The sequence below is a fragment of the Arvicanthis niloticus genome, chromosome 9, assembly GCF_011762505.2.
Source record: "Arvicanthis niloticus isolate mArvNil1 chromosome 9, mArvNil1.pat.X, whole genome shotgun sequence".
NCBI lineage: Eukaryota > Metazoa > Chordata > Mammalia > Rodentia > Muridae > Arvicanthis > Arvicanthis niloticus.
This window is the reverse complement of record NC_047666.1, coordinates 50771687-50893582: the sequence shown is the minus strand read 5'-3', so window position 1 is coordinate 50893582 and position 121896 is coordinate 50771687. Positions and strand designations below refer to the sequence as shown.

General features: G+C 40.8%; 1 protein-coding gene across 9 annotated transcripts; it reads left to right on the top strand.

The window, feature by feature from the left end:
• The first annotated feature begins 1071 nt into the window (after positions 1 to 1071).
• Rad18 (RAD18 E3 ubiquitin protein ligase) lies at positions 1072 to 77790 on the top strand. 9 transcript variants are annotated; one of them, XM_076940215.1, is made up of 15 exons: positions 1072 to 1229; positions 5418 to 5499; positions 10968 to 11029; positions 12139 to 12209; positions 17794 to 18131; positions 19712 to 19811; positions 23561 to 23745; positions 27251 to 27327; positions 29917 to 29977; positions 31439 to 31483; positions 37716 to 37850; positions 44167 to 44326; positions 65537 to 65599; positions 70706 to 70769; positions 76878 to 77790. In XM_076940215.1, the coding sequence occupies exons 1-15, from the start codon at positions 1179 to 1181 to the stop codon at positions 76881 to 76883; spliced, it is 1500 nt and encodes a 499-aa protein (XP_076796330.1). In that variant the 5' UTR covers positions 1072 to 1178; the 3' UTR covers positions 76884 to 77790. The 9 variants fall into 9 exon arrangements, 8 of the variants coding, with proteins under 8 accessions (XP_076796330.1, XP_076796328.1, XP_076796333.1 ...); XM_076940214.1 differs by lacking the exon at positions 70706 to 70769 and adding an exon at positions 3275 to 3387 and having other exon boundaries at positions 1106 to 1229; XR_013112559.1 differs by lacking the exon at positions 44167 to 44326 and having other exon boundaries at positions 76878 to 76951.
• Positions 77791 to 121896: the final 44106 nt, after the last annotated feature.

The following is a 121896-nucleotide window of genomic DNA, read 5'->3' as shown; positions in this document are numbered from 1 at the left end:
TGTTGCACAGTTCATATATGGGTGTGGGCTAGGAAAAATTAATCGGCTCAGATTACAGAGATCATTTTATGATAAAAAACTAAACAGAATGAAGCCCTAACCTGTTGGATCTCAGACTTCTCGTCTGTAAAGTGTCTGTAACAACCACATCTTTCTCCTTCTTTCCCAGGACAGCTCATATGCCTGGTCCATTGTAAGTCTTCAATACACGCCTGCTGAATCAGTGAATGTGCAGGCTCCCTGGGTATCGGTGATAAGGCAAGCTGCAGGGTTCTGTCTTGGGTGGCATCTGGATGAACTTGTGGCCCCTGAGACATGGTGCAGTTGAGGCCCACAGAAGGCAGAGGATGAATGCTGAACCGAGTAGCCAGGCTGGCTGTGTGTTGGTCAGCATTTCACATCTAGATAATGGGGTTCTGCTTAAATCAGTCTAAAAGGAACCTTGCCAGAGATAGGTCAGGGTGATAAGACATCCTGATCCTGGGAGATAGAAGAGGAGGAAGAACCTATCAAGTAATGGGAGTAATTTGATTAAAAAAAAAAAAAAGAATGTGGGTTCCTGTTAAACTGACTCATTAATGCTCTTTGCTAGCACTGGTCCTTATCCATGGGGAATATCTGAGAACTAAATGCCAATAATAACCGAGCTTATTTCTGAAGAACAGAGGCTCTATGTGGCTCTGGTAGATGCGTACAGAAAGAGAAATTGAGGAAGAAGTGTAACTTTAGATATTTGCAAGGAGTAGGACAGATCTCTACAGCAACCAGAGAATATGACCTGGAAGGAGAAGACGTGAGCCTAAGACCTTGAACTCTCTAATCAAGGCATAGAGTTCATCTGATTTCTGTCTTTTTCCTAATATTAAATCACTTTTGGGAATCTGTTGTTTACTCATTTTACAAGACAGATTAAAGCTGCCCTTAATCTTTCAATTATCTTCTTGTCTCCTGGGATCCAAGGGGTCCAAGGCCTGCATCACTCCAGGCTATGCCCTGGAATGTTCCCCCTCAGGCTTCCGAAGCCGCCGACGCCCAACGTACGAGAACTACAGCTCCCAGCATGCTGTGCGCTCGCCGCGAGCCCGCCGCACGTAGCTGACGTACGCTGTAGCGCGGGGAATTTCGAGTAGAGGACCTGCGTGGCAGGCCGGTAGCTGGCGGTCTCATCTGGTGCGACCATGGAGGTCCTGCCCGAGCCGCGGTGGCCTCCGGGGTTGGCGGTGATGAAGGTGAGTGCTCCGGGAACGCCGGGGCGCGGACATCGTCGGTGCGAGCGGGGCATCCCCGTCCTCGCGCCCCCGCCTCGGCCCTATCCTGGTTGGCCTCGCGACGCCGGGCCTCAGTTTCCAACCCCCCGAGACGGTCCGGGAACGCGCTGCGGTCCTGCGCAGTGAGCCCAAGGTGGCCGCCCTAACGAACCGGATGTTTTGGGTTTCTGTCACAATCACCGCGTCGCCGGGATAAAGTCACTGTAACGCAGTGTCAGCGATGGTGATAGCTCACCCGACGAGAACTCCTGTGTTAACAGTGACACCACTCGTGATTTGGGTGGACGTTGCATCGGATGACATAATCAAGTAGCATAACAGAGTGTCTGCTTACCATGGTCGCCCATTTCTGGCTAAGGTCCAGAAGTGCTCCTCGTTCGTAACACACTGCGACCGGTTTCCTTCCCTAATGTGCCCTGCATGACTCAATAATGACGCATCTCTCTTTATTTAACTTTTATTTATTAATTTAGGAGACAAGGCCTTACCTTGTAGCCCTTGGCTGGCCTGGAGTTCGGTATGTAGACCAGGCTGGCCTCAAGAGCCACCTTCTCCAGCAACCTGAGTGCTCAACCCTGGCTCCAAGTCTTTTTAAAATAGAGGCCAGAACCTAGACCCAGCGCTTAGCCTTTCATTTTAAGGAATTATTGCATACTGAATTATCTCACTTAAGTAACATTTAATGGAGTGGGTTTTTTGTTTTTCTTTTTTAAATATATATTTTTTATTTGTTTATATGAGTATATTGGTGCTGTCTTCTGACACACCAGAAAAGGGCATCAGATGGTTGTGAGCCACCATGTGGTTGCTGGGAATTGAACTCGGGACCTCTGGAAGAGCAGCCTTTACCGGTGAGCCATCTCTCCAGCCCTTTGTTTTTCTTTTGAGATGAGGTTTGTGTCTCCTTGCTCTGTAGACCAGGCTGGCCTTGAACTCACTGAGATCTGCTTGCCTGTCTCTGTCTCCTGAGTGCTGGGATTAAAGATGTGTGTCACCTCTGCTTATCTGGTGGATGTTTTTTGTTTTTGTTTGTTTGTTTGTTTTTTTTCTACCAAGAATCATCGGGTAGCCCTCCTGCCTGTGTCCCCTGCGGCTTTACCCTTACTTTCTTCTACATGTAATAGACACATTGTATCTATTACAACATAAACATTTCTTTACTACAGTTGGTTATTCTTTGCTTTTGTTATTGTTGTTTTTTGAGACAGGATTTCTTTGGATAGCCTTGGCTATCCTGGAACTAGCTCTGTCTTCTGAGTGCAGGCTTTTTCCGTACTTTTCTTAAAAACAATGCATCTTGGGGTTGGGGGAGGGGAGCGGTGGACCCATAGCTCCAGCTGGATAGGTAGCAGAGGGAGTGGGTAGGTGGGTGGGGAAGTATCCTCATTGAGGCAGTAGGGAGGGGAGGGTTTGTGGAGGGGAAACTGGGAAGGGGGATAACATTTGAAATGTAAATAAATAAAATAACCAATAAAAAAAGTTTAAAAAAATGCATCTATTACAACCTGAACATTTGCCTTCCACAATTGATTATTATGTGTTTATTTGTTTGCTTTTGTGTATGTGTGTTGTTTTTTGAGACTGGGTTTCTTTGTTGTAGCCCTGTCTATCCCAGAACTAGCTCTGTAGATCAGGCTGGCCTGGAACTCACAGAACTCACTGCCTCTGTCTACCAAGTGCAGGGATTAAAGGTATGTGCCACCACTGCCCAGCACAAGGAGGCTTTTATAGCTATGTCATATTTCATGTGGATTGTTAATGACAACTTTTTTGTTTGTGTTTGGTTTATGACAGTCTCCATACATAGTACAGGTCAAACATAGTACAGGTAGTCTTGGAGCTTGCTTGCTACCTAGCCCAAGCTGGCTTCTGACTTTGCGTTCTCCTGCTCCTGCCTCTGAAGTGCTAAGATTAAAAATATGTACTCCCATAGTTGTATTTACATTAATTATTCTAAAAAATTATTTATTTTGTACATTGAGTGCTTTATCTACTTGTATGTTTAGGCACTACATTACATGCCTGATGCCCATGGAGGTCAGAGGAGAGCATTATCTCCCCTGGAACTGGAGTCATGGATGATTGTGGGCCATGTATGAGCGCTGGGAATCCAATACAGGTCCTCTTAACTGCTGAACCATCTCTTCAGCCTCTACAATTTTTAAGTAATAGATTCATATGGTTCAAGACATACGTAAAATGGAAAAGATCTCCTTTCTGCCATGTCCCTCATTGCCCAGTTCCCACATCTTAGTCACCATGATTGATCACTTTTTTGTATCCTTTCAAAAGTTTCTTTATATATGGAATATATTCTACTTTGTTGTTGTGATTGTTGTTGGTGGTGATGGTCTTTTGTTTTGCTTTTTGAGCAGAGTCTCACTTTGTAGTTCTGGCTGCCTTCAAACTATGTAGACCAGGTTGGTCTTGAACTCACTCTTGCCTCTGCCTCTCCCTCAAGTGCTAGGAAGCCTTTGTCACTATCTTTGGCCATAGTCTACATTTCTCTTTCTCTCCCTCTCCCTCTCCCTCTCCCTCTCCCTCTCCCTCTCCCTCTCCCTCTCCCTCTCCCTCTCCCTCTCCCTCTCCCTCTCCCTCTCCCTCTCCCTCTCCCTCTCCCTCTCCCTCTCCCTCTCCCTCTCCCTCTCCCTCTCCCTCTCCCTCTCCCTCTCCCTCTCCCTCTCTCTCTCTCCCTCCCTCCCTCTCCCTTTCTCTCTCTCTGTGTCTGTCTACCTCCTTAGCTTCCCACACTTCCATTTCTTGAGAATAAAACAACTCACTATAATTACAATCAGTACTTTTCTTAAATGAATTAATTTTTTTTTTTTTTTTTTTTTTTTTTTTCCCGAGACAGGGTTTCTCTGTGTAGCTTTGGCTGTCCTGGAACTCACTCAGTAGACCAGGCTGGCCTTGAACTCAGAAATCCGCCTGTCTCTGCCTCCCAAGTGCTGGGATTAAAGGCATGCACCACCACTGCCCAGCGAATTGAAAGATTTTTAAGTTGCAAGAATAAATCTGGTTCTGTTTAGCTTGTTGTTCAAGTTGACACTGGCTTTAGCTAGCTGTTTTGAAGGCTTTCTCATTTGGCTGCACTGTGGTGTATCATGTAGAAAGTACCGGACTACCATGAGGAAGATGGGTATTTCAGTTTTACCTTGCCTTAAGCCCAGTATTGTGTGGATGTTAGTTTCGTCACTGTGAAATAAGATTTTTTTTTTTTAATTGTGTAGTTTGGTATTTATCTATTTTTATTTATTTTTGTTTGGGATAAGGGATATAGTCACATCTTAATTTGCACTCAATCCTACCTCAGCCTCTGAAGAGCTGGTATTACATACAGGTGTATTGACCATACTCTTCTAGAGACTCTTTAAATCTTTGGCTTTATTACTCTTTTGTAATGGCTGGTTTTGTGTCTACTTTACACAGGCTAGAGTCATCAGAGAGAAAGGAGTCTCAGTTGAGGAAGTGCCTCCGTGAAATCCAGCTGTAGGGCATTTTCTCAGTGCAGGATGGTCCAGCCCATTGTGGGTGGTACCAGTCCTGGGATCCATAAGAAAGCAGGCTGAGCAAGTCAGGGAAGCAGACCAGTAAGTAGGGTAGCACCTCTCTGTGAGCTCTGCTCCAGGTTCCAGCCCTGCTTGAGTTCCTGTCCTGATTTCCATCAGTAATGGACTATGATCTGGAAGTATAAGCCCACTAAACCCTTTCCTCCCCAACTTGCTTTTCAGTCATGGTGTTTTTGTCTCAGCAATAGAAACCCTAACTGAGACAGTCTTCAACTTGGTTCTTAAGCGGAGTGTTGACCGGTTGCTGATATCTTCCACCAAGTGGTGACTGTATACTGGAGGATGGGTCTGAAGAGCTAGAAACACAGGAGAAGAGTAGGGATGCAGGAGCCTTTTGTGAAGGGCTAACAGTGTGACTCCGGAACCAGCAGCTCCAACTGTCCACAAAGCAAGTGGGATAACCTGAAACTTGAATATTTGTGTCGTGATCCTTTGTTGTTTATCTAGTTAGATTTCGAATATGTGTCACTCACAAATGAGTGTTAAGTGATTAATTTTAGGGACTAGAGGGAAAGTTGCATGCTAGGCATTGATTGTGCTGTTGATGTCCTGCTGATACACATGTGCTTTTGCATTGCAGACAATAGATGACTTGCTGCGCTGTGGGATTTGCTTTGAGTATTTCAACATTGCAGTGATAATCCCCCAGTGCTCTCACAACTGTAAGTACCCTTTGTTCTGTCTTAGTAAAAGCACAAGGTCGTTTTCCTTAATGCTGCAGGAACTAGTGTTCACTACTCATTTTCCATCTTTCATTCTTTGCCTTGCACATTCAAGGTCTATGCCATCACCTTTTCTTGAATATGGTAATTTTGTTTTTTACAAGGTTCTTATATTTTTTACACCCCCTTTCCCCTTTGGATATTTTTACATGCATTTTGTAGAATTTGTGGTAGTAAAGATTTTGGTAACAGTATATATGCTTATTTGCTGAGTGCTTTAATATGTTAAACTTCAGGATATCTTTTAGCAAGATGACAGATAAGTGGTTCAGCCGCTTAGTGTGGAATTGTAAATTTTAAACTTCAAAATAATAAGAATGCAGATGCTTTTTAACATGGGATTATATCTCAGTAAACCTATCAGCAGTTGAAACTATTATTAAGGTAAACATTTGTTAATGCACTTAACCTGCTTCCTGCTGTAGCACAGTACCGGCAGAGCACGCTCACCCTCTGACCAGCTTCCTTTTGAGGAGCTGTACTTACTGCCTCTACCCAGCATTCAAAAGTACCATACCACTTATTGCCGGTGGAAGGTTGTGGTGGGGAGCAGGACAGGGAAAATCAAAATGTAAACTATAGTTTCTATTTAGTGAATACCATTTTTTCATTCTGGTATAGCTGGAAAATTGTCAGTCAGGCCATCGTAACTCAAGGACCATCTGGATTCCCTCAGAATTCTCTTATAGAAGACTACAGATCATTTTATCACTTAGCAGTAATGTGCTACTGACAACAATTGAGCAGTAGAATTGCTTATCTTCTTTATGAGAAATATTTTTTCAATGCTTATTGAATAAGCTTATTAATCTGTTTACTTATTTGTTGGGGGATAAGACTTAGCCACACCCTCATACAGTCTTAAGCAAGTGCTCTGCCACTCTCCTGAGTATTTGAAAGCTTATGGCTGTGGAGGTTACTCAGCCAGCCATTTAGGCCATCCAGTGTATTGACTAGAGTTTCGATATTTTTTTGTCCTTTGTTTTCAAGTTGATTTGTCTTAGAAAGTTAAAAATCAATTCAGTTTGGCTTAAAGTTGGTTTTATTGGAAAACAGCGCCGACAGTTCTGTGAAGTCATAATAAGATGATGGCAAATGTCGGCTTTGCAGATACACCTACGCTTAGCTCTTGAGAGCCACTTACCAAGTGGATGAGTTTGTAATTATTGCCCAGAATTTCTCTAAATGTAAGTCTGTTGAGTAGTTTTTACTTGAGAAGATAGTTCTGAGAATTAATATGCAGAACTTGGCAAGGCTATGGAAGATGTTTTAGTGAAGTGAGGATGTGAGCTGTGATCCCTACTACCCACTTAAAAGCCAAGGGTGATGCTAGACATCTATTACTTTAGAACTTACAGACAAGACAGATGGATCCTGGGGCCTCCCTCTACTCAGCCTATCTGGAAAAACAATAACAACAGTGAATTTCAGGACCTTGTCTCAAAAAAATAAGACAGTGGGTGATTGAGGAAGACACACAGCATTGGCTCCATGTGTACATACCCAGGCAGGTGCTTGTAGGTATAACACACATACCAAAACCAAACAAACCCTTCACTGGCCCATTATGAGCAGATTGTTACTTTTCTTTTGTTGTGATAAAACACCATGACCAAGGCAACTTATGGAAGGAAGGGTTTATTTGAGGTTTAACAGGGCTGAGAGATAAGAGTCCACCACTATCACAGTGGCAAAGTATGCCTGCAGACAAGAATAGCAGATGAGGGTTACAGAGGTATGCAGAGCTGCAGAGCTGCAGAGCTGCAGTCCTGGATGTTGTGGGGTGCAAGCCCTTAGTTGGATGGATGGTGCTTGTTAACAGCTAAAACTAATTACTGAATTTTTATTGAATCATTATGATTTAAAGTGATGCAGTTTTTAAAATGACCCAGTCCACTGAATTAATATAAGTGAGAGTAGGGTCTGGGAACTAAATTAAAAACAATAGCTATAACCCTGTAGGTGCCTGAGCTAGCTCAGAAGGTATACTTAGCAATTTGTGACTTAAAATATTGCTTGGGAGACTTCTCTTACTATGTGCCTTAGTTATTTTTCTCTTGCTGTGATAAGACACCATGGCCATAGCAACTCATAGAAGAAAGAGTTTATTTGTGGGTTACAGTTTCAGGGGGTTAGAGTCCATGAGAATCATGGTGGGAAACATGGCAACAGGCAGGAAGGCATGGTGCTGGAGCAGTACCTGAGATGTCACATCTAGAGATGCAACTATGAGGCAGAGAGAGCTAACTGGGAATGGCATGTGATATACCTCCTCCAACAATTGATATTTACTAATCATATTTATATTAATTAAATATTAACTATATTATAATTATATTAATCCGTACCTTCTAATCCTTCCCAAATAGTTCCACCAAGTGGAGACCAAGTATTCAAATATATGAACCTATGGGGCCATTTTTATTCAGATCACCATATTCCACTCTCTGGTCCCCAAAGGTTTGTGGCTATATTATAATACAAAATGCATTTGGTCTAGCTTCAAAAGTCCCTGTAGTTTTTCACAATCTCAGAATAGTTTAAAAGTTCAAAGTCTCTTTTGAAACTCAAGGCAATATTTTAATTGTAAACATCTGTAAACTCAAAATCAAAAAGCGAATTACACCGGGTAGTGGTGGCGCACGCCTTTAATCCCTGCACTTGGGAGGCAGAGGCAGGCAGATTTCTGAGTTCCAGGCCAGCCTGGTCTACAGAGTGAGTTCCAGGACAGCCAGGGCTACACAGAGAAACCCTTTCTCATAAAACCAAAACAAACAAACAAACAAAAAAATAGACCTTATTCCAAGATGGAGGAAAAAGCTTATAGTGGGGAAATACTGGACTAATATAAGACTGAAAGTCAGCAAGACAAACTCCAGATTCTGTAGCTCCATGTCTGATGTCAGAGGATTTAGATGCTTCTTCTCTTCCAGCTTTGCTGACTGCAACACTATTTGCCCTTGGGCTAGTTCCACTCCCTGTATACAGCTAGCTCAACTTGGCAAACATCCTATGGCTCTGGGACCTCCAACATCTTGGGATCTCCAACAGACAGGGTCTAGGCTTCATTTTCACAGCTTTATGAGTAGCCTTTCAGAGACTTCATGCTGCGACTCCCCTGCCACATATCTGGGCTCTGTAACCATGGGCATTTCCACTTTGCATCTTTGTTCCCTGAAGTAATGATTCTGAGAGTTCTTATATATGAATAAATGCCTAAGCCAATAGCTTTTTTTTTTTTTTTTTTTTTGTTCCCAACTAGCTCATAACTGAATTACCCATTCATTCTGCTCTAAGTCCCACCACATGGTTGGTCGGTTATCTCTCCTCAGTTTCATGTAATCATCACCTTCAGTGTTGGCTGCATGACTATTTCCCAGAATTTCATCTTTCTCTGTAGGATCACCTTCTAATCCTGCTAATCCTGCCTCCTTAGTCATAGGCTTTTTATTGATAGGTAATGCTCCTGCACAGTATGTAAAGATTCTGTACAGCCTTCTGTGGCTGTCTTTAGTCCTAGAGGAAGATTCTACAACCACTTTGCTTGTGTATCCTTATGACTTGAAAGCAAGAATCACATGGACAACTCTGCCAAGTTTTATTGTTCACTCAGGATAGTGCCTGGCCCCCTCCTTGAATTACGTTTATAGAGGCTTTCCTTTGTTTTTAGCAGCAGAAAATTCCTCAGGTGTTTCCTTTTTCCAAGATGGAAGCTTAGCTAGATGGGGTCTTGCTCTGGTGCACCCCTTCCATTATTCCATTGTATAACAGGTCTTTCTTTAATCTTCTTATCTCTTCAGCATAGGCCTTGGCTTTGACATTAAATTTTCTCCTTTTCAAACTACATTTTGTATTTTTGCTCTTTTTCATTGTAGACCCAAGAGTGATTTCTAAGAACTAGTTACAGAATCAGTGTTTTAAAATCTTCCTTACCAAGGAAATTAATCCATTATTTTCAACGTTGCCTCAGGCAAAATTTTAAGACAGGTGTGGAAAGTAGTTCCATTCTTTGCCAAAATATCACAAGAATGTTGCAACTATTTCTTTCTGAAATCTTTTGAGCTGGGCCTCCATAGTCCACATTGCTTTCAGTACTACTATCTTGTAAGCTTTTACTAGGATGGCCCATTAGACCCTACGTCAACTGCTTTCCTAGTCCAGAGGCTCAAAGCCTTCTCTATTTCTCCAAAACCCAACATGGTCAGGCCTGTAAGAGCAATATGCCAATCCTGACACCAGCATTCCAATCTGTCCAGCAGCTGTCAGTCACACTTCACATGTTCTCTTTGGTGGCAGCTTCAGTACAGGCTGCTTTTCTGGCTCCTGAGGTGCTTTCTGCTTGTGGTCTCTTCTCCCTGAGGTGTTGCCTGTCTAGGTTTTCTGGGGAGGGGTAGCAGTTTAGCCTACGACCTTGTTTGTTCATGGATCTTGGGAGAATTGTTGGTGTTTCAGGTTGCTCAGCAACTGAATGGCCACTTCCAGCTGAATGGCAACTTCCAGCTTCTTAGCAATGCCCAGAAGAGCTAAACCTGTGTTCTGTCTTGTTCTTGGCCATAATATATCCCTTTACCCTTGGTGTACTGTTGTTAGAGCTGGCAATACTTCTTTATGAATACTTGCACCATCAAAATCATACTGTTTTTGCTTCCTCATCTAAATGGATTTGTTTTTTTAACAAGGCCCCTTAATTCAGCTTTGTGTAAAGGAGCAAAGTGTCAGTCTATTACACCCGAGACTTTTCATGTTATGCTGCCTCAGGTGTGAAAAATTTAGTAGATACTTATTTCCTGCTTAACTCTGTAATGTAGCTAAACCTGTACTTTGTTGGCTATTTGAGATTAAAACAAAACAAAACAACAACAAAAAAGCAAACCCTTAGCTCTGTGTATTGTTTGGCACCTGCCGCCCAAATGCTTGTGAAGTCTGAGGTTGTGGCCTTACAGTTTGAGGGTGTAGAACTCTTCACTTAACAACCTGGATATGTGTTGTGTCTGTATATCCCATGGATATGTGTCGTGTCTGTATATCCCATGGATATGTGTTGTGTGTGTGTATCCCATTTACCAGCTTTCTGTTTTCCAGAGGGAAATACTAGGCATCCGGCATGTGAATAAAACAAGCCCATGGTTTCAGTGTGTCCTTGAGGTTCACTGTGGGGGCAGAGAGGGAGTGGGGACACTTACAGAGGAGTTGTGAGAGCTTAGAGAGTCACTGTACTAGGGCGCTTTCCTTAGCAGTGCTTCTTAAATACACATGTAAATACTCATGGAGCAAGAAGACACTAGACACTTGGAATGAAGTAATGATGGACATACTCTAGTCGTAAGCCAACATTGTGTTAAAAGTCAGATTCATGCATTTTACTGATTAGGGTAACTTCCTATGTTACATTTTGTGTCTTTTTGCAGATTGTTCACTCTGTATAAGAAAATTTTTATCCTATAAAACTCAGTGCCCAACTTGTTGCGTGGTAAGTTTTTATTTTTATTTTTTTTAAATTTTGTTGATTAGGTCAGATTTTTTGCTTTAGGTGTTCATGAGATGATAACTGAATTAAATCATTAAGTATACATAAGAGACGTGGATTTTATTCTACTTCTCATCTGGATTTTTGATACCCTAATGTAATTTAGGAAGTAAAAAACTCTAATACTGTTTGATTCCTACAATTTGTGTTTTTGTGGTTCCTAACTTTTTATAATTTCTCACTTTGTCTGCAAACAAATGCTGGGATTCTTCATGTGTGAAGGATTGGTGTATATATTTGTAGGAGGCAAGAGATTCACGGCAGCTGGGCTCACGCAAGCCTCCCTAGTCTCTTGCCGCCCTCCCAGAACAGCCCTTCAGAACAAATAGCAGCAAGTTTGTTAAGACTTTTTCTTGAGGTGAGAACAGATAGAGAGGGAAATAAAATGGGAAATTAAACTCATATCTGGGGAAAGACACAGGTCTCTTGAAAAGGATGCTGTGAGGAGATGGAGGTGTGACCACTCTGGCCAGCAGGTGCATCTTGTCAGGATGTCACTGAATTTGTCTACACTGTTTTCCTGGGTCAGAAACAGAGCAGTTGAAGTCTTTGTCACTGCCTGTTGCCTTTGTTAAGGTGGACTTAGCACCAAGGCACCCCAGATAACATCAGTGCTTCAGTAGTGGATGTTTCTCTTGTATTCTCGAGTTTCTTAGTTTTAACCCTCTTTGAGCACTAATGCTTCTCTCTTAGAGTTATTACTTAGAAGAGCTTCTCTGTTCTGTTTCTAAGTAATTAGGGAAAGCTAGAGTTTTGGCATTTTAAAGAAAAAAATCCTTGTTTACATTGGGTTTTGTCTTAGTTGGTCAGAGTAAGTAGCAGATAGTTTTCACATGCTTTTAAGAGTTGTTACAAGGTTTCCGGTTAGCAGGTCCAGATTCACTGCTGAAGTTCTGTGTTAGTATGAGATGAAGTCACTTTATTTTCAAGTTTTCCTGGAAGACTAGTGGGACAGAGAGCCCCAGGAGGACAGGTCAGACATTTTCAAAACAAGCTTGTGACAAGTTAATTACTGCTTTTGACCTTTTCCATCTGTTGTTTTTCTTTTCTAGGCAGTAACAGAGCCAGACCTGAGAAATAATCGCCTCTTAGACGAACTGGTAAAAAGCATGAATTTTGCACGGTATGATTCAGTTTGGTGACTAACCTCTAACTGCCTTTCCTCTTTATGTGTACCTCCTCCCCATGCCCTTTCTGTTAGGGAGTGTAGGGTTACATACTGGAGCCAAAGAAGGAAAGCAGTGACAGCCACTGCACATGGGAGGAAGTTCTAATAAGATTTTCTCTACCGGAAACTTTCCTATTTTGAAGAACTAAGAGTTAAAGTATAGATTTATTGACACTTTTTTTTATAGTTGGTGTTGTGTTGCTTCTGGGATGCTAGTCTCTAAGACTTTTTAGTGGACAGCGCTAGAGAATAAGTGTTTCTATGCAGGTGTGTATATTAACCCTTTGTGCACATATTTGTAATTGGTTCTGTTATATTTTAACCTATTAATTCTTACTCAGCATGTGTAATATGGTATATTGTGTGAGACATGCAACTGCTTCTTCTCTGTAAAGCTCTCATACATAGCTGTGCTCTTTAACTGTCAAGTGCATGAATGTATAATAAATATGAGTTTGGTCACATAAAGGGATATAAAAAGGCATGTTCTACCAAACATATATTTGTTTTAATCATGTCGTTAGTTCACATGTCCATGTATAAGACTTCTTCACTTGTTGGAACATTCTTGGAGATACCTTACCTTGCCTCTAAAAATGTCTTCATACTTCTAGTAGAATTGCACATTTTTTTAATAGCTTTATATCATAAAAATGATTACATTCGGTACTCTGAATTCTAATATGCCATTGCAGCAACTGGCTGGTGAGCTATTTTCTTTGTGAGGCCACGTAATAGTGCACTTTTCTAGAATAAGAAACTGGGTGTTTCTCTGACTCTTCTATTGAAGTCATTGCTTTCTGTCTTGCATACTGTAAAGACATGTCTATTAGGTTTTTTCCCCTAGGTGTGTATAAATGTGATATGTGTACTTGTTAATGTGGATATATATGAACATGTGTGTAGGCACATGCATGTGTGTGTGAGGGTGTCGAAGCCAGAGGTCAGTATGGGATCTCTTCCTGTGATCATTCCTTGAATTTTGGGGGAGTGTTTCTCACTAACTTGAAGTTCACATAAACTCGCACATAAACTCGAAGTGTGTAGGCTGACTAGCTAATAAGCCTTCAGGGTCTGCCTGTCTCTGCCTGGCCAGTGCTGAGGCTGGAGAAGTACACTGCCAGCCCCAGCTTTTTACGGGTGTTCTGGGTCTTGAACTTAAGTTTTTTTATTTCCACCAAAGTCACTTAATGACAGCTGTCTTCTGGACTTTTTTGTTTTGTTTGATTTGTTTCACTTTTTGAGATATATCTTATGTGTCTGTGTATTTGAAGGTCTCCAATGGAATTTGTCATCCTCCTTGGGCTTACCTTCTTGGCATTACCATTCTTAGCATCATCCTTGAGGTTCACGTTTCTTAGATGTTCATCACGTATAGTGCTGTGGTATGCCATCTGCACAATTAGTAGGCATGAAACAGAAGGTAATCGATATCATTACCTGTTTGAACTCTGGTCTGAGATTGATGAGGGAAGAAGAATAATCTTATGACTAAAATATAAGATATTTATATTGCTTGTTGATTTTATTTCTTACCGTTCTCACTTGCCCTTACCATTTTATATGCCATTTGGATTTTTAAAAATTTAATATTCTAAATTGAATAATAAGGTATAGGAAATAATTTAAGAGGTTTCAGATACAAGGATGACATTCTTTTACATTTTCTTTTGACCTTTGGTGTTCATTTTCAAAGAACATACTTTTTCTTGGCTTGTTTTAAAGTAATGTTCTTAGCCAGATGTAGTGACTCACCTTCATCCTGGCATTCGGGAAGTGCTGCTGCTAAGAGGCACAGCAACTGTGAGAGCAGGTATGGACAGAGAAGAGCACCAGCAGTCTCCTTTGTACATGTTAAGCGTTAAATTGCTCTTCAGAGGCTCAAGGATAAATGCTGGCAGGAATCTGAAGTCTGGGAGAGAGGCCTATGTGAAGATTGGCAAAAGCACGAAGACAGACGACATCTAAAACCAAGAGATATTTTGCAATTTGTATGCCCTAGAATAAATTAGACAGAAGTGCTAATTTCCAAACTGATATTTACATTTAAATGGCACTGGTCATTTTTCCTTAGTTTTCATCACCCTTATGAATTCTTATCGAAGTGATCTGGCACCGAAGAACCAAATAGCACTCATCCCAGGCACTCCAATATCTCATAGACAGATGCGGACTTAGAGCTGGAAGACAAGGAATTCCTCAGAGAGGAATCAACATCTTATTGTACAGATGGGTAAATAAAGTCTTAGGAAGTTTTACTGGCCTGCTTCAAGTCATCTAGTTTAGAAAGGCATACTAATTAGGTCTCAGACAGCTGAGAGAGCCCCAAAACTGTTGACCACATGGCTTCTTGCTCAGAATAAACAACTATGACTCAGCATATTAAGTTAACTTATTAAGTTCCAGGTCTTCTTGTTTCTCTGCCATGTTGATTGCATCTGACTCCAGACTTTATGCTTGCTGTTCTTTGTAGGTGAACCAGTGCCTTCCCAGGTGGCCCCCTGGTTTAGACTTACTTTCTCCCAACTCTGTTCCCATAAGTTACCTTCTCAGTGAGGCTTTATGACCAGCTGTAAAGAATGCTTAACCTCATCTTCTCATGCTCGGCTGCATTTTATTTTTATCTTATTTTATTTTACATACTTTTTTTCCTAGTGTGGGGCTGGCACTCTTACCCTACCACATGCTAGGGAATCTCACTGCTGGTTTCTTAGCCCTAGGCGCCATTGTATTAGCACGCTTCACATAAATTGTATAAACATGTTCATTTCTTTCCTTATTGTATAACTTTTATGAGTATAGGCTTTATTTTCTATTGTGCTTCTCTGGCAAGAGTAAATGGTACAGGAATAAGATAATTGATTTTAATTTTAGCCCTGAGAATAGTTTATTGTGATCTTGCTGCTACTGTCTGTCATGGTCTTTATTGGTATGCCTTGAAATAAGAAAGCCAAAATTCACCTGAATTGTGGAATACAGGCAAAAAAATTGATCACTAGCACGCTGCAAAGATCTGTGGCATCTCAGCTGTGCTTGAACACTGTCTCCTCTCCTTTGTTACTGTGACAGGAAAGCTTTTCTCAGAACCTTCTTTGTACTAAATCCAGAGGCTGGAAGGAAAAGAGACTACTGAACCCAGTGGGGTGTGTTTGTGTGTGTGTGTCTCCTTCCTTCCTTCCCTCCCTCCTTTCCTCTCTATCTTCTTGCCTAATGTCCCTCCCTCTTTTCCCTACCTCCTTTTCTTGATTGTGTTAGACATAGCATCATTATATAACTGAAATTACACTTGAATTAGAGTCTTCTGCTTCATCCTGCTGAATGCTGAGGTTACAGGCATGTGCTGCCATCCTTAGTTCAGTTTCCCTTTATTTTTTATCTTTTTCTTTTTTTTTTTTTAGTAGTAGAAGAATTTAAATATACATGAAAGTAGGGAAGGTAATATAATGAGCCAACCCTTTTATTTACCTTGTACCTAAATTTTCCTATGAAACTGAATTTTTTTTTTCTCTTTTTGTAATCTTTGTATTCTTTATTCCTGGCTCTTGTTTTTGGTCTTACAGGACACTGTCTGCAGTTTAGGAGAGATGGTGGTGGTGGTAGGTGTTAGTATTCTGTCTAAACTCCACCTCCACAGTTACCTGGCAACCGCCAGATAGGCCTGGTCCACCATAAAAGGGGCCCCTTGCCCCCTTCTCTCTCTCTCAATCTCTTACTCTTTTACTCTTAATCTCTTACCCTCTTGCCTCTCTGTCGTCCCCCCCCCCCCCGCCTCTACTCCTCTGCTTCTCTCTCTCTCTCTCTCTCTCTCTCTCTCTCTCTCTCTCTGTGTCTCTGTGTCTCTCTGCCTCTCTGCCTCTACTACCCTCTTAATTCCCCTCCCCATGCCCTGAATAAACTCTATTCTATACTATACCTGTGAGGAGCCGCATTTGCCATTAAAAGATGGCGCAGGCTTCTGCTTCCTGGTTCTTCACGGAAGCTTTACTTGAGAATGCGCCTGCGCATGGTGCGAAAACCGAGTATGACAATTGGATGAAAGATTTTTGAGCCAATGAGGGATCTGCATGTCTCCCAAAGCTCTATTTAAGCAGCGGGCTTTCTGAGCTTGGCGTCCTTCCCCTTTTCTCCATCTTGAAGAGCTGTTCAATAAATGCTGTCAGAAGAATCCTGAGTGTGGCGTTCTCCTTATCGGCGAGGCTGTGCGCTACAATACCATCGTGTGGCTGGTCCCTCATGGGGAAGGAATGCCTCAGCATGGGCCCGCTGAGATATCCCCTTCCCCATACCTCTCCACACACCCACAGAACATACTCTCCTTATCTCTTTATCTCTTTATCTTTTTATAAACACTTCAGTAGGTATCTGTGTTTTGTTCAGTCTTGGTAGAGATACCTCATTTTTTTATCACTTGTTATCACTGATGATTGATACTAGTTGTTGAGTTTTTTTATTGTTTTGTTTTTAAGTAGCATTTAATCAGATTGGTGAGTTCTAGGCCTGCCAGGGCTTTATAGTGAGACCTTGTACAGAAAAAAAAAAAAAAAAAAGAAAAGAAAAGAAAGAAAGGAAAGGGGCAGCACATTGATAAACCCAGACCAACAGGAAAGAAAAACTATGCTTTTTGAAAGTTAGTGCATTTTGTTCTGACAAGCAATTAAATTACCAGCTCTTTGCTTTTGTTCTGTTAAGGGTTGGTGCAGTGTATTGTTAGAGTCTATTTTAGTTTTATACACATATATAACATGCATACACATGAGTTTTATGCATACAGGTGTAAACACATATGTATACATGCACATTTGTGTGAACACACTCTCCATGCATAGAGTGGTCCCTTTTCCTAAGGTGAGGCCTGTGTGACATGTCCTCACCTCAGTCTACATGGTCTCCGTGAGGGTCTCCCATTTGGCTGGCCTAAGCTGAGCATCTTTCTAGAACTGCCTCTGGCATCAGTTTACCAGTGTCTGTTTCCTGCCAGGCCTCTGGGGCTTGTCCTTGCACACCCTGGAGACGATTGCAGATGGGTGAGGGGCTCCTTCTCGTGGCTAACTCCCACACGCCTAGCACACTGTTCCTCTAGTTCTCATCATCTTTGCCCAGAATTGTGCTTTCTTCTCCCTGGTTAGGGAGGTAGCACAGGGAGCTTAGATGTCAGTTCAACATACAAATCCGAGAAAGTGCTCCAGGTGAAGGTCTCGGGTCATTGTTGATCACTTCATCGCAGGGATCACTCTTTGGGTTGCTTGTGTTGTAGTGCTATCTGTGGCTGCATGTCTTTCTCTAGATTTTACTGAGCCATTGTAGAGTAAGTCTCATATCAACAATTAGAACCCAGTATACTCTTAAGTCCTAGTAACTGCCTTTTAATTCTGATTTATTGTCTTATTTCTCATTTAAAAGAAACTTTTTAGTTTGGTTGTGATTTTGACAGAAGTTCTGTATTTCAGAGGAACCAATTAAGTATTAATTAGGAAGACTCACTGTATTCTGTATAAGTTGGCATCGTATTCACTTGTTTGTTTGTTTTGTGTGTTTCAAGGACTCGCCTGTTGCAGTTTGCTTTAGAGTCACCACCCATATCTCCTGTGTCTTCCACCTCAAAGAAGGTTGTTGTTAAAGTACATAACTCTGAAGCCACCCAACACCCTGTCAAACAGGGGAGCAGCTTAATGGATAAGTTCCTGATTAGAGAGACTGGTAATTGTGTATCCGAATTGTTGGGAAAAGAAAATGAGAGGAAATTCAGCCCTCAAAAAGAGATAAGCACCTCTGCTGAGATTAAAGAGACAAGTCTCCTGGGAAAGACGGTACTTGGTCTCTCGGATGCTAATGGTCCTGTGACGCCCTCTACATCCACTATGAAACAGGATACTAAAGGTAGGAAGTCATCTTTATATACGCCCTTTTTTACTTAAGGAAGTCTCACTCATGTGGAATGAGATTGATAGGCAGCACTTTTGAGGGGGTGTTCGGTTAAGACAGACTAGACTGGGTTTCACCTCACCGTGTGTCAGGCATTGATGCATTCCATGTTAGGGACTTATGTATTGTCTTTCATAGATTAGCAATCAGGATGATTCTTGGAGAATAGTTGTAGAGTAAGTCTCAGATCAGCAGCTACAACCCAATTCACTCTTAAGCCCTAGTAACTGCCGAGTACTTAATAATTAATGCTTCTTAGGGTAGCTTTCTGAGTTTTTTAGCTTGGAACCCTGTCACCTCATCCAGTTCCAGTTAACTCTTAAAGAGGCCTTCATTTTATACCATTGGTTGCACATGTCCTTGCTGTTCTGCTTGTAGCTTAATGCCCTTTGGCATATGACAGTACCAGTGAACCTGCCTTTCCTGGCTTTCCCAGAATTGTCTCTGTAGCCAGTTTGTTGTGTCACTCTTGCTACAGTATACTCAGGCTGACAGAATAACTGAAAACTGACAGAATGTGCTACCTGTTCAGTACATACCGACTTCCTGGAACATGCACTCTTCCTTTGTTTATATACTAAGTCTGGTGTTTGCATGCTGCAGTGGTGCAGAGTGGCCTAATAGTGACAGAGCCGGGATTGTGGTGTGAAGGGTCATCTAGAAAACCCACAGCCAGTCTCTAGGACCTTTTTTTTTTTTTTTTTTTAACTAAGAATGTGTGAGTTTAGCAAACCCATACAACCCCCACTTGAAGGCCAGTAGTGTTTACTAGAAAATTGGAATTGGCTTATTAGTACTTATATTTTTAAGGTTTTTTTTTTTTTAATTTTTTGATTATGTGTATCAACATCTCAGCCTGGAGATCACTCTGACTGTGGTTTTTGTTGTTGTGTTTTTATTTCATAGGGACATGTTTTTCAACTCTTGTAGAATTTTTTTCTTTTTTATCCAACTGAAATCTTAGAATGGACCATAACATGTAAGATAGAATTCTCTGTTCTATTACAAGTAGGAGTAGGGAGTCTGGAGACTCTGGTGCCACAAGCTTTCTGTCATTGGCTACTGCATTTTAACCCATAGTGGATACCTCTACATTCACTGTGACTCCACAAAGCTGCAGCTTTAATAAGGTGGACTTGGCCCAGGATCAGGGAGGGTCAGTAGTTCAGCCAGATTGTAACGGCCAGCAAAGCCTTGGTTCTACTCATAGGTGGAACTTGATTCCAGAGTTGTTGAGATTGCTTCTGTCCTGTGTAAGATGGGCCTGGGGCCTGGGGAAACTCAGCATTGTGGTTTCTTAGTACCTTGTTTCCAGATAGCTAACTCCCAAACTTAATTGCAGCCTCTAGGCCCAGGATTCTGATCATGTGACTTCCCAAAGTTGTTAGTTACGAGTAACCAGTTTGCCTGTTCTCCTTGCTCTTTTTAAAAGTGTGTATTAGCTGGGATTCTCCTTTAATTACTGAAAGATGCCAGTTTGTTAATTTTTGCCCATTCTATGACTAATAAAGTTTTCCCCTCTCTTTTAAATGTAGTGTCTTGTCCTGTTTGTGGGGTCAGCATTCCAGAACATCACATCAATAAGCATTTAGACAGTTGTTTATCACGTGAAGAGAAGAAGGAGAGTCTTAGAAGGTAAGCATAGCCTCTGACCTGCCTTCGCATGATGCTTCTGTGCTTGATAGATGTGGATCAAAACCAGGACTCCTTTTGTCCTGCTGACTAGTACTCCTTAGTTCCTTTCCCACTTGATTTTTCCTTTAATGATGGCTACCTCTCCATCCCCTCGGTTTCCTTCTTCAGCTCACACTCTGCCATGTTTCAGTAGCAGAGTAGCGCTTGCTTGCTGCTACATTATGACTTAGAGAGGCTAGTGACTTAGAATTCACTTATCTTTTACACTTACTGTCTTTTTGAATTCTCAAATGATCATGCAGAGGCTTTGCCCAAAGAGAGCAAGGACAGCTTGAATTTGAAGAATGTAAAATCTTTCATTAGTTCTTAGGATGTTTAATATTTTAAATAAATCTTTAAACAATTAAAAAATGTAATATTTTAAGTATTTAAATCAAACTTACTGTATATTTGTCTGTATTTATATGGTGCTGAAAATTGAATCCTAGTGAGCTTTTTCAAAAATATTTTTTTGAATAGGCTGTTCAATAGCATAATGATCCCCTGTAAAAATGATGCTGAAGAATATTTTTAGCTGAGTATAGTGATATGTGCCTGCAATCTTAGCATTCAGGAGGCTGAGACAGGAGACTCAAGGAGACTCATAGACTACTGAAAAGTAGTTCAGCCTAGGCTGTCATTCTTGCCCTATGCTTCTGATTTCCCCCTCCCTTGCCAGAGAGTATGTATGGGATGTAATGACCTTTTCTCCAAAACACCCAGAGATGACATTGCCAATAATGTGAGGTTGAGATCTGTACCTAAACTACTGTGCTGCATTGTGTCCTTTGTGTACCACTGTCACCAAATCTGAAACTAGTCCACTTGTGTGTTCAGGGAGTGATGTTTTAGTTGAAGTTAAATCGCAGGGCTTTGGGAATCAGTGGCTGGTGGAGACAATAAAGAAACGGAGGGCTGTGTTTGAGTCTGGCGATGGTAGATGTAGTTGGAGGAAGCCTGGGCAGCGAGGTCAAGGGAAGATTTTATTTTTAAAGACAGGGTATAGGTCTTAATCTTCCTGCATTGTCAGATGGTAAACAGGACAGTGGTGAGCACAGGGAATGAAATGGGGTGAAGTTTGAGACAGTCAGTGAGAATCCAGAGAGCTGTGGGAAAGAGAAAGGGGCCGAAGACTTCAGTGATCTGGAAAGCGGGGTGAAGAGAGTGATTGGCGCTTATGTCTATCCTTTTTGAGGAATATTCTCCCAAAAGCTTTCTCTCAGAAGACAGGACCATATTACTGTTTTAATTATTAAAACTAAAAAGGTGCCACTCAGTTTTTCTGAGTCAGTTTGGAGTGAATGCAGGTTCCAGGGGCAGGCTGTACTGCAGTAACTTACAGAGGCTGAAGGGTGGCTGTGCATCGTGTGTAACTCACAGCAAACGCTGTCCTCGACTACAAGCCTGCACAGCACTGTGCTCACAAGTGCCGACTCCTCTTCCTTGTTTAAAAAAAAAAATATTTATTTATTTAATTTTATGTGTATGAGTACACTGTAGCTAGTTGTCTTCAGACTCGTCAGAAGAGGGCATCGCATCCCATAACAGATGGTTGTGAGCCACCATGTGGTTGCTGGGAATTGAACTCAGGACCTCTGGAAGAAAATTAGTGCTCTTAACCGCTGAGCCATCTCTCCAGCCCTAAGGACTGCCTTTTTGTACCCACAGTTTGTTGATGGGAATTGGATTTAGATGGTTACGTTGCTTAGTTAGGAGGAATTTGTGATAATACAAGGAGATATCCCAGGATGACTTCTGAGCTGTCGGTATCTCATGACCAGCTTTTTTCCCTTGTGTGTCACCCTAGAAAATGAGTTGGAAGAAGAAAAACTGAGTATTTTCTCCCTGAAGAGTAAGAACTTTGCTCTTATGATCTTGTTTGGATTGTTCTTTTTCTAGAAGGTTCTGTTGTATTCTAACGCTTCTAGCTCTGTCTGGTGGTGCTCCAAATGTGTCTGCACAGAGAGCCTTGCCGGTTGGTCCCCAGTGCAACTTAGAATTGGCCAGTATTGTGTCATTCACTCAGTAGACTGCTGAGAGAGCCTACACTTGAGACAGCTGCTGGTGTTGGATTTGTTTCACAATTCTTAAATTGGCTTTAATCCAAGTTTTTCTGTTTCTTTTTTGTCCTCAGAAGTATTTCTTACAAAATTGTTCAGACATACTTAGGGAAACATGGATCTGAATCTGTTTAGTTATATCCTGGCCTGGGGTTTGGGCACATAAGGGTCTCTGCTTTACAGTCTCTCCTTTAAAACACTAAAGGTCACTGCTGAGTGTGGCTGCTAACCCTGACCCCATTCTGTGTGGAGCTGTCACTTGGTTCAGAGCAGAGCTGTTTCCTACTGATGTCTGGTTCTGAGACCCCTGACTGGTGATACTGAGCTTCACTCAGTCAGCATAGAAAAGAGCAGTGTCGTGTCATGCTTGGGGACATGTGTCTCTGGCTTCAGAGTCTTACATTCTTGATAGAGGTGGTTGATGTCTGGTGTGCTTTCACTGTGAATGCCAGTAAACACTACAGATGTTTATTAGAATTTCATAGTTGTAAATGTAATAGTTTGTCCTTGTTAAAATAAATGTTTTAGAGATTTAATGAATCACTCCTTCCTTTGTGTTTGTCATAAACACTGTAAAGTGATTCAGTTGTTGCTACCTACTGTGATTTTATTTTACCATAATTTCATCAATCTTGTGGAGACCAGTTGGATCTTGTTATAAGAACAATTTTGGAAAAAATATACTCTTTTGAAGTCACAGGTCTTTTTACAATTAAGTAGTTATTTCTGGCTTTCAGACTTTACTGATAGAGCATAAATGAAATAATTTAGTCAGGAAATGATCCTCATGTAGTAGAACTGTTGTATCTGTACTTGACTGTAATAGTGCTCTCAGTATGACCTTTGGACCACTGCATCAGATTGATCTTGGGAAACTGGAAAGTAAAGACTTTCAGTTCTACCTTCAGGCCTGCACCATGGAGATGGATGCTGTGGGGAAAGTGACTGAGCATCTTCTTTTGAAAGAAGCTCTCCTGGTAGTTCTGAGGTCCCCTGAAATTTGAGAAGCACAGCCTTTTGTGAACTCTCTTCATTTATTTTTAAAAGATCTTTTTTATTTTAAACCCTGTTAGTCTTAAGATCTTACTAATTTGCTGTTGTAATTTTGAAATGATTGCAGTTCTGAAGACCACTTTGAAAACTGCTTCTTAAGCATCTAATTGCCCTCAGAGCTGAACCTCCATTTGGAATGCGGATGCTGACACCCTACCCATCTATCTACTTTTGTGTGGGTGTGGTTATGCATGCTCACGTGTAGGGGCTGCATGTGTATGTTACATGTGTGTGAAAGCCACAGGTCAGCCCTGGGTATCATAATCAGGAGTCTGTTCTACCTTGTTCTTTTGAGACAGTCTCTTACTGGGGCCTGCCTAGCCTTGGTCATTAGGTGGGCAAGCTAGCTAGCAAGCTCTAAGGATGCCTGTTTCTACCTCCCCAACTTTTTATATGGATGCTAAGTCCAAACTCATGCTTATGAAGCCAAGTACTCCATTGACTAAATTATCTTCTCTTCCTCTTCTTTTTTTTTAATCTTACTGGCTCAACTATTTTTCTAGTCATTCAGGTGTTGGGAAGGTAAAATACTGTTTTATCTGAGAATATTTGATAATTCACAGTAATCCTAAGATCTTTCTTGTTTGTTTGTCTTAGTTCTGCTCACAAAAGGAAGCCGTTGCCCAAAACTGTTTATAACTTGCTCTCTGATCGAGATTTAAAGAAAAAGCTGAAACAGCATGGTTTATCTATTCAAGGAAACAAACAGCAGCTTATTAAAAGGCATCAGGAATTTGTGCACATGTATAATGCCCAGTGCGATGCTTTGCATCCTAAATCAGGTAAAGCAATACACCTGTGCTCACATCTGGATAAAGTAAGTATGTAGCTCAGAGATTATAAATCACAGAAAGAACTTTAATAAGTACCTTTTTGGTAGTAGATAAGATATGCAAGTGAATTTTCAGGAGCTACCCATGCTACACTGCTAAGGCGGTCTTCCTCTCAGTCTTCCTCTCAGGCTGTCTCAGAGCCCCAGGTTCCTTCTCAGAGGAATCATTGTTGGCAGTCTTTCCAGAGACTACAAAGGGATAGTGATCTAGAGTCCTACAATACTCCTACTTTATCTGAGAGACTGTGAGCAAGTCATATCCCTGTACTTCAGTTTTGTCATCTGTAAAATGAGGATTATAATCCTACACACTGTATGTTTTCAAGGTGATGGAATGCATCTAGTACAGTACCTCAGCAAGTAGTTAGAACTCAGTGGATGTTTCCATTGTGATTACTATACATAACAGGCATCCTTAGTTGATACTGATTCATAAAAATGTCAGTATTTTCCATATAGTCTTCACTCACCCACGCATACATTTTGGAGTTCCTTATAGGTAAGACTATTTAGAATTGCTTTATGTTTAAAAGCAAGAAGAATGATATAAAAACAGAAAAGTACATGGTGTGGTAAATTTTCATAAAGTGAAAATACCTCCCAAGATTATTGTGAATATCCCCAATCCCTCTCCTCTCAGGCCACTGGATGTCCTGGACTTTGTAGACCAGGCTGGCCTCAAACTTACAGACATCCACCTGCCTCTGGCTTCCCATTGCTGGGACTAAAGGATTGGGTCACCACAGCCAACTGTCCACTATTTTACCCATGCTAGAGCTCCTTTTCTTTTTAAATTGCACATTTTTTATGTTTTTCTATTCTGTTTTCTATGAATTAGGATAAATGCATTGAGCAGTAGCCATTCCATAGCCTGAATGTTATATCATTGTAAGATTTCCTCCACTGAACAAAGCCTATTATTTTTTAATTCAACCTCACTGAAATAGTCAAGATTTCAAAACGCAGTCAGATTCTTTGCTAGAGCATGACACAAATGGCCTCTAGTCTAGTTCTAGTCCTTAGAGAGCTCTGGTGCCCTCTGAAGCCTCTTGTCCACATTTCAGCACTCAGGTGTTCTCTTTCCAACCTCAATGGCCTACCAAGCTGTCCTAAGAGTATTCTAGGACTCTAGCCTGCAGCCGTTCACTTGTCTACAGTTCTTCTGCATGCTACTTTCAAAGGCCTATGAACAACATGGCTGGCTTTTTCACAGTGACTTCATTGTTATGTTCTACTTTTGGTTTTTGTTTTTTGGTTTTTGTTTCTTGTTTCTTGAGACAGGGTTTCTCTCTGTAACCCTGGATGGACTCAGTCTGTAGACCAGACTTGTCATGAATTCAAGAGATTCACCTACCTTTGCCTCTCACAAGCTGGGGTTAAAGGCATGTACTGCCAGACCCATCTTGTTCTTTTACTAACTTTTTTGTATCAGTTACTTTTTTCATTGGTATGATCAGATAGCTAAGAAGCAATTTAAAGAAGAGAAGATTTATTTCAACTCATTCATTGAGCTGACACACTCGGAAGGCAGGACAAAGACTATGCTGCTGAGTGTGTAGTTGGGACTCCTACCATCTCAGTGTACCAGGAAGGAGAAAAACGCGAGTGCTGCCATTCTGTAGAAACAACCTGCAATTGATGCCCCTGTGTCTGAGCCTCTCTGTGTTTTTATACTTTCTTAGAAGCCACCCTTGGCCTTTTGCCATCAAAAAGTTTAGCTAGGATCTTACTCAGTTGTAGGGTCATTGCAGTCTATCTCCTGGGAATTGATTTTTGTCACCTGGTACTCATGGTCCATCCCAGTCTTGCCACCTGTTTTGGGATTTTAGGGCATGTACTTGCTGTTTAACTCTGATTAATTCAAGCAAAATTATAGTTGGATAGATTGTCTAGCTTTTCCTTGTCATTATAGTGAGTGTGATGCTGTTGTTAGCTCTTTACAACCTAAACAGAATTAGAAGTGTTTCTGAAGATAGTTTAAGCCCTTAACTTGTACCCAGCCTTAATATATAATATAATATAATATAATATAATATAATATAATATAATTTCTTACTATTGTAGAGTGTACCAAAATGGTACTTGTGTTAATGCATTGGATAGAATGTAAATACTTTTGCTTTTGTATTATGCCATGACTCAGAAGGCTCACAAGGAGATGAATATTTCTTGTTCACAGAAGATACTGTCCACATTGTTTCTCCCAGTTTTTCAATATTAAGGAGGCAGATATAGCTCAGTGCTTGGAGAAGAAAATCTTTTAAGTGAAGCAGTTGCTTGAAGTTTGAAATAGGCTTAAGTAGGATTATTTGAAGTGGGTATAGAGGAGATTGAAGTGGATGTAGAGGAGAAATACTCATATCTCCTCCATGTGTCTGTCCTCCAATATAAACAATTATCAAGCAATCCTAGTTTTACTGTGTACCTTTTAAAACCTCTCTATAGAATATATTGAAGTAAATGCCAGACTTAATATCTTTTATATATAACTGTGTATAGATTAATGTTAGTTCTTATTCTCTACCTCATGTACTTTAATAGACTGACTTTTGATACAGAAAGTCAGCATTTGCAAAATCTGCACTGTTTGTGTTTAAAGAAAGGCATTTAATGTGTGACAGGACATTTTGTTGATCTTCCTGCTATGAGTGGTTGGAAACTGGCTTCAGATACTGGTTTTGGAGGCAAGGGCATGTCCCTTGTTATTTGCAAAACTTTTTCTCTCCTTGCCAAGTTTCACTACATTTAATATATTGAAGTTAGAGTAGATATCCTCTAAAAATTTAACTCATAGTAGTAAATTAATTCTCATATTTTATTAAAATTACAGTTTATAAAGGAGAGAAGGTGAAAATTATATGGTATACAGTTTTATTTGGATACATAGAAGAGTTACATGTTAAAACTCCATACTCTGTATTTAATGTACTGCTTTGAAATATTGTTAAACTTACTGTTTTAATTACTGTTCTATTGTAATAAAACACCAAGACCTAGGCACTTATAAAAGGAAGCACTTACTAGAAGGTTTGCTTACAGTTTCAGAGATTAAGTTCATGTCCATCATGGCAGGAGGCATGGTGGCTGCCAGCAGACATAACACTGGAGCAGTAGCTGAGAGCTCACACTGATATGCAATTTTTAGACAAAGAGAGTGAGTGGTACAGGGCCTAAGTAGGCTTTTGAAACATCAAAGCCCAGCCCCTTCTCCAACAAGGCTACACCTCCAATCCTTCTGAAACATTTCTACTAACTGGAGACCTAGCATTCAAATTTATGAGCCTATGGAGGCCAGTCTCTTCCAAACAGCTACACTTTTGAAAATTTGCAAAAATGAAGACAGGAATCTGCATGTATCTACCACCTGTCTTTCTGTACTGTTAAAAACCTCACATAGGCATAGAATGATGAGCAGACAGTGTGATTGTTTTTTTTCTTCCTTTTTATTTTGATAGCTGCTGAAATTGTCCAAGAAATTGAAAACATGGAGAAAACAAGGAAGCACCTTGAAGCAAGTAAACTCAATGAAAATGTACGTTGAGTCTCTTTCTGTATTTCTGTAGGAGTGCAGAAGGAAAAGTTAAATTGAACTTTTAAAATTAAGAGCCAGCCTTTGTAAATTTTTCTTGGTAGAAAATGTACTGGAACACATTGCTTTTAGAGTATTAAGATTTCCTTACAGCTCATGTTTTTGGACAGTGTTTGTGTTTACTAGACTTACAGTAAAAGGTATAACCCCAAGTAGAGTTTTGCTTATAAGCTAGAGTCATGTAGAAAAAGCCCATGTTGTTCTGCTTCCTGTTCTGCTGTGAGGTAAAGACGCACCACCTCCATTTACTCTGCCACCGTGGTGCTCTGCCCTGTGCCTGGGGCAAGCAGCCACGGTCTGAACACTGAAACCAGCCTGTGAACCATTAGCTAGGTAAGTGGGCATGTCACTAGGACACATTGAAGGAAAAGAAAAAATAAAAATATTCTGAGTTTTGGAATCTTTATAAATGTCTTGTACAAGCATAAGCATTAAGAGCGAGTTCTTGGTTTACTCTGTTATTCTTAATGACTTTTGTAGCTCTTAGGAGAGACCATAGGACCAGGGTTCACATTAACCGGCAGCACAGCTTTCTGTAAAAATGGGGTAATTCTGTACCCCATTTTAAAATTGTGGGTTTTTTTTTTTTTTTATGTTCAGCTTTTTTTTAGTTTTTTATATATTTTTAGATACTAATTCTCTATCAGATTTTGTATTTTGTAGGTGGCCACTTTGCTTGAATGATGGTGTCTTGTACAGAAGCTTTTACCTTCATAACAAATGGAGTCCCATTTGTTAATTGTTGGTCTTAGTGCCTATGTTGTTGATGTCCTGATCAGAAATTGCTTTCCTGTGCCTATGAATTCAAGCCTATTCCTTCCTTTCTCTTTTGTAAGATCCCTATGTGTAGTCTTACATTGAGCTTCTTGATCTGTTTGGAGTTGAGTTTTGTGCAGGATGATGGATATGGATCTATTTTTATTCTACATGCAGCTATCCTGTTTGAGCAGCATTATTTGTTGGAGATGCTCTCTTTTATACAGTGTGCAGTTTTAGTTTCTTTGTCAAAAATTAGGTGTCTGTAGGTATGTGGAATTATACCTAGGTCTTCAGTTCTGTTCTGTTGATCAGCATGTCTTTTTATGTCAGTGCCATGTGTTTTAAACTACTGATGCTCTGTAATACAGTTTGACATCTGGGCTGGGTAACGCCTCCCGCAGTTCTTTATTGCTCAGGAGTGTTTTGGCTATCCTAGATTTTGTGTTTCCAATGTAATATTCTTAATACAGAAACACATTTTAACTGATAAAATGGACTTCAAGAATTAGGAAAGAGATTTATGTGAGTTTCAAAGCAGAAAGAGGAAATGACATGTACAACTGAAAATCAGACTGCCTAAGAAATTTGTCTTTTGTTTTCTTAATTGCATCTTTTGTTTTTAGGAACCGTATCAACAATGGGTTTCTTTGTGACATTTTCATACATTCACATCATTGTACTTTGCATATGTTCACTCCATCACCCCATCCTTTGTAGTTTGCTTTCCTCTACCAAATATTTCCCATTAGTATTTTATTTGAAAAGCCTTGCATGTACAGAAAGGTAGAAAAAAAATGATACTACCAGTTACTATCAAAGATTTATTACCTGATGCAATCCCCTCCCCCCTTTTTTTGTGTCTCCTAGATACAGATATTTATATGTGTTTTGATTTTTGGTATTTTCATTTTTATTTTTTCTCAACTATTTGGAGTTGGATACAGATGCTTTACAAATTTTATTGGGATGTTTTTATTTGTGGGAAGAAACAAAACTTTAAATCTCTTCACAAATGAGTCTCACCTTGGCTTAAAATTCGTAACTATTGCCAAGCTACTTATTATAACATGAACATTTGTTAAATTATATAAACAACTAGAGCTGTGTAGATGGTTCAGCAGGTAAGGTCACTTGGTCTATAAGTGTGAGAACTTGAGTTTAAATTTCAGCATTCATATAAAAAAATCTCATGTGGCAGTATGTATGTATGTCCCCCAGTGCTGTGGGGAGTAGGGACAGATGGATTTCTGCGACCTTCTGCTTATCAGCTGAGCTCCAGGGTTAGTGAGAGACCCTGTCTCAAGAACATCAGGCAGAGAGTGGAGAGCAGAACACTCAGTGTTCTCTGGTCTTCGTAAGTGCACAAGCATGCACATCCATACCTTCTTGCATATACTACCACATACATACTCAGGCACATATCCTAACCTACGTCAACAACCTCTCAGACTTCACCATAATATAGTTAAAGTAGAAACAGTATTTAACCATGGTGGGATTTCCTTCCTGGATGCCACTGGTTTTGAGAGAAAGTTGCTCCCTCCCCCTCTTTTTTTTATTAAAATTTGTTGATGAGAAGGAAGTGTTGAGTAAGGCTGTACTGTTTATGATCATAAAATCTGAGGTAGGAAACAAACATGCAGGTTACGCACAAAGAAGATGTCTTCCTCTGTTTAAAAAAACCACAGTTGAGATTTTGAAATTTGTGCATTGATTTCCATTTTTGTTGTTTTGGATGGATGGAATTCTAAATATTCTTTTTTTTTTTTTTAGGTCATGGTTTTTACAAAGAACCAAACAGAAAAGGAAATAGAGGAAATTCACAGTAAATATCGTAAGTTGTGAAATGTGCTTATTGTAAAGAACTTAAGTTGCGTTTTTACATCTGTAGTAAATAAAAAAATGGTGGTTATTAATGTTCAAATAATCTGGTTAGTGTTGTTTCAGAGACTGGGTTTTAGTGGTGTGTCTATGTGGTGCCTGCCTTTTAAGATCTGACTAACATTCAGCTTTGAGCTCATCATCACCAAGAACGTGGCGAATCTGAGTTAATTCTCAGAAAGCATTATATGAGAAGATGGTACAGACATAGATGCATGTGGGACTGCATCGTTTCCCAGGCCTGCAATGGCAGATCTTCTGTACGGAGGTGTAGCACTTCTGTGGCTGGGAGATTTAGGTCAACAATAGGTTTCCTTCTCTTGTTAGCATCCTCTCGCACTTATCATTTCCTTTCCTGAAGTGGTCTTTCTGTGTACATCTTTGCTAGGTGACACCTTACTGGTTTTGATAACTGGGTAATTGTTATTTCTTTACTTAGTTGATGGTTTCATTTTTTGTTTGTTTGGTTTTTCCCTGAGACTGAGACAGAGTCTCTTTGTCTGTTCCTGTCTCCTGGCTATTCCTGAACTTGCTACGTAGACCTGGCTGGCTTAGAACACACAGAGATCTGCCTGCCTCTTTCTTAATTTTAATTTAATTTAATTTAATTTAATTTAATTTAATTTAATTTAATTTTTGCAGTGTTTAGGATTGAATTTAAGGTTTTGCATGTATAGGCTAGCATTCCTGGAAGAGTTACATATCTAGCCTCAAATTTAATGAGGACTGAATGTGCTTATTGCTCTGGGTTCTGGTTGATTCTTCTTCTTGTTCTTCCAATCTTCCTTTCTCTCTGTCCCATCCTCTTTCTTTGTCTCTTTTTGTTTATTGAGACTGGGTCAGGTGTTACTTGACAGGTCAGTAATGTAGCCAAAACAAGACCAAAAAAAAAGACAAAACAAAACTCAGAAACAAAACAAACCATAAAATTTTCTCCCTCTCTAAAATGTAAAAATAAATATACAAGTCAACTCTTAGATGGGTGAGGTAACAAACTGACTTACTTTCTTCCATGAAAAAAAATGGATCTGATGAAATAAGTCAGCATTTGTTTTAGATGTTGGCAAACAGATCTCATAGGGCTGTGAGAGTGGAAACAAGATGGGAAGCACCATAGTCTGCTAGCAGTTTTCAGGTAATACGATGGGAGCCTGTTACTACCATGGGCTGAGGCAGACATCATAGTTCTTGGAAACTAAGGTGGTCAGGATTTGGGGCTTCCTGAGTACTGGGTGATAATAAGCATGCCTTGACATGCCCATCTAGGTTTCACTGTTTGATTTTGTCATTTCTTGATGCCATAGGATGGGATCTAAGATATACTTGTATGCATCACTGTATCTTTTATTTATTTTTTGATAAATTAGCTTAATCTTTTGCTCCGTAAAATAAAAATGGTGTGTTTTCTTGGCAGTGGTGGTGCATACTTTTAATCCTAGCTCTTCAGAGGCAGAGACAGGTAAATATTTTACTTTAGTAAAGGATCTGTATGATTTTTAATTGTGAAATTATGACACCTATTCCTGTATTTTGAACAGTGTGTCAGTGTTTATCGACACTGTCATTCAGTAGTGTAGTGTGTATACTAGCCAGGGCAGTAAGACAAGAGAGAAGTAATGCATAGATTCGAAGGGGAAACAATAAAACTTGTAAATTAGAGGTGACAGATTTCCTTTACTGTGGTATGAACCATAAAAGAAAATATGTAACTTCAGATTACAAGAGTTTAAGACATTTGCTCTTGAAAAGAACTTAAAACAAAAAAACTCAATCATTGATTATTATAAAATATCTGTAAATCTTAGGTCTGACAGAGTATAATGCATTATATAAAAAACTCTAATGTGGTAAATGCCACATTAAGAAAATGGGTAAGAATGTGAAAAGACTCTAAAGAAGATACTCAAATGCTTCAAGAATTAACATGAAAAAATAGTTTCATTAGTCTGAAAAGAAGTAGTTTTATCAATCACTAATCTATTATGAAATACAAATTAAAACTTTAACAATGAAATTGTATATTCACTGAAGGGATACTGGTCAGGAGGAGCAAGTATCTAGACACACCATGTGGTATGTCCGTGTGTGATAAAACAAACTGGTCAGTGAAGAAGAGGGAGCTTCTGGCTGGTGAAGCCTCATGGATAAGAGTTAAGAGGCATTGTGGCCTGAGAAAAGCCAGGGTAAACAGTAGGATGAGTATATGCCACTCATATAAAATTCTAGAAGACTAAAGATGTAGTGACAGAAAGCTTGTTGATGCTACCAGGGACTGGATGTTGTGTAACAGAACTGTGGAGCGTCAAAAAGAACTCTTGGGGGTGGTTTTAGTCTTCTAGTTCAAGACCATGTACATAGCTACTAAATTCCATGGGTCTATACATGAGAAGTCTGAATTTTTTTAATTAATGAGAAGCATGTTCTAATTTTTGCAAATAACTTTAAAACGTTTTTCTTATATATTTTCTGAGTGTGTGTGCATGGGGATGACCATATACCACAAAATGTATATAGAGGTCAGAGTGGGAGTCTGTTCTTCCCTCCCACTGTTCCCCCCCCAACAACCCCCCCCCCCCCCGGAATTAAAGTCAGGTGTCAGTCTTGGCAGCAGGTGTCTTTACCTGCTAAGGCATCTCTTCTGTAAACATCTTTAATGTTAAGCTGATTTTCACATTGGCTTCTACATTTGATCTTTTCCATGTGTTGTTTTGGTTGATGGATAGGAGAGATACCTGGCTTCACCAGAAAGGTAACTGGAAAAATGACACATTTTATAAATTTTTGGGAAAGGATACATATTATGCTAAAACTTGATCAGCATTATTTCAGAAAAGTTAAACAAAATTTGAAGTCATATCGATAAGATTGTTTTTCTATACCACACTTTGTTAAAATTCACTGGTCTGCCCTGTTCTTTCAACAGATCTTTCCTATGTGTGTGCTTTTGAAATATTATTTGTTAGTTATTTGGTATATATTGGCTTACTGAGTTCAAAATATTTGCAAATTGCCTTCTTTAATATCACCACTAGTTTCATCAGAAGAGGTAGTGATTAGGAAACTATAACATTCAATGTCATATTCTCCTTACTGGGAAGACTTGATTCTCTCTTTGACAGGAAGTTGTGACATTGATTTTCCTTGGCTTTCTTGTCCTGTCATTCACTTCTGAGAATATGTGAGCCAGATAACCAAGTGTGATGACCATACTTTGTTGTGCTTTCACTTCAAGATGTCATCCTGAGCCAGATTTGGTAGCAATCAAGAAGTTGAGGCAGGGGATTGGATGCTTGATGGTAGCCTGATCTGTATTCCAGGACCTGCCTCCAAAAGAGAAAAAGATTCCTGTGCTGGCTAGTTTTATGTCTACTGACACAAGCTAAAGTCATCTGAGAGGAGGGAACCTCATTTAAGAAAGTGCCTTCATAAGATCAGGCTGTAGGCAAGCCTGTAGGACATCTTAATTAGTGATTGATGTGGGAGGGTGATGATGCCATCCCTGGGCTGGCTGAGCAAGCCATGAGGAGCAAGTCATTAAGCAGCACCCCTCCATGGCCTCCACATCAGCTCTTGCCTCCAGATTACTGCCCTCTTGAGTTCCTATTCTGACTTTGTTCAGTGATGACTAGTGATATGGAACTGTGAGCCAAATAAACCCTTTCCTCCCCGAGTTACATCGGCCATGATGTTTTATTACATCAATGGAATGCTAACTGTACCCCATTAAATAAATGACTGACTTAGCTCACAGAGTCTCAGTGCTTTGATAGTTTTCATGATGGAGAATTTTGGAAAGGCATCTCATATACTTAAGAGCCAACATCTAATTTAAATATTTTTCTTACTATTACACTAAAGAGATGTGTGTAGGTGTGTGTGCCATATATTTATGTATGTATGTATGTAGAGAGTTGCTGGGGATCACACATACTATCCATGTACCCTGCTAAGTAGCTAGCATGCAACGCACCATCAGGATAGTTTTAGTCAAGTTGATTTTGTTTTTTTCTAAGTAGTACTGTATGCATGCTGAGAGAAACAGCATCATTTCCTTGACATATGCTAGGGCACTAGATATTTCCTCCACCATGGTGTCACACCATTCATATATTGTCATTGTAATGAGAAAGAACAGATGGGGGCTAAAGTGATGGCCCAGTGGGTAAAAGCATTATTCATGCAGAAAACCCAGGTTTGGTTTCTAGCACCCACATGGAGACTAACAACTGTCTGTAACTCCATTTTCTGAGGATCTTAAACCCTCTCCTGGCCTCTATGGAAACTGCACATATGTAATGTACAGACACAAGTGGAGGCAAAACACCCATACATAATAAATAAATAAAACACCCATAAATAATAAATCTTTCTTAAGGAAGAGATAACATCTTAGTATGGTTATGACAATACGTGTCACCTCATAGTCCTTGAAGGAAAACTTTGAGGGAGCCTTCGATGTACTGTACTCTGAAATACCCTGTGTTAGAATGTAGATGATGGAAAGAAAGGTGTCAAAAGTGTAGACTTGAGGCAGAAGGAGCACTTGGAGATATGGGATTGGAAAAGTAGTTAGATGAATCATGAATTGTGCCCCACAATTCATTGTTTCTGTTGCTGGCGAGCTATGTAAAGTGCAATAATTGGGGGCTTGGGGATAGCAAACCTTGACAGTGTACTCTGCTCTACAGTGGTGTCTTGGAGAGGAGGTGTCGGAAGTGAGACCATTCATAAAGTAGGTAGGATGCGCTTTGGGGAAGTGTTACCGTGTCAGGAAGAGTAGAAAAATGAAGTAGCTGAAGCGAGTTTGGGGTCAGGGGAGGGTTTGTTTTTGTTTTTTGTTTTTTTGTTTTTTTTAAGTTTGTTGTATAAGTTGAATACTTATCTTAGTGACTTTTAGGCTTTTGGAGTGTAACCCATAGCCAGAAATGCTTGGTGTAACACTACTAACTACATGCACTTGTTACAGAAACAACTTTCACAAAGCTGTATTTCTCTTTACCATTTTTGGTGCATGCTGGTGCACTCCATTCTGCCCTCTGTCTCATTAAGAAATGAAAAGCCAGTCCCTGATCTAGTAAGTTTTTTTCCTCTTGTAATCTGTGATACTGGTTTAAAAAAGATTCTGTATATGGTCTTAGTGATGGAGGTGGGAGCATAAGCTAGGGGTTGGCCTTTAATTCTAACACAGTTAATTGTTTCTTGATAATGGCTAGGAAGGTAGAACGTGTGTACACAGAGAGGAGTGCTGGTGCTTGGAAGAAGACAGTTTCTCTTAAAATAAGTTCATATGTTTTTTGGTCCTGCGAGGTCAACTAAGAGGGTCCATAAAGAGGCTGTGCTGGGGTTTAAATGAAGAGCAGAAAATGAGCCACAGTTGTTTTGAGTTGGTAGACATGGACTTGTTCATCAGTTCCCACAACTAGTCAAACCACTTAATTTTTTTAAAGGGTTATTTATTTTATGTGTATGAGTGTTTTGCCTGCATGTATGTCTGTCTGTGTGCCTCGTGCATGTCTGATACCCACATAGGTCAGAAGAAAAGGTTGGATCCCTAGAACTGGAGTAATGAATGGGTATGAACCACCAGGTAGGTTCTGGTAACCAAACCTTCCTCTGGAAGAGCAGCCAGTTTTGTTAACTACTGAGCCATTGTTGCAGCTTCAGATCCACTTAAAAATTTAAGAGGAAAATTCAAGATACATAACTCAGACACATATTTTAGATTCAAGAGTGTTCCTTGCCAAATAGCAGATCCCCTAAGATAAGTGGAATGATGAGTGGGAACAATTTTATTAGTCATAATCTGTTGGCATCATTTATTTTCTCTGCAGCAATCTTGAACTTCTTGAACCAGAGCCAGAGTGGTGGCTGTTAGTTTTTGTTTCCAGCCTTGCCGTGGGGTAACTAGATTCAAGCAAGAAAATGACACTTTATAAATCTGAGCTTTTAGTACTCTAGGGGTAAAGTCATTAAGTCCTTCTAAGTGTTAGTTTAATTACTTCAGGGATTTTTTTGAACAAACCTTAAATTACAATTCAAATGATTCCTGGTGGCTTAGAAAAAGAAAAAAAGAAGAAGGCTGTGGTGGTTTCCCTTGTTAGTGTGATAAAATCTAAAATCACCTCTTAGATGGGCCTCTGGGAATGCCCCTGGGGATATCTTTATTGTGTTGAAGACCTGCCCATGGTGAGTGACACCTGGTTGGAATACTAGATTTAAATTTTTAATAAAGATGTATTTATTGTTATGTGTATGAGTTTTTCCTGCATCTGTGTCTATGTACTGTGTGTGTGTGTTGTACCTTCAGAGGCCATCAGATCCCTGGAACTGGAGTTACAGACAGTTATTAGCCATCGTGTCAGCGGTAATTGAAGCCAGGTCCTTTACAGGAGCAGCTAGTTCTCTTAACTCTGCACCATCTCTCCAGCCCCATGGATCCTAGATTTTATAAGTGCTTCAAAGGGAGCTAAGCAACAACACTGTATTCATTGTTCATTTGTTTCCCTGTTGTGAGTGAGATGTGACCAGCTGCTTCAGGCTCCTGCCACCTAGACTGCCTTGGATAAACCTTTCTCCCTAAGTTGCTTTTGTCAGTGTTTTATCACAGCAATGAGAAAAGAAGCCAAGATATTAAGCCTATACTTGGCTTAAATTCCCCATGCCTAATAGCAGCTCCAGAACGGTGATGGTAGTGTTGTGTCCATGCATGATGGGAGCTGGGGAAGTAGATGAGGTGATTTTCTTTACATGCATGGAATCAAATAGGCCATGACAGAAATTATTGTGTCCTTCTGTCGAGACTCTTACCTGCTTCCAAAGAGTTTAAACTCCTGACATTTTGTTTGTGCCATTATAGTATTTTCTAAAATGTGTGGGCATTGCAGACAGTATTATTTTGAATCTTGGTTACTGGTAGGTAAGGTACATCTACAGCTGCTGAAAACATGGTTCAGACTCCTAGCCTTTGCGCTCGAACACTGAGGGTTCTTGGGAGTGTATTGTTAATCTCCGTAATGATGATCTTGTGAAGTCAGGGTTATGAAATTATGTTTTGAAGTGTTAGCGTGGTAGTAAGATTGCTGTTATGAATCTTAAAACAGGAGACATTGATGAGCTGTGAGTGTCATTCTTCTGGGGAACAGAAGTGTTAGGAAAACATTATAAACCTACTTCCTACAGCCTCAGCTTTTGTGTCAGTTACTGTAATCTACTCAGTCTTAGTAGTCTTGTGGATCTTGAACATTAGAAAACCATCTTTTGAATGTATTTTGGAAATGTCAATCACCAGTGTGTGGCACATGCCTGTAAACCCAGTATTTGGGAAGCAGAGACAGGAAGATTATGAATTTGAGGTCTTTTGTGTTTACAAAGTGAGTCCCTGCCTCACTGAAACAAAGTAAGATGGGACGGAGGGAGGAAATGGTTATTGGTCTGTATTTCATGCACAGTGGAAAGCCCCTCCATAAATGGGCTTGGGGAGGAAAAAACCTGGAGTAGCAAATGGTAGCATTCATTCATGTTTGCTTTGGGGGAAGAAAACGATACAGACTTTTCAGCTGCCCCTCAGCCCTCTGTGGTCTGCTGTGTGGCAGCATCTGCATTCAGTGCAGGTGATTCTGCAAATCATGTTGCTGATACTCAGTTTGTTAGGTGCACACGCTTCACACACTCACGGTTCTTTTTAATTTCAGGTAAAAAACACCAGAATGAATTCCAGCTTCTGGTGGATCAGGCCAAAAAAGGATATAAGAAAACTGGCAGAGTTTCCAAAGCTGCAGTAATGAGAAAGGATGAACCTGCAGAGACACTGCCATCTGAGTATATGGGTAAGACTGACGTTGAGTGTAGTGAATTTTTTTACCTTCTTTTATATTACTTACTCATTTCGTGTTTGTGTGTGCATGCACTTGTGCACATGTGAGGAAGTTACAGGGTAGCTTGTGGGGGTTGGCTCTGTCCTTCCACCACGTGGGTTTCAGTGACCAAACCCAGGTGTCAGGCTTGGTGTCAAGTGATTTACCACTGAGCCATCTTGTTGGTCCTCTTTTTTTTTTTTTTTTTATTTTTTAAATTATAAAAAACATAAAAGGAATGTCATTTACTGAAGTTATTCAGTATTTAAGGGAGTACTTGAGTATTTTTACATAAGATTAATGTAGTAGTTATTGACTATAAAGTGGCTTATTGCTTGCTTTAGAAACAAGGGAAGAGTGTCCTGAAGAGATGGCCCCTGAGGTTTGCTCACCTTGGAGGTATGAAGCACCACAGTCTTAGAGGTGCTCTGGGATTGTCTAAGTGTGAGGATATTTTCTTTCTTTCTTTTCTTTTCTTTTTTTTTTTTTCCGAGATAGGGTTTCTCTGTGTAGTCCTGGCTGTCCTGGGACTCACTCTGTAGACCAGGCTGGCCTCGAACTCAGAAATCCACCTGCCTCTGCCTCCCAAGTGCTGGGATTAAAGGCGTGCCGGCGGAGTGAGGATATTTTCTAAGTGTAAGGTTTCTGCTGAAGATCCTAAGACATCCCACCTAGAAAGAGCATTATCTTTGCTGCGGAACCCTGAGGCTTACTCTGGATGCAGTGCTGTGATGACGAGTCTGAAGCTTATGTAGTTGGTATGCATTCCTTAGTTTTGGTCTAACTTTAAATTTGAGATTAATGTTGTATTTCTGTTGCTAATGCTTTGGTCCATGAGCAAAACAGAATCACAATGGGGAAATCCTTTACTACTTTTCTTAATTGTGACAAAATACACATAATGTATATTTTTACTAATTCATAGGTGCATAATTCATGGCTGTTAAATGCTTTCATAATACTGTTTAGCCATCTGTCTATACTCCAGACCCTTTGAGCATCCCCAGTACAAACTGTACCCAGTGCAGCACGACAGTCCCTGCTCTCCACATATCCCTCATGATCTCTGTTGTAGCTATTTATGGATTTGCTTGCTTTGGGTACCTAATGCAAGTGAAATTATGTAGTATCTGTCTGCCTATATTGGCTTATTTCTCTAGGCATAATGTTTTTATTGTCTTGTGTTGTGGCAAATATTCAAATTTCTTTCTTTTTATGGCTTTAATAGTATTCCTTAGTATGTGTATGCAGTGGTTCATCTATTTATTGAGTTATTTTGCCTTCTTGAGTTGTGAATAATGTTTTTGTATGCATTAGTTCTCAGATATCTGTTCAAGACTCTACTTTCAGTTTTTTATTACATGTCTATTGTAGTTTCATTTCTCTTGCTGTGATAAAAAGCTCTGACACCCCCCGACTCCCCCAACCCTCCAAGAAAAAAAAAAAAAAAACAACTTCGAGGAGAAATGAGTTTATCTGGCCTACAATCCCAGGTCACAATCTTTTATTGTGGGATGTCAGGGCCAGGAATTTAAAGGCAGATCTGCTCACTGTTCTATATGGCATGACTTTTAACCAAGAGATTTACTTCACAGTCAAAGAAGTACAGTGGGAACCATAGAAGGTACTGTTTGCTCCCAGCCTCTCAGGCTAGTTTATACTTAGCTAGCTTTCTTCTACAGTTCAGGACTGCCTACCTAGGGATATTACTACCCACAGTGAGCTAGGTCCTCTCACATTAATTAACAGTCGAGACAGTCTCCCACAGACATGCTTACAGGCCAACCCTAGGGAATTTCTCAGTTGAGACTTTTTATATGGTTCTAGGTCGTGTCAAATTGGTAGTTAAAGCTAACCAGACAGTGCCTCAGTGACTTTCTGGTTCAAATGGTAGTTTCAGGTTTAACCTTTTGAGGAACCAACAAATTGTGCTACACAGTGGATGCATCATTTTACATTCCAACTGGCAGTGCATGTGTGTCTCATTTCTCTACATCCTGTCAGTACTTGCTAGCATTGTTTGTTGTAGAAACTACCTTCTAGCTATGTGCTTCCTTGTTATGGAGACCATCTGTGCTATTCAGGGTTCTTTAGAGAAACAGAATGGATAGAACACACACACACACACACACACACACACACACACACACACACACACACACACACACTGGGGTGGAGACTGACTGACTTGTGGGGGTAGGGTATTTAGTAGTCTCAGGCTGTGGTTTAGCTAGTCTGAAATATCTGTCTCCTAATTGAAAGGCCAAGTTGTTCAGTACAACTAGTTTAGCTGGCTCTCAGCCTATGTTGGAAGCCCAAAGTAGTTCCTAGTACTAGTTAATACCCTCAGCAACAGGGTAGATGGAGTTGCCAGAGAGAGTGAGGGCAAGCAAGGAAAAAGCAGAAACTTCCTTTTTTTTTTTTTTTTTTTTTTTTTTTTTTTCTCTATCTTTTTATAATGTAGCTTATCCTCAAAAAGTGTGGCCTCGACTTAGGGTGTGTCCTCTTACCTCAAATGATCTGGTCAAGAAAACCCCTCACAGGTGTGCCCAGCTACTGAGTTTTAGTTGATTGCAGATGTAGTCAAGTTGACAACCAAGGTAGCCATCATACATTTTACAAGTGGGAAGTTATGTCATTATGCTTGGATTTTTATTTTTCTAGGAAGTTCAGCATCTTTTTATATACCTATTGGCCATCTGTTTTTCTGTTTTGGAATTTATTCAAGTCCTTTGTTTACTTATTAATTGGGTGTTTGGGTTTTGATTGAATTTTAGGGGTTTTTTACTGTAGATTTCAATCCCTCCTTGTGTATATATGATTTGCAAATATTTGCAGACACTTTTTGTATTGTCTTTTGCTTTCTTAATAGTACCTTTCATGCACAAAATTGTTTTAACTTTATTATGCCCAGTTTATTTTTTTTTATTTTTCCATTTGTTGCTTGTACATTTGGTGTTATATACATGAAGTCCTTGTCAAATGCACTGTTGTACAAATTACCCCATTCTTGTGATTTCTTCCTAGTATTTTGTAGTATCACCATTTAGTTTTACTGGTTTTAGTCAATCTTTGCTTTTTATCTATGGTGTGAGATAGCAACTACCTTGATTATTTCGTATGTAGATGCCCAGTTCTAAGAATTAGTTTTTGAAGTCTTTTGCCATAAAATGCTGTTGTGATAACATTTTTGATAAATTTGATAAATTTTTGATTTTTGATAAATCCTCTCAAAAACCATTGCTCCTTCCAGCACGACACGTGTGTGTCCCAGCACTTTTCAGAAATAGGGAACAGAAGGGTCACGAATGCAAGGACATTCATGCCTGAAAAGCATGAGTCTGTTTCAAAACTAAAAAGAAGAAGCCCACACAAAAATGTTCAACTGACCATGAAAAGGCTGATTTTCTTGTCTATATTCTGTTACATTGCTCTGTCTGTCCTTAAGCCTATAGCACACTAGTTTTATTTTGAAGTTACATGTGAATCAACTTGATTTTAATCTTTCTTAATATTATTTGGCTACTTAGGACTTCTTGAGATTACATGTGAATTTTAGGATGAAGTTTTCTTTCTTGAAAAATACACTTTTGAGATTTTTATTTTGGATTGCATTGACTCTATAGGTACCTTTTTTTTTTTTTTTTTTTTTTTTTTGTTTTTCGCGACAGGGTTTCTCTGTGTAGCCCTGGCTGTCCTGGAACTCACTCTGTAGACCAGGCTGGCCTTGAACTCAGAAATCCGCCTGCCTCTGCCTCCCAAGTGCTGGGATTAAAGGCGTGCGCCACCACCGCCCGACTATAGGTAGCTTTAAGTAGTATTGGCATTACATATTCCAATTCATGAACATGTAATGTCTTCCCATTTTATTATCTTTTAAAACTTAGCAATTTCATAGCTTTCAGTAAACCAAAGTATTTTTTGTTTGGCTGGTTGGAATTTTTTAAAGCTATTTTGCTAGATTTTTCCTAAATGTTTTGTTCTTTTAGGTATTATTGAATTCCCACTTGTCCTCAGATCTCCTGGAGGTCTTTCAGATGCTGGGTGCTACCTTAGTATAAACCTCATGATCTTTGAGCAATTTGAATTTTTTCATGCAGTTGTTAAAAGATAGTCTTTTAAACTATTTAATTCTTAAGAGCCATACTCAATACTTCACACTATGAGAACATTTTTCTGTTCATTAGATCAATTTTTCATATAGAATTACTTGCTTGTGCTTAGAGATTATTATTCATTAGGTAGGCATATCACACATATGTACTACAGTCTCTGAACTTCAGAAGTAATTGATATTGTTAAGCTACTGTGGGTGAACAGAGGCTGCCTAAGAGGGCAGGCATTCGACAGTGAGTGTAACTGAAGTCCTTTAGAGTAATCATCGATGCCCTGTAATGAGCAAGAGGCATGCACACTCGGGACCTGCTTGTCTTAGGGGACGTCTGTTGTCTGAGTTTCACACTTGGGCTGTTTGCAGCCCTGTGATTCAAGGTGTAAGCGTAGATGGGCAGGATAGCTGACGTTTAGTACTCTCAAATTGTTGAATGATATTTATTTTTGACGGAGTTTTATCTTTTATAAAATAATGTAAGGGGGAAGAGAAGAAGAGTGTAGTCACTGTGCAAAAATAAACGTTTAAGTTGAACCCCTGTTTCCTTATGTGCTGGCTGATATTGTGTCAACTTGACACAAGCCAGAGTCATCAGAGAAAGGAGCTTCTGTTGAGAAAATTCCTCCATGAGATCCAACTATATAGCATTTTCTCAGTAGTGTTCGGTGGGGGAGGACTCAGCCCATTTAGGGTGTCTTCACTAGGTTGGTGGTCCTGGGTTCTATAAGAAAGCAGGCTGAGCAAGCCAGTGGGGCAAGCCAGTAAGCAGCACCCCTCCATGGCCTCTGCATCAGCTCCTGCCTCCAGGATCCTGTCTTGTATGAGTTCCTGTCCTAACTTCCTTCCCTTCAATGATAAACAGTACTGTTAGTAAGTGTAAGCCCAAATAAACCCTTTCCTCCTGAACTTGCTTTTGTTCATGGTGTTTCATTACAGCAGCAGAAACCTGACTAAAGTTACCTGCCAGCCTGACTGCATTCTCCCCAGCTGCCGAGTGGGTGGGTAGAGTGCCCTCCAGGTGGTATGTTCATAATAGGAAGTTATGGACCTTCTGGCAAGTCGCTGCTTAATGCCCTGTTCTCCCTTATGAACAGCAGAGGGTGTGGCTCTGCCTTGGTCATGGTGATTTATTGGTACAGGTAACATTAGGAGTTTTTTATTGGTGATGAGTGCTGGCTTTCTGTATAACAAACATCGAGGGTCATTTCTGAAAATCTTGAATACATGAACTTGAGAAGCTATTTTTGTTTTTAAAGAACTTGTCCTATTCAATAAATTTTCTCTACTGATAAAACCTTAATAGTTGCTTTTATTAATTTACTTATTTATTCATTATTGGAATTGTCAGGAGATAGCAGAGATGAAAATCCCCATAGTATTGGCACACAAAGAAAAAAGGGAGAGTCCTGGACAACAGACAGTCTGGCACAGCTGGTATTTTTTTGTGTCTTTATTTTCAGATATTTGGCTATGCCTGTATGTCATAATCTTGACCATAAACTATACTTTATCTTTATTTATAAAAAGAAAATTTGAAAACAGAATATGAAAGACTATGTACAGAAATGTGTCAGATCAAATGGCAAGATTCCTATGTATGATTGGTTTTCCTTAATGATTAGATTTTATTTAAAAGTGTTCAAAAAAAGTGTCCATAGTTAGTCAGTATTATATCATATGATAAATAGTATGGTTCTGTTGTTAAATCTGTTTTGTTAACTTGTCAATTATTCCTTAGTAAGCTGCTAATAGACACTTCCATTAGAATGACAAGGCATTCCCATCTCTGTTTTAAAGAAAACTTTACTTCTAAATGAATTAATCCTGAAAAATATAAGTAAGATTTCTTGTGTTATTTCTTGTGTGGGGCAGTAGTGGTGCATGCCTTTAATCCTAGTACTTGGGAGGTAGAGTCAGGTGGATCTCTGAGTTTGAGGCTGCCTAATCTACCAGAGGGAGTTCCAGGACAGCCAGGGCTACATAGAGGAAACCATGTATTGAACCCCCGCCCAAAAGTATTATTTCTTATTTTATAGTTTTAGAATCAATGTTTTTTTTTAAAAAGAACTTTTATTTTAAAGTAGAAATAGCAACATCAAGTGTTAGAAAATATAAGTTTATATAAGGTGTACATTAAGATCCTCTTTAATTTTTAAAAATTTTATTTTTCCTTGTTAGCACAAGAAGATAATATGAGCTTCCCAGATAATGTCTCAGTAACAAACCACTTTCCTCAGTCCAAGCTGGACTCCCCAGGGCCGTCAGAGCCCGAGAAACCAGATGATTCTTCTAGTTGTACTGATATTCTTCTCTCCTCAGAATCAGATTCATGCAATAGGTAAGAAATGTGTAGAAATTGGTTCTTTTAAATTTCTGCTTTCTATGTGTCATAGTCACTTTTCTGTTTTTGTGACAAAACAAACGTTAAAGAAAGGGGACTTATTTTGGCTCATAGGGGTTCTGGGGTTCTGGTCCTCATAAGAAAATTAGGGTTTTTTTGTTTGTTAATTTGATGGAGCTGGTTATGTGACTAGTTCGGAGAGGCAGAAGGGTAAGTGCTGGGGCTCAGTTCACTTTCTCTTTTTCATGGAGTCTACGCCCCAGGTCAAGGGAATGGTCCTGCCTACCTTTGTGGTAGGTCTTCCCATCTCAGTGAACCCAATCAAGATGAACCCTCTTAGGTGTGCTGGAGGCTTGTCTCCTAGATGTTTCCAGATTCTGTCAAGTTGACAATCAACACTAATCATCTAGAGCAGTGCTTCTCACCCTTCCTAATGCTGTGACCCTTTACAGTTCCTCATGCTGTGCTGACCTCCAGCCATCCAGATGTGGTTGCTACTTCATAGCTTAGCTGTAATTTTGCACAGGTTAAGAACTGCTGATCTAGAGGATAGATCATGTCCGTGTCAGTTCACTTTCACTTCTGTTTATTTGCAGAGTCGTCTTCATAGACTGGGATGTGGATGGGTAGTGTGGTGATCTTTGTTTTCTTTCTTCCCTTAGAGTTGGTAGAGCAAACATGATAGGCAGTGAGGTTTTCTTGTCTGGTTGATTTTTGTTTTATTTATTTTTATTTTTTGGGGGGGAGTCAAGAAAACACATAAGGAGCTGATCAGAAAGATAGTGAACACAGGAAAGAGATGTTTTTAACAATTAGTTCAATGAATAAGATAGATTGGGAGGATTTTTTTAAAACTTTTTATTGATTCTTTGTGGATTTCACATCATGCACATCATCCCACTTACCTCCCGTCCTTTCATATTTGCCCGCTGCTCCTGCAACCTCCCCCTCAAAAGAAAACAAAACCAAAAAAATCTTGTCGTGAAAACTGTAGTGTATCAGAGGATATCCCACAGTATACCCTTTGTCCTTATATCTTCACTTGCAAATGTTCGTTGCATTGAGTCGTTGGTCTGGTTTGAGGCCTCTGCTTCTGCTACAGAATCAATACTGGATCCTCATGGAGACGCCTCTGGGATATCCTGTTGTTGCAGATTCTGCAGCTTTGTATCTGCAGGACTGGCCCCTCCCTTCACATGTTCCAGCAGTGGATTTGGGGTAGGACTCAACAGCCCTGAATCTGGACCTGTGTACTAGCTGAGTTGGTCAGTCCGCCAGCTCTCCTGCACCCTCACCACTAGGGAGAGCTCTCGAGCACTACCCCTCACTAGTTCACCTAGTGCCACAAGGGGGTGGGGCCAGCTCTCTCCTGTCATGCACTCAGGCTGATTCATCCATGCCAGCAGGGGCCAGCTCTACTGTGCTGCCAGGATGAGCTATGTGGCTTGCTCTGCCAAGTGCTACAGCTGATGAGGAGCAGGATTAGCTCTCTCCCTTGACCATACCACCACATAGCAGACTTGGGGGCACATAGCTCTCCTGTTATTATACCATCAGCCCTACTCTTCTGAGTGCATGTATTCAGTGAGGGGCTGGGCCAGCTCTGCACAGCCTTTGGGTATCAACCAGCAGCAGCCCAGACCAGGGATGTCTGTGGTCTTTGGGGGTATTATGGGACACAGACCCCTGCTGCTGCATGGCCGTCAGTAGCAGCATGGGTCAGTACTTTACCATGGCCTCAGATGGCACCACAGACTACTCACATCAGGTTGTCCCTCTACACCACAACCACCTAGAGAGAAGAGCAGATAAGCCAGTGATGAGAAGTCAGCACCGTGGGACATGTCAGTCAGTTATGGATGGGTCTCCATGCTGTACGTCCTGCTTGTCTTCCTGGGCAGATACAGCTCTGGGAGTCACAGTGACTCACAGGGTTGTAGGTTTTCTCAAAGGAGGAAGGCATAGGCCTGCTGGCACTTATTTGGCTCTATTGCTAGCCAGTGTAATTTACTGCTTCCCAAGGAGCGAGAACACAACTGCCTCTGTGTCCAGTTCCATCTTCATGGTGCACAAATGCTCAGCTTCTTTTGTCTTCCATTTCTCCACCACCTGTTTGCTCCCTTCTTTCTCTCCACTGCTCCGTCACTTACTCGTTTCCTGAATCACCTGGCCTGGTGAGGTGACTGGGCATGGGCCACAGTGTTGTCTCAGAACTTCCCAGTGTGCCTGGGCCCTCGGATTTTTAATAATTATAGATTTAATGATGGGCATTTTAAAAAATGTTACATATATAATTTATTTCAGTCCTGGGAATTGAACCTTCCTAGGGCCTTGCACATGGTAGACAAATGCTCTACTGCTGAGCTGTATGCCTGGCCCTTGGAATAATATTTTTAAGTATCTTACTACTCAGGACAAGGAAGGCAGAACCCTCTAGGCCAGCAAGGTCTGTATAGCAAGTTCCAAGCCAGCCAGGGTATATAAGGGATTACTTGTTACATGATTAAAGTCAGGGGAAATAGTCATGTCACATCCCTTAAAATAAATGGAAGAACTTTCTTTTCTCTGTTTCTTTCTCTTCTTCCTCCTCTTCTTCCTCCTCCTCCTCTTCTTCTTCTTCTTCTTCTTTTTTTTTTTTTTTTGACAGGGTCTCTCTTTGTAGTTCTGGCACTTCCTCCATAACTAGGCTGGCCTTGCACTCAGAGAGATCTACTAGCCTCTGCCTCCCAAGTGCTAGATGAAAGGCATGAGCCACCACCCTTTGCTAATGGAAGAGAGTTCAAACCACTAATGGACCATGGATGATTTGCTATTGGTATGTTTTCAGCCGTCAGTTCTTCAGATACTTCTAACTACCATTGAATAGACCCTCATCTTCAAGTCATATAGAAGGTAAAAGATGGCTCAGATGCGCTGGTGAGGTTAGGAATTAAGAGCTCTTACTCTTGGAGAGGACCTGAATTTGACTGCCAGCACCCATGTTAGGCAGCTCACAATTGCCTGTTATTCCAGTTAGAGTGTATCTGATGTCCTCTGGCCTCCACAGGCACTTGTGTGCATGTGGTACACGTTAACTCATATAGCCAGACATGGACAATACATACATGCATAGATACATACATCTTTAATAAAAGAAAAATCTTCTTCTTCTTCTTCTTTTTTGTTTTTTTGTTTTTTGAGACAGGGTTTCTCTGTGTAGCCCTGGCTGTCCTGGAACTCACTCTGTAGACCAGGCTGGCCTCAAACTCAGAAATTCGCCTCCAAGTGCTGGGATTAAAGGTGTGCACCACCACTGCTCAGCAATAAAAAACAAATCTTAAAGAGAAGATGTCTGAGAAAGACTTTAGATGAACTCCCTAAAAACTGTACTGTTGAGGATGTGCACTCTGCTGGTGGTGCCATAGCATGACTTTCTGTAGGAATACACAAACCTTACAGTTGTTTAGCAGACATGAAGAGGTGGAGATGGAAATATTTTAGGGATACTTAAACCACTTTCAGTGGTTTTTATATTGTTATGCATGTACAAAAATGGTTCCAGAGATGGGCCAGTGTTTTAAGAGCCCTGGCTGGGCAATCATGGGAATTGGAATTTGCTCTGTAGAACCTGACTGCCAAACTGAAAATTTTATAGACATCTATAACTCTGGCTCCAAGGACTTGGCATCTTTTTTGAACTCCATAGCAACCAGGGGTATACATGCAAGCAAAAATAAGTAAATAAAACTGATCCTTTGGGCTATAGTGGTGCATGTCTTTAATCCTAACACTCAGGAGGCATCAAAAGATGCCCATTTGACTAGAGTAATTATCACCATAGAATTCAGGAAAATAATTCAGAGTGAGAAAGTCCAGTAAAAATTTAATTTCATAGTAAAATCTTACTAGGTCCGGGATTTTTATTTATTTTATATTCTGGCAACAGAGGAGTGGGAGATGGGACACTGTAGTGCCTTTGTTGAGATCTTCTGCAATCCTAAAATTGTGTTAGCCTTTTAGCTTTGTAGGGTTGGCAAGTGAACTGAATGTTCATCTACAATGTAGTGTTGTAGGTCACAAATAAATCTAGAATTTTATTCACTTCTTATATTGAAATATTTCTATCTTTATCTTTTGCATTTCAATCAGAAAATTTTATTATTCTTATGACTCTATTGGCGTATATATATGTATATATACACACATACGTGTGTGTGTGTGTGTGTGTGTGTGTGTGTGTAAATGAATCTGAATCTTTATGTCATTTTCAAAAAGTTTTTTTATGATGGTTTGCTTGGTTTGGTTTTTTTTGAGACAGTGTTTCTCTATGTAACCCTGAATGTTCTAGAACTTGTTCTGTATACCAGGCTGGCCTTGGATTCAGAGATCCACTCCCCATGCCTCCTGGATGCAGTGATTAAAGGCATGTGCCACTACCACATGCTGAAAAGTTATTTTTTAAATTAAAGGATATACTATCTTTTGTAGGGAAAATATGAATAAGGTCTCCAGATTCTGTTACTGTAGCAGTATTCGACTTAATTTTGATAGTTATGTGCTATGGTTATTGTATGGGCTGATTTCTTTTTTTTTTTTTTAAGATTTGTTTATTATATATACAGTATTCTGCATTTCTGCATACATGCTATGCCTATATGCCTGAAGAGTGCATCAGATCCTAGTACAGATGGTTATGAGCCACCATGTGGTTGCTGAGAATTGAACTGGAGACTTCTAGAACAACAGTTAATGAGTGCCCTTAACCACTGAGCCAGCCCCTGGACTGACTCTTAAGAAAGGCACACTGACAGATTACAGAACATTTGCAGCAATGCCCAAATTAAAAAATAATTGTTGATTATATATCACTTATGTCTGTTGTGAGAAATAGAAAAATTAAAGGAATAATGTTTTATAATTTAATTAGGTTGAAATAACACTAGCACATTCATAAATCTGCCTTCCACAGATAGGCAGATGTGTAGGTAGATGGGTTCTTTATTTTTTATATAGTAGGACCGTTGTATTTTAAATAGTTTTCTTGTTGTGGGTCCACTGTGAGTGAAAACATGTGAGTTGTCTTTCTTCCTCGCAGCCTTGCTGTCTTACAGAACAGAGCTGACTGTGTTGAATGGAGATGTTGTTTATTTTGTTTTGTTTTGCACTAGAATAGTATTCAAGCTTACACAACATGGGAGACTGACACCCAAAAGTAACCGTAAGATTCAGTGTGTGTATCCAATCCAAATAGTTGTCATGAGCAATTGGTCTTATTGCTAGTGTAACTTGTAAGTATAGCTTTTAGAACTTACTTTGTTAATACTATATCGATCTTCTTTTGCCAGCTTGAAAACAGAAGATAAACAGATTAATAAGAATTTCAGGTTCTTGTACAGTTCCTTGCTAGATAATTTCCGGGAGTTCAAGAGACTTGTCCAAATCTCTTTAAATTAACTTATTGTTTTCATTAATCAAGAAAGAGTGCTTTTATTCACTGGTTCTTGGCAAACTATGGACACTGCATTTTTATTGAAGGCTAAATTAGAAGCAAAGATGCTGTTGATTATGACCCTAGAGAAGAGAGACACTAGCTTCATAAAGGAATGATTTGTGAGTTGTGTCATGCTTTTTCTTGGAAGAATCTTTAGATCATTATTTTGAATTTTTTTTTTTAATTTGAAAGAGATGGTTATCTTGTGGCATAGGTGGAAAAGTACAAATAAGGTTTCTGGATTCTATTATTGTAGCAATATTTAATTTTTTGATTTGTTGTATGGATTCATTTAAAAAAAATCATATTGAGGAAGTAAATACCACTGGCAGCAGTGTGCTTTCTATGGTTAGGTGTTGTATATATGTATAACTACATAGATAGCTGTGATAGACTGTTATCAACTGGAAGGTCTTGGGGCTTGAAATCATTAAAAATGTAAAAGTCTTTTAAAAAAGTCATCCAAAATGAAGGAGTTTGGTTGTTATGCTGTAAGTGAAATGGCTGACTTTTCTACACCCAGGACATGTTTTTAAAAGGAAGATATATGCTTTAACAACTAACTTTAAAAGTAGCAGCCATGAGTTTGCATAGGGTAATGAATATGGTTTCCATTTAATTTGGTCAACCTATGGTCAGAGCCTGCTGTTGCATGGCTATCTGAGCCAGTATATTAAAGAGCATGAACAGTTGTGAATTTTTAGCTTATAAAGATTAGCTAATACCATGATTCTGTGGTCAGGTTTGTAGCCTGCCCTTACTCAGGTAGGTGAGTCTTCCCACAGATGCTGGGGGTAGGCCATATAAGGATCTGAGTCAATATGTGAATGAATAACATTGTAACTTTTCCAAGCCTACCTCCCCAATCCCCCCCAAAATGGTGAAGGCTCTTTTGGTGTTAGGCACAGCATCTGTAGGTTTTTTTTTTTTTTTTCCCTCCCATTAATTTATTTATTCACTTGACATCCTGATTGTAGCCTCCTCTCCACCCAATCCCACCCTACCACCTCTTACCTTCATGGCCCCCTCTGGGTACCAGCTTGTCCTGGCACATCAAGTCCTATCAGAACCAAACTAATCCTCTTCTACTGAGCCCAGACAAGGCAGCCCAGCTAGGGGAAAGTGATCTAAAGGCAGGTAACAGAGTCCAAGTCAGACAGCCCCAGCTCCAATGGTTAGGAGACCACATGAAGACCAAGCTGCACATCTGCTACCTATGTGTAGTGGGCCTCTGGGAGACCTTATGGGCCCAGGTTAGTTGCCTCTGTAGGTCTTCTAGTGGTGTCTTTGACCGTTCTGGTTCTCTCAATCCTTCCTTCCCCCTATTCTTTCACACGACTCCCTGACCTCCCCCTAACGTTTGGCTGTGGGTCTCTGCATCTGTTTCCATCAGCTGCTGGATGATACTTCTCCTATGACAGTTGAGCTAGGTTCCTTTAATGTGTGTTTCTAGGTCTGGGTTACTTCACTCGGGATGGTATGTTCTAGTTCTATCCATTGGGCATAGCATCTTTATGAATGAAATTTCTCACAAATATAGGCAAAGGTGTTGGGCCCTTACCAAATAGCACTTAGCTATTGGCCTGTGTTTTTTAGTTCATAGAATTTTTCTTCATTTTTCAGTCATTTCTGAAAAATTGATCTAGAAACTCGAAAGCCAGAGGAAAAACAATACCCACCCCCAAACCTTATTACTACATTTTTAGAAAATGTTAAATTCTAACCTCTCTTAACTTTTGAGAGAGATGGAAAATAATGGAGATAGCTTAAGAGAAAAATGACATGGGTCATTCATCTTAGGATGATGTTCCCATTGGCTATGGGTAAGGTCAGGTGAAGGAAACAGGAAGCACTTTTTAAGTAGCCAGTGTACTCTTATAGCTAGAAGGGTACAGATGGGTCGTGGCCTGACAATATAAGTATGGCTTTACTTGGGTCTTGCAGTGCAGGTCAGGGCAAGGACTGGGTATCCCTAATAGTTGGGGTTGGGGATTCCAGGAGAGCATGAGTTTGAGATGAAAGGTCAGAGTGTTGGAGTGTTCCTTCATGTTTTAGAGCTAATGGGTCCTTCAGGAAGTTTTTGGACTCAGAAGTAATCCACAGCTTTTGTGTTTCTGGCCAGAGCCTCCTGAGTAGTTCTGTTACTCAAGACTGCAGAATGGTAAAGCCTTGTTCAGGAGGCAGTGAGCTATCTGTGCTTCAGTAGATGCTACTCTAGTACTGGTAGTGCTATAAGGTGTATAATCTTAGCCCCTTGGAGATGCAGAAATGAAATGGCCAGGAGTCTTGTTAGTCAGGAAGTGGCAAGGTGAGGTTTAACTCTAGTGTTTGGTTGTAGAGCCCTCAAGCAACCCAGCACTTCTTCTCTGAAGAGAAGTATGAAGTGTGTACTTAGCCATGAAGGAGCAGACAAGGCAGGAGGATTTGTATGGGAGGAAGCATTTGACTTTCATCTGTATAGGGAATGGAAAGTGAGGCAGGAAAGGGTGAATGTCATCAAACCAGAGCTGGCCCTACCACTAGTCTGCCATAAGGTGACATGGGTGTGTGTGCGTGTCCCTCCCCCACTTGCTGCAGTTGGAAGAGCTGGTGAGATGGCCTGGATGAGGGAGCACTTGTAGGTGAGAGCCCTGAGGATGAAAACAAAGGAGAGTTGTCCCTGCCACTCATCTGCCGTTGTCTGACTGAGGCTTCATCCTGGGGAAACAAACGACTGGTCTAAAACACTTGGCTAAATTCTCATGCAGGGCTAGGGAACTCATGCCATCTTGGAGCTAGCCTGGCACACTGAAGGGATGAGGACAGATGTGGAGATCTGCCTAAGCTAGGTAGTGACACTAACTACAGATAGGAATAGGGTTTGGGCTTTGGTACACTTTATGAGAACAAGTCTGCTGCCCGCCCGCTAGGTAAGCCGAACTGTTCAAAGTGCTTTGCTGTTTATCAAATACTTTCCAAACTTGGGAAATTCTTGTTCCAAAGATGTCTATGTGTGCTGTTTGATTCATAAAAATTGTATCAATTTTTAAATGTTGGCAGAATTTAATTATTCATTGAGAAAAATGAAGAACAAAAAGGAGTAGCTAAGTGTGCTTTTAAGAACACTGAGAAAAGTTATAGAGGCTGAAGGAACTTGTAGTTCCTTCTGACTGTTAGATAGGCAGTAACTGTTGGAATCAATATAAGCAGGTCCCCAAGGTGGTGGCCAGTTAACAACTGACTCTAGTTTAATTTTTAAAACATCATAATCCCTTCATCCTTGTACTGGTGTAAAGTTGTAAGTTGGATGGGGCAAAAATGATACGTCATTTGCCACCTTTAACTGTTGGAATTTTGTGTTTTTTAACTGGCTACTTGGGCTTTTGTTGTTACAGTCACCACCACACTACTTGTCTTTTGTCAGAAGAACAGGTATTACAAGGTCTTAGAGACACTGAGAACCTGAGGAAAGGGTGAGTTAGAATAGAACACAAGTGTTTTCAAAGTAGAAAGTATGTTGAGAAGTCATAAACACAGTATCCACTTCCTTTGTGAGGGATGGAGATCTAGGAGTGGATGTAGCTTCTCTAGAGGGATACCTAAGCCACAGTTCACTCCATCCCAGGCATCCCTCATTTCAGTGTGAGCATTTTCATCAGCCTGCATTTTACACCACTACTGCCTCCTTGGTTGGTAAGAACTGAATGTTCAAGTTAGGTGAGAACAGCCATGTGGGTGGGTTCTGCTTCCCTGCAGTCATCTGGTTTTCAATTCTTACCTTATCTTAATGACTAGATAGCACTCCATTTCTTCCTGGAATGGTTGTCTGGGTTCCTGATCAGTAGGCAAGGCAGAATTAATTTGTATGATGCCTCTGTTCTTTTCCCCTCTCAACAAGATACATTCTGGAACATGGGTACATAGTAAACTGCTGATTTTGCTGCTTCTATTGATTTTACCAGATAAGCAGAACATGCCACTCTTGTATCTCAGGAATTCAAGCGTTACAGATGATTGCCTTTGTTTGCAGAGGATTTTTTTTTTTAGTTGATTCTGCAGAAGCCAATTTTAGAAGACTTAAAGACGACATTATATGCATTTCTTGCTGTGCTCAACATATTTTAAAAGAGTCATTTATAACCCTATTACTGGGGGTATGGCTCATATTGCACATAAAATACTAAAACATATCAAGATTATTGGAAACTCAGGGAGAATATGGTTTGGGAGGAATAGTTCTTATACACATTTAATGGTTTAGTGATAATACTTCATTTCTTAAAGGAGCAGAGTCCCAGAGAAGGTAAGTGTCTAATGACTGAGCCCCAGTCATGTCAGTGAGATTTAAAATTCGTGCCCTCCTTGGGCAGATCATAGGCTGGAGTCATTCTGCTTCTGCTGATCCACTACAGGGCAGTTGATATCCTCCATTGGTACTGTTGGATTTGTGTTCTTAGAAAGAGAACAGGATGGATTTGATTGCAGCTGGTCTAGCTGCACAGAACACAAGCTAGTCTCAGTAGCATTTTTGTCCTGGAATTCTTCACTCCCGTTATCAGAGCATTGTCATCCAGTTAAACTACAGTGATAGGAGATGTTTATCTTTGGAATTTTGCTTGTTCTATGACTCTCTGGGGGTGGGGTCTCAGGGTGCTGGGCACTGTCACCTCACATTGTGATATCCGTGTCTTATTTGTGTTTGGTTGTAATTTGTATGAGATTTTCATTCCTATGATAGTTCAAAACAAAACAAAAACTAAAGTGACACCCTGTGCTTTTGTTTCTTTGCCCATTTAGCTAGAGAGGTTTGATACCGATTTGAAATAGCCAATATTTGAGTAATTTAAATTACCCAATATTTGTGTAATTTAAGATGATTTCTGTGATGATTTGAATAGGAATAGTCTAGAAAGACTCAGGTGTTTGAATACTTGGCCCACAGGGAGTGGCACTATTAAGGTATGGCCTTGTTGGGGTAGGTGTAGCCTTATTGGCAGAAATGTATCACTTTAGGGGGTGGTCTTTGAGGTCTCCTGTGCTCAAGCTCTGCCCACTGTGGGAAACTGTCCCCCCCTTTTTTTAAATTTTGTTTTATATTTTATTTACATTTAAGATGCCATCCCATTTCCCCTCCCTAGAAAACCCCTGTCCCATGGCCCCCCCCCCTTTCCTTTTTGCTTTTATACAATTTTTTTAAATGTTAATCAAAGGATTTATAAGTTTGGTAATGCTCAATCAGAAGCGTAACCCAATACCCAACCTAGATATAAAAACTATCTTTGACTGGTGGAGACATGTGAACATCTGCCTCCTTGCCCCCTCTCTCTTTCTTTCTTTTTCTCTCATCACCTAGCTTCTCCTCTCCTTCATCTTCTCTCCTTACTCCATCTCTTCCTCTCAGTACTCCTTCCCACTTAGCTCCTCCTACATATCACTCTTCTTGTTAAAGTAAAACTTTTCTCTCAAAATACAATTAGAGCATACTTATTCCTAGTTGTACCAGTGAGGTACAAGATAGTCCTAATACCCAGTCCATCATTTTGTTGACTAACCAGAACCTCTGTCATCTCTTCTAACTAAAACACTTACTTTTGATCCTGGTTTTTTTTTTTTTTTTTCTTTAGAATGAATGTCAGCTGAAAACCATCTACTCAGATCTTTTCTCTCAAAGTAAATAGCCAGGATTGGCTATGAGACTATAGGTCTTCAACCCTGTCAGAAATCTAGAATGACTGAGTTAACTGAAGTTATGGGAAGCACTAAACATAGCTTCTAAAACTTAGCCAATTTATCGAGTCCGCTGAACACCTGAAAAGCCCTTATACTACCGAACGTTGAAGCATCAAATCTTCAGCCTTGTGGCCCAGAGTCATCTGACAGACCTTAGTGATGCAGGATTATTAAGGGCTGATTATTCTGTCTAGGCAGATATAATCAGTTGACTATTCTGCATGTGTGTCCTTTTCTGGACAGTAATTTGTCTGTAGATAGAAAGAGGCAATTCTTGCCTAGTGGCTGTCACCACGCAACTGGAGTAACTCCAAGGATGCTCAATTTCTTCTTAGAATCTGTCAGGAGCAGACAAAACTGTCCCCTTTTGTAGAACTCTCAGCTCTTTCTCCAGCACCATGTCTACCTGGATGCTGTCATGATTTCCACCATGATGATAATGGACCATAAAACTGTAAGCCAGCCCCAATTAAATATTTTTTTTTTATAAGAGTTGCCTTGATCATGGCGACTCTTCACAGCAGTGAAACCCTAACTAAGACAATTTCTGTTATATTAGGTAGCTGATATTTCAGAGATACTGCTTTTGTTTAAGTTTCAAGCTAAACATCAGCATAAGTATTAATTCTATTTCAAACTTGAATTCTTACAGAGAGCCAAAAAAAACTCCAATATTTAGAAACAACTTAATGTGTTCTGGTTTCCTTAAAAAGAAAGAAAACACTCATCACTTTCTTAACAGTTACTGGCCCAAAAGGAATGCTTCTCTCCTTAATTTAGAATTTCAAATTCTTTTCTTCAGTAGACTTAGAAAATGGTAGTATTTTGGTAGTGTGCCAGTATTTAAAAAAAAATTTTTTAAAAAAGTGGTGCTGGAGCCTGGAGGTACCTTTGGTAGGCTTCAGCTACCTAAAATTGGGTGCTGAGGGTTAGTTCCTGGTATAGCACTCATCCCTGTGGGCTAGGGAGAGCACACTACCTATGAGCTGTGCTGTTACATGCTTCCCTAGTGTACCATTGAGTAGTGGAAAGGGAGAGTGTCTATGGACAAATAGACTCCTCCTGCCTTAGGTAGGAGGTCAGCAGCAACATTTGATGTCTCCCCAGTTTCTGAGCAGGGTCCATTGAAAGAGGCAGGCGTTGACTTACTCCCACAAGCCCTAGTGATAATCAAGCTCTTAGTTCATCAGTTCTCCAAGTTTTCAGAAAGCACTAAGGCCAGATGAATAAAGTCTGAGAATGTTGAAGTGGAATTGAACAAACAGTTGAGATATTAGAACTAGCAAGTTTATGGGTTTCCCCGTCCATCACTCTGTGTAACAGCAAAGAAAGCACAGTGAAAGATGTAGTGTTTTTAAAGAATAATCAGTTCATGTATTAAACATAAGGTTTCTTCTAACAGTGAGACTGCCCACCCTCCCTGGTTAGAAATCTTGCTTTAGGATCCAGAGAGAGGCATGTTCCATGTGGCTGAGAAAGGGGCAGGGGCACAGATTGACTGTTGCAGAAGACAACTTTATTAACTTAGTATTTCAGTTAGGGTAGCCAGATCTAGAAACAGTTCTGATTCTAGAAATTATGGTATAATTTGTTAGAAATACTTTGGACTTAAAAGAAAGGATGGTAATTTTTTTATTTATAGAGATTTATTCTTTTTGAAAACATTCAAACATGGATATGTTTTCTGAGTACCTAGAAACTGAGAAGAGTGAATAAAAGCCATAAGCTAATGGTTTGCCAAAAGAGAAGCGCAGATTGAGACCCTTTTTCATCTGTACAGTTGACAAATATCTTAATGTTTGAGGGTACAGCTGTAGGAACACAGATGCGTTTGTTAATTGCTGTTAGAGTGATATACAGCACAACTTTTGGGACAGGGACTCTGAGAACATCAACTGAAAATACTTTCACTTGCTATCTGGATGAGTGTCCTACCAGCAGACCCTGTCAATATTCAGCAGAGCGTATCCAGGGTTAGCTACTGACCATTACATCATTGTTTCACCTGACTGACTCCACCGCCTACCCTAAAATCAGAATCTTGTATAGTCCAGGCTGACTTCAAAATCTTACAGTGAAGATTTTCATGAACTCCTGGTCTACCTGCCTCTACTTCCCGAATGCCAGGATTATAGGTCTGCTTCACTATGCCTGGCTCCATTGCATCATTCTTTTTTTTTTTTTTTTCCCACACAAATCACCAGCATTTATTTCCTGGGCCTAAGTATCAGTCTCTTGGTACAAAGGGCAAAGAATTGGTCAGTTGGTTTTGAGTCCAAATCCTTTCCCAAAACTGGATCTGTGAGGCTCCATGAGGGAACTTAGAGCTGCATAGATCATCAAAAGTGAGTTTTAAACGGCTTTCAAAACAAAACCAAAAACCAAAACCCAAACAGAAAAAAACTGATTGTCAGCTCCCTGCTCTCTCTGAAAAAGTTGTGTTTTTTTAAAAATGTAAAAGAGGCTTTAAAAAAGGACTAGGAAGATCTTCCTGACAGACTAGCTGGAGGGGTGAGTGGCTGATGGGACAGTCCCTGTCCAGGTGGCAGCTGCTCACCTAGAGGCAGGGCCTGGCTCGCCCCGCCTAGCTGAATAAATAACACCTCATGGCGCTAGTGTCTTCCAAGTGGACCTGGGCACCGTGGGGAGTGGGGGGAGTGGAGCCTGTAGGGTGGGTGGAGGACTGTGCTGGAGTGGGGGCCACAGAGGACTCCATGACCCTCTCAGTCGGCCTGACTGGCCAGGGCTCCAGTCCAGGAGGTACAGCAGGTCTCTTCTAGCCTGTAGGACACAGGCAGACTCAGGATGAGGTGTTTGTGTCACTGCTGGCTGCTGGCTTCCTTGTCTGGGGTACTTCCCTCTGCCTGTCCTTCTGTCCCAAGTGCGAGCTCGCCCATGTCTCCAGCGAGCTTCTGAACACTCACGGCCTCCGAGTCACCCTGGAGTCAGGGACTGCATTTCGACGGCGCTCCAGTCACAGGAGGTGAAGTCCGAGTAGAGGACTCGACTTCCATCATGCCTGTTGCATCGCTCCTCAAGCCTAGTTTAATTTCGTTTTCCTGCTCGCATCTCTTCAGACTTTTCACTCTTGATTCACCAGTGTAGAAGGTCTGCCGCTTGGTCGCCCCGCGGAGCCCGGGCCGCCTCCATTGCATCATTCTTAAGAACCAGAACACAGCTTGGCTTGGTGGCATGTACCTTTAATCTCAGCACAGCAGAGTTGGGCGGGTAAGGCCTATGACTTCTGTGGGCACTTGAACTCACACACAGCCCTCCTCCCAGATACAAATACATATAATGTAAATCTAAAAGAACAGAACACTGGGGAGCTCTCTGGTTTTCATTCTTGGAGGCTAGCTGATTAACTAGTGCATCCACCTACTGAAGTACCTTGTGCTTGTTAATGGAATATCTCCAAGTGTTAAAGAGATTTCTAGGATACATAAATTATCTAAAACACTAAACATTTGCAGTAGCAAATGTCACTTACTGCTTTTATTCTAAAAGGGGAGAGATACTGAGTGCTTTTACTTGATTTTGTACAAAACAAACTAAAAAAATGAGAAATACACTGTTGAAGAATAAATAAATTTAAAAATAAAAGCTAATTAAAGTTGTTACATGTTGGAGATAAGGGGACCAGGGTAAATGGGAGCAAGGATTCCAGACTGTGTGTGTGTGCGTGTGTGTGTGTACATGTGCAAGTGTGTGTTTGGGGGGGGGGCAATATCTCATGTAACCCAGGTAGGATTTGAACTTACTGTGTAGCTGAGTATGACCTTGAACTCCTATGCACTACAGTTATAGGTTTGTGCCAACATGCCCACTTTCTGCTGTGCTGGTGGACAAACCCTGGGCTTTGGGTGTTCTAAGCAAGCATTCTACCAATTTAGTTATATCTTTAGCCCTCAATATGTATCTTTTGATATTTTTATTTTGAACCATGTAAATATTTTTAAACCTATTTTAAACAAAAAATATAGACAACCTAACCTTTTGAAATAAAAATTTGAAGTCATTATATCTTAGGTGCTATATGTTGACTAATAAAGGTTGGTGGTGTTGGCAATGAGGTAATACAGATGTATTGATTAGACTTTATAATCTCTGGATTTTGTAAATTAATATTGGCATTGCATTTTTATAACTTCTTTTTACATTTGGAAAGTTTGTCATTCCATTCAGCAGCTAGTTACTAATATGCTAATATGACATTTCATGAATTTAATACTGCCACAGTTTTTAAATAACATACTTTACTGTTTGATGTGTCATTATATCAGCTTTGAGCATGCACTATGTATGAACTTTAGAATACTCCTGAAAGCTAAATGGTTTGTTTATTCAGATAGTGAATTTGTTGTTTGAAATTTTTTAGAAAATAAAACAGAAGGTGGGAGGTGGTAGTACACGCTTTTATTTCTGTACTGGAGAGGTAGAGGCTTGTGGAATGTTGAGATTTCAAGGCCAGCCTGGTCTACAGATAGGTTCCAGGACATCTAGTGCTACACAGAGACACCCTGTCTCAAAGAAGAAGGAAAAAAGAAAAAAGAAAAGGAAGGAAAGGAAGTAAAAAACATAAATATGGAATGATTCTCTATTTATAATTTTAAAGTGCTTACACTAGGTGCTACCTGCCTAGACTGTGTTTTGGGGAAAAATCTTTGTCTAAGATGCAGTTACATCAAGTCTGTGAATTTTACTTGCTTCTATGATATCTGTATACCTGGCAGTCAATTGTCTTTGTTTCATTGTAGGAGTTAGCTTAGCCGTTAGCTCTGTGCACCTAGAAAGATGCTAGCATGTAGAAGGCAGTTGAATTTCTCTCACCCATTGCTGGAATAAAATTTGATTTTGCTTGGCCAGCCTCCCTAGGTTAGTTGGTTATTATGGTGGTCTGAATAAGAATGGCCCCCATAGATTCATGTGTTTGGATGCTAGGCCATAGGGAATGGCACTATTAGGAGGTATGGACTGTTTGCCACTGTGGAGGTGGGGCTTTGAGGTCTCATAAATGCTCAAGCTCCTCCCGGTATGAAACACAGCCTTCTGCTGTCTGCAGATGAAGTTGTACAACTCTTGGCTCTTCCAGCACTGTGTCCGACTGCAAGCTGCCATGTCTCTCTAATTGTAAGCTAGCCTCAATTAAATGTTTTCTTTTAAGAGCTGTCTTGGTCACAGTGTCTCTTCACAGCAATGGAAAGCCAAACATTCGTGTGTTGGGACTACTTTTTTAAGCTAAATATGAACTTCATTGCTGTTGTTTTATAAGACTGGATAAATACTTTCTTTTTATTACCTGTCATCTGAGGCCTTATCATCTTAGTTTTCTAGATCTGGAGCCCACTAAGCTCTTTTTAGCTGTTCTTTATCTATGAAGTTTGCAATTGGTTGTCTGGTAAAATCTCACTGGTGGAAGTGTAGGGAGGTGTGACTAGTACCTCCTCTGGCTGAAGCAGCGTGGTTGGGGGAAGGAAATGAGCTTAGTGTTCCTGTCCTTTTGAGTGGGGGGCTTTCTGAGCCTCTGTTCACTTTGCAAATGGTAAGAAACCTAGAACGGGTCTGAATCAGAGCTAGTAAATAAGGTCATTATTGCAGTGGTTGCTAATAGTAGTTACGCAGAAAAATGGTGACTTTATCATCACTGAGTGACTTTTGTAAAAAAACAAAACAAAACCCCAAAACACTATGTGTTGACTATTTTATTATGCTACTACTAATAGTTATTAATATTAATACTACCACTGCTAGAGTATTTTGCATGTAGACTATTGGCTCACCCTAAAGAACAGATTACTAGAAATCATGCTTTGAGGAAGGATGCATGCTAGTGGGCAGTGATTGCTGAAAGATCATTGTCTGGCAGGTTCTGTACTCTTTCACTGAGTACTTGATTTGTAGTAAAGGAGGTTGTTTTCTTTTTAACGTTGCATATCTTTAACCACATTCAAATTATTGCCACAGTGAATGCACTTGGAAGCAGGTAATTATTAGATAATAGAAAATTCCACTTTTAAGTAATCTTTAATCCACAGGATTTTTTTTTTTTTTTTTTTTTTTTTTTTTGGTAGCAGATGCTTGTGTGTTTTCTGCTGGTCCCCTTCGTACTGGCCACGCTAGGTAATTAGGCACTGATGATTTTTGCACCTGGTGTCATAGAAACAGTGGGAATCATAGATTAAAGTGGTGCATCTAGTGATCAAGTTTCCTGGGGCAAATTGAAACAGTGCTGTGACAGTGTTTTGGAAAATCCAGGCTCAAACCCGCTTTATGAAAATGGAGGCAACATTGACTGAACACTCACTACGTGCCAACCTCTGTCCTTAACATCTAGTGTGCTGTATTGATCATCTTTAAAATATCTCTCCAAAATATGTATCCTGACTCTATAGATACAGGCTTTGAGGTTTAGAATGGTTTCAGAACTTGCCTAAGGTTGCACATTCAGTGACAGGAACAGGAGTCCCATCTTAGCAATACTGACAGTAAATCTGTGCATGTGTTCCCCCCCCCCCCAGATAAGTTTACATCATAGCTTTGCAGGAATATTTGACATCTTTTCAAGTGTGGTAGCAAATCTACTGTTATATGAAATTGTATGCTATAGAGGGAATATGCAAATAGCTCTTTCTTTAAAAGTAATGTTCAGAGAGCAGTACTGAAATTCTCAGCTATTCCAAGGTACATACAAATGCATTAGCTTATTTTTCTCAAGTTTGAGCTGAAATTAAGGTCTAAATGGTACAAAAAATTAAGCCTACTAGAATCTTCCAGAACCCAGCTTGGGAATTTAGAATTTAAAATTCATATAATTTTTGATGAGGCTTTCTCACATGTGATCTATATAATGTGCATGGTAGCTGGACAGATGATGACATCAGAGGGCACAGTCTGAATACTCTTTCATAGTTATACTGTAACTTTCATGCGCAAGACCTCTTGTTTATCCAGTTTCCCAAATTACACTCTTCCAGTTGTTCCAAACCTAGCTAGGAGAGATGATGAAGTTTATGCAAAAGGTCTTTACTTTAGATGTAAAAGTTACGCTTATGTAGGATTGTACATGGTCTGACCTCAGGCTTATCAGATTTAGTGATTAAATTTCTCCTGAAGAATTTTTAAAAATATTTTAATGATATTTTAGGAGAATATTTTATCTTCAAGGCATATTAAAATGACTAAGAGTTCAAAAATATGAATTGCTTCTGTGTACAGGAAAGAAATCTTTGAGTGATTCATGTACAGTAGTTCCTTTGTAAAATCCTAACTATAAACCGTGTGCTTAATTCTGACCCCCTGCTTTTGTGAAGGATATGGTGAGTGCATTCCTTTAGACAAGTTTGTACAATTTTCTCTGTATTGCCTTGTGTTCCTGTCAACTCTTAGTAGTCAGCGATGACAAAAGTTGAAGTAGTAGATGTAGCATCGACCCCAAAATTTCCTAGCTGGTGAACTTGACACTCTGTAGGCTTTGTATCAGTCAGGTTTTGATTTTGGCATCGTTATCATGAGTGTCTAAAATGTAGTGGAAAGAAAGTAATGGGAGGTGTCATCGTGACTCAACGTTAGTATTGAAGGCAGGGGGAAACAACTAGGTGTGCTTTGTGAATCTGCCATCTGTTTCCACTGAGGCATCACTGCAGAAGCCTTTCAAGTGTATAATGTGCCCTGCATATATTATATTTCCTCTAACAGACCAGTGACTCTGCTGGTTGTTCTGAAATCACCTAGGGAAACCAATCACAGACTATCAGCCTGACCATTCTGCTTACTTACCTGGAACCACAGATGCTTTGTAACCTTTCTTATTCCTCCTCCCCCTTCCTCCTCTTCTTCTTCTTCACCTTTTTTGATGGAAGAGTTATTGGACAAGAAGCAGACTTTACTCTTTCCTTAAACCATGTGACACAAGCCAGAAACATAGTCAAGTAATCTCCCAAACTCCCAGAAATACTGCCATAGACTTTGTCCAGGAAGAGCTGAGAAGGACTTGAAAAAGTTAACTGGCTGCAGGTTTCCTGCTGTTAGAACAGTTACTGCATAATAAGGAGGAGCCAGAGTTGAGATTTTGTGCTAGAAGGGTTTAAAACTGAGTCTGTGAAAATGGCAGTCAGTGACAGTGGGCGTGAGCCAGCAAGGAGCCGTGTGGGTCTGTCTCCCAGAGTAATGACGTTAGTGAAATCAGCTAGGTGACCTGGAGGGCTTTCTGCTCTGCTTCCTTTTCTAATAAAAGCTCCATTTCAGTAGTTGTTTAATAGGAAAGCTTTCCAGTGTTGGGTGAAATTTACTGCTGAAGTGTTCATTGTAGAGGGCACCTAGCTTTTGAAGGGGGGGCATTTCTCAGTGCAGGGGAAAAATAGTAGATATTTGAGTACTATGGCAGGCTGCATCACGGGTTCTCAACACAGGGACCTAAAGGAATAATTGTAGTTCATATGTAGATAAGACAGAATTGACTACAGACAAGGCAATATTCTATATATGTATGTGCTATCATTTTAAAAATTGTGTGTAATGCTGTGACAATAAACACAACTAAAGTATTGCTGAAGTCACATCTATTCCTTATCATTATGGATATTTTTCAAGCCACAAATACCTGAAGTTGTTATTACCAGTGAGCTTGTTCTCATATGCTCTCGAAAGGTACTAGAAGCTCGGGGGCACACATGCAGTGTGACTGAACACCCTAGACCTTGCATGAGGCTCTTGAGAATGCAGAGGACTTGAAGCAACACCTGAGATGAAGGATGGTGCGGAGCTGTGTTTGATGATCTCTGGGCCTCTTTGGTCTAAGCATCAGAGGCAAATACTGCTTCAGTGTGGCTTGTCAGAAATGGTCAAAAGTGCTTCGTTGGCACTTTCTTTTTCTAAGACTTATTTATTTATTTATTTATTTATTTATCTATTCATTCATTCATTCATTCATTCATTCATTCAATATATGTGAGTACACTGTCGCTGTCTTCAGACATACCTGAAGGGGACATCAGATCCCATTACAGATGGTTGTGAGCCACCATGTGCTTGCTGGGAATTGAACTCAGGACCTCTGGAAGAGCAGCCAGTGTTCTTAACCACTGAGCCATCTCTCCAGCCCCTCATTGACACTTTAAGCCTTCATAATTTAAAGCTTTTGTTATTTATTAGTGTATCACTAGAGAATTATTAGCATTTGTTATTTTTAACCTTGTTGTTTCTCACCTTAGCCTTCCTCATTCTGCTAAGTGACTTTTGTTTTCGAGTCCCATTTGGTTCCCATGACATTCAGTGTAGAGTTTCTAAAGAAGTGTGTTTGATACTGGTAGACACATGGGTTTTCTAAAGTAACTTTTATTAATTAGATGGGAACAAGATGCTAAAGGCTTCAAACATTTTTTCTTTTAAAGAAATAATTCCTGCCTCCCCGACAGCCTTGTTTTCCATGCACCACTGGAGAGGGTGGCATTTTAAGCTAGGCCACATTTTTATAACACATTTCCATTATTAGCCTGGCTCACTTGCATTGTGCTTTACTTTATGTTGGTTACCAAGAGACTAAAAGCCACTTAGAGAGTTATCTCTTAGGAATCTCATCACTAGAATTTAGTTTTTAAAACACATTCTTTTTTTTCTCTTTTCCTTTTTGATAGTGCTGGGAACTGATAAAATATGATTTGATCTTTGATTTTCATAGGAGATTAAAGAGCTTCATGTTTCTGCTCTGTCTAGACTCAGGTTTTGTGTTGAGGGACTTATTTAAGCTTTCTTCATAGTTTTCATGATTGCTAATTCATGACAGCTTTTACAGCTGTTTTGAAATGTATTTGGCATATAATGAATTGTAACTGTCCAAGGCACCAATTTGATGAGATCGCACATAGGAATGTGGCTATACAGCCATCCTCACAATGTGGGTGGTGAAGATGCCCACTGTTCCCTGTCTCCTATGCCACTCTGCCCACCTCCCAGCCCCCATTGCCCAGTGCTCATGTTTGGATTAGGATAGACCTCAAAAGGTGTGGCATTGCTGACACTTGTCCTTTTAGTTCCAGTTCGGACATCATAAGAGATCTTCTGGAAGAAGAGGAAGCCTGGGAAGCAGCTCACAAGTGAGTTTCCACGATCAACAAGTGTGTACTTCGGCCTAAGAAATGAGAATTCTGTAGAGCTGATTTTTACACAAGCTTTTGTGCTTTCTGCTGTAAGAGAGTAACAATCCCGGTGGAAGGCAGAGTCTCTGCTGTGCTTCTTGTTTGTATGTTCTCACTAAGGAACTGGAGTTCTTACATAACAACCAGTTACTTGGATGATGTCAGCTCTGTGTCCACATTATTTCTTTGGACAATGATACTGTTAAGCAAAGTCTCTGAGCAAATAAGTATCCTTCCCCATGTCTGAGGTATCTCCTTCTGCTTCATTCTCCCCTGTCTGGAGCCATTCCCTCTCAACTGGGTCTTTCTCATTTTGTTCTCAGTGTACAGTGGGAGCCTTTGTAGCCACAGGTAATTCTCCTTTGGTGATGTCAACTTGCTGTTTGTTTCTTTATCTTCATTCCCGCCTTCTGAAGGCCTCCAGACTACTAAATCCAGAGCTCATTTTCAGCATTCACTTTCCTTGCCTCATTAGCAATACTTTTATACTAATCAGGAAGATCAGAAATTCAAAGTCATCCTCAGCTGCATAGCAAGTTTGACGCCAGCCTGAGCTACATGACTCTGTCTTATAAATGATGTTGATAATGGTGGTGGTGGTGGCAGCAGCAGCTGCATGAGTCCCTGTCTTATAGGTGGTGGTGATATTCTAAGATAAGTAGAACAAATTTGAAGTAGATTAAAATGCCAAAATAGAAGATATCTGGATAATACCAAAGAAGACAGAGATGATGGAATAGAGAAGTAACAACAAAGAAAGATCCACACTTTATCTGGTTTTTTTTTTATTATTATTGGATACTTTACATTTCAGATGTTATCCCCCTTTCCCCATTCCCCCTCCAGAAACCTCTTATCCCATCCCACCTCCTCCTACTTCCATGAGGGTGTGCTCCCACCCATCCACCCACTCCCTCCTCACCGCCCTCGGATTCCCTCACACTGGGATCTTCCAGCCTTCACAGGACCAAGGCCCTCCTCTCCCACTGATGCCCGACAAAGTTATCCTCCTCTACAAATACAGCTGGAGCCATGGGTCCCTCCATGTGGGTTCCCAATCTAACTCTTTAGACCCTGGGAGCTCTGGTTGTTTGGTATTGTCACTCTCCCCATTGGGCTACAAGCCCCTTAAAATCCTTCAGTTTTCTCTGTAACTCCTCCATTGAGGACCCCATGATCAATTCAGTGGTTACCTGCGAGCATCTGATTGTATATGTCAGGTTCTGGCAGAACCTCTCAGGAGACAGATATATCAGTCTCCTGTCAGCACGCACTTCCTGGCATCAACAACAGTATTTGCATTCAGTGATTGCACATGGGATGGATCCCCAGGTAGGGCAGTCTCCGGACGGTCACTCTTTCAGTCACTGGTGCACACTTTGTCTCCATATTTGCTTCTGTGAGTATTTTGTTGTTTCTTCTAAGAAGGACTGAAGCACCCACACTTTGGTCTTTCTTTTTCTTGAACTTCATGTGGTCTGTGAGTTATGTCTTGAGTATTGTGAGATTTGGGGCTAATATCCACTTATCAGTGAGTGTATACCATGTGTGTTCTTTTGTGATTGGGTTATGTCACTCAGGATGATGCTTTCCAGATCCATCTATTTGCCTAAGAATTTCATGAAGTCATTGTTTTTAATAGCTGAGTAGTACTCCATTGTGTAAATGTATCCCATTTTCTGTATCCATTCCTCTGTTGAAGGACATCTGGGTTCTTTCCAGCTTCTGGCTATCATAAATAAGGCTGCTATGAACATGGAGGATGTGTCCTTGTTATAAGTTGGAGCATATTTTGGGTATATGCCCAGGAGTGGTATAGCTGGATCCATAGGTAATACTATGTCCAATTTTCTGAGGAACCTCCAGACTGCTTTCCAGAGTGGCTGTATCAGCTTGCAAACCACCAACAATGGAGGAGTGTTCTTCTTTCTCTACATCCTCGCCAACATCTGCTGTTACCTGAGTTTTTGATCTTAGCCATTCTGACTGGTGGGAGGTGGTATCTCAGGGTTGTTTTGATTTACATTTCTCTGATGACTAAAGATGTTGAACATTTCTTTTGGTGCCTCTTGGCCATTTGATATTCCTCAGTTGAAAATTCTTTGTTGATCCCTATACCCCATTTTTTAATAGGGTTATTTTATTGTCTGGAGTCTAATTTCTTGAGTTCTTTGTATATTTTGGATATTAGCCCTCTATTGGATGTAAGATTGGTAAAGATCTTTTCCCAATCTGTTGGTTGGTGATTTGTCCTATTGACAGTGTCCTTTGCCTTATGAGCTTGCTGAGTACACTGACAATGGTGACTGGGAAGCTGTATTGGACATATGTTCCCAACCCACCTTTGCTTGCCTATATCCCAGATGGGACAAGCTGCCTTGTCTCAAGTTTTTAGACCCTGTGGAACAGAGAACTAAAAAGAGAAGTTACAATGACTGTTGGATTTTTCTTAAACGTGACCATATTGGGCTCAATCATGGACTGGTCTAGAAATCAATCCAATATTGGAAATAACAGTCTTCATTTGGAAGGCTGGTTCTAGACATTTTCAGAGACATATTTGGAAGTTAGCTGCAGATCTCTATGATGTTATGTTAGTAAGAGATAAAGTTGGAACAGGATCTGGATTTCAAACAAGTGTTAGCACATATGTTAAAGCTCCTTTAATTGTCAAGTTAAAATTACTTTTGTTTCTTCTACAGTATTTAATGTAAGTTGCATTGATTTTGCACCTTCTAATTGTGTTAGTGTGTTGCAATCTGGCATGTCTGTTACAGAGGTCTGTCAACCAGCTTTTGTTTTATTGCCCTGAGTATCATAGAACCTTTGTCTTCTGAAAAAAGCTTGCAAATACTGGAAGAAATGAGTCAGGCTATAAGCAGAAGCAAGAAGGTAATGGGTTTGATTATTGCTGGTATAACAGCTTTAATTACAGTAATTGCTAGCATCACTGCTTCTGCAATTGCTTTGACACAAGAAGTTAAGACAGCTACTTTTGTTAATCATTTAGCAAAAAATGTTACTAATGTGTTGAATATACAAGAGGATTTAGATAGGCATTTGGAAGAATGGATTGATGCTCTTTATCCTGTTCAAATTATTGGAAGGAGGTTCAGAGTTTAAGAGTAAGGAGCCTTCTTGAGTGTCATGCCAAATACCATTGGATTCATGTTAGTTCTAAACTTTACAGTGATAGTCATTATAATTAGGAAAACGTTTAAAGACATTTGCAGTGTATTTGGCATAATTCTAACACCTCTCTGGATGTTTTAACTTTATATGGTGAGCTTATGAATTTAAAGAATGCTGCTCTACTGAGTGTTGATGTGACAGATACTGCTGATAAAATTACCCAAAAATACTGAGGTCAGTATTTCTATTTTGGTCAAGCTTCAAGAATGGCATATGTAGCATGATCATGCTAGCCCCTTTTGTCCTGGGAATACTTTTATTCCTGCCCATCATGGTAAAGCTTGTTTTTAACAACATCAACATGTTGGCAGCCAAAGTACATGGCTTGAACCTGAAAATGGACCCCCAGAAAGAGTTATTAAATTAACAGGCTGGTAAGCCAAGGATGGGTAAGATTCTGCACAAAGCCTTACCAACCTAAGTCAAAAGTGCATTGCTTTTGATAATCCATATTCCATGACAGGTAAGGAAGGCATTCTTGGCAGAATGACCTAAGACAGACTCAGTCTTGTTTATGAAATAAAAAAGGGGAAAGGCAGAGAGCTTTTGGGGCTGCTTGGCAAGAATTTGATACAGGACAAGGACAAGAAAATGGGCTGTTTGCCAGGAATATGACATTGGCCATGGACAAGGAAGTGGGCTTCTGGCAGGAATCTGACATTAGGCTAGAACAAAGAAGTAATTTCAGGCAGAAATCTAACTAAATATTAGGCTAGAACAAAGAAGTAGACTTCAGACATGAAAATGACTTTGGGCTAGGACAGGGAAGTAGGCTCAGATTTTTGGTCATTGTGATAAGCCCTTAGAAATAGTCATCATGGGAGTGATCACGAAACTTTGTTTATTGCCTTGCTTGTTCTTTGACTGTTTTTGTTTATTGTATTGCTAGTTCTTCAACCTAGAACTTAACTTAAAACTTGTATGTAATTAAAATAGTATAAAAGCAAAAAGGAGGAAGGGTGATGGGATAGGTTTTGTGTGTGTGTGTGTGTGTGTGTGTGTGTAGGAATAGGGAAAGGGGATGACATCTGAAATGTAAATAAATAAAATATCCAATAAAAAAGAAAGAAAAAGAAAAGCTTCACACAAATACTGCTTTCTGGGTGATTACAGGAATGGGTTATACAACCTAATTAGAATTAGACACTGTAGAACAGATTGAAAAAATATGTACTGTGCTCCTTTGCTTTCCCTACAAAGAACAATTTTACAATTCTAACATTCCAATACATTGAAAACAAAAGAATAGAAAAAGATATGCCATAGACATCTCAAACAGGCTAACATGTTAATGTCAGACAAGGTAGACTTGAAGGTAAAAGCTGTAATAGAGCCAAAGACATTTATCATGCTTGAAAAGGTCAATCTGTCAAGACGACAAAATGATTGAGAACCTGTGTACATGTCACAAGAGTCGTAGACTACATGAAGCAAAAATGGAATGGAAAGCCACCACAGGCAACAAGGAGTAGTTTTACTACCACTACCACCACCTACTTCCATGGACTCAGACCTGTTCTCATCATGCCCTTTGTGGATAGAGGCCCAAGGCTGCAGTGAGCCTGCAGAACTGTATGTGATGGTGCCCCACTCACCAGTGTCCTCCTGTCTTCCTCAGAGAATAGTGTGGTAAAGCAATTGGGGGATTCTCTGGCTCTGTGAGTCTTTCGTGTTCTCTAGCCACTAGCTCTTCTCTGCTTTTCTAAAGTGCTCAGTCAGGAGTGGCGTTCAGACACAGACCTTAAATCTCAGTCTCAACTTCTTGTCTTGTTTATTTTTACCTTTTCATTTTCTAGGTACTGTTTCTCAAAGTGCAGTTTTTAGTTTTGATGAAATGTATTATGTCTGTTTTATTATTTTTGTCCAACCTAGGAAACCTTTTCTCATCCCCAAAGCACCAAGATTTTCTTTTATGGCTTCGAAGTACTGCATTAAGGTTTGTAACTATTTCAGGTACATTTTTATGACTGTCGTAAGGTGTGGAGATAACTGTGGTTCAGTGGTTCTTGTCGGCATAAGGCTTTCCCATTGCTACAGCACTAGGTATTGAAGAGATGCCCCATGTCTGTTTCATATGTGTGTGTACATTTGTTTCTGGAATCACCTTTGTGTTCTATTAAGCATTAAGATGTCTTTTAAATACTTTATTAGTCGCTGTTCAATAATGTTTTAAATCAGTAATACAAGACTTTTAAAATAAATGTCAAAGTTTATCTTAGGGTTCATTTGTTGTTGTTGTATTTCTTTTGATAAATGTATAAGATGCCAAAGGAAGAGGTAATACGTTCCTGGGTAGTGTAGCTGCTATGGCCTGGTATAAAGTTGAGATGAGCCTCTGACCAGGCTGCCTTTGCTTATTTCTGCTTGACATGTAGGTTCTGCTGAGCTCTTCTGGTCTTTGAATCTTTGCAGAGTAGGACTGTACTGGTAAAGAGCATCAAAGTCTTAGCATCCACACAGGACTCTAGTATCACACACTAGGTCACTTAAACCATAGAATTGTGTTTTTCCACAGCTCTAGAGGCTGTGAGTCAAATGTCAAGGTGGTGATAGAATTGATCACAGAATACTACTGTACCCAGAAAGTGTATGAAATACAAAGTTTTAAAACCCTCAGAGTTCAAACAAACCCTTCTTATCTATTTGTGGGCATGATACTTCTTTCTCCAAGCAGCATCTCTGGATTGGCTATATTTGTATACCCTCTGGGTTGGAGTTTGGCCAAGGTTAAACTTTATTCTTTTATTAAACTCCTGTAGCCCTGGGTTGAGGTTGGCAAAGCATGACCTATGAGCCAGGCCTGCTCCACTGTCTGATTTTTGCTAATAAAGTTTTTCTTTTTAAGAACATAGCCATACATTCTTTTGGCCGTTGGTTCACATTGCTTCTTTGTTGTTTTGTGTTACAACAGAGTCAAGTAGTTGCAGCAGACTTTGAATTGTCAAAGCCCTAAGTATTTACACCATTATAGAAATTTTGCTAGCCCTTGTTCTAAATCAGAAGAATCTAAACCATTTGGTTGAGTACACTACTGGCTGAAAACCTTTACCATGACCCATCCTGCCAAAAGTGGGGGAGCATTAGGAGTCCCTGTGAGTTTTATAAAAATATCTTTATCCCTCTTGCTTCTAACCCTTCTGGGTAAAAAGACTGGATAAATGTGGGAGATTGTTTAAACAGAGGTAACATTCGAACTAATGGGAAAGGGCACACTGATATTGTGGAGGGTAAGGGTACTAACATTGACACCTGAGCAGAGGAACTTGTAGACAGTAAGAGTCACTGGTGGACTCTGACCTTCCGAGCAATCCATGGAAGGCTCCTCACCCTGAAAAATGCCACTGTGAGTCTCTCAGATGGTTGCAACTGCCTTAGGTTTTTCTGCCTGCTCTCTCCTGTCAGATGACCAGGAATGTAATTTGATCTTTCATTGTAATAATTTGAACATTCATCGTGGCCTTCTTCTGAACTGTTGACAGATACTGCCCTTTCTCACTCAGAAGCATGTTGTTATATCCAGATGGGAATGGTTCACCATACTCTTACTGTTGCTCAGTTGTCTCGCCCTACTATACTGATGAAATGGGTTTTACTGGTGGTTCAGACAGTCTGAAAAAACTAGGAGTGGATTCGGTTATTTGAACTGAATAATAAATTATTTTTATGTTTACTAACCAGACAGTCTTGGAAGTGTCATTAACTTGTGTACCCCAGTTGGTGTTGATGCCATTTTGGGGGAAACCAGCAATTGTAAGCATCACTTCCTCTTCAGGGTCCTGCATGTATGAGAGCCAGGTGTTAATGTCCTTCCTCTCAGAAACATAACTAACACACGAATGGCAATCATTATAAGTTTTTAAGAATTCAAAGAAATACTACTGGTAGATCATGAGGCCCCCAGACAGCTATGGAGAGCTCTCATATTAAAGCTGCCTTTTCTTACTTGGGGAGAGCTTTCTTGAAGAATGTGAATATGCATTCCCTGCTGTCCCTACAATAAGAACCATCCAATTATTTGTCTTTGACTTTAGCTTGGGTGAGTGATACTGTCTTAACTCTGGAAGATATTGACACTGCGGAGATTCCCTGTGGCTTTCTAAGGTAGCCACTGAAGGCTTAGAGCATTGTTCTGTTTGCTGGGTCTAAGACCCTGGACTTGTACTTGGGTTTATGATTGCAAATTTGTATCATTCTGTTCCTAGACTTTTAATTAAACACTCTGAGACAAATAGAATGAACTAATGCCAATTTCTGTCATTTGGTCTCAGTGGCTGCTGAACCTCAGTTCTCCAGAAGGCTACACTGGTGTAGAACTGTAGATATTGGCGGAGACACATGTCTATGAGTCTTGCTTTTCTATTTGTTCTGAATAGCCACCACTGACTTCTCTTGGTGAACATGTGTTTAAGGTGTTTGTGTGCTAAGTAGCATTGGAAGACTTCCTGTTGAGAAACAGAAGACAAAATACTGACCATTCAGAAGTTTCCCACCACAGTGCTTGCCTGTACTGGTGTCGATGTGAGAACCAGGTCTGGAGCAGCTCAGATGTCTCAAATGCCCTCTGGCTCTGCCTATGCTGTAAAACACAAACTGCACTTTATGCAGAAGGTTATTGCCCTCTCTGGTGTTTGCGAAGCTGCTGGGCTAACTGATAATTTGCCCTTAGTTATCTTAGGCCTTTCCCAGTTCTTGACATATTTAGGTTTCTTTTTATAAACCTATAGCATATGATTGTGTTAAACCTTTTATTGATTTAATAGGTAGTCTGTCCTATAATTGAGCAGTTCAGCCAGTTACTATTACATAATCTGTAATTATTGACAAATGTTTGCTATATAGTGTCTTCCAGTCTGGCCTTCAGTGTGCTTTGTAGCCAAGGATGACCTTGAACCTACTTCCTGGTTCCACTTCCCAAGTGCTGGAATTGATGCCCATGTGCTTGGCTGATGCAGTGTTGGATGTTCTAGTCGAGCACTCCACCCCCTGAGTATCATGACTGCAAGACCATTGTGGCCATTTTCTGTTTGCCTCCTCTTTCCTTCTCCTCCTGTCTGAACCTATTTTGGATTAATAGGCATTGGCGAAGTAATTTCCTTTTATGTCCAGTTGCTACTTTTACCTTTGTTTTTAAATACTTAGTGCTTGTCCTGGGGTTTGGGACATAACATCTTTATCACAGCAAGCCTTCAGATATATGAGAGCCAACATCAGTGTTTCCATTTCTAGTCATGGTCCCCTTGTTGTGTCTTGACTCCTACACATGTGACATGGATTCAGATTGGCAGCTGGCGATCGTTCTTGTTTGATGTAAGAAGCTTCCTTTTCTGTTTCTTATGTTATTTCTCAAATGTATTAGCCATCAGTCCTCTTAGCTTTTGTCTGTGATATCTTTTCTTAGCTTTCATCTTTAAAGGATGTTTTTGCTTCGGGTGAATTCTAGATTGACAGTTTTTCTTCTGGCACTTTTAAAGTCATCACCTCAAGGCCTGTTGAAGCCTGCTTTTTCTCTGCCTGCCTCCAAAGATTTTCAGCACTTTGAGTTATGTATCTAGGTGTTTTCTGTTTGTTATTTGTTAATAGGAGCTGGGCTAACTACCTTCAGTCTTTATTTGATGTCTTTAATTAATTTTTAGAAAACTCAACTGTGTAATTAATTTTCCAATTATTTCTTCTTCAGGAATTCTAGTCATGTACACACACAACAATTTTTTTCTTTGCATTTTAATTTGGACTTAAAAAATTATTTTTACTTATGTATGTATGTGTGTGAGAGAGTGTTTGTGTCATGTGTGTGCAGGTTGCAGGTTGCATTGAATCCCCTGGAACTGGAGTTCAAGGTGGTTAGGAGTTACCTTTCATGTTCTGGAGCAAGCGCTTTTCAACCACTGAACCATCTCTTCAGCCCCCATTTGGGATGAGTTTTGCTGACATATCTTTTAAATTTACTGAGTCATCCATCAGTTTTATACTTTATACTTAATTGTCCTTTGAAGAAGCATTTCTTCTCCGATACTTTAGAACTTTTTCAGTGTTTCCATTTGATTTGTTTACATTATTTCTATGTCTGTAGAAATTCTCTGGATGTTCCCTGCCTTTTGTATTAGAGCCCTCAATGAATATTACTGGTCATAATTACTTTGGGGGTCATGTGGTCTGGTGGGTCCAGTATTTGGGCTGCCTCTGCATCATTTGCTTTGTGCATATCAGTGGGGTCTCTTTCTTGCTTCTTTTGTGCCTTCATTTTTAGCCTAAGACTGAACATACTGTATAGGATGCCAGAGATTGAGCTCAACAGTGCTTGTGCTGTTGAGAAAATAGAAAAGAACTTATTTCTGTCTGGCCGTTAGTGTGGGGCTTGAGCCAGGTGACTGGGGAGTTGGCCTGGCTGGGTTTTTGTGGTTGTTCTGGCTGCCTTGGCCAAAGAATCTGTGAGATCATCAGCTCTTGTTTTTCCATCAGAAACTCAGAGATTTTTGTCTGAGTTCCAGGGACAAGTGGAACTGTTCTTCACAGAAGAAAAGCATTCTGGGAGGCAGACATACTTTTTGCCTACCTCATGGCTAGGCACTCCTGTTTCTGCCTTGTTTCAGGCTTCCTCATGAATACTCAGCAGAATGAGGCTTATAAGTGCATGTGGGTGGACTCATGTATTTGTCTTGTACTTAAGAACCCATGCCAGCCTGGCCTACATTGTTGCAGGTGAGCCAGAGCTATATAATAAGACTCTGTCTCAACAAAACAAACAATTGCAGCAACCAAAAAAAAAAAAAAAAAATGGTAAAAAATTATGTGCTTAGTATATCAGAGCCTAGGATTTTTTTCATTCCCAACATCAAAATAAATGAAAGAATTCCTGTGAAGTTTAGCTGCATGCACAGCATCAATCTTGTTCTTCCTCCCTCCTTCTCCTCCTCCTCCCTCCTCTCTCCTCTCTCTGCCTCTGTCTGTCTCTTTAATAATCTCTCTTATTATTTGATGTTCTGCCCAAAGTGAGGGAATTTGTATGGCCCATCTATCTGTGGAGGACGATTTGTTTTTTCTTTGGATTTTGTTTGGTGTGTGTTTGTCAGAGATCGGATTTCTCACTGGCCTAGAGCTCAGTAACTAAGTTAGGCCAGCTGTAAGTGAGCCCCAGCCCAGGGATCTAGCCACCTCTCTACCTCTCCAGTACTGGGACTTACAAGTACTTGGCTTTTTAATGTGGGTTTGTACTAGTGAGGGTTTCTGTTACTGTGAAGAGACACCATGACCATGGCTACTCTTATAAAAGAAGGCACTTAATTGGGGCTTACTTACAGTTTCAGAGATTTACTCTGTTATCATGTCAGGAAACAATGGCAGCATGCAGGCAGACATGGTGCTGGAGAAGTAGCTCAGAGTTCTACTTCTGGACCTGCAGGAAGAGAGCCAACACTGGGCCTGGCCTGGGCTTCTGAAACCTCAAAACCCACCCCCAGTGACACACTTCCTCCAACAATGCCACACCTCTTAATCCTTTTCAAGTACTACCTGATTACTAAGCATTCAGTTATTTGAGCCTATGGGGGCCATTCTTATTCAAACCATCACAGAGTTCTAGGGATGGAACTCAAGATTTTAATGACCTAGCTGTCTCCCCAGCTCTGTTTGTTATTTTGAGACTAAGTCTGGATATAGTATCTGTACCTTCTTCAGGATGGCCTGGAACTCACAATGTAGGCCAGGATATACTCAAAACCAGATTTTCCTTCCTCTGCCTCCCAAGTGCTGGGATTACAGGTGTACCACTACACATAGCTTTTTAAAGCTACAGTCGTTGACTCAAAGAAAGGAATCTTTTTTTCCTTTGCTCCTTGTAAATCCATTGTTCTCGCACTTAACAAAATGAGAATGATAAATTATAGTGACAGTACAAATTACAGGTCTGTCTTTAGAAGAGAGGGCAGTTGTGGGTTTTAACAAAATCATGAATGTGAAAGACACTGCTTAGTAAACCAGGAGTTCCCACAGAATAATAACTATCGTTTTCTAATATGTCATTTCTTTTCTTTTTTCTTGTTTTCAGAAATGATCAAAACAGAGAAGTAAGCCCACAACAGAATCGGCGTACTAGAGCCACTGAACATGTTGAGATTGAACCAAGAAACAAGCGGAATAAGAATTAGTGTGGTCTTTTGCCAGCTTACCTGTAGTACAGTGACCTGAATATGATATTTTTATTGCCATGTGTAGTTTTATATTTAGCAATATCCAAAGAAGATTTTTAAGTCTAACTGAAATAGTTAATTTATTTCCATTCTTCTTTGCCTTCCTGAACAACAAAAAAAAAAAAAAAAAAAAAAAAAAAACAAAAAAAAAAAAAAAAAACAAAAAAAACAAAAAAACAAAAAAAAAAAAAAAAAAACAACAAAAAAGAAAAGTTCTGAAATGACCCGTCTTGGTTAATTGCTTCCTTCCATTCCTTTGTGTTCTCCCCTAAAAACACATTCACCAGCTTTGCACAGAGTAGACATTTTTAAGTCTTTCTTTTTTTCAGTTTTTTCCATTGGGGGACGAACCTCAGTAGCAGCTTCTTTTCCTCTGCTTGACAGTAACCAGCCTTCCGGTAAGAATATGCATGCTTTTGTCATAATCCACACACCCTTGGTGCCAGCCACCAGCAGGTACTGCTTAGCACCCACGTTCAATGTATTTGTTAGACACACATGTGTTTACATGTAGAGTAGGTTTCTAATGGAAAAATCACACAGTTAGTTTTTTGGTTTGAAAAGCCAGGGAAGTTAGTAATGTGGTTTAAGGGAACAGTCACAATGACTCTGAAGCATATGTATGTTCTTCTAAAGTGGCACTTAAAAATTATTGCTCTTAGTATTTTTCCACTGGGGTCAGGCAGATCTCTAATACGTTGAATCCCAGCTGTTAAACAAACAAATAAACAAACAAACAAAAAAGTGAAATAAATGGATTTTATCAATGAATATACAGTTTGTAATGTCCTTGAAACAGTGCCTTGTATTTGAATAGAGGCTGTAAATTTTTATATTGCATTTGTCATAAAATTTGTTACTGTGTGAAAAATGCCTTCAGTTCCCAGTTTCATCTGCCTTTGGCATTTCAAAGCCATCCTGCCCCTATGTCAACCGCTAAGACACATGATCTTTCACACACCACAGCACGTACGGCTGTGTTACAACAACAAGTCTGTTACTGATGGGAAAACTGGTTATTATGGCTTCTCCTTGCCAGAGATTATTAGCTCTGTGGACACTGGCTTTTTGCTGTGCTTTGGAGCTTCTGCCATGCATGCCTGCCCTCTCCTCTTGCACTTGCGCTCTCTCTCTCTCACGTGCTTTCACTATTTCCATACATATACATGTACATGTACATGTACATGTATATGTATACATACATACATATAAATCTGTTCAGCTACTATATAACTGGACCCTCCCCCTTCGTGTGTGTGTGTGTGTGTGTGTGTGTGTGTGTGTGTGTGTGTGTGTGTGTGTTGGGGTGGGGTCTCATTATGGCCAGAGTTGAATGTTTTCGCACTGGCACTGCCATTGGTTTTCCTTATGTGTTCTCTGAGTTTTGGAAATGGACAGCAAGACCACTCACTGAATCTGTGGATGCGTCCTATCTGAAATAAGTGAGCAGACGTTAACATTGACATGTTTTATATCACTGAATTACCAGATATTAGGCTATAGTGAAAGCCGTGTTTTATTAAAAATGACATAATCTGCCATCCATTAAGCTGTAAGCAATTACTGTTATGTTTGTGGCAAAAGCATTTTGCAAAGGAGAGGTGAAACACAAGATGGAAAACCAGGCAAGTGAATTCAGATAGTAAGCTCTCAGTCTCGGTACTGAGCACTGGGAATGTAATGATGGTGCACATTCATTACATTGTGAACCCAGTCCTCAGTGGGACAGACAGGAGAGTTTGTTCGTTAAGGACAGATGAGCAGAAGTGGAGATGGTTTTACTTGTTGTGACTGAGGGCTTGGAGGAGGGTTCCCATGTGGGCAGGGGCCTGGGCTTCTGTCAAGGATCTTTCTTACCACAGTGAGCACTGAGTTTCCTCGTGGCTCTGGGGCTGGAAGGCTAGATCAGTAGGCTGTCTCCTGAGGCCTCTCTCCTTTGCCCGTAGACAGCTGCCTTCTCAGAGTGTCCTTAGATGTTCTCTCTTCTGTGCATATGTCTGTGTCTCGTCTCCCCTATGAGGACACCAGTTATGCTGGATCATACCCTTCTTGTGACCTTATTTTATTTTATCTCTTTAATGAGTCTCTAAATACAGTCTTGCTCCATTTATGTCTGGGGCCTGTAAGACCCCACAGGAGTTATCTAGGCCAGTGTTCTCAACTTTCCTAATGCTGCGACCCTTTAATACATAAAATCTTTTTTCATTGGTACTATATAACTGTAAATATCTGTGGGACTGATGGTCTTAGGTGAGCCCTGTGAAAGGCTTTCTTCATCCCCAAAGGGTTTGTGACCCACAGATAGAGAACCGCTGGTTTAGGCTAAAATCACAGTGGTCCCAAAATGAAGAATAAAAAGGAGCTCTGTGCTGATCTGTAAAGGAAAACTAAATGATCATTGCATTTATGACCTCTGTATGTGCATTGAAGGAGAAGTGTAGCTCCTTGGCAAAGACTGGGGAACCCAGTGCACACATTAGATCAGAATGAACGTGAGACACTCCTAATTATAAAACTTACCCTAGTAACATTTCAGTCTTTCCCAGCTTCCTCTCCTTCACTAGCTGTTCACTCCCGTTCCTCCTAACTGCCCTCAAAGTAACTGCCATCAGTCCCCTGACTCAGAACAGCAGTGACACAGGTTTAGGTGAATGGCGGGTGCTTGTGACCTGGGGTTTGTCATTTGAAAAGGACAACCAGGCTCTAGTATGTCAGGTGTTCCTACTTTGTAATCTTTTTTTCTTCTACCCCATATGGAATCGTGGGTATAGAAGGAAAAAGCATTTGTAAGCATGAAGTCACAGGAGTTGCTCGGTATGGGATATGGATAGAGACTTAGGTGTCACAAGGGGGCAAACAGAAGCAGGGGAGCTTTGTACAGGACATTTTTTTTTTTTTTGAAACCATAGCCATTTATTCCTTGTTCCCTAAATTTTAATATCATAATGTAAAACACAATGTGGGGTTTTTAAAGTTCTACAATCTTTAAAAATTACACTTCAAAAGGCCAAAGTCTCTTTAAAAAGAAAAATCCAACCTAGTCTTGTTGTTTAGGGTTCCCAGGGGACCCCTCTGGCCAACAACTCAATTAGATGTAACACATTACCAGTCCTAAAAGCTTCATTTGGTGACAAGAGTTGTCCAGTTAGGGCTTTGTTTCTCTGGTTTTGGGAGCAATTTCATTTAGGTTTCCTTAATATTTGTACATATTTTAGAGTGAATCTACTCTATTAGGTTTCTGCACAACACCTCAAATGACCCTGAATTTTAGCTGTCACACTCTATTCCTTCCCTTGTCTCCCTCTTCCTTATCCCTCCGCATTTTACCTTCTTGTTCCAGGTCCTATCCCTCATCCATCTGTAAATATATTTTCTATTTCCATTTTTATGGAAATCTGTCCCTCTTCCCTAGTCCCTAACCCTATACCTATGGTTATAGCTAGCATACACATATAAGTGACTATGTACCCTATGTGTCTTTCTGGCTGTGACTTACCTAATTCAGGATGTCAAATCTATCGTGACTTAACAGTCCATGTTGACCAGTTCAGGCAGATAACCTGCTAGTTTGTAGCTTCTCCTAAATGGCTCCTGACAGGTTAACTTGGCCTGAAGGTATGCCAGTCTTTCAAAGCACTGACTCTTGATTTTACCAATTCTTTATATTTTGGTTTTTATTTCACTGATTTCAGCTATAGTTAATGGGATGTCTATATTATATCCCTTCCACAAGGCTCGAAGACCATCGTGAAAGATGAGGCAGAGAGACTGTAGGAACTGGAAGTTAGGATCAGAAAGAAACAGTGCCTTCTGGACATGACAGGAATGATTGTTCAGTGCCATGGTTAACAATGAGGACTTCCTGTCAGGTTTTGGAGCACAGCCAATTGCCTTGCAGTAGGTAGGGTTGTTTAGGGTTCCCAGGGGACCCCTCTGGCCAACAACTCAATTAGATGTAACACATTACCAGTCCTAAAAGCTTCATTTGGTGACAAGAGTTGTCCAGTTGGGGCTTTGTTTCTCTGGTTTTAGCATCTGTGGTCACCAGCACAGCATCAAGCCAGTCAACAGTCAGGCATGGAGTGGGAAGGGTCCGTGAGCCCCCTACTCCTAACTATGGACATTAATGACTCCTGGTGGAGGGAGGGACAGTTTTTTTTAATGATCAGTCCCTAGGGTTATTAATAATTTAATATAGAAGAGATACAAACTTGGAGGGGGGTCAAAGTAGAGACTGATGTGGGTGGAATAAATAGGAATATCGCCAAAATACATTGTATGAAGTTCTCAATTAGTAAAATTTAAAATATATTAATAAATTATTGATGTGAAGGTTTTATTATATAGGGATCTTTTACTAAGTGACTTTAATGAATTCTGATAACTACAATCAGTATGTCTGAAAATTCTGTGTTTTGCACATAGAGCATTATTTAATTGGTCATTCCAACTACAAATCCAGCAAAGGGCTGGTAAAGGACTTCTTTTAATGTACTTCTTGGCTCTGTAGAACTAAGAACTACCCAGACCACTTCACTGATAATTACCATACATGAGTCCTAAGTTTGACTTTGAGTTTTCATGGAGGTAGGGAAAAGACAAAAACAGTAGATGTCAAATTCTTAGCAATTAGTACAAGAATATAGCAGTTTTTTAAATGGGCCACACTTTTTCCTCTTAGGCATTAAAAAATGATAATTACAAACAATTGAGGGGAAAGTCAGATTCATTCAGTTCATTATCTGTTCTTCATCTTCCTTTGATTTAAGTCCTAATGTCTTTCAGATATTCTTAAGAATAGCCACCTGGGGAGCCAACTACAGTGGCTTATACCTACAACTCAAGTGCTCAGGAGACTGAAGGAGGACAGTGTGTTGCCTGGACCTCATAGTAGGATGCTGTTCTAAGAACTAACCTAAAATACATAGAGCATCAAAGGCTGGAAACAGGCCACATTAGCACCAGCACTTTTACAAGCTATGTAGTCCTCTTCACATGTACCTTTTAAATATTCTCTCTCTGTGTCTCTGTCTCTGTCTGTCTCTGTCTGTCTCTCTCTCTCTCTGTCTCTCTCTCTCTCTCTCTCTCTGTGTGTGTGTGTGTGTGTAGACACTCACATGCCATAGCCTGCATGTAGACAGAGGACCACTTAAGGGAATTTGTTCTTCACTATGTCCCAGGATCAAATTGAGGGTTAACAAGTGCTTTTATCCTGTGAGCCATCTCACTGGTTCCTACTTGCATCTCATGGGAGCACATCCTTTCTCTAGTATTTTCAGGTATCATCAGGTCTCAGACCATTCAGAATTCAGACACTGGTGCATGCCTATGTATGTTGCTACTCTTCTGACAGATTCCAGGCATCTGTCCCACTTCTGAGCCATCTTCTGTCATCACTACAACAGGTGTAGAGAAAGCCGATCTTGCTTAGGATGCCATCCCTGTTGCATCTAGCTGGCCCTCCTGGTCTTACCATGTTCTATGTGGAAATGATGAAAGTAGTTTCTTTTTAGTTTGATAGTTCAGCTTTGACCTGGACCCTTTGTGTCCCTCATCAACATTTGTATCTTGTGTCTCCTTCCTTCAACTATTAGGCCTGAGCGTTAGGTGGTGTACAAAACCAAGAGCCCCTGTTGTAGACCAGAAGGAGAGAGAAGCATTTATCAGGTAGTTACACAAATTAACACAGCTACAAGAAGTTCAACAAAGGAAAGGATGTGGCATTATGAAAGGTTGTGCCTTTTCCAGGATTACCCCTCTCCTGTGCAAGTATATACATATACTCATGCATAAACACATATTCATGTGCATATGTACACATACACTTTCATTTGTCATAAATTCCACAGTGCATTATCAGTAGTTCAGCCTAACCTCCTCTCTGGAATATGTGCTATATTTTGCACAAGCATTCTTTTCTTAGACATTTATGTTACTTCTGGGTTTTCTAGTTATAAACAATCCTGAACCGGAGCACTGTTTTTTCTCAGGTGATTACTTTCCTAGGGAACCAGACATGGGTTCCTTTGAGTAACATATGGCCAGGTTTTCAGAACAGGAAGCACCAAAGTATAAGAGTCCATACACGTTTGCTCTGTGGGTTTTAAAATAATGAATATTAAGGAACAGATTGTCATAGCCAGGTGGGGATTTGAGCAAGTACATAAGGTTTGCTGTGTGCCTCTGTTAACTGTCAAAGTGGAGGACCTGAAATTGAAGTAGAGAGTTCTGTGTAGGTACAAGCAAAAAGCTCAAAGACTTGGTGTTCTACTCTGACAGTATTTATAGTTAGGTCTCTAACAGGCACAACTAGGGAACTCTTGATGTATACCCAGGCTTTGGGTAGCAGCTGGGTGCACATGTTGTTCTACACTAACCCAAGAAACCGAGCTTGTGTGGATGCCAGGTGGAGAGGCAGCAAACTGGTGGCATTCTGCTGTCAGTGTCTCTGCTTGAATGAGAGCCCTGACAGAGAATGGGATTATTTTGTGTGTGTGCCTGGCTTCTAACTTGGAACTCACAACATCCATTTGAACTCTTAGGGGGTCCACATAGCATTGTTCATTTCTGTTTGGATCACATAAGCACCACATCATGAATCTTTTATGTAGCACCTGGTTTTGAGCAGCCTTAACTTATATGGCTGTTAATGTCTTCTCTGCTAAATGTATTTTTAGGCCATTTGAAATTTACTGCTAAGTAGAGAGCCTTTTAAATGAGTAATTAATTAACTTTTCAGGCTGAGAATGCAGAGGCTCATGCATGCTGTGGAAGAACTGCTTCACTAGGCTGCAGCCTCAGCCCTGGGGCATTTCAGTGTTAACTATTTGTATCCTAAGAGTATCTGCAGATTTTTAAATGTGACCATAATAAATAGAAAGTTTCTGAAAGTGTGAAAGTAAAGAGCCATTTGATTTCTATTTTTACTACTTGACAATGATTTACCTGTGTTATAAACTTCAGAGGATTTAATCCCAGCACTTGAGAGGCAGAGGCAGGCAGATATTTATGAATATGAGGCTAGTCTGATCTACATAGTAGTTCCAGGATAGCAAGAGCAACACAGTGAGACTCTGTCTTAAAAAACAGACCAAAACCAACCAACCAATATACAACCAAATGAAAAACCACAACAGCAAAGCAGCTTGGAGGCTGCTAGGGACGACAGCATGGTGAAGGCTGGCGTGGATCTGTGGGAGGCTTCTCTCATGCACTTAGATCTAGAGTGGAGACTAAAGGGGATGCCTGCTTAGATATGTTTGAAGATCATAGAAGTTTGGATTGTTGCTTCCTAGAAGCTGAAAACAGATGAATACATTTTCCACCCAAATCAGCTCTTGACTAGAGCTGTTTTTCGCTTGCTTTTCTAATGAGAGTTGTGAGGTGGCTCTATTGGAATCCACTAACTCTCCATGCCAGGCAGTGCATTAGAAGAGGCAGGCTTTTTAAAGGTACAGAAGTTCTAATGAAGGCTGCCATGTAAGCTTGAAATGGAGTGGAGTCCCAAAGAGGAGTCAGTGCTAAAGGCCCCTGTGAGCCGGGAAATCAGTCAGAGGTTGAGGTGGCAGATCTTAAACAAATGTAGCTAGGCAGAGAAGAATGTTTAAAACAAGCTAGAAATCAGATGCTAGATTGACTATATGTGAACTTGGACAAAAGAGACTGGACTATGAAAACATTCTGGAAGGTGTCAGCTCTGCACCTAATCCCCCAAAACCCAGAGGAGTCTGGAATCCCAGGAGCCCTAACAAGCCCAGGATTGTAGGTGAGTAGGTTGCAACATGGACCCCCAAACAGTAATTTGGGACCTTCAGGGACTCAGGACTTCCTCAAGGCCAGCGGCGCAGGACCCTTCCCATCTGCTCCTGTGCTTGGAACAGTCTTAGGGTGCCAGTTCTGCACCCAGTCCCCCAGAGAAGGCTGGACTCCCAGAAGTTCTAACATGCCCAGGAACATAGGATAATAGAATCACAGGATTTCAGGAGCTTGGGCACCCCAGGATTTCGGAATCCCAGAAGCAGCCTGACTCCCAGGATCGATCACAACCAGGATCTCAGGATCACAGGATCACAGAGACAGCTGGACTCTAAGGAGTTCTGACACAAACAACCAAGATAACAAGACAGGCTCCAGTCAGAGACAGGAAGTGAAAGTAGCACTAGAAATAATCAGATAGTGAAAGTCAAGCACAAGAACCTAAGCAACAGAAACAAAGGTTACTTGGCATCATTAGAACCTAGTTCTCCCACCAAAGCAAGTCCTGAATACCCCATGACACCAGAAAAGCAAGATTCAGATTTAAAATCACTTCTTATGATGGTGATAGAAGACTTTAAAGACATAAATAACTCCCTCAAAGAAATACAGTAGAACACTTATAAACAGGTAGAAGCCCTTAAAGAGGAAACACAAAAATCCCTTAAAGAATTGGAAAAAACCACAACCAAACAGGTGAAGGAATGAACAAAATGATTCAGGACATAAAAATGGAAGTAGAAACAATAAATCACGAAGGGAGACTACCCAGGAGATAGAAAACCTAGGAAAGAGATCGGGAGTCATGGATACAAGCATCACCAATAGAATACAAAATATAGAAGAGAAAATCTAAGGTGCAGAAGATATCATAAAAAACATTGACACAACTGTCAAAGAAAATACAAAATGCAAAAAACTCCTAACCCAAAACATTCAGGAAATCCAGGACACAATGAGAAGACCAAACCTAAGGATAATAGGTATAGAATAAAGTAAAGATTCCCAAATGAAAAGGCCAGTAAATATCTTCAACAAAATTATAAAAGAAAACTTCCCTAACCTAAAGAGATGCCTATGAACATACAAGAAGCCTAAAGAACTCCAAATAGACTAAATCAAGAAAGAAATTTCCCCTGTCACATAATAAAACAGCAAATGCGCAAAACAAAGAATATTAAAAGCAGTAAGGGAAAAAGATCAAGTAACTTATAAAGGCAGACCTATCAGAATTACACCAGACTTCTCACCAGAGATTATAAAAGCCAGAAGATCCTGGACAGAGAGAACACAAATGCCAGCCTAGGCTACTATATCCAGTAAAACCCTCAATTACCATAGATGGAGAAACTAAGATACTCCATGACAAAACCAAATTTATACAATATCTTTCCACAAATCCAGCCCTACAGAGGATAATAGAGGGAAACCACCAACACAAGGAGGGAAATTATACCCTAGAAAAAGCAAGAAGTAATCTTCCAACAAACCCAAAAGAAGATAGCCACACAAACAAAACTCCACCTCTAATGACAAATATAACAGGAAGCAACAATCACTTCTTAGTATCTCTTAACATCAATGGACTCAATTCTCCAATAAAAAAAAGACACAGACTAACGGACTGGATACATAAACAGGATCCAATATTTTGCTGCATATAGGAAACCCACCTCACTAGTGACAAAGACAGACACTACCTCAGAATAAAAGGCTGGAAAACAATTTTCCAAGCACATGGTCCCAAGAAACAAGCTAGAGTAGCCATTTTAATATCAAATAAAATCAACTTTCAACCAGAAGTTATCAAGAAAGATAAGAATGGACACTTCATACTTGTCATAGGAAAAATCAACCAAGATGAAAACTCAATTCTGAACATCTATGCTCCAAATGCAAAGGCACCCACATTCATAAATAAAACTTTACTAAAGCTCAAAGCACATATTGCACCTCACACAATAATATTGGGAGACCAACACACCACTCATCATTGGACAGATCATGGAAATAGAAACTAAAAAGACACACAGTGAAACCAAGAGAAGTTATAAACCAAATTGATTTAGCAGATATTTATAGAACATTTCATCCCAAAACAAAAGAATATACCTTCGTCTCAGCACCTCATGATACCTTCTCCAAAATTGACTGTATAATTGGTCACAAAACAGGCCTCAACAGATACAAGAAAATTGAAATAAACTCATGCATCCTATCAAATCACCATGGACTAAGGCTGGTCTTCAATAACGATAAAATCAATGGAAAGCCCACATACATGTGGAAACTGAACAATGCTCAATGATAACTTGGTCAGGGAAGAAATAAAGACTTTTTAGAATTTAGTGAAAGTGAGGACACATCATACCAAAACTTGGGGGACACAAGGAAAACAGTGCTAAGAGGAAAACGCATAGCTCTAAGTGCTTACTAAAAGAAACTGGAGAGAGCATACACTAGCAGCTTGACAACACAACTGAAAGCTCTAGAATAAAAAGAAACAGACACACTAAAAAGGAGTAGACGGCAGGAAATAAACTTGGCTGAAATCAACCAAGTAGAAACAAAAAGAACTATATAAAGAACAAAACCAGGAGCTGGTTCTTGAGATAGATAAACCCTTAGCTAGACTAATCAGGGGGTACAGAGACAGTATCCAAATTAATAAAAACAGAACTGAAAAGGGAGACATAACAACAGAAACTGAGGAAATTTAAAAAAAATCATCAGATCCTACTACAAAAGCCTACACTCAACAAAACTGGAAACTCTAGATGAAATGGACAATTTTCTAGACAGATACAAGATACCAAAGGTAAATCTGGATCAGACAAACCATCTAAATAGTCCTATAACCCTTAAAGAAATAGCAGTCATTAAAAGTCTTCCTACCAAAAAAAAAAAAAAAAAAAAAAAAAAAAAGGACCAGATGGTTTTAGTGCAGAATTCTATCAGACCTGCCAAGAAGGCCTAATACCCATTCTTTATAAACTATTCCACAAAATAGAAACAGAAGGAACACTACCTAACTCATTCTATGAAGCCACAATTCCACTCATACCTAAACCACACATAGACCCAACAATGAAAGAGAACTTCAGATTAATCTCCCTTATAAATATTGATGCAAAAATAATAAAATTTTCACAAACTGAATCCAAGAACACATCAAAACAATCATTCACCATGATCAAGTAGGCTTTATCCCATGAATGCAGGAATGGTTCAATATTCATAAATCCATCAATGTCATCCACTATATAAACAAAGAAAAAAACCACATGATCATCTCACTAGATGCTGAGAAGGCATTTGACAAAATTCAACACCCCTTTATGGTAAAAGTCTTGGAAAGGTAGGAATTTAAGGCTCATATTTAAGCATAGTAAAAGCAATATGCAGGAAACCAGTAGCCAACATCAAACTAAATGAAGAGAAACTTGAAGCAATCTCACTAAAATCAAGGACTAGACTGCCCACTCTCTCCCTACCTATTCAATATAGTACTCAAAGTCCTAGCCAAAGCAATTAGAAAACAAAAAGAGATCAAAGAGATACAAATTGTAAAGTAAGAAGTCAAAATATCACTATTTGTAGATGATATGATAGTATACTTAAGTGACCCCAAAACTTCCACCAGAGAACTCCTAACCCTGATAAACAACTTCAGCAAAGTGGCTGGATATAAAATTAAGTCAAATCAGTAGCCTTCCTCTACTTAAAGGATAAGCAGGCTGAGAAATAAATTAAGGAAACAACATCCTTCACAATAGTCACAAATAGTATAAAATACCTCTGTGTGAATCTAACCAAGCAAGTGACAGATTTGTATGACAAGAACTTCAAGTCCTTGAAGAAAGAAATCAAAGATCTCAGAAGATAGATCTATGTTCATGGATTGGTAGGATTAATATAGTAAAAATGGCCATCTTGCAGAGATCAATCTACAGATTTAATGCAACCCCCATTAAAATCCCAACTCAATTCTTCACAGAGATAGAGCAACTCTCAAATACATTTGGAATAACAAAAAACCCAGGCTAGTGAAAACTATTCTCAACAATAAAAGAACTTCTGGGGGAATCACCATCCCTGACCTCAAGCTGTACAACAGAGCAGTAGTGATAAAAACTGCAATGGTATTGGTATAGAGATAGGGAAGAAGATCAATGGAATAGAATTGAAGACCCAGAAATGAACCCACATACCTATAGTCACTTGATCTTTGACAAAGGAGCTAAAACCATTCAGTGGAAAAAAGACAGCATTTTCAACAACTGGTGCTGGTTCAACTGGAGGTCAGCATATAGGAAAATTAGAATCAATTCATTCTTATCTTTTTGTACAAAATTCAAGTCCAAGTGGATCAAGGACCTCCATATAAAACCAGACATACTGAAACTAATAGAAGAGAAAGTGCGGAAAAGCCTTGAATACATAGGCACAGGGAAAAAGTTCCTGCACAGAACACCAATGGCTTATGCTCTAAGGTCAAGAATTGAAAAATAGGACCTCATAAAGCTGGAAAGCTGCTGTAAGGCAAGGGACACTGTCAATAGGACAAAACAGCAACCAACAGATTGGGAAAGAATCTTTACTAATCCTACATCTGATAGAGGGCTAGTATCTAAAATATACAAAGAACTCAAGAAATTAAACTCCAGACAATCAAATAACCCTATTAAAAATGGGGTACAGAGATAAAGAATTTTCAACTGAGGAATATCAAAGGGCCGAGAAGCACCTAAAGAAATATTCAACATCATTAGTCATCAGGGAAATGCAAATCAAAACCACCCTGAGATTCTACCTCTCACCAGTCAGAATGGCTAAGTTCAAAAACTGAGATGACAGAAGATGCTTGCAAGGATATGGAGAAAGAGGAATACTCCTCCGTTTTTAGTGGGATTGTAAGTTGGTACAACCACTCTTGAAATCAGTCTGGCGGTTCCTCAGAAAATTGGACATAGTATTACCTATGGATCCAACTATACCACCCCTGGGCATATACCCAAAAATGCCCCAACTTATAACAAGGACACAGGCTCTACTATGTTCATAGCAGCCTTATTTATGATAGCCAGAAACTGGAAAGAACCGAGATGTTCTTCAACAGAGGAATGGATACAGAAAATGTGGTACATAAACACAATGGAGTACTACTCAGCTATTAAAAAATATAAATTCATGACATTCTTAGGCAAATGATGAAACAAGAAAATATTATCCTGAGTGAGGTAACTCAATCACAAAAGAACATACATGCACTCATTGATATGTGGATATTAGCCCAAAATCTCACAATATCCAAGACATAACTTATAGACCACATGAAGCCCAAGAACAAGAAAGACAAAAGTGTGGGTGCTTCAGTCTTTCTTAGAAGGAGTGACAAAATACTCACAAGAGCAAATATGAGACAATACATGGGGTATAAACTGGAGGAGGGACCATCCAGATGCCGCCCCACCTGGAGATCCCTTCCAGATGCAATCACCATATGTAAACACTGTTGTGGATGTCCAGAAGTACATGCTGAAAGGAACCTGATATACCTTTCTCCTGAGAGTCACGGCCAGAGCCTGACATATACAGAGGCAAACACTCACAGCTAACCATCAAACTGACCACAGGGTCTCCAGTGGAGGAGTTAGAGAGAAGACTGAAGGAGTTGAAGGGGCGTTCAACACCATGGGGAAAGCAACTATACCAACAAACCAGAGTTCCCAGAGTCTAAACAGCTAGCCTGGGAACACACATGGAGGGACCCATGGCTCCAGCTGTATATGTAGAGGAGGATGGACTTACTGGGCATCAGTGGGAGAAAAGGGCCTTTGTCCCTTGAAGGCTGGATGTCCCAGTGAGGGAGAATTCGAGGGTGGGGTGGTGGGATTGGTTGGGGGCACACCCTCATAGAAATCGGAGGAGGAAGGATGGGTTAAGAGGTTTCTGGGGGGTGGGGAATGGGAACAAGGATAACATCTGAAATGTAGATAAAGTATCCAATAATAAAAAACAAAACAAAAAAGAAAAAAAAACAAACAGAAATACCAGATAATGGAATTGGCTATTGCAGTTGAACATTTCAGACTTATTGGAAGCAATTTAACATTAACCATATTACTGGAATTCCTTATAATTGTCAAGGACAAGAGACTGTGGTTGGGGCCTGTGGAACTTTAAAACAATATCTTTGTAAAATAAAAAAGGGGAGATATATTCCTGTATACCACAAATTTATTTAAATTATGTTGTTTTTATTTTAATTTTTTTAAAAATTTGGATGCCCAGGAACTTTCTGCTGAGTGTCTATGGCACTCTCCAACTAGGTATATTTATGCATAGGTGAAAGGGAAGGATCCACTTACTGGCATAAGGCATGATCCTGATCAGGTATTAAATATGGGGAAGAGGGCATGTTTGTGTTTTTTTTTTTTCTGTAGGATGCTGAAGGAATATTGTAGCTGTTAGAGTGACGGGTGAGAGATGATGATGCCAGGACAAAGAATGATGCTTACCTGTGAGCTTGCTGAGTACCCTGACAATGGGGATTGGGAAACTGTATTGGACATATGTTCTGACCCCCTATTGCATATCTATACCCCTGATGAGACAAGTTGCCTTGCTTCAAGTTTTTAGACCTTGTGGAACAGAGAATTAAAAAGAGAAGTTACAATGACTCTTGTGTTGTTCTTAAATGTAACCAGTTATTCAGACTCTATCATGTGCTGATCTAGAAATCAATCTAATATTGGAAATAACAGTCTTCATTTGGAAGGCTGGTTCTAGACATTTTCAGAGACATATATGGAAGTTAGCTGCAGTTCTCTATGATGTTATGTTAGCAAGAGGTAAAGTTGGGACAGGATCTGGATTTCAAACAAGTGTTAGTACATGTGTTAAGGCTCTTTCAATTGTCAAGTTAAAATTACTTTTGTTTCTTCTACAGTATTTAATGTAAGTTACATTGATTTTACACCTTCTAATTGTGTTTCTGCTTTGAAATCCGTCATGTCAGTTATGGAAGTCTATCAACCAGCTTTTGTTTTAGTATCCTGAGTATTACAGAACCTTGGTATTCTAAAAAAAAAAAAAAAAAAAAAAAAAAAAAAAAAAAAAAAAAAAAAAAAAAAAAAAAAACCTTGCAAATACTGGAAGAAATGAGTCAGGCTTTAAGCAGAAGCAAGAAGGTAATGGGTTAGATTATTGCTGGTATTACAGCTTTAATTATATTAATTAGTAGCACCACTGCCTCTGCAATTGCTTTGACACAAGAAATTAAGACAGCTACTTTTGTTAATCATTTAGCAAAAAATGTTACTAATGTGTTGAATGTACAAGAGGATTTAGATAGGCATCTGGAAGAATGGATTGATGCTCTTTATCCTGTTCAAATTATTAGAAGGAGGTTCAGAGTTTAAGAGTAAGGAGCCTTCTTGAGTGTCATGCCAAATACCATTGGATTCATGTTAGTTTTAAACTTTACAGTGATAGTCATTATAATTAGAAAAAAGTTTAAGGACATTTGCAGTGTATTTGGCATAATTCTAACACCTCTCTGGATGTTTTAACTTTACATAGTGAGCTTATGAATTTAAAGAATGCTGCTCTATTGAGTATTGATGTGACAGATACTGCTGATAAAATTACCCAAAAATACTGAGGTCAGTATTTCTACTTTGGTCAAGCTTCAAGAATGGCATTTGTAGTGTGATCATGCTAGCCCCTTTTGTCCTGGGAATACTTTTATTCCTGTCCATCATGGTAAAGCTTGTTTTTAACAACATCAACATGTTGGCAGCCAAAGTACATGGCTTGAACCTGAAAATGGACCTCCAGACAGAGTTATTAAATTAAAAGGCTGGTAAGCCAAGGATGGGTAAGATTCTGTACAGAGCCTTACCAACCTAAGTCAAAAGTGCATTGCTTTTGATAATGCATATTCCATGACAGGTAAGAAAGGCATTCTTGGCTGAACGACCTAAAGCAGACTCAGTCTTGTTAATGAAATAAAAAAGGGTGAGAGGCAGAGAGCCTTTGGGATTGCTTGGCAAGAATCGACATGGGCCATGGACAAGGCAATGGACTTCAGGCAGGAATCTGACATTAGGCTAGAACAAAGAAGTAATTTCAGGCAGGAGTCTAAATCTTAGGGTAGAACAAAGAAGTAATTTCAGGCAGGTATCTAAATATTAGGCTAGAACAAAGAAGTAATTTCAGACAGGAATCTAAATTTTAGGCTAGAACAGGAAGTAGGCTTCAGATACAAAAATGACTTTGGGCTAGGAAAGGGAAGTAGGCTCAGATACTTTGATCATCCTGTTAAGCCCTTAGAAACATGGGAGTGTTCACAGAATTGTATTTAATGCCTTCCTTGTTCTTTGGCTATTTGTGTTTATTGTCTTGCTTGTTTTTTTTTTTTTTTTTTTTTTTTGACTATTTGCATCTATTGCTAGACTCTCTCAACCCAGAACTGACCTTAAAACTTGCATGTAATTAAAATGGTGTAAAAACAAAAAGGAGGAGAGGGGATGGTATAGGGAGTTCTAGGGAGGAAAAATGGGAAAAGGGGATGACATCTGAAATGTAAACAAATAAAATACCCAATTTTTTAAAAAGGAAATAAAGAAAAGCATTATTGAGCTCTTGTCATTGTTCAAATGGCATTGATTAATTTCACACTCTAAGCCAAGGACCCATATATTAATATAACCTTAAGAGTAACCACTAGTAAATACAAGCTGTGTTTAAAAGCCTTAAAACTAAAGCATAGTTTATAAATAACAAGGGATGTTAAATCCAATCAATTTACAATAATATGTATGTAGATTACTACACACAAGGCTTTTTTGTTTGGTGTTGGTTTTTAGGCAGGGTCTTGTTTTGTAGCCTAGGCTATTAACAAACTCATCATCCCTCTTCATCATCTTTCTAATTGCTAGGAAGAGAGATGTATGGTACCATGGCTGGTGGCTTTACAATATTTAGAATATATGCTGAAAACAATACATAGGAGATACTACCAGACAGTTTCAGTGTAACAGTGATTGTGCCCCACTAGCTCTGTGAATTCTTTTCATTTTACTATATTGGATGTTGTGGTTGTTGTCTGTGATACTGAGAATCAAACCCAGGGCCTCAACAAACGCTCTACCATTAAGCCACATTCCCCATCGTTACCTCACTTTGAATTAGTGAGAACTTGTGAGAGAAGGATTTTGTATTAGGATTTACAAAGGGATACATTTTATATCAGAAAAGATCAGAGAGCACTAGAAGCAGAGTGTGATCAAGACTTAACTCAGTTTCTGGGACAGGAAAGCAGCAGATGGTTTATCCCTGGAGAGGCACATGGCAGCTATGTTAGAGTTTGCCTTGGTGTTATGTCATTTCCCTTGTTTCCTCTTCACCAAACCCTGACATTCAGTTGTCAGTCCTTTAATATGGTTTTGCCCCACCTCCTTTTGGGTATTAAGGTCACGAGATGAATAGTCACTTGATGAATACTGATTAAGAGCATGGCGACTGCAAATGTGCAAGAACTCAGTGTGTGCTGGGCTGAATAGTTCTATGTCAGCTTGACACAGGCTTGAGTTATCTGAAAGAGGGAATCTCAATTGAGAAAATGCCTCTAAAAATCCAGTTATAGGGCATTTTCTTAATTAGTGATTGATGGGACAGGGCCCAACCCATTGTGGGTGTTGTCATCCCTGAGCTGGTGGTCCTGGGTTCTATAAGAATGCAGGCTGAACAAGCCATTAGGTGCAAGCCAGTAAGCAGCTCTCCTTCATGACTCCTGCCTTCAGATTCCTGCCCCGTTTGAGTTCCTGTCCTGACTTCCTTTGATAATAGACAGTGAATTGGAGGTCTACACCAAAGAACCCTTCCTCCCCAAATTGTTTTGGTGCTTTGGTTGTGGTATTTTATCACAGCAATAGTAACCCTAAATAAGACTCAGCCTCCTATGTGACTAGTCCAGCCTAGATAATCTATAAAAATAGATTAGTTATAGATTTTAGTAGGAATTTATTTTATTTTTTCAAAGCCATCAAGATATCTCAGAACATAAATGTATCTCTTTCTCTCACATGGGCCTCTGCTACTGCTTTAGTGGAATAGATCATTTGACTGGAATCTAGGCTGTCAGCTGGAAAGGACCTTTGCTATCATCCAGTTCAGCTCCTTCTTAAAGTTTCATCGAGAACTTATATTCATAGAGGTATCTGACTATATCATTCCAAATGTTTCTCAGATGAAGCCTCTGGCTAAGATGTTCTTGGAGTTTGGTAGAAAGAAGGAGTGGTCCTGTTGGGATACTCTTCCTGTGATTAAGAACCTCATTTTGGGGCTGGAGAGTTGGCTCAGTGGTTAAAAGCATTGACTTCCCTTCCAGAGATCCTGAGTTCAATTCCCAGCAACCACATGGTGGCTCACAACCATCTGTAATAGGATCTGATGCCCTCTTCTGGTGTGTCTGAAGATAGCTACAGTGTATTTGTCATGTGTATAAAATAAATAAAATCCTTTAAAAAAATTTATCTATCATCATCTATTTAAAAAAAAAAAAAAAGAACCTCATTTTGAGGGCAGCATTGAAAGCAGTGTTGAAAACTCAGTCCTCCAGCTGAGGGAACTGAAAGAAAGTGCTTTCTGTGTCATGGCTTTGAGTAGCACTGAAGCCAAAGTCTAGACAAATCAAGGATCCTGGCTGGCGGTTCTATAGGCTCCTGAATTGAGGGTCTTAGGCACTACTGACAACTTTACAAAGGTATAGCCACCACTGCCTTCACCACTGCCACCATGTGTGTTTCCAAGGAAAGAATCATGTGGATCTTAAGTTCTAGATAGAAATTGTTTTAGGTTGAGGACAATTGACCAACTTTAGACTTCCCAAGCCCCTTCAGTAAGCAAGAATAATCTTGATGGGGATTGAGCAAGTAAATTTGTGTTTCCACACCTCTACCCAGTCCAATTGTAAGTCATTCATTACCATACAGTGTCAGGCCACCTGGTCACTAATAACTAGTAGATTGCTTCCTCTGTCTACCTCTGCCACCAACTCCTGTGGCATGCTCTTGACATCATTGAACTGTTCAACAATTTGCTTGACCTCCCTCCAAGACCTTCACTGTTTAACCTTACCATGTTTTTGCTGTCTGTCATCAAAATCTAATGTGTTCTTACTCCCTTATAAAACAGTTTAGATTCCCTGGCCCACCGTAGCATTTCCTTGCCTTTCCCTTCCACTAAACTTGTTTGGTCCTCTTGATTGACCTAGTCAGTCAATCAGCTTTCCTATCAAGATTCTCTGCTTTATTTTCTGCCTGACTTACGACTTATGACTCATGTGATTGTCAGCTTTCCATCACTAAAGCAAATACCCGAGGTAATCCACTAACAATAAAGGTTGATCTGGGCCTGCACTTTCCTGCTTCAGGGTCTATAGCGAGATAGTGTTTCATGTTAGTTAGCATGTAGCAGAACAAAGCTCAAATACTAAGGAAGGGGCTGGTGTCCCACAGTCCTTTTCAAGGACATTTGTGATTCAATGACTGCAAGACCTATTAGGCTTCACTTCTTACATTTCCCAAACTGCCTACTAGCACCATGATTGGAACCAAAGCATTGTACATAGCCTTTTGACAATGTTCAAAATCTAAACCATAGAAACGGTGAACCTTGAGTATCAAAGTACTACAGGAGCCTAGTCTTCAGCCTCCCCTTAATTTTTTAAAAATTTTTATTTGTGTGTGTTTGTCAGTATATATGCCCCATATATGCACACGTGCCCCTGGAGAACAGTAGCAGCATTTGATTCCCTAGAACTGGAGTTACAGGCAGTTGTAAGCTGCCAGACAGTGATGCCAGGGACCAGGGGCTTCTGCAAGAACAGCAAGTGCTCTGTACCTTTGAGCCAGCTCTGCAGCCCCATAGTAATCCTGTGGGGCCTGAGGTGATACTTCACTGTGGGTTTCTTTAGCATTTCTTTAATGACTGATGCTAAACATCTTCTAGTCTGCTTCTTGGACAGGTACATATCTTCTTTGAAGAGCTATCCTCTTAAGGTTCTTGCTTATTTTTAAATCGGAGTATCTATTGTTTTGATTAGAACTTCTGCTTGCTCTTTTGCCTTTAATCACCACATCTTATGGATTGATTGGGTTAGCCTTAACAGTTTACCCTTAGCCTTCCACTGCTGCCTAAGGCACCACAGGCTCATGGAGGTCCCCATTCTAACATCTTAACTAGTCTTCCTACCAACACTTAGCCCTTTCAATCCTTTCCTCCTGACTGCTTTCATCCCTCACTCCCTGCCTTCTCTCCCTCACCCCCTTATTGGACCACAGCTGCATGGATCTTCAGATAGTTGCTGTGGCCCATGAGGGCTCTGCCTTCACTGTTGCTTCCTGTGGAATTCTCTACTCCTGGCTACTTCTTTGAGTGTCACTGACTTGAGGAAGCTGCCTTGCACTTTCAAGTAGTCATCTGTTCTTGACGTCTTCCCTTCTTTATACTTACACTGTCAAAGGCACTGCTTTGCCTACTTGTTTAGTATTTGTTTGCCCTTACCTGAATGGAGGTCTGCACCATGAGGGTTCTGCCATGCTCCCTACTGTGTCTGACAGGTCTATCATAGTATTTGGTACCCAGTTGTTGAAAGACAGGAAACATGCCCTAAATGAATTGAGTCTCTTCTCCCTTGATGCAAAGTGAGGTCTGAGACCAGAGACCTGACCTGTGTGGCGCTCACCTCCATATTCCCAGTGTTCTGCCTAGTATCTGAGCAGAAGGGAAGTCAAAGCAGTGTGGAAAGAGGCCTTGCAGAGGGACCAAGGGCATCTTAGGTCAGGACTCTTTCTCAGTTTCTGTCTTTCTATATATGAATGACTGGATCAACAGAATGAAAATAATACAATTATACCACATATGTGAACCACTCCAAATCATAGATTGGTAACTGCTTTAAGTGCATAACTGTGTGACCTCACTTAGGCTTATGATGATCTTTGTTGTAAACCTATAGACACTGAATGCATCTCTGCCTCTATGAAATTTGGTATTTTTCTAAACTTTGTGCCCCCACCAACTAAAAACTGTTACAAAAACCATTAGTGAAGACCTAGTTTTATTTTTCTAGAAGATAATTTGTGGCTTGGATTTAAATACTGAATATTTAGTCTATAGTCTTATATCTTTGTGCCTGGACTTCATTTTACTTTGAATCCTTAATGCTAACCTACATATCTGATACACAGATACTCATCTTTGAAGATGACTAAGAAAGTTCTGATGCTAAAAGTGATTACTCCAGCTTCCTGGGGGCCTTCAAGGATTTTGCTAATAGCTTTCCTTTTTTATTAAACAGATTATCAGACTGTCTCTGTCACATTGAAATGCTCAACACTGACACATTCCTTTCTCTGAAGGTTTTGTGATGTGAAGAGCTGAGATTTTTGTTATGGATAGAGAGCCCTGCTGCTATGAACATATTGATTGACTCTCATCAGGAGACAGACAAGGGGTTGTCTAAAGGATTAGGGGACTGTGATCCTGGAGCTGAGAAAGGAGGTCTGGATTGCTGTTTAGTTATCTTGATCTTAAATTCAAGTCCTCATAAAATGCTGGAGCTTGAAATCAGCCACAAAGCCTTCCTAGTCCAGGGCTGTTATTTCACAGATGTGGTGATTCCATCCAGAGGGGAAATGTTGTTCTTAGGAGAAGAAAAGGAATGCCAGACAGATATACATAGTGCTTGTCATTATATCTTTACATCAATTAAACGTTCTAAGAACATGTAACTAGAGCCAGCGAATAGAAGCTATGACAATCAGTTTAGTGTGGAGACCTTTGTAACAACCACTACAAGAGCCATGAATTCAGGGAGCCAGCATCCAATGGTGCCAGTGTGTAAACAGTGGGTGAGCACTGAGAGGTAACATTGAAGGGAGGGCTGTGGGAGAGGCTGTCCCTGGGAAAGAGGTGGGATGAACTCCCTCTGATCATCACCACTCAGCTTCTAACCTCCATCTAACATTCCAAAGCTTTGCCTTTACTATGGCCTCTCCTTGTTAACCTTCACCATGTCTATTGGCTGTGTTCCTAGACCTACTACTTTGTCCATATTAGAAATACGTAGGGACCTGATGATTATTATCTACATTTTCTCTTGCTTCTATAACAAATAGTCACAAACTTAAGAGTTATAAAACTACATAGGTATACTGTCTTCAGTCTAAGTTCCACTAGCTTGAACTCAGGGTTTCAGCAGGGACATGATCCCTTCTGGAGGCCTTAGGGGAGAATGTTTCCCTGTCCCATGCAGCTTTTGGACACTGCTCACTTTGCTAGGCTTGCAGCTGCAGCTGCTTCCTTCACCTTTAAAGCCTGAAATAGCCTGTTGGGTCCACACCACCTCACGCTGACCTCTTCAGTCCCACCTCTTTCACTTTCTAGGATCCTTGTTATTTATTGCTTTGGAGTCTACCTAGAACATCCAGAATAGTCTCCCCATGTTAATGTCAATTCCATTCATTCTCCTTTGCCCTGGTCCTAAATTATTCTCAACTGGGAGAACTAGGATGTGGTATCATTAGGTGTCCATTACTCTGCCTTCTCAGTTATGCAACAAAATATGTGCTATTTCCTCTATAGAGATGTGTAACTTAAATTATTTGAAATCTATTTTTAATGATGGTTTTTAAATATTTTAACCTCCCTTTTAGCTCATCACTCACCAGATAGTGTGAAAGAAAGGATGTGGAGAAAGTGGACCTGTTTAGAAAAGATCTTTGGAGCAACTCCTGTCTGTTTTGTCTAAAAATTGACAGTTCAGTTTACATGTTAAAAGTGACAGCTCAATCCACTTGCAAACAGATACACCAGTAGTCCAGTTTGATACAGTCAAGATAATAAACACAAAGCAACAGTGGTGGCACTATCTAGCAGAGACAGCCAGGTCTCAGCCTTAGCATGAGTCAGTAAGAGGGACCAGGAGGAACACCAGGAGAAGTTCTCAAATGTGCCTCTCTCAAGCAAAGCTAAGATCAGACCCACAAATGTTACACAGCTAGCTCTATAAGCAAGCCTAGCTCTGCCTCTGTCATTGTCCATCGAGTCCTATTTATACCCTCCAGACATCACGTGTCCTACACAGGTCTTATCTCAGCACATGCATCTGTCTCAGTGACATCACTCTGCCAATCAGCCTGAGTCCCCAGAAGTGGAAAAAAACTACAACACAGCACCAGAAGTTTTTTTGGTGGGTTTCTCTCTATGGAGTCCTGACAAATGCAGCTCAACTACACAATGTAAGATGGGCCAATACATGTATCATTAGTGAAAATACTTCATCATGTGTCCTTTCACGTGCTTACTTTAGCAAAACATCCTTTCTCCTATCTGCTTCAGGTAAATGTTCCCTCATGTGTTTGCCCCAGCAAAACACCCTCCAACCGACTTTCCAAAGAACACTTAAGTTTCCACTTCAGAGATGCACTGGGAGCATTGTCTGCATTTTGACTGTGTCATTGTTCGTGATCATTTGTGATGCTGGGCTGTCCTAGTCCAGTCTCCCTCTGGTCCTGTGATGACATTTCTTTTTAAACTCCAGACTTTGATTGTTTCTGACACCCCCCCCCCAACTTCCCTGTCTCTGTCTCTGTGTGTGTGTCTCTCTCTCTGTCTCTCTCTCTGTTTCTCTCTCTCTGTTTCTCTCTCTCTGTTTCTCTCTCTCTGTTTCTCTCTCTCTCTCTCTCTCTCTCTCTCTCTCTCTCTCTCTCTCTCTCTCTTTCTGTCTCTCTCTCTGTGTATGTGTGTTCGCACTGTTCAGAACCTTCCTTACTATCTGCGTCAATATAGACCTTATTGACAGCCCTTGTCCCTGCCCAGTTCAGCCCTTGAGGCAGCTTATGCTACCAGGAAGAGGGTGGCTCAAATGGGCTTTGGTGTGTGGTTTGATGTTGATCAGCCTGGACCAAATGAAATGAACTTCTCCATTACCATCCATGTCTACTAAAAAAAATTGTAAATTTTTCTGTGTGGAAATTAAACCCAGACTTAAACACAAATCCTAAGGGTAAAGCTGTCTGTGTAAATTACTGATGGTTGCTGCCGATCTGTACTTCCCAGCCTGTTCTGTTCTGGAGTGGAGATAGGTGCAGAGCTACAGCCCAACCCTGACCTAAGGGCAGAATTGATAGAGGGACAGGAGCAGCTGTTGCCAGAGCCATTTAAACTCCAAGTTCATGTTTAGTTTTCCTTTAGGCAAAATCGAGTCCGAGTTGCAATGTGGTTTTTCTCACTGGCCACGCCCATTGCTTGTTTTTTTTAACTTTCCCATTCCTTATACCAAATCATATTTTAGTCAGAGAAGTAGCACTTGATGGCCACTGATGAGTACCACTGAATGTAGTTTCAGTTCCTCTCACACATGTCACCTGTCAGAGAAGAGCAAAGATAGGAAAGTGACCCTAGACAGGACATGGCTATGTACACATTACTGACATAGCCTCTTGGGTCACTCCTGCCTGTCCAGTTCCATCTCTGTCATCTCCTTAGGTGTGGTCTCACCTGACTCGGCTGTGGAGGCTTGCGGGTTTCAGTCCCGACGCTTACTCTATGTCCCTCCTCTCAAAAGCATGAAGGACTTGAGTTGGATGGACACAGCTGTCATCTTGATTCAGTCTCAACTTTCCCTTCTCCATGAGGTGCCTGACTTCTATCTGGTCATGGTTGGCAGCTTTTAGGACTGATCAAACACACAGTGTCATTGTCAACTTGTGTATCCGCTGTCATTCAAGATGTTCCTGGAGTAGTGTACCCATTCAGCATGTGAGTGACCAGACAGCATTTATGTTTAGCACTTTCTCTGGTTGGCCAAGAATAAAAGTCAAAATTACTTTTATTCTTTGAAAATGCAGTTTGCTTTAAAACTTAATCCAGACCTTCCACTTTCTAATCACATCAAACCAAAACTGAAAGCCAGGTAGCCTTTTCTGGGCTTCTTTTGACAGGTAGGCACCGGGCACTTAGGTCCACCTGTGCAGACAATTTGCCATTGCCCCCTGCTCCCTTACTGATAGCCACAGCCATTCTCCCTCATGCTCTGTCACCCTCTGTCAGTCAGAAGAGCAAAACAGATAACAAGAAAGAATTGGACAGGTCAGAGATTACTGAGGGGATGCCTGTGACAGACAAGGGGAAGGGAGCAGGGTGGCATATGTCCTTTGAAAGTAGTGTATCAGGGCTAACGTGCACTACCTGGGACTGTGTCCCAAATAACCAAAATAGAGGCAGTAAGAAGAGCCTCTAGAAGACATCTGGACACCTGTGAGAACACAGGAACAGGGAGGCTTGGGCAGGAAGAATCCTGACCTGGTATGCTGAGAAAATTCTAGCTAGCTCAATAGAATAAAGGCCGGTGACCCTTAGAAGAAGCCTTCTGGTCCAAGATTGAAGTGACTTGTGTATCATCTTTATTTGTGGCTTCTCCAGGGTCTCCAGCAAATCCCACTGTAGGAGAGGCCTGAGATGGTCACCATAGTGTGTGTGTGTGTGTCTTCCCTGTGGCCCTGATACCTGCTCATCCAAGTAATTTCCTACAGAATAGAATGTCCTGGGCAGGGATGCTGTGCAAGTAGCTTTGAATGCTGACATTTAGTCCAGTATGTTCTCTAGGCCCTTTACAGACTGTGTCTGTTCTTAACAACAGAAATATAGAGGGCCTTAAAGCATATTCTGGGCCATGAGGAACTCAGTCTCTGTAGGGAGACCTGTAAGTAGGCAGTTAATTAAAGCAGCTTTGTACCAGGTGTGGTAGTGTTTGCCTTTGATTCTAACCTTCCGAAAGCAGAAGCAGGTGGATGTTTCTGAGTTTGAGGCCAGCTTGGAATATGTAGTGAGTTCTAGGACTACACAGTGAGACCCTGTCTCAAAAACAAAAACAAAAAACCTGCTTTGCAGTGAGAGCCATGTGGTTAAGACACTGATGAGCATGGGGTCCAGGTGCTTACTGAGGACATTTGGTGGGTGTAGTAGCTACTTTTCTCACCACTCTGACAACAGCAATCTAAGGGAAGAAGTGTTTATTTAGATTCATAGTCTCAGGATTCTCCATTGTGGTAGGAAAAATATGGTGTTGGGTCAGCCCCATCTATAGGGCTGGAAGCAGCCTTGGCCAGTTCATATTACCCAGATCATATGGTAGAAAAAGAGGTCAGGACCATCAAGGCCTGCTCCTAGTACCCTGCCTCTGTCAGCTAAGCCCCATACCCAAAAGGTAACACAACCTCTCCAAACAGTGCCACCAGCTGGAACATGTAAGGCTGTGGGGACATTTCATTTAAACCACAAACAACATTCTTCCTGTGTGCACTCGCTGTGGCACGGACATATCCTTAGCTCCTATCTCCCATTATCTAAAACAAGCTCTCAAATTAAGACTTGAGACCTAAGGCAAAGGGGAGGCTGCTTAAGGGACTTTCTTTGTTCCCTCGAGACTTTCTAGCCTAAAGGTTCCCAGTGGGAGCCTCCACTGGCCCATGTGGGCATCCAGAGGCACCAACAGAGACTGACAATTCCCTAATGTACTGGGTCTTGCCTTCCTGATCTTGGGGTGTCTGCTTTCTTCTTTAGGGGATCAGGTAAGGAAAGTCCCATTTTTCTCATAAGCAACTCCAGATATTGGCCTTTGGAGTCCTCTGAGGGAGACGATGCAGCTCCTCTGTGTATCATGTCTGCATTAGCAGCATGGTTGTTCCAAGCCCAGAAGTTACATCCTCTGTCTAGACCCCCAGGGGCTGGCCAACTCTTAGGATGGACAGGAAGTTGCCCTTTAAAGAGTTTCTCTATGTCATAGAAACAGCTTTACTTAGGAGAAACTTAGGTGACAGGTACTCAAGACCTCAGCTTCCTCAGTGGTCAAAGAAGGATTGAGCTAGAGGCCTTATGAATTTCTTCTACCTTGCTATCTGATGTCCTCCCTTGGTCTGACACTTGAAGGTGCACAGCCAGACATGACCTTGCTCCTGCTGGAGACTGGCGATTGGAGGTTCAGTCAGGGTGCTCCTCAGGGGCTCAGAGGGGACCTCTTGAACTGCATGCCACCATTAGCTTCTTATGGTAGGAATGGCAGTTTCCTATCGCCTTCTGCATGATATGAAAGTTCTCTACAGCCCATCTTCTGCTGGGGGGAATCTCTGGGTAACCGAACACTCATCCCAGAGAATAGCATTTCCTTCCTTTCTGCTGTCAGTAGAAGGAAGGAGCTGTCTCTAGATGCTGTCTGAGACTAGGCACTTCCAAGGTAGGAAGAAGCTCGGGGACCTCCCATGGACATAAGCAGCAGTTATGGGTGACTCTGTCAGTGAATTGATTTCCATATCACATGGGACATTGATTCCTTGCTTGCCTGGTAATTTCTTATTGCATGCCAGGTCTTGGGAATTTTAACTTGTCAGATGCCAAATACTTTGTATTTCTATAAACTTTTTTTTTTGAGGCCCCTATATCCCAGGCTGTCCTCAAACTCAGGATCACTTTGCCTTGGCCTCCCATTAGCACCCTCACACCTGACTAGGTTTTGTTTGTTTTTTTGGGGGGGTCCTTTGGGGTTATTTTGTGTGTGGGGGGTTGTTGTTTTTCTTTTCATATATATATATATATATATATATATATATATATATATATATATATAAAAAGATCTATTTATTCTATGCATATGAGTACACTGTAGCTGTCTTCAGACACACCAGAAGAGGACATCAGATCCCACTACAGATAGTTGTGAGCCACCATATGGTTGCTGGGAATTGAACTCAGGACCTCTGGAAGAGCAGTCAGTGCTCTTAACCACTGAGCCATCTCTCCAGCCCATATTTCTATAATCTTGATCTTTTGTTTTAGGACATGGTGGTGCTGCTTAGAGATACTTTGGATCTGTTGGGTCTTGCTTTTGAAATTACACACACACACACACACACACACACACACATTTCATTCAAACCACAAACAATATTCTTCCTGTGCTCTCTCTCTCTCTCTCTCTCTCTATATATATATATATATATATATATATATATATATATATATAATATTAATGTATTCATAACAAAACAAGGAGATATTAGTGACAAAGCCCTTGCTTTTGTAGCTGCCCAAACAGCTGTAACTATTACTTCTAACTACCTTCTATCCTCTTACCTTCTGGAAATGCCATAGGTCATGGTTCCTAACCGGATGATGTGACCCAAACCTTCATTCCCAGGCCAGCAGTGGTTTCCACTGATCTTAATCACAGGACATTATGATGCTAAGAGATGCCCCAAGGGATCTCCAGTGTTCCTGACATGCTCAGCCTGCTTTGTGGAGGCGTCATCCAATTTTCCCCAGCACTTCAGGTCAGTCATCCAGCCACCACAGTGACTTCTTTCTTTGCCTGTTGACTCGGGGAGCATGAATAGCCCAAAGTGGCTGGTGGCAATTCTGACTCATAATTCAATGGAATCATTGTGCTTCTTGATGGAAACATTCTTTCCTATGGAATGAAGAGCTCTAGGCAAGGAGAGTGGTCACAGGTAAGAAACCATCCCCTCCAAAAAAAAAAAAAAAAAAAACCCTTTTATCAATTTTTATTAGACTTTAATTATACATAACAGTGAGCTTTGTCGCGAAATGCTCATGCATGTGTATACTGTATTATGACACATAATCTTTCCCTTCCCTTGGCCCCTCTCACTCCTGCAGCTCATCCCCTTTCTACTTTCTTGCCTTTTTTGGGTTTAGTCAGTTTCACTAGAGAAACACATAAGGGTGCCTTGCCAGTGGCTACACCACTGAAGAATATGCCTCTCCACACCCCAGCAACCAGTAATTACTTATAGATCTTCAAGGAATGACAGGGCCTCATGAGCTCCTGCCCTAATTAACTTCCTAAAAACCATCAGGGGTGGGTAAGACCTTGTGAGGTCCAACTCTCTTCAAAACGAGATATTGATTGGCAGCCCCAGCCTAGTGCGGGTAATCACGTCTGTGAGTTACTGGATGCATTGGCCATGCTGTGCCCAGAAGACTGTTCCATACTGTTCTATCTTCTTTTAGCTCTTACAGTCTATCCAGCCCCACAGTGTTTCCTGTGCTTTCTATAGGATGAGTCAGGTAACCCATTAAGGGCTGAGCATTCAAGTTACTTATTCTCAGTACTGTTTAAAACAGTTTTAAGTCTTGGTAGTAGTACCACTGCCCATGGGAGGAAGAAAAAAAAAGCTTCTCTATCCAAAACTGGCAGCAGTGCTAACCTTTGTGCACAAACTACATATTTGGAAGACAATTTGTCAAACACATGTCCATTTAACATAGATAGATAGATAGATAGATAGATCCTGTCATTTCCCCACCAAGGGTTATAACCTCCTCAGCCATGAATCTTTTAAAGAAAACCTTTTTATTTTATGTGTGTGGGTGTTTTGTCTACATGTATATCTGTGAACACATATGCATGCACACGGTGCCCCAAAGAGGCTAGAAGGTTTCAGATCTGAAGCTGCAGTTACAGATGTTTGTGATTTCCATGTGGGTGCTGGGAATTCACCAGGTCCTCTTGAAGAGCAGATTCTTAACAACCAAGTCATCTCTCTAAACCCCAGTCATGGGCTTTCTATCAGGGTTACAGTACCAGGAGTGAATTCTCTCCCCAAATCTAATCAGAAAGTATCTCGTTACTCCCAAATCAGACATGTTGTTATTGGGCACATTTTACCTCGTACACATTTTACCTGGTACACATGGTCCACAGCTAGCCCAGCACTCAGGATGATATTTTCTAGTTTTATCCATTTACCTAAGAATTTCATGAATTCATTATTTTTAATAGCTGAGTTATATTCCATTGTGTAAATGTACCACATTTTCTGTATCCATTCCTCTGTTGAAGGACATCTGGGTTCTTTCCAGCTTCTGGCTATCATAAATAAGGCTGTTATGAACATAATGGAGGATGTGTCCTTGTTATGTGTTGGAGCATCTTCTGGGTATATGCCCAGGAGTGGCATAACTGGGTCCTCAGGTAGTACTATGTTCAATTTTCTGAGGAATCTTGGTTGTCTTTATGACCGAGTCTAGAGTTCTGTTTACTTGAGGTGGAAATTTTCTGCCTCTACTGATCAAATACAAGTTTTTCTTATGAACTTAGTTCTAGGCATGCAATCTGATTCTGACACACACACACACACACACACACACACACACACACACACACACAGAGAGAGAGAGAGAGAGTAAGAAAATGAGTAAAAAGAAAAATGTAAGGTTGATTTTATTACACAAGACAAAGTGGACCTGAGATATAAGCTGCCTCGACCATGCGATTTTTAGATGATGTACTTTCTGTCTTTGAGCCTCTTGCTTTCTCAGTGGCCAATTGGTCTCTACAAGCCTTCCCTTCTGGGACACTTGTGGCTATTTAAAAGTCAGTATATAGTGGTAAGGTACATTTCCTAGAACTGCTAAGCAAGGAGAATTAGGCTGTGTTGGGGACAGGGCCTGCAGCTATGTGACAAAGGTACAAATCTGAGCTCCTATTTCCCTGGCAGCTCACCAGCTGCTGCCATCCCCATTGCTCACTTAACAGCTGTCGTAAGCCTCTCAGGGGCCTCCTGCCATATGCTAAGGCATGGCTTGTTCCTCAGGCTCTTTCTCACAGCCTCCACATCCACAGAGCCTGTGGGGTTAGTTGAGACCAGCATTAGAGGACCACATCGGGCTTGACAAGGATAGGACAAGCAACTGGCAAGGGAGGCGCCATCAAACTGGTGATGGACAGCTCATGTTGAACATTTAGAATCAGGATGGTGAGGGTCAGAGACCATGACATCACCAGGGAGATTTAACTGTCATTGTCTCCCTTCTCAGAGAGGCTTATGTTTTAGTAATAAAAGCTAATATTTGCATAGTTCCTCATATGGGTAAAGGAGGCGCAGTGCTGAATTCACTTTATGATTTTTTCCCCTTAAAAAAAATTCTTGCCACTTATATTTTATAGGTGTGGAAACACACACACGCACACATGCAGACACACACACACACACACACATGCACACACACACACACACATGCACACATTGGGAGGTATCCACCAGAAAAGACCACTTGAACACAGGTTCAAGCCAATAAGAAGTATTAGCTGGCTGGCAACAACACAGGGTGCTTGGGACCCAAGCGCAGTCCTGAGCCTTTCCCAGAGTGAGCTTTTAAACACAAACATCCACATCTTGGGTTGACACACCTCAGACAGAACAGTCAGCCAGCAGTGGAACTACAGATCCAAAGAGCAAGGCTAGTACATTTAGGAATTTTCCCTCAACTATGGACTTTGGTGGGTTAGACCTTTCTTTTCATTTTGGCAGGTGGTGCTGCCTCTGTGCTGGGTTCTGAGGCCTGAGTGGTACTTCCATCATGGTGTCAGTTGTGCTAAGGTCTAGGGTGGGTGACTGTAACATACAGAAGTAGAAAAGCACTTGCTCTTTCACGACTCTGAGCTCCAGAGACAAGATCTACCAATGGATGTTAGTGTGCACGGGCAAAGACAAGTCACAGTCAGTCAAGACAGGGATTCAGTTCCTACAGTATTCACTGCCACTCATGGGAAATTCGACATTTTCCCTAAGACACATTGCCTATTGTTCAAGAGACCAATACCCAGAAGCCACAGGCACATGGGAACATCACAGCTCCACAATTCTACTATCCACAATGAAACAAACCACTTTGACAGTTAACCGGCTCACCGTCAATGCCGTGGATAAACCAAGCCTTTGGTGGGAGTAACACAGAGGGGATCCATGTAAAGATCTAACCTGGGGCAAGCTGAGGATCACAGAGAGACATCTTCAGGTCACTTAGAAAACTGTGTAGTGGAGGATGGAGGAGGAAGGTGTTAAGGGTGGCATCTGGGATCTGCATGCAGAATGCCGTGTTGTGATTGCTGGAACACTGTAGAGGTCAAGGACTCTCGGGCTGTCAGAGATGCTGCTGCAATGTGTCAGCAGAAATAGAGGGAGTAAGTTTAGGACCAAGATCCCAAGGGGATACCCCCACCCAAAGCATATCAAAGAAATCTTATATCTAAATCCCAGATTTGACTTTTATCTGTATTATTAGGATGAGTGGTTTGGACTAAATTGACCTAGCCAGCTAAGATTTTTATTCTTTTTTCCTATGTAGTTCAAGTTAGTGTTGCTTTATAAGGCCATTGTCCTGAGATTTGGAAGCTCTGAATATGGTGCCCACTGAGCAGTCGTGCCTCTCATCAGCTCGATGCTTCATCTTGTCAGTGTCTGAAGTCAGTATTCCCATGTGGAGCACTACACCTCCTCTCCTTAACCCTCCTGTAGTACCATGTGTGCAGCAGCACAGTGTTCCCACTGTGCTCATATCATCAGCCCCCGCCCCCACCACCACTCTGGGGCAGGGTGTTCTTCACCCTGTTCAGAAGGCAGGTGGGCTTCTCTCTGAGGGCTTCCAAACTGTCCTCCAGGATTCTGGTTCATCCATGTGGCTTCTCCCTTGCCCTCGCTCTCCTTACTTCATGCCTAGCTTTCCCTCTTGGGAGTGGAAGGTAGTAGAAACTCTGAGAGGTGAGACTTGATAGGAGGAAGTTAGATTGTACAGGGTGTGCCTTTGAAGGGGACATTGGGACCTTGGATCCTTCTCTGCTTCTTGGCCGCTATGAAGCCAATGGTTTTGTTCTATCACCTTCTCCACAGACCAATATGACTTCACTGAGCATAGACTGGCAATATTGAAATTGAGCCCAAGCAAACCTTCTCTCGTGAGCTGATCACCTCAGGTTGTCAAAGTAATAGAAGGCTAGCAGAGCGGCTTAAGGCCTGATTACTCTTTCTGTATCACTCATAATGCTTCTGCTTTTCTGACTGAACCCCTTCCTAAATCACAAGTTCATTTTCTTCTAAAGCAGTAGTTTTCAACTTGGTGACCCCCCACCATAAAATTATCTTATTCCCACTTCATAGCTGTAATTTTGCTTCTGTTATGAGTTGTAATGTAGATATTTGATATATCCCAAAGGGGTTTACTCATTCAATCTTTTCCTTCATAGCCTCTTGGCTTATTTTTGGCTAGAACTTGACAAAAGTGTCCCCAGATACTACTCTTGCTTACACCAGAATCTCCCCTCTACACTCATCTTGTTTCCTGCACATGACCTGCCCAGCCCCACTTGTCGACTATTCACAGAGGGACAAAATGGGCATGCCATGTGCCCAGTGCTAGAAATAAGGACCAGAGGACACAGGTTGAAAGCTGTTGCTTAAAGACTGTCAAATTCTGGCCGTTCTATTCTGGAGTCTTACAGATTCAACAGTGTCCCGTTATTGCCCCAGGGCAAGTTTAGACCCATATGTGTGCTATTCCAAGCCCTCTGCCCACCGCAAAGCCTTCCTTTTTGCTACCATACTAAGTTGCTTCCCAAGAGCCCTGGCTGTGGATTCAACCCTCCTCTTAACAGCTCATTAGTTCTCACTGATAATGAGGTTTTAGAGGAAGATGAACTTGTAACTAGAAAGGGGTTCAATCAGAAAAGCGTCGTCAGTGAGACAGAGTATCCAGACCTTACACCTCGTCTAACTAGTTCATCAGTTTCACAGATAGCATTGTTTTCCCTGTCTATGAAGGGGTTCCTTCATGAATGACACTATGTCCTTGCCCATCACCTCTAAGTCATTCCCTGTCTGTGTCCCCTCTGATGACTTGTGATAATGCATGGCTGGTTCTTAAGTATTTTAACTGTAACGCCTTATTAGTTTTCTAATGCTGCATATCAAATTAATCCAAATGCAGTGACTCTGCACTCTGATAATTTCAAAATCTTAGTAGGTCAGAAGTCAGGGCATACACATCTGGGTTTTCTGTTTAGGCCCTCAACGTTAACACTGAAGTGTCTGGAAGAGCTGCATACTCCTCTGCAACTCAGGGGCCTTGTCCAAGCTATCCAGGTGCTAGGCAGAATCCAGTCACGACTGTAGGACAGAGGTCCTTGTTTTCTTGTGAGATGTCAGCTGGGGATTTCTCCAGGCCCTTAGAAGCCACCCTCATCTCCTCTTCATGTGACCTCACAATACTGCAGCTTTCTTCACCAAAGCCAGCAAGAGAGTTCTATGTCAATTACTGTCTACCATGACAGACTAATATGACCTAACCAAGAAAGTGATACCTCATAGTAAGCACAGGGTCTTCCCACATCGAAAGCAAGAGATTTTAAAGAGTACATATCACAGGATGGGGATCTGGGGGCTATTTTAGGACTCTGCCATAAACCTAACTCACAGCAGTGACTGAATGAACACAGACGTAGTCAGCACAGGCCCTAGAACTTGTTTTTGTCTGACTTGCACATACAAAGGTCCAACCTTGGTGTTCTCCCTTATTTCTAGCACTGGGCACATGGCATGCCCATTTTGTCCCTCTGTGAATAGTCGACAAGTGGGGCTGGGCAGGTCATGTGCAGGGAACAAGATGAGTGTAGAGGGGAGATTCTGGTGTAAGCAAGAGTAGTATTTGGGGACACTTTTGTCAAGCTCTAGCCAAAAATAATCCAAGAGGCTATGAAGGAGAAGATTGAATGAGTGTGAAAACCACACACACACACACACACACACACAATCACACACTTCTGCAGAGGCATTTGCTTAACAGCTCTGTCTAGGCTCAGAGCAGCACTGCCTTTGTTACTAATCACTGTGGACTTGGGTTATTGCTTTAAGTATCCTATATAATCCTCCCCATTTCACCTTTAAAACCTTCCCTCTGCCATATCTGTGCACATCCAGCTTACTATGATATACATATTTCCATGGCAGAGCAGTGCTATTATAAATACCTGTTCTTATTTGGAGAAGCTCTGACTGTCATTTCAGTTGACACCACCAAGGACAGTCCTTGCTTCATTACCTCCTTCAGGTCCAGTAGGCACTGCTCCCTGCCTGTAGTTATTGCAGCCACTAACAATTGAGGAGTTTGTGCCACCCCCTCACATCACAGGCCTCTGGAGAGTATCCTAGAACTACTTCAAGGCAGAGGCGGCGGGGGTGGGAGGAGGCACTGGGCACCTGCCCTCTTAGCTAGGTGACCTCTCTGGTGCTGAGGCCGTGTCCTTTCATTCCACTCTCTCCACAGCCCTGCCTAGAAAGGACAGTTTAAAAACTCTTGCAGAGCTTGAGCAAGATGAAGGCTCACCCCAACACACTGGAGAGAAACAGTGCCATTGGACTGAGAATCAGGGTACAAGCCTGGGGGACCTCATGCAAAGGAGAACAGGGCTTTTGCCTGTGCTGGTGTCTTCTCCTGGATTCACCCAGATGATGAGTTTTTTCCCTGCATCCTTAAGTGAACCTGAAAACAGCCAGCTTGTCTTGTTAGTGGACAGTAGGGCCACAGGATTCAGGACTCCTGGGTCTCACTTACATGGGCCAGCTTGCATGTTTGTCATTTACTTCAGAGGGAATCAGATTTTTTTTTTTAACCTTTTAAATGTAGGGGCAACAGCCCAGGACCTCTGACACCCCCATCAGTGTAAAAAATTGGAGACTTCAGTTTGCTGCCTCACTCTTGGTTCTTCCACTGGCTGTTAGCTTAGGTGTACTATGGGTCAAGGGCTTCCATTTAGCTTGACTTGACCTGCTTGAGCTGGCCCCATAAGCACCAGACTGTAAGCTTCTTGAAGTTAAGGGATGGTGGGTACCCATCCCTAAATCCAGAGTTAAACTGAGGAAGGGCCTAGCTAGGGACCAGCAATAAAACTTCCTACCCATGAGCATCAGTGGGAGAAAGGCCTGACTCACACATACATCCAGGCCATGCTTCCTCAAAGATGAGGCTGACTGTCAACCAAGCAGTGACACTGGCAGTGCCATGCTGCTACCAGCCAATCATCAATAGCACCACTGGAGCTCTGTCACCAATGTAGGGGAGAGAACCCATAATAGCTGCTAAATATAGCCACAATTTGCTCTTAAAGATAGACTAGTTCCCAAACACTTCTGTTTCTGAATTCCACAGACTCTCTTGTATTCTGCTGCGAATTTGAGTCACCTTTCCTTTTTTAAAGGATCTGGTGGGACAGTCACGGGAAGAAACACTTGCTCACTAGATGATAACACTGTAAAGGCAGGAACCTAGTAAGTACCTGATTTCTTGGTCATCTTATTTAAGTTGAGTTCCTGGCTTATCAGAGGTGCTCAGAAAATAACTCCTGAATGTTCTTTGTGCCCTCTGACCTGTGCTGGGGCCGAGGAGTCAGGCCGAAGAGTTCTGTGATGTAGGTGAAGAGCAGTCAGCAGAAGGAAGAGCCTTGTTCCCCGGCGAACATCACACATAGTACCAGGGCACAAAGACCAACTTTAGCCTTTCTGAATATTCAGAGTGTGACTTTTGGTGTCCCCAGACCCTGCATCCTTTTCACATGAATGCTCTTCTACCATCTCGACCATCTCTGCCTGTCACAACTCTTCAGGATCTTACCCTGTTGTATAGAGGACTGGGTGATGACTCGAGAAACAAATCAATTAAGTGAGCCGGCTGGAAAAGACCTTGCCATTGGCTGATAGAATCAGAGCCCACAAGGTCTTCTGATAGCTTAAAATGAAGATCAAATATGGAAAAAAAAAAAGCCCAGCAAATCCATTCACCTTTCTGGGCCTATTTCTTCTTCTGCAAGGTGGACAGAGTGATCTAGAACAGTGGCTCTCCACTCTGTGTTTTGAGAAAGCATAGAGACCCACTCTCTGGCCTTAGAAAAACTGATTTAACTGGTCTGTGCTTGGTCTTGGAGATAGTATTTTTTAAAAGCTCCTCCTGATGATTCTCTACTCCTGAACTACTTAGAACTCCTGACCTAACTTGACATTTGAGTCATTTTTCCTTTAATGTTCTGTAGGTTCTGCATACTCCATCTGTGTTGTGGATTGGACAGAAGACCAATGTGTAGAAACCTATCTTGAGGCACCCACTTACTGAGCTCAAAGGCTATGTTCAGTTCTTTAGAAGCAATCCGTCTTAGTTAGATCTTCACAACCCTGTAAGATACCAAGGTTATGCCAGGCATAGCTTTAATCCCAGTACTTGAGGCAGAGGCAGGCGAGTCTCTGAGTTGGAGGCCAGATTGTTCTGCAGAGCGAGTTCTAGGACAGCTGGGATAAACAGAGAAACCCTGTCTTCAAAGACGAGAGAGAGAGAGAGAGAGAGAGAGAGAGAGAGAGAGAGAGAGAGGAAGAAAGAGAGAGAGATTATCAAGGTCATGCTGACATTTAAGGGATGAGGATGCTGAAGCTTACTGAGATGGTTTGTTTGTTCTGGTCAATGTCACACAGCTATTGGTGGGAGATCTGAGATTTGAACCCATATCTGTTGCACTTCAAAGCCTATCCATGTTCTTTTCAAATCAGAGACCAACACCAGGAGTCTTTTAGACTTAGGGTAGTTTCTTGGACAGTGTACACTTTGAGACCCTTAAGCACCTAACCACATAAAGTACTCCCTTTTTAAAATTGCTTTGGTTACAAACCACTTCCTATGTCAGTCTCTACTGTGTTGCAGCAAAAGCTCCGCACTTGGCCAGACTTGTGTCAGGTTCTTCCAGGTCTCCTTCTCATCTAGGACCTTTGGCTTTCTCTTTCCATAACACAGTTTCCTCAAGAACCCCATCGTGTCAGCTTGGTGAGAGTCCCTGCCCCTTGAGATCTGCTCACTTCTTATGCCTCACCCTGGCCTGCTTTCAGAAACAAGCTTGTGAAGTCGGGTTAGCCAGGGTCCACCGTTATCTGGTAATTTTCCAGCTGCTGAACACTCACATTTGCTTGTTGGCTATACATTTCCACTTGTTTAAACTATGCTTTAAGGTTTTCTCCAGGGTTCTCAGGTGTCTCATTACCTACTGTAATAGCTCTCAAATAATATCTGCTGCTATTGTACTGGCTACTATCGGACTTTTGTTTTCTTTGACATTAGTAGATTCAAAGAACATTTACTTGCCTGTGTGTTTGGAGTCAAGATGGGTCAGCCAAGAGACTGAGAGGATATCATTAGCAGGTGAAGAGTCATAAAGTGTGTGCTGGGCAGTTTTATTGTCAACTTGGCATAAGCAAGCATAATTTTAGAAGAGGAAACCTCAATTGAGAAGATATGTCCCCACAATTAGTCTGTGGCTAACCCTGTGATACATTTTCTTAATTGATGATTGATGTGAGAGGACTTATCTTACAATGAGTGATGCCACCCCTAGTGGGGTGGTCCTCAGTGTAATAAGAAAGCAGGATGAACAAGTTATGAAAAAGCAAACCAGTAAGCAGCAATCCTTCGAGGCTCCTGACACCCGATTCCTGCCCTGACGTTCTAGGATGATAATGGACTACAAGCTGTAAGATTAAATAGATCCTTTTCTCCCCAAATGGCTTTTAGTTATAGTGTTACATCACAGCAATAGAAATCCTAGTGAAGACAGAGGGCGTGCAGGTCTTGGCTGCAGAGGCAGAGACACGGGAAGCTGTCATAGGCAAATGAACGGTTGTGTTTGTTTGCATAAAGAGTGTGAAATTCTGAGACAAAAGTTTGGAGATCCCAAAGACTGAAGCTCTCCTCAAGGCAAGGAACCTGTTTGAATTTAATCTTAGACATAAAGTCAGTACTGAAGAGCTACCCATTTCCTGTATTGTCTTGTGGCTCTGAGACAGTTGATATGGGATGATTTGGGTCCTCTGGGCTGGGGAAGAAGCTGTGGGGATGCTCACAACTCTGCTGCTCAGTAACTTCCCAGGAAGGCAGGCTTTCTCCACGGGTTGATGTTTGAAGGCAAATAGAGTGCACAGCCTCCCAACCCAGCTTGTCACATGCTTCACACTCCCTTAGATGGTCGGTAACTAAGAACACAGACACTGGACTTGAGTAGCAGAGCTTGAAGCACTAGACAGATTGTCAGAGCTTGGCTATTGATGCCATTGATTGGTGTGTAACTGAAGGACAGAGCAAGGACAGTGTGCCAGGAAGAGAGATGAGACTGTGTGGAGAGGGTCATAAGCTGCACGTCATGCTTACTCCCTGGTTGGAGAAGACAGATCACACGATCAACTAATGGAATGGCAAGGATGGCAGTGAAGGGAGACACAGCAGAGGAAGGAGTCTAGTCCAAAGGAGACGTTCACAGCACACTTCAAGGAAGGAGTGATGTCTCCTAAATAAGCTATCTCTGAGAAATGGAGATACCTGGGTGGATTGGAAATCAAGCCAATTAAAATGAGGCTGTCATTTGGGTGATGCAGGCACTTGGACACCTAGATATGAGGTGAGATGTGAGATTTGGTAGAAAAAGAATAATGTCAAGAGGATGGGGCACTTAGACATAGTGACACTCTAATTAATGCTCTACTGCAGTTCTTCTGACACAGTCATAGAACTCTGCATCCATTTACTGAGTCCACTTATCTTAAGGCCACACCTCTCACTTCAAAGTATCCATCTTATCCTTTGGCAATAATTAGTTTCAGCATAAGCATTTGGTGCAGTTATTGTCAGAGCTGTAAAAGAAAATGTTCTAGATGCTTCTGGGAAAGTCAAAAGGAAGCAGACATGGAGATTGAACATGTCCCCCTTCTGAACATTGTTATGTCTGAGCATTATCGACCATGGGGTCTGTCATCTTGCTGCCACAATTGTGAGAGCAAAGCTTCAGACTAAAGATGGCCAGCAGGCTAAACGCCTGCCTCCTCCTAGACCTCACTGAGAAGATGAACTTGTCCTATCTGTACCTGGTGCTTCTGAAGACACGACAACATAGCCAATTTTTCTCTGCCCTCTGGAAGCATTAAACATACAACCTTTTGGTGTGTGACCTACAGCCTATTATTAGGACTTCAGCTTTCTAGTTAAGATTTCTTGCCTTATAAGGCAAATGGAGTAATGTGCTCCAACCACTTAAGAGGCAGAGTGAGGCAGGGGTCTGTGAGTATGAGGCCAGCTCGGTCTACTGAGTGAATTCTAAGCCAGCCAGGGCTACATCTAAGACCCTGTCTCAAAACAACAACAACAACAACAACAACAACAACAACAACAACAACAACAACAACACCTGTCACAGTTAGGGTTACTATTGCTTTGATGAAAACAGTTTGCTCTGATGACCGAAAATCAAGTTAGAGAGGAAAGGGTTTATTTAGCTTATACTTCCACATTATAGTTCATTACTGAAGGAAGTCAGGGCAGGAACTCAAGCAGGACAGGAATTCTAGCAGAATAGGATCCTGGAGGCAGAAACTGATGCAGATGCCATGGAGGAGTGCTGCTTACTGGCTTGCTCTTTATGGCTTGCTTAGCCTGCTTTCTTATAGAACCCAAGACCACAAGCCCAGGGAAGGCATCACCCACAATGGACTGGGCCCTCTCCCATCAATCACTAAGAAAATGCCTCACAGCTGGATTTATGGAGGCATTTTCTCCACTGAGGTTCCCTCCTCTCAGATAATTCTAACTTGTGTCAAGTTGACATGAAAATAGCCAGCACAGGCTTCAGTGTCATTTTAAAATAGGGCTTTCTATATATGTCATGCTGATATCAGTGAGTCTGAGACAAAAGCATTTGAAGGAAGATGTTCAGAGAAGAGCCAACAGCTGTGGCTTTCCTGAATATGCTCATCCCTCTGCAAGAAAATGATGGGTGCTGGAGGGGTGAGTGATCATTTTCCATACCTGAAGCCTTTCCTCACCTTGGGTCCAGGCAGTCAAGCTGGAGCCTCTGATTTACTTGAGTCTTTTTTCTCCGCATGATCATTGAGAGTATGTCTAGAAGTATTGGCTGTCAATACTTAGCATCTGCAGCTACTCACCTTGAGATCTTGCTGCATAGAACTGCCCAGATGAAAAGCTCTGAGGCCACCAACCAACTCCTTCAGGGAGAGTCTTCTCCTCTGACACTGTGAGTAGTATATTGGCAACTAAAACCCATTTGTCAGTTGAAGTGCACTCCTCTTGTTGTGGCTCTGAACAATAATTGTGTTTTTAGGGTTAGGGTTAGAGTTAGTTTCTCTCAGGTCTTCAGAGATGACTCCTGGGTGGCACAAAGAGGCTGTACTTAATGTCAGGCCAACGTGTAACTTGGACTCTTCACATTCAGTTTAAACCCATGAGTCACCTTTTCTCATGCTTTAGTTAAAACAGAAGGCAGGCTCAAATTCGGACAGGTGCATGGGTGCTCCGAAGGCTTTACTCCCTCCAGCATGGCACCATTCCAGAAGAATCTCTCTTAGCTCTGACCTCAGCTTTCAGACTGTGAACTCTGATTACATTTCAGTATCTCAACCAGACTTAAATGCAGTTAAGAAGCCTGCTTATTTTCAATTATCCACCTTACCATATTACCATGTTAAACACATTTAAGTATTACATTGAAGACACAGCACATCACTGAATTCACTCCATCTGATAGCCCACTGTGGTCCTATTACTGTATTTGCATCTACATATATATATTCTTGTCTCCCAGTCTTTTCTATCTTACTGAGTTAGACAAGTCTATCCATACTGCCATATTGCCTTTGTAATAACTTTTAATGTTTAATCAATGTCAGCAAATAGAATTATCTAACTTTGTCAGAACCATTGTTGGGTGGTTAAGAAATTGTTTTCCCCTTTCCTCTTCCTCTTTTTTTTTTTTTTTTTTTTTTTTTTTTTTTTTTTAAATCTTCCATCCCTTCACCCTTAAGGGTTCAGGAATAAGTGAGTTCATCCAAGCAAATCCTGATTGGTTGATTGGTTGTATCCAGTCACAATGACCTCATTTTCTTTGTAAGGGTTTATTTTAGGTTCCTACATGTTGCTGATCTGAGGGACATGGCAAGAAAGCGAGTGACAGCAAGAGATCCCTTCCTATGCTAGACGTTGTTGTATCTGTACAGGGTGCTTGTAAAGGTGGCAAGAAAACTGAACCAGTTTTTTTCTGCCCTTGAGAAACATTAAAGCCTGGTTTTGTGTGTGATCCTACAGCCTATTGTTTGGACTTGAGTTTTCTGGGCATTTAGGATGCTGTAACTTGTAACCCTAAACAGTAGGATTTCTTGTCCTGACAAAACTTTTTACTCTAAGATTCTTTTCAAAGCACTTAGAGTAAATATTTCTTTGTCAGTGATGGGAAAGAATGAGGAACAAATCAGCTTTGTCCAGTTCTCTTCTCTTGTCCCCGGTGAGTCAGGACACAAAGCTTTTCTGATCACTGAGATGAGCAGACAAGAGTGACTCAGTCAGTGATGGGGAACCAGGAGGCAGGAGGTTGGGCTTTTAAAGGTTCCCTAGGGAGGATCCATAAACAACAATCCACCCTGGGTCTGTCAGGTGAATGGTCCTTGCTGAAGACTAGGATGCAGTCTTGCTTTGCTTTGGTAGACTGAGCTTTTAGACCGTCTCCATGGATACGCTGTAGCTCTGAGGCATTTATGAGAATATAGAATTTCTAGTAAGACCTGGATTCAGATTCTAATTCTAGTACTAGATCTCTCTAAGGATAACTTATTTAGGACATCATCTCTCCTTTCAGATTCCCAAGTTTCATGGCTGTCAAATGGTGTCAACGCTTCTATCATAGAGTTGTTGGTTGTATTTAGTGACAAACTGTGTATATATAACTAAGTGTCACAATAACAGTACATGGGCTATCAGTTCTATCACAACAGAGTCTTGTGTAACTCAGATTGGTGTCAAACTCGTAGCCAACGATGTCGTTTAACTCTCTCGTTTCCACTTCCTAAGTACTGGGATTATAGGATTATGCTACCATACCATGCAAGAATTTACTCGTATCTCTAACAAGGGTAGATCTAAGATGCAAAATAGCATGTAAGGCATTAAAAGTTATCACTATGATACACACCATATATGGAAAATCTAAGTGAGGGTTCAGGTTCCAAATGTGCCTGACTCAGAGCTGTCAGGGAAAGAGTCAGGATACTGATTTTGTGGCTCAGAATTTGTTGCAAGGACTACCAGAGCATTTTTGTCCAGCTCTCACCTCAAGTAATGTTCCCATTGACTCAGAAATGGCCACAAGAGTGCATCCTTAGAGATCCTTGCATTCACAAGAACACGTTTCATTCCTCTGTGCCATTCACGTTTCTCCTCTCTTTGTAACCCCTGATATTAGTCTAACCCAAGTAAGCAGGTTTTTAGTGCTATAATAAAGTCTGATAGAACTATAGAGCCCTCAGGTCCTGGGCCCACTTTTCATTTCCTATGTATTTGCTAGGGTCTTATGTTGATGACGGGGATCACACAGCCTCTGCCTCCACTTACAAATCCTACACAATACTATGCTTTATGCAGTCATCTATGAAAACATCACAGAAGTAAGGCAAAAGACTGGAAGTCTGCTCCCATTGAATAATGCATTTTCAGGCAGTGGAGATAGCGTAAGGGGTAAAGTGCTTGCCGTGCAAGCCTGAGGACCAGAGTTCAGACCCACAGGACCCACTTAAAAGGCCAAGAGGGCACAGCAGGCTGCGTGTAATTCCAGCATGTGAGAGACAGAGACAGAATTCTCAGAGCACGCTGGCTAGACAGACTAGCTGAATTGATGGGTTCTGTGTTCAGAGAGAGATTCTGACTCAAAACAAAACATGGAGAGTGATCAAGAAAGACACACAGAGTCAACCTCAGGCCTACACAAGCCCGCTCTCACACATGCAAATGCACATACCACACAAAGCAGTGCATTCTTCTGGACTTAGTGGGAAAGCAAAATCTTTGCTAGAGTTCAAATACATATTTTCAGAGTATATTTCTTGTGTAATCAAAAATACAAGCCTACTGTATTATTATTGGAGAAAGAACAATCTTGACAGACACAAAATTGCTTTCATGAAAATAGGCACATGAGTGATTACAGTTATGAATGGCTTTGACAGGTACTTGCCCACATTATTAATCTCTAACATAGTCAATCTCCTCTTCATTCATATTTGATAGGAAATCTCTACAGTCAAGGAGGAAGCCCAGCCCTGGGGTGAAGTTATTTATGAGGTTTTAGGATTCTAGTAGTGCTGGTTGCACATCCAGGGTTGGGTGACTAAGCAGGACATGAAAACCTTCCCTAACCTTGCCCTTGAGCTAATGACTACTCCTTTGGAAGTAGACAGTGGCCATGGTAAGTAGTCAGCAGGGTGTTGTCAAAGGCAACAGTGTGCTTTGAGCATCATTTGGGATCGGTCAGTTCCTCTGCAGTGGCAAAGTACTTGGGTGCAGAGCACTACAAGGCAGGAGAGTGTTTCTGCGAAGGAAGAAACACAGTTATTGTGTGCAGGGCCAGCATTTGAACCAATCTCTAAGACTCACAGAATGTCTCTAGACCACAGCTACTTTTGAACCTCTGAGGATCCTTAAGGCAAGCATGACAGCTATGGTTAGACCCCTCCTACCAGTTGGGAAAGGGAGTCTCGGAGAGGTTTGACTCCGCCTTTGCACCAACACCTGTTCACTACCTCCCTCACTTTTGCCCACTACCACATCGTCCTCCTCTGCCCACTGTACTGCATTGTTGCTGAGCCTTGCATGTTGCCTGCTGCTTCCTAGCCTTGTTGAGGTGTGACTCTGCAAGCCCAATGCTGCACCAAGGTGCCAGGCTGCTGCTGGGAATTCCCAGGAGCCCAGAAACTCATTTAAAATATTTGATATGTATCTCACTCTATATGAAAGAAATTGAATGGAATAGCACCATATCAAAGATGTCTGCATGATGGAAGCACCATTGAAAATCACCACAGAGCAGAGGGGAGGTCATGTTCAGACTGGGTGTAAGGTTTGAGAAGTTGTGCCGTGTCCAGAAAGGACGCATGGCTCATTAGGCAGTAATTGTGGTTATTTATAAATACATTTTCTATTTAATTTATGTGCATAACTTATTTTCAGTAAATGAAATGGTTAGATGTTTCTTTTGGCTTCGGGCACCACAATCATTGAATGCGTGGAAGTCTCTGGTGTAACTAATAAGACTAAAAGTTTGTTTCTTTTGTCCTCAGAAGATTCTCAAATTTGAAATGTTTTCATACCCAAAGACTGGACAGCAGCTAGTGAGGTTTT

Coding starts and splice junctions, on each gene's coding strand:
- Rad18 (XM_076940213.1), top strand. CDS start 1,179: ATGGAGGTCCTGCCCGAGCCGCGGTGGCCTCCGGGGTTGGCGGTGATG. Junction 5,500..10,967: donor CCCCCAGTGCTCTCACAACT/GTAAGTACCCTT, acceptor GTCTTTTTGCAG/ATTGTTCACTCTGTATAAGA. Junction 11,030..12,138: donor AGTGCCCAACTTGTTGCGTG/GTAAGTTTTTAT, acceptor TTTCTTTTCTAG/GCAGTAACAGAGCCAGACCT.